The sequence below is a fragment of the Zea mays genome, chromosome 2 (assembly GCF_902167145.1).
Source record: "Zea mays cultivar B73 chromosome 2, Zm-B73-REFERENCE-NAM-5.0, whole genome shotgun sequence".
NCBI classification, from domain to species: domain Eukaryota; kingdom Viridiplantae; phylum Streptophyta; class Magnoliopsida; order Poales; family Poaceae; genus Zea; species Zea mays.
The window spans coordinates 173,378,388-173,522,566 of NC_050097.1; the positions used below are offsets into that span (position 1 = coordinate 173,378,388).

At 45.2% G+C, this 144,179-nt stretch overlaps 3 protein-coding genes and 1 pseudogene across 7 annotated transcripts; 2 read left to right on the forward strand and 2 right to left on the reverse strand.

Annotated features, from left to right (window-relative positions):
* The first annotated feature begins 16,809 nt into the window (after positions 1-16,809).
* Positions 16,810-23,838, forward strand: LOC103647300 (COP1-interacting protein 7-like; annotated as a pseudogene).
* A 4,274-nt stretch (positions 23,839-28,112) lies between these two features.
* Positions 28,113-29,100, reverse strand: LOC103649090 (3-ketoacyl-CoA synthase 11). The gene is made up of 3 exons (XM_008673434.2): positions 29,053-29,100; positions 28,886-28,948; positions 28,113-28,808 (listed from the first exon to the last, which is right to left on the reverse strand). The coding sequence occupies exons 1-3, from the start codon at positions 29,098-29,100 to the stop codon at positions 28,266-28,268; spliced, it is 654 nt and encodes a 217-aa protein (XP_008671656.1). The 3' UTR covers positions 28,113-28,265.
* A 15,688-nt stretch (positions 29,101-44,788) lies between these two features.
* LOC103647301 (non-lysosomal glucosylceramidase) lies at positions 44,789-65,794 on the forward strand. Of its 4 annotated transcripts, none has more exons than XM_008671844.3 (18): positions 44,789-45,712; positions 46,250-46,360; positions 46,499-46,555; positions 46,675-46,751; positions 46,836-46,935; positions 47,920-47,990; positions 49,316-49,416; positions 49,825-49,928; positions 50,640-50,693; positions 50,788-50,843; positions 50,929-50,967; positions 51,205-51,346; positions 51,525-51,709; positions 52,098-52,165; positions 62,674-62,746; positions 62,930-62,991; positions 63,601-64,687; positions 65,318-65,794. In XM_008671844.3, the coding sequence occupies exons 1-18, from the start codon at positions 45,632-45,634 to the stop codon at positions 65,571-65,573; spliced, it is 2,724 nt and encodes a 907-aa protein (XP_008670066.1). In that variant the 5' UTR covers positions 44,789-45,631; the 3' UTR covers positions 65,574-65,794. The 4 variants fall into 4 exon arrangements, with proteins under 4 accessions (XP_008670066.1, XP_008670069.1, XP_035821285.1 ...); XM_008671847.4 differs by having other exon boundaries at positions 45,160-45,712; positions 46,652-46,741; XM_035965392.1 differs by lacking the exon at positions 44,789-45,712 and having other exon boundaries at positions 46,251-46,360; positions 46,675-46,741.
* Positions 65,795-88,822: 23,028 nt separating this feature from the next.
* LOC103647302 (40S ribosomal protein S4-like) lies at positions 88,823-90,009 on the reverse strand. 2 transcript variants are annotated; one of them, XM_020549349.2, is made up of 3 exons: positions 89,834-89,979; positions 89,555-89,632; positions 88,823-89,260 (listed from the first exon to the last, which is right to left on the reverse strand). In XM_020549349.2, exons 2-3 carry the CDS (start codon positions 89,579-89,581, stop codon positions 88,931-88,933), a joined length of 357 nt encoding a protein of 118 aa, XP_020404938.1. In that variant the 5' UTR covers positions 89,582-89,632; positions 89,834-89,979; the 3' UTR covers positions 88,823-88,930. The 2 variants fall into 2 exon arrangements, with proteins under 2 accessions (XP_020404938.1, XP_020404937.1); XM_020549348.2 differs by lacking the exon at positions 89,834-89,979 and adding an exon at positions 89,986-90,009 and having other exon boundaries at positions 88,927-89,260.
* Positions 90,010-144,179: the final 54,170 nt, after the last annotated feature.

The window sequence follows — 144,179 nt, forward strand, 5'->3', positions numbered from 1 at the left end:
TCATTTAAAACTTTTGATGCATCTTATGTTTTAACTAACAAATTCGGCAAGGTAGTTGCCAAATATGTTGGGGGCAAGCACAAGGGCTCCAAGACTTGTGTTTGGGTACCCAAAGTTCTTGTGTCTAATGCCAAAGGACCCAAAACCATTTGGGTACCTAAAGTCAAGAACTAAACTTGTTTTGTAGGTTTATGCATCCGGGGGCTCAAGTTGGATACTCGACAGCGGGTGCACGAACCACATGACTGGGGAGAAAAAGATGTTCTCCTCATATGAGAAAAACCAAGATCCCCAAAGAGCGATCACATTCGGGGATGGAAATCAAGGTTTGGTCAAAGGTTTGGGTAAAATTGCTATATCTCCTGACCATTCCATTTCCAATGTTTTTCTTGTTGATTCTTTAGATTACAACTTGCTTTCTGTTTCTCAACTATGTCAAATGGGCTACAACTGTCTATTCACTGATGTAGGTGTCACTGTCTTTAGAAGAAGTGATGATTCAATAGCATTTAAAGGAGTGTTAGAGGGTCAGCTATACTTGGTAAATTTTGATAGAGCTGAACTCGACACTTGCTTAATTGCTAAGACTAACATGGGTTGGCTCTGGCACCGCAGACTAGCCCATGTTGGGATGAAGAATCTTCACAAGCTTCTAAAGGGAGAACACATATTAGGATTAACAAATGTTCATTTTGAGAAAGACAGGATTTGTAGCGCATGCCAAGCAGGGAAGCAAGTTGGCTCTCATCATCCGCATAAGAACATAATGACGACCGACAGGCCACTGGAGCTCCTACACATGGACCTATTCGGCCCGATCGCTTACATAAGCATCGGCGGGAGTAAGTACTGTCTAGTTATTGTGGATGATTATTCTCGCTTCACTTGGGTATTCTTTTTACAGGAAAAATCTCAAACCCAAGAGACCTTAAAGGGATTCTTGAGACGGGCTCAAAATGAGTTCGGTTTAAGGATCAAGAAAATAAGAAGCGACAACGGGACGGAGTTCAAGAATTCTCAAATTGAAGGCTTCCTTGAGGAGGAGGGCATCAAGCATGAGTTCTCTTCTCCCTACACGCCACAACAAAATGGTGTAGTGGAGAGGAAGAATAGAACTCTATTGGACATGGCAAGGACCATGCTTGATGAGTACAAAACTTCGGATCGGTTTTAGGCCGAGGCGGTCAACACCGCTTGCTACGCCATCAACCGGTTATATCTACACCGAATCCTCAAGAAGACATCATATGAACTCCTAACCGGTAAAAAGCCCAACATTTCATATTTTAGAGTCTTTGGTAGCAAATGCTTTATTCTTGTTAAAAGAGGTAGAAAATCTAAATTTGCTCCTAAGACTGTAGAAGGCTTTTTACTTGGTTATGACTCAAACACAAGGGCATATAGGGTCTTTAACAAGTCCACTGGACTAGTTGAAGTCTCATGTGACGTTGTGTTTGATGAGGCTAACGGCTCTCAAGTAGAGCAAGTTGATCTTGATGAGATAGGTGAAGAAGAGGCTCCATGCATCGCGCTAAGGAACATGTCCATTGGGGATGTGTGTCCTAAGGAATCCGAAGAGCCTCCAAATGCACAAGATCAACCTTCCTCCTCAATACAAGCATCTCCACCGACTCAAAATGAGGATGAAGCTCGAGTTGATGAAATAGAAGATCAAGCAAATGAGCCACCTCAAGATGATGGCATTGATCAAGGGGGAGATGCAAATAAGGAAGACAAGGAGGAAGAGGAACAAAGACCGCCACATCCAAGAGTCCACCAAGCAATACAACGAGATCACCCCGTCGACACCATACTCGGCGACATTGATAAGGGGGTAACCACTCGATCTCGTGTTGCACATTTTTGTGAACATTACTCGTTTGTTTCCTCTATTGAGCCACACAGGGTAGAGGAAGCACTACAAGATTCGGATTGGGTGGTGGCGATGCAAGAGGAGCTCAACAACTTCACTAGAAATGAGGTATGGCACTTAGTTCCACGTCCTAATCAAAATGTTGTAGGAACCAAATGGGTCTTCCGCAACAAGCAAGACGAGCATGGTGTGGTGACAAGGAACAAAGCTCGACTTGTGGCCAAGGGATACTCCCAAGTCGAAGGTTTGGATTTCGGTGAAACCTATGCACCCGTAGCTAGGCTTGAGTCAATTCGCATATTATTAGCCTATGCTACTTACCATGGCTTTAAGCTCTATCAAATGGACGTGAAAAGTGCCTTCCTCAATGGACCAATCAAGGAAGAGGTCTATGTTGAGCAACCTCCCGGCTTTGAAGACAGTGAGTATCCTAACCATGTCTATAAGCTCTCTAAGGCGCTTTATGGGCTCAAGCAAGCCCCAAGAGCATGGTATGAATGCCTTAGAGATTTCCTTATTGCTAATGGCTTCAAAGTCGGAAAGGCCGATCCTACACTCTTTACTAAAACTCTTGAAAATGATTTGTTTGTATGCCAAATTTATGTTGATGATATCATATTTGGGTCTACTAACGAATCTACTTGTGAGGAATTTAGTAGGATCATGACACAGAAATTCGAGATGTCTATGATGGGGGAGTTGAAGTATTTCTTAGGATTTCAAGTGAAGCAACTCCAAGAGGGCACCTTCATTAGCCAAACAAAGTACACTCAAGATATTCTAACCAAGTTTGGGATGAAGGATGCCAAGCCTATCAAGACACCCATGGGAACCAATGGGCATCTCGACCTCGACACGGGAGGTAAGTCCGTGGATCAAAAGGTATACCGGTCGATGATAGGTTCTTTACTCTATTTATGTGCATCTCGACCGGATATTATGCTTTCCGTATGCATGTGTGCAAGATTCCAAGCCGACCCTAAGGAAGCTCACCTTACGGCCGTGAAACGAATCTTGAGATATTTAGCTTATACTCCTAAGTTTGGGCTTTGGTATCCTAGGGGATCCACTTTTGATTTGATTGGTTATTCGGATGCCGATTGGGCGGGGTGCAAAATCAATAGGAAGAGCACATCGGGGACTTGCCAGTTCTTGGGAAGATCCTTGGTGTCTTGGGCTTCAAAGAAGCAAAATTCGGTCGCTCTTTCCACCGCCGAAGCCGAGTATATTGCCGCAGGACATTGTTGCGCGCAATTGCTTTGGATGAGGCAAACCCTGCGGGACTACGGTTATAGATTAACCAAAGTCCCTTTGCTATGTGACAATGAGAGTGCAATCAAAATGGCCGACAATCCCGTCGAGCATAGCCGCACTAAGCACATAGCCATTCGGTATCATTTTCTTAGGGATCACCAACAAAAGGGAGATATCGAAATTTCTTACATTAACACTAAAGATCAATTAGCCGATATCTTTACCAAGCCTCTTGATGAACAATCTTTTAACAAACTTAGGCATGAGCTCAATATTCTTGATTCTAGGAACTTCTTTTGTTAAAATTGCACACATTGCTCTTTTATATACCTTTGATCATGTCTCTTTTATATGCTATGACTAATGTGTCTTCAAGTGTATTTCAAACCAAGTCATAGGTATATTGAAAGGAAATTGGAGTCTTCGGCAAAGACAAAAGGCTTCCACTCCGTAACTCATACTTCGCCATCACTCCAAGCAACTCTCTATTCCTTGGGGAGAAATGAGCATCAAGGAAAAGGACTTCATCTTTGGTATAATCTTAACTCATTTGTTTATGACCAAAGAGGAAGATAGCACTTTGAGGGCTCTAATGATTCCGTTTTTGGCGATTCATGCCAATAAGGGGGAGAAGTGAGCCCAAAGCAAAAGGACCGCACCACCACCAATTTCAAAAACTTAAGTGTTGAATATTTTTCAATTAGTATCCAATTGTGTTCAAAAGGGGGAGAAAATAGTATTTCAAAATGATATTTCAAAACCCTCTTGAACACTAAGAGGAGAATCTCATTTAGGGGGAGTTTTTAGTCAAAGGAAAAGCATTTGAAACAGGGGAGAAAATTTCAAATCTTGTAAATGCTTTGCAAAACTCTTATTCACTACCTTTGACTATTTGCAAAAGAACTTTGAAAAGGATTTACAAAAAAGTTTGCAAAAACAAAACATGTGGTGCAAACGTGGTCCAAAATGTTATATAAGAAAGAAACAATCCATGCATATCTTGTAAGTATTTATATTGGCTCAATTCCAAGCAACCTTTGCACTTATATTATGCAAACTAGTTCAATTATGCACTTCTATATTTGCTTTGGTTTGTGTTGGCATCAATCACCAAAAAGGGGGAGATTGAAAGGGAATTAGGCTTACACCTAGTCCCTAATTAATTTTGGTGGTTGAATTGCCCAACACAAATAATTGGAATAACTAGTTTGCCCAAGTGTATAGACTATACAGGTGTAAAAGGTTCACACTCAGCCAATAAAAAGATCAAGTTTTGGATTCAACAAAAGAGCAAAGGGCCAACCGAAGGCACCTTTGGTCTGGCGCACCGGACTGTCCGGTGCACCAGAGGACTCCAACTCAAACTTGCCACCTTCGGGAATTTCCAGAGGCACTCGCGCTATAATTCACCGGACTGTCCGGTGTACACCGGACAGTGTCCGGTGCGCCAAGGAAGAGCGGTCTCAGGAACTCGCCAGCTTCGGGAAACTCCAACGGCTAGTCCGCTATAATTCACCGGACTGTCCGGTGCAACTCCGGAGCAACGGCTAGTCGGCGCCAACGGCTACCTGCGGCGCATTAAATGCGCGCGCAGCGCGCGCAGAAGTCAGGCGCGCCCATACTGGCACACCGGACAGCAAACAGTACCTGTCCGGTGTGCACCGGACACCCAGGCGGGCCCACAAGTCAGAAGCTCCAACGGTCAGAATCCAACGGTAGTAATGACGTGGCAGGGGGCACCGGACTGTCTGGTGTGCACCGGATTGTCCGGTGCGCCATCAAGCAGACAGCCTCCCAACGGCCACTTTTTGTGGTTGGGGCTATAAATACCCCAACCACCCCACCATTCATTGCATCCAAGTTTTCCACTTCCCAACTACTACATGAGCTCTAGCATTCAATTCTAGACACACCCAAGAGATCAAATCCTCTCCAATTCCACTCAAGCCTTTTAGTGACTAGTGAGAGAGATTTGCCGTGTTCTTTTGAGCTCTTGCGCTTGGATCGCTTTCTTTCTTTCTCACTTGCTCTTGTGATCAAAACTCAATTGTAACCAAGGCAAGAGGCACCAATTGTGTGGTGGCCCTTGCGGGGAAGTTTTGTTCCTGTTTTGATTGAGAAGAAGAAAAGCTCACTCGATCCGTGGATCGTTTGAGAGAGGGAAGGGTTGAAAGAGACCCGGCCTTTGTGGCCTCCTCAACGGGGAGTAGGTTTGCAAGAACCGAACCTCGGTAAAACAAATCTCCGTGTCTCACTTGCTTATTCGCTTGGGATTTGTTTTGCGCCCTCTCTCGCGGACTTGTTTATATTTCTAACGCTAACCCGGCTTGTAGTTGTGTTTATATTTGTAAATTTCAGTTTCGCCCTATTCACCCCCCCTCTAGGCGACTATCATCATACAAATTTAAAAACTTGTCTACTTTTTACAGGGCATGCCTTAAGTAATTAGCTGCAACTTTTATATTTGTATCTAATCAATTTGATGCTTATTTCCTAACGAACAAGTCAAAGTTTGGAGCTTGGTGAAGAATTTGACTTAGAAAAACTCAGATTTTTCCCGATTTCACTTAACCCACTTCTCAACTATCATTACCACTTAATCCTTTCCCTTTTAACTTAGGTCCATACAACTTGGTATTTTATGATGTTATTTACCTACTCCTTAGGTTTTGGTCCTAATTAACATCTTCACATATCAAGCAAAACCTATACTAGACCACACACACATTACACACAAGTTAAGCAAACTATCATCACATGTGGTAAGAGTTGAAAAACTATCTCAAGAAAATCTAAGCCACTTTAGGTTGGTTTAGCTACACACACAAGTAGTCCTTAATGGTATAAGATTCTATAACATAATTTTCTAGTATTTTAAGCACATTCACCATTCACATCAAAATATAAGCAATTTATGAATTAAATTCAAGTCATGAATGATTAATGATGCTCATGAGGATTCTTTCATGATGCATATGAATTGTATAAGCATTGTTAATACTAGAGGTGTTACATCATGTCCATCCTCTAGCCCCTAAACTACCATGTCTTGATGATGGGGTTCAAAGCACTAACTGGGAAACTTGAATGGCCCTGAATTTTTGGCACTCTTGGTAGCCTTTCTAGCATTTGAAACAGTCTTCTAGAAGTGTCGCCCAATAGTAGTCAGATCTCTTGACCAACCTCTTCATATTCAAGACCAACTGTTGTGTGTGCCACATGTGCCTTTGTGCATGTTGTGCATTAGCTCTAAAGCTTAAGGCCCTGTAGCTTATCTACTTACTTGCACCCCAAGCAAGATCCCTCAAGTAATTAAGGATATCAACTATCTAGTTGACTACATCGATCTACAAAATTTCCACTACATGGTCCTAGTACCAAGCATGTAACTAGATGCCATCTAGGCCACTATGTTGGCCTCCAAGTGTTGCTTTCATGGTACCCACATTAGTGCTATGAAGTGGAATCTGTCATTAACTCTTGGGACACAATAGGAATTCAGGGAATTCCTGTCGGTGGTCGAGGCAATGGAACGACACGGGGGCGCGGGCTGGTGCTGGAGTGCAGCACACGGCGTCCGAGGCGTGGCACAATGGTGGTGGTGAGGAAAGGAGATGAGCGATTGGCATGGGTGAGGGAATAGGACGTGACCATGCGAGGTTACCCTAAAAATAACTATTTCCCATTGGCTAGAGGAAGAGGCCGACGATAGTTGTAATCGTCGTAGGCTATAGGAAGGGGCCAAATGGAATTACTCTTATCCCTGTCGATTGTTAGGGGATGACATGAATAAGTTTATACCCATGGGCTACATCTCAACCAACATGAATTACTTAATTCCTGTCGGTTTGGTCAAAGACCGACATGAATTATAATAGCCGACAAGAATGTTCAGGATTCCTATTGTGGGAGTCATTGAAGTAGGGGTAACCCCATCGTAGGACTTGAGTGACGACATAGGGACTCTCACAAGATGGGATAGCTTGTGTCGGCTTTGGTCATCTGCTCCTACCTCAAAACAAGATTGCCCACATTGAAGAACCTCACGTGAACGTGCTCATTGTGGCTTGGCCGAAGCACTTGTTGATACTTGGTCGACCTTGTAGCTACCATCTCCCTTACTTCCTCAAGCAGGTCGAAGTTGGTGACCCTTAGAGCACCATACACAATATAGGCTATAAAGACTGCATCGGAACCATAGACCAAGAAGAAGGGCATGAAGTTTATGGACTGAGTCAGGGTTGTCCACAAAATCCACAAATACTAAGGGGAGTTCGACCACCCACAAACTTCTGGAGTTTGTCTAAGATGTGAGCTTTAGCCCCTAAGGATCAAGACATTGACCTGCTCGACCTAACCATTGGTCTTGGGATGTGTGACTGCGGCCCAGTCTACTTGGACATTGATGTCATTGCATAACTCGAGGAAGGGTGACTTAGTGAAGTTGGTCCAATTGCTGGTGATGATGGAGCCTGGGACCTTAAAGCAGTAGACGAATTCTCTAATGAAGCTGGCAGCCTTAGAGGAGGTCGTGCTAACCACTAGCTTTACCTTGATCCACTTGGTGAAATTTTTGTTAGCAACAAGTAGGTGAGTAAACCCTATAGGCCTTCATAAGAGATCAGACCATGTCGAGCTCCCACATGGCAGATGCACAAGTGCTCGGTATGGTTTGGAGGGCTTGTGCCCGTAGATGCATTCGTTGTGCCTAAAACTAGCAACCTTCGCACTGCATCTTGGGATCAACCGTTGTAGTGGCCAACAGTACCCTTGCTGGAAGGCCTTCCCCATGATTGATCACCAGCAGCAGTCACACACGTGAGGCAGTCCGTCTCTAGCAGGCCGTGTAAACGGTCGTGCAAAGTATTGCACTGTAGATTACACTGTTTGTAGAGTGAAGTTTGAAATAGGGAGTGAGATAGGGAGTGAGATAGGGAGTCTACTGGAGATAGTCTTATCTGGCTATCTTTGGTCTCCCTCTGTCCTCCTGTGATGTCGTGGCTCTCGCACACGGGCCTAGGAACAACTGCAAAATGACGCTCTGCTTCTCCGTCATCCACTCTGCATTTGTTGCCACTTCCACATGCTCGTCAACATAGAGGAAACCTCCCTGTAAAATGCCCACCTCTCACCTCCGTCAGCGGCGGCATTGTGGCCTGCCTCACGCTGTTGCAGGCTATGGCATGAGGACGTCCGGTCGGACAGGTGGTGTGGTCTTTGAATCATGGGCAGACGCTACTGCATGCCTGTTTGGTTTAGCTTTTTCTGACAAGTTTTTCTGAGAATCTGGTTATGGGGAGAATCTAGTTGTGAAGAGAATCTGAGTATTGTTGGGATTACGTGCGGAGGAAGATGAAGGTATCCATATGGTTCAGGATCTAGAAAGGGACGAATTGCTACTATTGCAACGACTTGACCAATTATGTGTTTTTGTTGATTTCGGATGGTTTTTAACAAATCGATTTTTATAGAAGCTGGCTGAAAAATTAAACGTTTGGCAGTTCGCAACATCTTTTAGTGGCAAGAAGTTGTAAAAAGTTGAAACAAACAAGGCCGTGGACGACACACCGATGTCTCCACTCGCACAACGATGAGCGTAGGCTCTCCTTTTGCCGATCTAGGCTTATGCTGTGAGTTTGTGAGATGTACTTTTCAGTTTGTTGTTGCATGTCATGCACTCATGTCGTGAGTTCTCTTATGAGCTACCGACATGCCATGACTTTGAGTGTTGTGTTATCCCATCGTGCCCTCATGCTATGCTACCCCATCCTCACCTACCACCTCACATCGTTGTGTATTTTTTTCACTTGTCACCCTTTTGCATCGGATGTGCTAATGGTTGGGGGTTTAGTTGAGGTTGGATCTGTATGTATGTGTTGGCGCCGATCTAGGTGTCAAACACTGGAACAAACCACCTGGCGGTGCTCACTGCGGAGGTGCGGACGGTCCACAGCATAGGACCGGACGGTCTGTGACCTAGGTGCATAAGCGGCTCCTCCTCTGTGTACGTCCGAACAGTCCATGCCTGGGCTCGAACGGTCCACGATGGTGTAGAGGGTCTTCTTCTTCGCAATAGACCTAGATCTCGCCTCCCGGGAGGGACCCCGTCGGGGAGAGATCCTAGGGTGTGTCTTGGCATCGACAAGCCACCCAAGACGCCTCTAGTTGACATAGAGCCAAAGAGAGGTGAAGAGTCGAAGAAGAGGGAGGCTAAACTAGAGCTACTCCTAATGCATAAGGTAAAAATGAGAAGTAAAGTTGATTGGATTGATTGTGGGGGGTTCAATCAGTCGTAGCCCTTCATATATATAAAGGGGGGAGGCTGAACCCGTTATAAGTCGGTTCTCGAGTTAACCCCGCAGGTTTAGCTAACAAATCCCATAAGAAATTTAGAACCCTAACTGATTCTGCGCACACACAGACGATTCGCGCTGCTACGACGGATAGTCCAGACCACGACCATCTGCACATACATTTTTGGTGCTCAACATATGCCCCTGCCTTTTGGTGGAGGTTGACGAACCAAAAGCATCTGCACTGCCAGCACCCTTCATAAAACAATAGATCTCATAAGTCATTTTGTTTCTGAAGTAAGAACTAAGCCTCATGCAAGTCACCGACTTTTCAAACCAATAGGATGATCATTCAATAGAGCTCTAATGCATAATTGGTGAGGAGAAGAGTTTCATGCATTAGCAACATATCCTCCTTTTGGGCCGCCAATGCCAATGCAGTACGGTTTAGCTCCTTCGTATTTTCAACCTTATCCATATTGGGGCTGGTATGATTCAAATGCTTATTCTTCTTCATATTTTAGACCACATATTAAAGAGTATTTAGTTCATATCAATTCTGATTTTGAGAAACAATTATATAACAAAGACCGTTCTATTTCTAAGAATCGGTCTAGAGCTCAAACTAAGAATAGAATGGTCAAGCAAGTTTATGTAGTGAAGAATGATAATAGAAAAGCCAAAAGTTTAGACCTAAATTCATGTGTTACAAAGCCAGAAGAAGTATTAGATACTTTGGCTAGTAGTGCCCAAATAATAGAGAAATCAGCTAGTGATAGTCCAGGTATTGAATCTGAACTTAAAAGGCCTAATGTGCCGGAGGTTAAGGAAGATGTATTGTTGTCCAACACTAATTCACAACCGAGAAGCCCACTCGGACTATCAATTTGGCACAACAAGAGGCTAGAAAAACATGGTGCACAAGAGTTGAAGAAGAGAGGCGTGACATGGATTCCTAATGGGAGTTCTCAAGATCAAGGTAAGGATGATGCTTTAGGAAGAGGTGGAGTGAAGGCAAACAAAATGAAGAAAACAAGTACAGGACGTTTGGGTGAAAGGTTTGCCCCAACTCATCAAAGCTATTGATCATTGCATCGTCCATATTTTTCATCTATGCCATATACGTCATCCCAAGGTATGTTCGGTTATCCTTGATGGCATCATTTTGCTCCATATGCGTCTTTATTTTATGGAGGAGTGCAACCGAATTATTTTGCTTATGGATAGTTGCGATATATTGTTGCTTATATGAAGTTGAAGTATTTCAGTCATTGGTAGTTATGATTCTTACTATAATTTGCTTTGGTTATATTCATGTGATGACCATGCTTATGATATTTGCTGATCTCTGTTCGGTTATTGCTTAATTGCAAACTACATAATCATCGTTGTCGAATAGTTTCAAGTAAATGGTTCATTTGTTAGTACAACCAATACTCGAGCTTATACATCATTGAGTTGGCTATTATGTGTTTCTTCCATGTGAGCAAGTTCTATAGTTCAATAAATATATTTGCTCTCAGTGGCTGATATGGCTGTTGAACCATTTCTAATCATCATGTTAAGTTTATGTCCCCATCCAAAGGGTAGGTTGGATGCTCGGGGGGCAAGCACGACCGGATACCCAATCATGGTCACCTATCCTGCGTATGTCGAATGGTCCGGGCACTAAGGTCGGACAGTCCGAAGCAGGCAAGCACAGTCCGGCCATGGAGGTCGGAAGGTCCACGGACAACTAGAAGCAGCAACGATCTCAGACCGTCAGACCACAACATCCTAAGGTATGTGCTAGGAAGCGAAAATAATTCCAGAACGTCTGGTCGGCTCAGCAGAGTCGGCCCTACTTTTGATCAGTTGCTTGCTAAATATATGAAGAAGGTTGTTCCATTTGACCGACCAATAAAGCAATCAGAGTCATAAGGGTGATCTGTGCAAAAGCAGAGACCGTCTAAACTGGCCCAAGAAGTGGTGCAACCAAGATCACCTGGTCATCCTCTCGTATGTCATGGTGCTATCCAGTCTGATCATCGTTGATGTTTTGTCCTACTCAAGTGTGAGGTGGTACGTCGATCTGACCTAATCTGTTTGCTTATTCAGGCTAGAGGGCACCACAAGTTTTTGCCTATTAACATGTTGATCAAGCAGACGCAACCGAAGAAAATGCAATCTGAAATGACCTCTGCTTGGTCCCAAATAGATGGTGGTCAACATAGAGGTGGTGTCCCACATTCAAGATAACTATCTTAGGTACATCAAATAATAATCCCCTTGATTACAAGGATTCTTTTCAAGATCGCATTCGAGATAGTGTTATTTGTCTTACATCTTATTTACTATCTCGCTCCTCAAGGTCTCGACCCTACATGGGCGAAACCTAGGAATCATCCCCAAGATCCGGACTCACTACGAGAACGTCGTTAGTGTTTGGTCAAAAATCCGCCAACAGGGACGATGAAGGAAAATGTTAATTTAGTAGTGTCGGGGACCATAATTAGGGGTACCCCCAAGACTCCTAATCTCAGCTGGTAACCCCCATCAGCACAAAGCTGCAAAGGCCTGATGGGCGTGATTCAGGTCAAGGCTCCGTCCACTCAAGGGACACGATCTCGCCTCGCCCGAGCCCAGCCTCGGGCAAAGGCAGCCGACCCAGGAGGATTCACGTCTCGCCCGAGGGTCCCCTCAAGCAACGGACGCACCTTCGGCTCGCCCGAGGCCCAGGCTTCGCGGAGAAGCAACCTTGGCCAGATCGCCACGCCAACCGACCGTATCGCAGGAGCATTTAATGCAAGGATCGACTGACACCTTATCCTGACGCGCGCTCCTCAGTCGACAGGGCCGAAGTGACCACAGTCACTTCGCCGCTCCACTGACCGACCTGACAGGAAAACAGCGTCGCCTGCTCTGCTCCGACTGCTGTGCCACTCGACAGAGTGAGGCTGACAGCAGCTAAGTCCAGCCTCAGGCGCCATAGGAAGCTCCGCCTCGCCCGACCCCAGAGCTCGGGCTCAACCTCGACGCCGGACGACGGACTCCGCCTCGCCCGACCCCAGGGCTCGGACTCAGCCTCGACCTCGGAAGACGGACTCCACCTCGCCCGACCCCAGGGCTCGGACTCAACCTCGATGCCGGACGACGGACTCCGCCTCGCCCGACCCCAGGGCTCGGACTCAGCCTCGACCTCGGAAGACGGACTCTGCCTTGCCCGACCCTAGGGCTTGGACTCAGCCTCGACCTCGGAAGACAGACTCCGCCTCGCCCGACCCCAGGGCTCGGACTCAACCTCGACCTTGGAAGACGGACTCCGCCTTGCCCGACCCCAGGGCTCGGACTCAGCCTCGACCTCGGAAGACGGACTCCGCCTCGCCCGACCCCAGGGCTCGGACTCAGCCTCGACTTCGGACGACGGTCTCCGCCTCGCCCGACCTCCGGGCCCGGACTCAGCCTCGACCTCGGAGGAGCCTCCGCCTCGCCCGACCTCGGGCTCGGACCGACCACGTCACAGGGGGGGGCCATCATTACCCTACCCCTAGCTAGCTCAGGCTACGGGGAACAAGACCGGCGTTCCATCTGGCTCGCCCCGGTAAACAAGTAATGATGGCACCCCGCGTGCTCCATGACGACGGCGGCTCTCAACCCCTTACGGAAGCAAGGAGACGTCAGCAAGGATCCGACAGCCCCAACAGTTGTACTTCCACGGGGCTCAAGCGCTCCTCCGACGGCCACGACATCACATGAACAGGGCGCCAAAACCTCTCCGACAGCCACGACGACACATACATAGGGCTCTGGCTCCCCTTTGCTAGACACGTTAGCACATTGCTACACCCCCCATTGTACACCTGGGCCCTCTCCTTACGTCTATAAAAGGAAGGTCCAGGGCTCTCATACGAGAGGGTTGGCCGCGCGGGAGAACGGGCCGACGCACAAGGCTCTCTCTCTCCCACGCGAACGCTTGTAACCCCCTACTGCAAGCGCATCCGCCCTGGGCGCAGGACAACACGAAGGCCACGGTTTCCCCTTACTGTTTTCCCCCCCTTTGTGTTCCGTCTCACGCCGACCCATCTGGGCTGGGACACGCAGCAACAATTTACTCGTCGGTCCAGGGACCCCCCGGGGTCGAAACGCCGACAGTTGGCGCGCCAGGTAGGGGCCTACTGCGTGTTGACGAACAGCTTCCCGTCAAGCTCCAGATGGGCAGTCTCCAGCAACCACTTCAACCCAGGACGGTGCTCCGTTTCGGAAGTCTTGAGTTCATGTCCCTCGACGGCAGCTACAACATGATACTCCTTCCTCCGCCGCGCGACAACGACAATGGCGGCCGTCAGCCCGCCCGCCGGCGGTGGAATCGACGACGTCTTCCCCACGTGGCGGAAGAGCAACATCCGGGTCTGTCCCGTCACCTTCCCCGTCGACGGAGGAGGAGGTGGGGCATGCATGGACAAGCAGGAGGCGGCACCTCATCGGCTATCGAGCGAGTCGACGGCGCCGGCGCCCCAACGGGGGACACATCGGGCGTTGACCTCGCGTATGAGACGAAGACGAGCGTCGTTTCCCCGCAACACGCCAACCCCAAGCAGACGGACGACGCCAACACGCTCGCAAAGGACTTGCTGGGCGTTAGCCTCGTACCTAAGACGACGGTGCAGTCCGTCCCTGACGCGACTTCGTCACCATCTGTCGATCAAGAGGTACCGTCCGTTTCCCATCCCATGCCTTTTAGATTCAGCTGCGACCCACCAAGCGACCCCGCTTCGGTAGACACTTTCATAAAGGCATGTCCAAACCCCTCCGGGGTATCATATGCGGTCACCCTGGGACCGACTGACGGCCGTCTCGACCTACGGGCCCCTGTGTTCCGAGGAAGATGACGAGCCCAACTCTGGTTGGGATTTCTCCGGGCTCGATAACCCCAGTACCATATGGGACTTCATGACCGCATGTGACTACTGCCTCTCCGATTGCTCCGATAGTAGCCACAGCCTCGGCGACGAGGACTGTGGCCCAAGTCGCGAATGCTTCCACGTCGATCTAGGGGGTCTCGATGAAGGCAACCATCTTGGTATGCCGGAGGACGGTGATCCCCCTAGGCCTGCGCCTCGCGTTGACATCTATAAAAGGAAGGTCCAGGGCTCTCATACGAGAAGGTTGGCTGCGCGGGAGAACGGGCCGACGCACAAGGCTCTCTCTCTCTCCCACGCGAACGCTTGTAACCCCCTACTGCAAGCGCATCCGCCCTGGGCGCAGGACAACATGAAGGCCACGGTTTCCCCTTACTGTTTCTCCCCCCTTTGTGTTCCGTCTCGTGCCGACCCATCTGGGCTGGGACACGCAGCGACAATTTACTCGTCGGTCCAGGGACCCCCGGGGTCGAAACGCCGACAAGTAGCAAAATGAGAATTTAAAGACCAAACATCACAATAACTGTTTGGTGCCCCTAGCAAATCACCGACCATGATAGGACAAAGGAAAAAGGCCAGAAAAGATGGCAGTTCATCCAGTCTTCCTTCTCCGGCTGGCAGGGTGGAGCGGTGGTTGGAATGACGCCTTTCCAAACATGTCGCAAGGCTTGTTTGGTTCGTGGCTAACTATTCCTTAGTTTATTTAATACTAATCATTTGAATTGAAGAACTAACCTTAGACATAAAAGGTCTTGTTTGGTTCGCGACTAACTATGTCACACTTTATTTAAGGTTAGTCGCTTGAATTGAAGAATTAACCTTAAACATAAAAAGTTAAACACAATTAGACCTGATCATGGGCCACCCGACCAACCTGACCCGAACCGCCGAAAAAAATCCGGCCCAACCTGACCCGACCAATGCAGCGGTCTGGTACGAGCCATATTTTTGACCCGTAATAATTCACGGGCGGGGTACGGGCCGTGATTTTTGATCCAAAACCCGACCCAACCCAAAGCCAAAAAAACCCGACCCTACCCGAAAAAACATGACCTGACACGTCAAACAGGGAGGCACGGGCCATCACGACCCGACCCGACACTAGGCACGAGTCAGGTACGGGCCGTAATAAATGACCCACGACCCGATCTTAACTCGACTCGGACCCGACCTGACTCGACGTTTGAATAGGTCTAGACATAATGTGGCAAGTTAGACATCAAACCAATAAGGCTTCCTTGCAAGCATCATTTGATCGGCAAAGCACCAAGCTTTGCATGCGATTAGTGCTAAAACTCTCTCCAACAAGGAACTCTATACCATTCTGTACGCTAAATTTAAAGTTTGAACCGTCCTATAAAGCCTCCAGCAATGAACTACAAATAGTTCACTAAAGTAGCGCACGCTGTCCCGCACTCTATTCGTAGCGATGCACTGTGCATCCGCTATCCAGTGATTACGACGAATTCATCGCAGCACAGTAAGGGTTTGTTCGGTTATTCCTATTATACATGGATTGAATGGGATTGGAAAAAATTTAGAAGAACTTTGACTTGCTTGGGATTTAATCCCACCCAATCCCACTCAATCCATATGGATTGAGAGCTAACCGAACAAGCCCTAAAGGGGCTGATGGGGCCTGGACTGGTTCAGCCGCTGGAGATGCTGGACGCCGATAGTTTTTTTTTCATGTTTTACTAATTTCTAGTTCATGCTCGGTAATACCGAGTTACCGACACAAATCATTTATTTAATTTCTAATTCGTGCCGTACTATATATATATGTACGTTATTTTTTCTTAATATATATATATATATATATATACACGTTATTTTTCAGCATAATATGTATACGTTTAAAAATGTGTAGTATTGAAAAATTATTAATGTCATTATTTTAATGTCGTATATTAGAACCAATTTTAAATATATGAAAACAACGAATAAATATGGTATTATATGTATTCTGTCGATATTGTAGATATAGAAGATTGAATTTAGAGAATGTTGTTGAACATGAAGAAGATATAGATGAAATAATCTTTTAGAGGATACTGTAAAGGACAAACAATATTTCTTTAGGAACGGAATTTAGAGGACGTTATTAGATAGAGCCTAATACAAACAACAGTATAAGAAAAGCAGAGGGTTCAGAGCCAAAAAAAATCTTTAGGGACGGAATTTAGGGTACGTTGTTGATAGAGTCTAATACAAACAACAGTACAAGAAAAGTGGAGGGTTCAGAGAAAAAAATCCGATGGTTTTGCAGCCAAATTATTTTCTGCTAGTAGTACCTGCCCCGCTCCTGTCACTGTCGAGATATTGACAATTTTGCCATTATAATTTATAGGATTCACCAATATATTATCGACCTATAAATCATAAACACAGATGGTTCCATCAGTTATAGAGATGGAACGACATAATAACATTAAGCCAAAACTGACCGTGACAAAATTACAAATTTCTCGTCCTCTGTCCCCACTCCTCTCTCGCTCGCATTCACACTCACGCAGCGCGCAGCAGGCCAGCAGCAGCAGCGCGCTCACTGTTCTTGTGCCGAGGAATTGATTGCCACGTGCCACCACACCGAGATTCATAGTACGGCGAAATTGATTGCTCATTCCCCTCTGCGTCCTCCATCCACCCCCTGACCCCCATGTCGTTGAATTTCTTGGAATACTTTCCTCCGCTCAGCGCCGGGGCAGCATTTGCTCGCGATTAACCGCCCCGCTTTTGCCGCTTATTTCAGCTTGTCCTTTTCCCCCAGTGGGGAAGGTTAGCATCCAGCACAAGCAACCGCCGGTTCTTGCCGCAGTTTCTGCGCGCTCGCTTTTTGTCCGCAAGACCGAGGAGAGCGAGAGCGGAGAGGTTCCTGTGTGGAATTCTTCAGCGATGAGGCCCGGCGCCCGTCTGGACTCGGTGGTCTTCCAGCTCACTCCCACCCGGACCAGGTGAGATCATCCTGTAGATCTGCTCATGAAGCGGCCTTGATTCGGGGGATCGATCGTTCCTTGGGTTTCGGTTTCTGGAATGGTAGCAAGAACAGATTTTTAAGAATGAATATTTTCGCGGTTAGATAATTTGGTCTTTGCGACGGTTCATGTGCCGTGCATTTTGCAGTTGCAGTGTCCTAAGATGCTTTTGTCCATGTCAGGACTGGAGTTGCATAATCTCGGTGCAGTTTGCCCAATCAAATGATTTCATCTTTGTTATTATTGTTTTGTTGGGATTGGTGGTCTTCTGTTAGCTGTAAACTTATAATAAGAGAACCGGCGATTATTGCATACTGTTAAAAAAACTATAACTATTAGACGGAGTAGACTAGTTCTCTTTCAGGTTGTCATGGAATCTACTGTTTTGTCGAAGGTCACTGACGGAAGCTGTCCTGGTCCTGTTTTCGCTTTTCAGGTTCGACTTGGTCCTCATAGCGAATGGCCGGAAGGAGAAGTTTGCATCTGGTTTGTTGAAACCCTTCCTGGCTCACCTGAAGGCCGCCCAGGATCAGATTGCGAAGGGAGGGTACTCGATCACACTTGAACCAATCTCAGAGTTCGACGTGTCATTGTTCACGAGAGGCGCCGTGGAGAGGTCCGCTTCTAGATTTCGATACTACTCTAGTACAGTTATTTCTGGCATTGCCTATTTGCCTCTTGGGTCAATTCTTGTGTCAGTTCTTTGCAGGTTTGTGCGTTTCGTGAGTACTACGGAGGTCCTTGAGCGAGTCACAACACTGGAGTCTGAGATCCTGCAGCTCGAGGATGCCATTGCTATCCAGAGGAACGATAGTCTTAGATTAAAATGTGTAAGCGCGGAAGATTTCTCTACCTTATGGCTAGGTTGCTTTGTGTTTTTGTAGAGAGATCACATATTCTTGCTTTGCCATTTAAAAGGTCGGAGACCATGGAAGAAAGTTGACTGAAAGCAATGAAAGTAGTATGACGCTGCACCAACCTGATTGCTTTCTGAGAGCATGTTGTATAGAATAGTGCATGCCTTTGAGGATTGTCTGAATCACATTGTTTCGTTGGGCTACCAAAAAGAAAAGCAAGGTGCAATCCACTACTATTGTTTTAGAATCTAGTCATCATGGAGTTTGATGCGACATCACATCAAGGGCCATTATTAAGTTGGTACTTGTCACTTAACTCCCAAAATGTTAGGGGTCATAATCTGATTTATGGACAACCTTTACTATCGTTTAATGTTATGAATTTTCTGTGTGATCACAATAACTTACATATGAATCTATATTTTTTGAAGACCTGAATATTTAGCAAAATCTTATTTGAAACTGGAGAATTCTGGATGGTATTATATTCTACATTCAGGGGAGTACTGAAATGGATCCAGCTGTTTCATCCTTTTATTCGCCTTACCATAGTCACAAGAAACGGGTACAGCGGTACTATGGTAGCGACCCTTGACACAGAAATATCGTCCCCGCGACCAGGATACACATGATAATTTTCGTTCCCAGTTTCCCACCATGTAAAAATCTCTCACAAGTAGTGTACCATGTTCCTTGGCCCTATCGATCCAGGAACTTTATGACTATGCGCCTTACCTGTCACAGCCTGCCATATCTTTTTATATTTATTTCTACCACATGCCTAATACTATCCATCCACTAATAGGTGGACCGGCAAATTATGATCCTAATTCAGCCACGGCAATTGTTGTTTACAAGGTATGATCATATGGACAAGCCAAATTTTGTTTCTGTAATTGTATTATGGTACAACACTGCAGTCTGATTGAGATATTTGATCAATGACAGCCTGGGTCAAATTCAATTCCACCAATGCAGAATGAAACAACAGCACAGGAGGAGAATTCAAAGTATTTACACATCTCAGCTTTTCTTGTAGAATATTATTCGTTAGACCTCATTTTTTCACTAATAGAGCTGTATAAACTCAGACAAACCTAGGAGGAAGCCATGTGGCATTGTAAATAAGAAGAAATAGGCACACACTTTTGAGTCGAATAGGATTCGTACCTGGATGGTTGGGTGTGCCCCCAGGAACCACCAACTGAACTAGACTCGGTTCATTAATGTAACTGTATAGAGTCATACTATGTAAATTGTAAAATGAATAATGAATTAAAGACATCTAATGGAGAAATTTATGAGAACATCATTATTCATTAATTGTTCTATTGTCTTGATTTCCATTACAAGCAGCATATATACTCTGAGATCATGTTTAGTTTCTTATTATTGTAAGTATCTTTCTACAGTAGAAGGCTGTTAACAAGACTGCATTACAATTTGCAGAGTTCAAAACTGTGTTAAGAAAAGAGCAAGCTATGGCTTTCACTCGTGCTGTGGCTGCTGGGTTTGACATTGACAACCTGGGTTACTTTACTTGATTGCGTTTGCAGAGCGCTTTGGTGCTTCACGTATGATGTAAGTATAGCCTTACCATTACAGGGTAGTTTGATATGCTGGATTGACCTAGCTGTCTTGATATCTTCACTTCTTCAGTGCTTTTACGTTGTAATTTGTAACTTGGCCTTAGAGCTGCTACCAGTGATGCTTGTATCGGTCAGAATATGTTATACATAGGCTATGGCCTTAGTTGTCCAGAATCCTCTTGGCTAGATTAGAAACCGATTCTGATTAGATGTTAGAGATAAAACAGAACATGACTGCATGTGTCCAGTTCATTTAGATTCAGAGTCGGTTGGGATGTTGTAACCAAGTAGGATTCGGATTGTAATAGGCGGCTCCTGCCTGTATAAATATATAGCCACATTGACCCTAGAGGTCAAGGCAAACAATTTAATATCTTGGTGTCATGTTTCTTTTAGTATCATCCCGTCACTTTTATTCTAACATGTCATAAAATCAGATTAGTGTGGATAGCTCAGATATTTTGCTTTATTCAGATGTGAACAACTGTACTATTGCACGCTTCCTACCTTGGTACTGTTATTGAACTTTGTTGTTGATCAAGTTATACTATTGCACAAGTTTTAGTAAGTTGTGTGTCATTAAACTAATATCATTTTATTAATAGATCTGACATGTTTAACTGCCTCAATTTTACGAATTGAACAGGAAGGCATGTTCACATTTCATCGAACTATGGAAGCAGAAGCATGAAACTGGACAATGGATTGAAGTTGAACCTGAAGCAATTTCTACACGCTCTGAATTTCCTCCATTTAATGCATCTGGCATTGTGTTGATGGGAGACAACATGAAGCAAAACCTGGAATCAGGGTCTATTAATGGAGAGCCAAATGGCGAGGATGGAGCTAAAGCTGGTATAAGCTGTTGCATTTTCCCAAAAGAAAGCATGCAATTTTAATTTTGAACATTTAATGGAAGTACTCCCCTAAAAGAATGTCTTTTCTTTTAAGCTAATAATGTTACTAATGAAGCACCACTAACATTACTAGTAAAGAAAATGCAACATTCTTCTATGTTTCTAGTTCCTTTCTTTTTGTGGGAAGGGAAAAATGAATATTTTGAAATACCAACATTCATGTATAGTTTTATATTATAGACCTGTTATTTCATGCGCAGAAGGAGGCTGCAGTTCTGTGCGTAGCAGGAATTGGTGGTCTTGTGTTTGGCCTATTGTGGCATTGTACTTTGGTCCATTTTGGACTGTTTTCTTCTCTTAATTTAATGATGCGCAGCTCTCCTGCGCGTTCACGAAAAAAATATTATAGACCTGTTTGAAGGTGGATGAACTATCCTGTTTTTCTTATTCAAGAAAACATATCATAGTTCTCTTCAGTTGGCATTTGGCAATGCTTGCCCAGCTTTTACTTAACCAAGTTCTCTCAAGCATTCAGAAAAAATCATTTAAATAGTATGCAGAGTTATACTTAAATATTATGTAATCATGCATTTAGTTCCTTTCTTGTCACTCTGTTAAGCACTTCGGATTTTTTTTCTTACTGACGATTTTTTATAATATTTTCTTTCTTCTTCGCAGATCAGAAGTCCAGCCAGCAGATGGGGTCTCATGCTGCATATCCTCCATGGGCAATGCATCCTGCATCTGGTGCAGTTCTTTACCCACCTTATCCTATGCAAGGAATGCCTTTCTATCCTGGGGTGAATCCCTACTACCCTCCATATCCTCCAGTGGATGATCCCAGGTACCACTAGCCAGGAAGGAAATCTTTGAGGAAGCACTCCTCGGATAGTAAGGACTCAGAAACTCTTGACGCTGAAAGTGACCATAGCAGTTCAGGTGGAGGAAATTCTCATGGTCACAAGTCACATAGAAAGGGGAAGAGGTCTGGAAAGAAGCCTAGTGTAGTTGTTATCAAGAATGTGAATGTAACATCTAAGAAGTGTGGCTCATCAGAGAGTGAATCACAATCAAGTTCTGAAGTTGAGTCTGCTGACAGTGACAACTCACACTCCAAATCAAGAGAAAGAAAGCATAAAAGCTCATGTTCAAAGGAGGGTAGGAGAACTACTTTTGATCCGGGAGATGAGTATAACAAGGATGAAACATCGAATGGCCATGGTGTTGAGCAAGGCAACTGGAGTGCATTCCAAAATTTCTTGTTGAGAGCAGAAGAAAAAACAAGATCTAGTGATGCAGACCTGTTTGCTGGTGAGAAAGAACCCCCATCACGGAGAAAACAGAATGTAAACACAGCAGATCCTATTATTTTAGTTGAGAGAGATGGTGGCAACGTCTGTGAGCAGAACAAAATAGGTTTTGATTCAGCCAATGGGAGGACTAGAGTTATCCGGGTCATGTCCAATGATGAACTTGTTATGTCTGGAGAAGGGAGAATCTATATGGATTGTGAAATGAAGGAGATTGAAGCTGGTGGAGGAAGGTACAGGAGAGGGACAGGTGACGACTACATGGTTTATGGTCAGGGATGTCAGATAGACAGACATTGTTTGTTGGATCCTCTTGCAGAGGCCCAGTACAAGAATCCTGTTCAGCAGGACAATAATAGGAATGGTGTTACGGATGAGTCCTTTATGATTCCTCTTAGGTCCAGCTCACAGGATAATATCGGAGCAGAGAGCAGAACTACTATGGACATAGATGTTGAGCTTCCTTCTAGCATTCATAAAGCATCAGATAAAAAGGCTGGGCATCAGCTTTTTTACGAACCTGATGAACTGGTGCCTGAGCGTTGATTCGAAGATGTTTCATTTGGATATGATCCAGCAATGGATTATGATAGCCACATGCAGAGTACTGTGAAGGTTGAAGATGCAAAACCAGAGGATGTCTTGCCGGTCACTGACGGTGTACAGAAGGTAGAGAAAGAGAAGCTAAAGAACGCAAGGGATGGTTCAGATAAAAGAACGAAGGATTCCCTATTGAGGAGACTATCGGCGCCAAGGACCCCACTGAATGATGCACAAAAACGTGCACAGAACCTGCGTGCATATAAAGCAGACCTTCAGAAACTGAAGAAAGAGCAGGTATTTCACATTTCATTCCATTTTCCCTTCTGTGCATTTAAAATGACTAAAATATAGTGAGCATTTGCATTTTTAGTTGGTGATCTTGGTTGGGTTCCATTCCTAGCCTACACCAGTTTGCTTGGGACAAAAGGCTTTATTGATTTGTGACCACCCTTTCAAATGGCCAACTAGCCAAGTTTAAACACAATTCAGTACAGTTTCTTGAAAGAAAAAAATACATGCCTGCTAACAGTTCTTGTAAGGCAGAAGTTCAAGTAGTTAACCTGAGCAATAGTTTCCCTATTCCAGAAATCTTATGAGTTTTACATATAATGTACTCTATGCTGCTGAGTTTGTCATACATTGTTTCATTATTAGGGCATGTTTCTAAATCGTGTCGACAAATTGTACATGATATCGTCTGTGTAGTTGAATTGCCACTTGCCAGTGACTTTTCTTATTTCTCAGGAAGAAGAGCAAATAAAGCGATTGGAGAGGCTTAAATTGGATAGGCAAAAGTGGATCGCCGCAAGAGGTAATGGAAAGGGTCCAGGGAACGATGCTCCTAGAGCGAACGGTATGAATGGACTTAGTAAATCAGTTCCAACCTTCACTGGGATGAAAAGGGTTGAAAACGGAACGACTGAATCACTCAGCGGTCGACTGAAGAGGCTTTCTGAACCCAAAAGCATTGTTGGGGCAGAGCATTCGTTGAACCCAAAGTCAGCTGGTGCAGGCCGTTCACGAAGAAGTATGGCATGAGTTGATGTGAGATGGAGAACTGAATAGCTTGAGTCCATCGTGCCACTCGCTAGCCCGGTAACTTACTTACTAGAAACGTGAAAGGCATCTCAAAAGGCTTTTTGTACAGGAAAAAAGGAAATGGCTGGCTCTGTAGCATTGTCTGCTTCCAAGATTTGTGATGGAAAATCGAGCTATCTTTCAATGGCATGGCGTTGGACTTTCAATTTTAACATAATTATTTCATTCTTTTGATTCAGGGTGGCTTGTGATAGCTGTAAACCTGGTTTTTTTCCCAATGTGGAGCTATATTGTGGGTGTATTTATGGAATGGATTGATCTGTGTTTGAGATATATTGTGGTATTTATATAGTGTATAAATGTCCGACTTTGGATTGGACGAGATGGGCCAATTCAATTTGTACGGCAGTAGTATGACACGCTGAAGTTGGATGTCCAAGTATTCACAACCTCTGCATCGAAGGCACAAAGAGCAGATCAATTCCTAGATATTTCTATTTGCCTTCAATAAAGGCGCATGATATTTGCTTCTTCCTTTTTTTTAAAAAAAAAAGCAACTTTCAGTGGACACTACTGGACGACATTTCAAGGATGTTGATGGCTGATGTCTGTCTAAGGCCACGTACAACTCTAAGCTCTTGAATCTATTTTCTAAGATGGTTTTCAAGAGAGGCTCTAAATATGGTCTTATTTTAATTATAGGGTTCAAAACCATAAAACATCCTTTCAACGACGGTCCTATTTTATAAATTTTATCAAACGATTATAGAGCTTAGTCTCTCGGGTTCTAAATATAGTACATCATACACTTGAGTCCTATCCTTATTTTCACTTAATCCCCAACCATTTATTTCCTAATAACATGATTTATTTCCTAAATAACATTATTTAAGGTCTAAGTATTAGAGTAAACATTTATTTTGAGACCCTAAACATTCTAAATACAGTCCTATTTCAAAATTTAGGACTCTATTTTGGTGTTTGTTGTTAGAGATGCTCTAAGGGCATGTATAACCTAGATACTACGTTACAATTCTCTAAGCATTAGATACACCTAAGAAATCCTTTCATACAACTCAATGTATCTAAGTCTTGTATTGTATTCGCTAGAACCTCTCAACATGCAGATCATTTATGTGGGTTGTATGAGTCGGATAGGCGAGAAGCGAGGGAGAGGAATAGACCTACATGGTCCGCGCGTGACACACCACACATGTTTGGACCGTGGGTTAGAGACGAGGAAATTAGTGCTTTTATAGGATTAGAGAAGATGAAAGCCACTTATAAAAACCTAGGTCCCCTTTGGAACAAAAGGTATATTTCCTGAATCCTACATTTTCCTGTGTTTTTGAACTAGTTTCATATAAAATTTATATACCATTCGTGTGGAATTCCTGTACATTTTCTATCTACATTGCAATCATATCGATTAACATTAAGTGCTATCTCTAACGTCCAAGAGCTTTACCTCCTAGGTTCTAGTCATATCGGATTAACATTAAGTAATACCCTAAAATTGTATTTCATTAAATAAAATTTAAAAATTTTAATTATGTTTTTACACGTGTATTCAAACATAGGATTTTTTTTATTAAATTTAAATACATTATGAGATTTAGACACATGTGTTTGCATATAATTTATTGTAACGAATGGTTTTATTTAAATTCAAATTGATTCAAACTTAGGTTTCAAATGAAAGGAAAGACTTAAAAAGAGAAAAAGAAAACAGGAAGAAGCCCACACAACCTATTCAGCCTCTTCCACTCCTTTCAGTCCCTCTCTCCCTCAGGCTCAAGCCCAACAATAACACTCCCTTAGCCTTTCTCTCACGTGTAAGAGTGACAATTTTTCAGGTGGGGGCAGATCCCCACGAGGGCCCAACACGAAGGCCTTGTTCGGTTAATCCCGTTACCTATGGATTGGATGGGATTGGAAAAAATTGTGAAGAAATTTGACTTGCTTGGTATTTAAACCCACCCAATCCCACTCAATCCACATGGATTGAGAGCTAACCGAACAAGCCCGAATAGGGTGGGGACGAGGTTGAATTCCCCAGAGATAACGGGGCAGGGACCCAAAATTTAACGAGACAGGGACTAATATTCATCCGTAGAGATCCAGTGGGATGTGGGGACCCGAAATCAGACACTCCTCTTGAGGATCGTGGCTCATGCGACCTTGGAAGATTTAGCCCATTGCCTCCCTGCCCCTGTAAGGCTACAACCAGCGTCCAACAATGAGTTATGAGTGCTAACCCTAATTCATCCGTTGATGTGTTCCTCTTCCTTCAGACCATCACACGGCCACCACACATGCTCAACGCCACAGCCGTCACTCGTCGGCTCACCCACACCCAGTCACCCTCCATCGGTCACCCTCGATCTTCATGCATCACGCCTTGGCCCTTGCTCAGACGACCAAATACGAGATGCCCAGTCGGCCAGTCATTTGCATCTCGAGCGAACTCGGCCATTATGACTTGGTCGCCGCGCGCCGCCGGCCATTGTGTCCTTACCTAGACATGTTGCCGGCGAGGATGAGGCAGAAAAATTCTTCGTGCTTTGGTGCTGGGGCAGGGAAGAGATAACATGGACCGGGGTGGCGATGGGGATAACTCCCATGCCCCGCCCTGACCCATTGGCATCCTTAGTCATCTAACCTAACCATATCCAAATAAGAGATTGTTCTTTGTTAATATATGTGGCTATGTGTGATGAACATGGTTAAAATAATGTTTATGTCTTCATGTGTTGAGTCTATTTGTTGAGGTGAAGCAGGTTATAGAATGGCTAGCGTTATGTTTTACGATTTAACGTGTTTATGAGTTTATCGTTTTTGAAATATCGTTTGTTGGGTTTAAGTTGTTATCGATATGCTTTCGATCTTATAGGACATGTTTGGATGCTTGTATTGTTGAGTTTTGCTCGTATCTAGTGAACTTGGCTCTGGCTGGTCTGGCTGAGTGAATGCAGCATACCATGTTTGGCTGTCTGTATACATCCAGTCTGAATTTTTACCTTTTCAACCATCTTCGTTATCTATTGGGAATTTGGAATATGCTAGTGCTCTTTTCTTTTTTTGCAAGGTAGGTATGCTCGTTTCGTACGATGCACGAAGCAGTTTCGCCTCAGCATACTTTAGGGACATATGTCTTCCTTGCTCACTTCAACAACATTTGCCGTCAGCGGACAGCGTATCCTGACGATAACGAACACGCCAAGCCACACCTTCGAATATGATGTTTCAACTTTCACTAGTACGATGCCCGTATGATGCGACGGCATCCAATCAGGCACACGTTAATCTTTCAATTATTCATACTTGCATATCACATGAAAGTTTGGAAGCTCTATTTACATGTTGCTTTCAGTATAACCAAAATGATCAAGGAGAACTACGTAGTCGGACATTAGGAGCATTTGAGCGAAAATTATTAGGATAACGAGAGGTGCAAAAAAAACTAAATCTTTGTTTCTTATACGCTAAAAAATTGTACAATTTTGAAGCCCTACAATTTTTCTTTTTCTTTTGAAACATCATACACCTTCCGAAATAAAAATGGCAACAAGTCTGTTTTATTGTGTGGCACCAAAACCAAAGAGAAACATGTTACTTGAGCCTATGATAACGAATGCAGTAACACTCAACACAGAATCAATATGATAAAATATATTGCTATGCAAAAACGCTAATTGTTATTCTATAATTTTGTTAGTGCAAAAACATCTTAGTGGTCGTCCGTCAGCTCGCCGTGAGCTTTTCTGCCAGCCGCCCGCTCTCTCCTTCTCCCTCTCTTTTCTGCTGCTCGTAGGCCCGGTTGTGCGCCATTGGCAAAAATCTCCTCCAAGCTAGTGTCCAACTGCCTGTTCCGAATGGGCGGCGCCGTGGTGCTGCTCTCGAACCGGTGGTCCGACCGGCGGCGGGCCAAGTACGAGCTGGTGCACACGGTGTCACAACATTAATTTCTAGTTCAGTTTTAAGTTAACACCTTGCCTAATCATGCAGTTTTAGGATATTCAGAGACGAAACGATGAGCTGCTGAGCATTAGAGAACACCCAGAGACAAACACAACAAGCTGGTGTGTGAGCAGACTGCAAACCAAAAGGGGGAAAAACAGGTACTGCTATGAAAAAGAAAAGGCAAGAATCCACTCCGAACAGAAGATAGTGGACGTAGCAGAAAAAAAATAGATCAGATCCGAGGAAGAGAAGCATATGACTCACCATCTAGCAGAAATAATGTGTGCATATATCATATTCGACAGATAGCAAGTTGCATTAGCTGAGAGCTAGAGGGCAAGGTCAAATTAGTTGCTAATTTACTCAGTTCTGGCCTTTGCTTACCAAGATAGGTGAGGTAGAACAGAGGGTACTTGTTGACTTGGGAGGAAAATTTCTGATCTCGAGTGCTTACTTTTACTTGCATCAAATGAGTTTCTAAATTGCTAATTTAATCACATATATATTCCCTAATTGCCGAAGGGCCAACAAATCGTTCAGATGGTTCATTTGTGGAAGAACAGTGATCAACATCAGCCGAGCCATCGACAGATAGTGAGATAGTAGAACTGTCAGAACACCGAGCAGTCAACTATATAGATAGGCCAGGAGCGAGTGCCATACAGAAACAACATGAACAGATGTATAATTCAAGCTTAGAGAAGTCGATCGCCTTTCCTATCTCCTACAACTATATAGTAATGAACTATGAAAAATTCCAACCAGATCTTCTATCAAACAATTGCAAGCTCCATCATTCACGCAAGCAATGCATTTCAGTCGCTTGAAACCTTAGAGACCTTGGGAACATCCACGGGAAACCTGTCGATCTCGTCCATCCACGGGTTCGTCTCCTCTGCCGGGTTCACCGACCGGAGCGCCCTCCACACGGCGCTGTTGCACTTGAACCCTGACTCGAACGCGATCTGCCACACCCGGTGGCAGCGCCGGATGCTCCCCTCGGCCTCGTTGTAGGCCAGCTCGTACCAGAGCGAGCTGCTGGACGTGTTCCCGAACCGGTGAAGCGTCATCCGCGACGGCTCCATGTGCCAGTCCGTGAGCGCCAGGTTGCTCTCTAGCTCGTCCAGCACGGCGCGGCCGCTGGCGTGGATGCAGAAGTGCTTGAACGCCAGTTTGAAGTCCGGGATGTACGGCTTCACCTTCTTCATTGTGAGCAGCTTCTTGGCGACCAGTGTCGCCATGAACAGCAGCTGCTCCGACAACGGCAGCACCAGCGGGCCCAACGTCCTTATGTTCGTCTTGAGCGCGTCGCCCGCCACCGCCATCAGGTCCCTCGACAGCGACACGCCCAGGATGATCTGCAAAGAAAATGACCATAGATACTCAGGTTCCAATCCTGTATTTGTTGGTGCGCGCGTTTCTAGTTGGTGGTTACCTCCCACAAGGGCACTGCGCCCTTCTTGATGGAGAGGTAGCATGCACATGGGAGTATCAAGGCCTGTATAAATCATCATCAAGCACATTTTTTATCAACTTGTTTCAACTGGCCAAAGTAGAGAAATCCACCGCAGAAGTGTAGGTGAAATGTTCTCCAGAACCTACCACGAGCATTGTGAACACGGATCCAAGCAGCGCCATCACCAGCGCCATCACCAGGGCTGAGAAATTTGAAAACATCTTAAAATTTGAAAATGGGGGGAGGATCATTCAGTTAAACCGAGAAAGACTACTACTACTACTACTACTCACCAAAGTAAGGGAAAAACAGAGCCACCGCAACGGTTGAGAGGACGAGGAATGTCCTAACGAGCATTCCGACCAGGTAACTCTGCATCTTCTTTGGTAGGGCTTCCTCTATCGACAATGCGACCGACGTCATCGTCAGTGCATACTTTGTGTAAGGATTCACAACCTGGAACCAGAAAGAAAAAAATGCAAAAAACAAAACAAAAACAAAACAAGCAATGCAATTAGCATCTCGTCGTCTTCATTCTGAACGCGATGGCAGAACGGTAAAGTGTGGTTTTCCCTCGCACCGTCATCCAAATGGCAATCTGTAACACCCGGTTTTAAAGAACAAAGCCGGGTGCATCTCATACATGCGCCAAAGAAGACAACATATATAATAACAGAGTGTATAGAGATAAATGTCATAAAACATCAGAGTATTTATTACATAGCGGAAGACTTATTACAAAATAAAAGAATAATTATAAAACGAACTAAGGATCGATGGCGCCAATGTCGACTGAGAAACGCCACCTAGATCAGATCGAACTCCTCGGTGTTAGGCAGCTCCTCTTCAACAACCTGTTCTTCTCCTGTGTGGGGGGGGGTGTGAGACAGCAAGAGTGAGCTCACATACGTTCATAGCTCAACAAGTCGTGGGGAATAATGTGGCATGAACTCACCAAAGGTGGGAGTTCATGAAGTGTAAGGCTGATCAATGAAATAGAGGCTAAGGCTGAGCATCGCTTTTACAAGTTGGTCAAAATTTTATTAGCAATTACTAAGTGTAAGTAAATACCAAACCTTAATAATAATAAAGAGAAGTAATAGTAAAATAATCCCAAATGCGATGCAAATGTCAAATTGAATTTAAGTTCCATATTTAATCATGTGAGGGTCCGAGCCGCTCTTGACCGTGAGCACGGCTAGTATACTAGTTTTACACTCTGCAGAGGTTGCGCATCTTTACCCACAAGTCGTGTATCCCATGTCGCCTGGGTTTGCAAGGCCCTTAGACACTACCGAGGTGAATGGCTAGGGATCCACTACGAGGCCTTTACAAAGTTCCACTAGCTTCCGAAAACCCGCTACAGTTTATAGGAAGATCCAGTACAGGGTTCCTGGCTGTCAGCCATCGCAGCAAAATCAACCAGGGACCTCCCCGCACTGACCTCTCCCCTACTGCCCTTGCCCCTTTCGGGTAAGGTAGTCTTCCACTAGCTTTCCTAATTAGTCAGCCAAGGGCGTCCCATTAAACCCTTGTGGTAGCACTGTTTTCCCGGGTGGTTCTCCATGTTCCCATTAACATAATGATCTTGTCATGAACATAAAATAATGAACAGATAATAGAAAGTGTAGTCATGAGTCATAAATATCTTTATACCCAAATCCACATAAAGCAATAGCATGTACTACCCAAAAATTTAGTAGTAAAACCAGTGGTGAAACAAGGTATAAAGATAGTCAAAATCTAGGGTATCCTATTGGGTCCCATCAAAATTAACCTATGCAGATCATTATGAATAATAAGAACATGAATAGGTAAAAGAAGTGATCAAGGGCACAACTTGCCTGCAATGAGCTCCTGCTCAGCTATTTCTACTTGTTGAACCTCAGTTTCCACAGTGGCTTGCTCGTCTACTCGCATCAACACAATACATACATAGTATAGCCAAAATCAACATCACACCAAACAGATGAATGAAATATACAGTAAAAATCTACACATTAAAATGAAAACCTAGGAACTGGAATCATAATTTTCTGAGTTATATATTTTAAGTTATGCATTTTCAAAGGTTTTATGTGCTTTAAATAGGATTAAGTGGTAAATAAATTCCTTACTGTTTTCATGACATAACAGAGGCTCTAGGTGATAGAGAATAAAAATACAAAATTTTAGGAAGTGGAATGGAGTAATTTGGAGTTCATAAGCATTTTCTATGAATTATTGAAGTTCTAGCAATTATTTTCCTATTAAAAATCTATTTATAAATCCTTTTCTCGGGTTTTACTATGTTCTGGACTGGGCCTCAATAACCGGAAAACGCAGGGGTCTCGGTGTAACGTTCTGCAGACACAGAGAACAGCCCTGTATGGACCGCGGGTTGTTTACTAACATCGTTAGGGGCTCTTTTGCAAAGCTGTCGGTCGAAGGGGTATCTAGGATTTTCGGCCGTAGGATTAGATCTGGACGGCAACCAAAAGAGCTTGAGCTGATAACTGATCGCGCACGTTGGATCAAGATCTAACGGCCTACAACAAAAGAGACGAAGGGGTACGCAGGTGATTTAATCCAAGCCATCCGCTGGCCAATCTATGGCCACCGCACTGGCTGGACACCCCCGAGCGCCTCCGGCGGCGCCGCCCGCACTCTACGGCGGAGCCATTGCCGACGCGCGGCCGTCCGTCGATCTGAGCGCGAATCCCCAAATCCAAGTGGCGGTGGATGGAGCAGAGAAGAAGGTGAGCCATACGGAGGCGTTCACAGCGCCGGTGGCGACGAGGAATAAGCTACCGACGCGATACGGCGGAGCAGCAGCGATGATAGCGTGCCGATGAGGAATTCCCCTCCCCTAACCTCACTATTCTTCTAATCCACCAATGTAACGCATTGAGAATGTTCAGGCGTCGGGTTCTGCAGTAGATTACCGGTGAGGGAAGCGAAGACGCACTCCGCCCGCGAGGACGAGCGACGCGTCGTCAGCGGCCGAATCCGGTAGGCAATCGACGATGTCCGACCAGGCTTCCGGGTTGGGGATGAAGTCCACGAGCGCGGAACGGTTGGGCAACGCCCCAGCACCAACCGAGGTCTCGACGATGGCACAACGACAGTCAACGGCGATGGGGGGGGGGGAGGTCTCGCACACGGTGGAATTGGAATCTCAGGGTTTGGTGAGGCCGGTGAGGTGCCGGGTTTTAACCGGAAACAGGGATGCGCACCAAGGCTTCATGCCGCGCGAATCGGACGGGTGGTTTGCCAGCTGGTGCTAGGGAATTCGGTGTCTCGGCGGGGATCTCGCGGAGGCTGTTAGGCCCGCCGCGCGTACGCTTCGGTGACGAAGAAGCTACAGACGAGCGGGTCCCACCCGTCATCACCACAGCCCGAAGAACCCCCGCGCAGGTTTGGCCGACATCCGGCCCCCACATGTCAGCGCACCACCCAGTGCGCGCGGACGACCAAGTTGGGCCGCGGGCGAAGAGTTTGGCCCAGCTGGTAGTTGGGTCGAAACAGAAGTCTGAGGCCCATGAAGCGTTTATCCCTTTTTCTTTTTATCTTTTCTTTCTATTTTCTTCTTTTCTAAGTTTAGTTTGAGTTCAAATTTAGTTTCAATCCTTGTACAAATTTGTTATCAAATCATATTATGAAGTGAAAAGTACAAATTCTAGAAATATATTGATATTATTTTTATTTTCATATCATTTCTCTTCTTACTTTTAAACCCTAGTTTTCAATGTAGGGCTTAATCCAATTTCTAGTCATTTTTATATTATTATTATTTTTATTTAATGCACAAACATAAAAACTCCAACAAATGCATTTTTTTATTTTAGAATAATTGTTTTATTTAGTCACTCTCAATTACATAGGTGCTCTTTTTATGATGCAAATAAGGCACACAAAATGAGGAGCTCTCTCTCTATTATTCTTTGTATACAACTTTGAGTATTACAAATCCTACCCCCCTTAAAAATAATCTCGTCCTCGAGATTTAAGAAGGTCTAGGGAAAAGGTGGGGAAAATCTATGCGAAGCTCTTCTTCTCTTTCCCAAGTTGCTTCATCTTCACTGTGGTGACTCCATTGCACTTTGCACATCTTTATAACCTTATTCCTCGTAACTCGAGTCAAAGTATCCAAAATCTTGATGGGGTACTCAGCATAAGTTAGATCCTCTTGAACACTAAGGTCTTCCATTGTTAGTTGCTCCTCAGGTACCCTGAGGCACTTTTTCAGCTGAGACACATGGAACACATTATGTACATCTGACAGATGATCGGGTAACTCCAGTTGATATGCAACTTCTCCCACTCGCTTTAAGATCAAGAAAGGTCCAATGAAGCGAGGGGACAACTTTCCTTTAACTTTAAATCTCCTCATACCCCGAAGTGGCGACACCTTCAAATAGACCTGATCACCCTCCTTAAACTCCAGTAGCCTTCTTCTATTATCAGCATAGCTCTTCTGCCTGGATTGTGCAATCCTCAAATTTTCTCTTATCATTTGAAGTTGTTCTTCTGCCTCTTGTATAAGTTCAGGCCCAAAGAACTGTCTTTCTCCAGTCTGATCCCAATATAGCGGGGTCCTGCACTTTCTGCCATACAGAGCTTCAAAGGGCGACATCTTCAAACTGGCCTGATAGCTATTATTATAAGAAAACTCAGCATAGGGTAAGCTCTTCTCCCAACTGCCTCCATGCTTGAGAGCACAAGCTCTTAACATATCTTCCAGCACTTGGTTAGTCCTCTCTGTCTGTCCATCAGTCTGGGGATGGTAGGCTGAACTAAAATTCAACTTTGTATCCAAGCTCTCATGCAACTTCTTCCAAAATCGAGAAGTAAATTGTGATCCTCGATCAGACACGATCTTCTTAGGCACTCCATGTAGACAAACTATCCGAGTCATATACAATTCTGCTAGCTTGGCTCCCGTATAATTAGTCCTCACAGGTATAAAATGAGCCACCTTGTCAATCTGTCCACAATTACCCAAATAGAGTCATACCCAGCAGGAGTGCGGGGTAGTCCAACGATAAAATCCATACCAATTTCTTCCCATTTCCACTCAGGTATCTTCAATGGATGCAATAGTCCAGCGGGTCTTTGATGTTCGGCCTTGACTCTTTGACACACATCACACTTAGCCACATGAGCAGCCACATCTCTTTTCAGTCCATACCACCAATACTTTTGCTTCAAATCTTGATACATCTTAGTGCTCCCAGGGTGGATAGAATAAACTGAATCATGTGCCTCCTTCAATATGGTTTCCCGAAGACTATCGATATCGGGAACACAGATCCGATTCTTGAACCATATCGTGCCTTGCTCATCCTCTGTGAACTCTGGGCCTCTACCCTCTGTTATCAGATCCTTGATCTCCTGGATTTTGGCATCACCAATCTGACCTTTACGAATTTCTTGCTCCAAGGTAGGTTCCAATTCAATAGTCACTCCTTCCGTATGTGTAACAATTCCCAGGTTGAGTCTCTCAAAATCTTTTGCTAATTCATCAGGTAGCTGGGCAACGAAAGCGGAGTGAACATGTTCTTTCCGACTCAAGGCATCTGCAACCAAATTCGCCTTGCCCGGGTGATAGTGAATCTCCAAATCATAATCCTTAATAAGCTCCAACCAACGGCGTTGCCTAAGGTTGAGATCCTTCTGAGTGAAAATATACTTCAAACTCTTATGATCCGTATATACTTGACACTTGGTTCCCATAATATAATGCCTCCAAATCTTAAGTGCATGCACAACGGCTGCAAGTTCCAAGTCATGAGTAGGGTAGTTCAGTTCATGTTTCCGCAACTGACGAGATGCATAGGCGATCACATGTCCTTCTTGCATGAGTACACATCCTAAGCCTTGGCCACATGCATCACAATAGATATCAAACCCTTTCTGTAGGTCTGGCATAACCAATACTGGTGGCGACATCAATCTCTCCTTCAATGGATCAAAGCTCTCTTGGCATTTCTCATCCCACTTGAATTCTCTTCCTTTCTCCAAAAGCGATGTCATGGGCTTAGCAATCTTAGAAAATCCTTCAATAAATCTCCGATAATATCCTGCGAGTCCCAAGAAACTCCGAATCTCCGTAACTGTAGTGGGCACTCTCCACTCCATTATCTCCTTTACTTTAGCAGGATCCACAGCTATTCCTCCATTAGAAATAATATGACCAAGGAATGGCACCTTGTCAATCCAAAACTCGCACTTGCTGAACTTAGCATAGAGTTGATTATCTCGTAACTTCTGTAGCACCAACCTTAGATGTTGTTCGTGATCACTTTCATTCTTAGAATAGATAAGAATATCGTCGATGAATACCACGACGAACCTGTCCAAATACTCCATAAACACCTTATTCATCAAATTCATGAAATATGCTGGTGCATTGGTCAATCCAAACGACATAACAGTGAACTCATATAATCCATATCGAGTCGAGAAAGCCGTCTTGGGAATATCCGATGGCCTAATCCTCATCTGATGGTATCCCGATCGGAGATCAATCTTCGAAAATACTCTTGCACCTCTCATTTGATCAAATAAATCCTCAATACGGGGCAACGGATACTTGTTCTTTACCGTAACATCATTAAGAGATCTATAATCCACACACATTCTTTGTGATCCATCCTTCTTCTGCACAAATAAAACCGGCGCTCCCCAAGGTGAGGAACTCGGACGAATGTAACCGGTCCCTTGTAACTCCGTCAACTGCTTCTTCAGTTCCTTCAACTCCTCTACGGACATTCTATATGGCCGTTTAGAAATAGGGGCGGTTCCAGGTAAGAGATCAATAACAAACTCAACTTCCCTATCTGGTGGCATCCCTGGTAACTCCTCTGGAAAGACATCCGAAAAAAAAATCCCTAACTGCACGGATGTTGTCACCCACAAACTCCTCATCTACTAAGAATGCCACTAGTCCGATGGTGGTAGTTACTGCAACTTCAACTTCAAATCTTTGTCCTTTGGAACTAGTGAGTTCTACGGTTCCCTTAGCACAGTGTAATGCCTTTGCCTTTCTTAACCATGACATACCAAGGACCACATCTATAGTGCTTGACTCCAATATTATAGCAGTAGCTCCAAATTCTCTACCCATAATGGTTAATGTCAATCTACGTGTCATTTGATTCGCCACAATAGGCCCTTTAGGTGTAATTACTCTCACGGGTTTTCTCATATTGTCCAACACATGTGCCCAAACCAAAATCTCAACATGACGCACAATTTTATTAGCCACTCGTGGGGTCAAATAGACCTTTTTATTCCTCCTAAAATAGTATCATACCGAATACTAACTAAAGGAACATGTAGATCTTACAAATAGTAGTAATTTATATATATGTTTATGTAGCTTGGTGGAGCTGGTGGTGGTGGAGATGGTGGTTGTTGTTGTTGTCTCTCCAACCGTGATTGCCTTCTTTCTTGTTGTATCTCCAGACGGGCCTGACGTATTTCCTCGCGTTCTTGTCTTATCTGGTTTTGCATTTCAGTCACCATGTCTGTCAATTGTTGTATTACCAGCCTTTGGGTTGCAATCACTTGATCGGTGTCAACAGGTGGAGGATTTGGAGAATTCATTTCTGTTTGCTGTTGCGTGATAATCTTTCCTTTCCTGGTATTGACCCTTTGAGTTAGATACATATGGTAAGAGAATAGTAGACAAGGCAGTAATTACAATCGTGTTACTTTGGGGGATTTATTAGCTAAGCAGATTAATATTTCACCTACTATAGCTAATTCAATACCTTATGTTGGTACATGCTAAGATGTCCATCTATAATAATTCAATCAATCAAAGAAGCAAATCAGACATTTAGCATCAGCACAATCGACCAACATTTTTTTTTAAGAAAATAGTTTTAACTTCTGTTTCGGGTTCCCTAACTCTTAAGAATGTCATAGGGGTAGGGATTCCAAGGTTTGAAATCCATCTTGTCTCAGAGTAGAAAAGGTAAGAATGATCAGAGTAGAACAGTAGAAGGTGAGATAGGATCAAGATAAGGTAAGTATGGAATGAATCAGAGTAAGATAAGTAGATAAGGGTTTTGTCCATTTCTATCTAGGTTTCGTCCTACAGTCAACATTTCCTCTGATACCACTTCTGTAACACCCGGTTTTAAAGAACAAAGCCGGGTGCATCTCATACATGCGCCAAAGAAGACAACATATATAATAACAGAGTGTATAGAGATAAATGTCATAAAACATCAGAGTATTTATTACATAGCGGAAGACTTATTACAAAATAAAAGAATAATTATAAAACGAACTAAGGATCGATGGCGCCAATGTCGACTGAGAAACGCCACCTAGATCAGATCGAACTCCTCGGTGTTAGGCAGCTCCTCTTCAACAACCTGTTCTTCTCCTGTGTGGGGGGGGTGTGAGACAGCAAGAGTGAGCTCACATACGTTCATAGCTCAACAAGTCGTGGGGAATAATGTGGCATGAACTCACCAAAGGTGGGAGTTCATGAAGTGTAAGGCTGATCAATGAAATAGAGGCTAAGGCTGAGCATCGCTTTTACAAGTTGGTCAAAATTTTATTAGCAATTACTAAGTGTAAGTAAATACCAAACCTTAATAATAATAAAGAGAAGTAATAGTAAAATAATCCCAAATGCGATGCAAATGTCAAATTGAATTTAAGTTCCATATTTAATCATGTGAGGGTCCGAGCCGCTCTTGACCGTGAGCACGGCTAGTATACTAGTTTTACACTCTGCAGAGGTTGCGCATCTTTACCCACAAGTCGTGTATCCCATGTCGCCTGGGTTTGCAAGGCCCTTAGACACTACCGAGGTGAATGGCTAGGGATCCACTACGAGGCCTTTACAAAGTTCCACTAGCTTCCGAAAACCCGCTACAGTTTATAGGAAGATCCAGTACAGGGTTCCTGGCTGTCAGCCATCGCAGCAAAATCAACCAGGGACCTCCCCGCACTGACCTCTCCCCTACTGCCCTTGCCCCTTTCGGGTAAGGTAGTCTTCCACTAGCTTTCCTAATTAGTCAGCCAAGGGCGTCCCATTAAACCCTTGTGGTAGCACTGTTTTCCCGGGTGGTTCTCCATGTTCCCATTAACATAATGATCTTGTCATGAACATAAAATAATGAACAGATAATAGAAAGTGTAGTCATGAGTCATAAATATCTTTATACCCAAATCCACATAAAGCAATAGCATGTACTACCCAAAAATTTAGTAGTAAAACCAGTGGTGAAACAAGGTATAAAGATAGTCAAAATCTAGGGTATCCTATTGGGTCCCATCAAAATTAACCTATGCAGATCATTATGAATAATAAGAACATGAATAGGTAAAAGAAGTGATCAAGGGCACAACTTGCCTGCAATGAGCTCCTGCTCAGCTATTTCTACTTGTTGAACCTCAGTTTCCACAGTGGCTTGCTCGTCTACTCGCATCAACACAATACATACATAGTATAGCCAAAATCAACATCACACCAAACAGATGAATGAAATATACAGTAAAAATCTACACATTAAAATGAAAACCTAGGAACTGGAATCATAATTTTCTGAGTTATATATTTTAAGTTATGCATTTTCAAAGGTTTTATGTGCTTTAAATAGGATTAAGTGGTAAATAAATTCCTTACTGTTTTCATGACATAACAGAGGCTCTAGGTGATAGAGAATAAAAATACAAAATTTTAGGAAGTGGAATGGAGTAATTTGGAGTTCATAAGCATTTTCTATGAATTATTGAAGTTCTAGCAATTATTTTCCTATTAAAAATCTATTTATAAATCCTTTTCTCGGGTTTTACTATGTTCTGGACTGGGCCTCAATAACCGGAAAACGCAGGGGTCTCGGTGTAACGTTCTGCAGACACAGAGAACAGCCCTGTATGGACCGCGGGTTGTTTACTAACATCGTTAGGGGCTCTTTTGCAAAGCTGTCGGTCGAAGGGGTATCTAGGATTTTCGGCCGTAGGATTAGATCTGGACGGCAACCAAAAGAGCTTGAGCTGATAACTGATCGCGCACGTTGGATCAAGATCTAACGGCCTACAACAAAAGAGACGAAGGGGTACGCAGGTGATTTAATCCAAGCCATCCGCTGGCCAATCTATGGCCACCGCACTGGCTGGACACCCCCGAGCGCCTCCGGCGGCGCCGCCCGCACTCTACGGCGGAGCCATTGCCGACGCGCGGCCGTCCGTCGATCTGAGCGCGAATCCCCAAATCCAAGTGGCGGTGGATGGAGCAGAGAAGAAGGTGAGCCATACGGAGGCGTTCACAGCGCCGGTGGCGACGAGGAATAAGCTACCGACGCGATACGGCGGAGCAGCAGCGATGATAGCGTGCCGATGAGGAATTCCCCTCCCCTAACCTCACTATTCTTCTAATCCACCAATGTAACGCATTGAGAATGTTCAGGCGTCGGGTTCTGCAGTAGATTACCGGTGAGGGAAGCGAAGACGCACTCCGCCCGCGAGGACGAGCGACGCGTCGTCAGCGGCCGAATCCGGTAGGCAATCGACGATGTCCGACCAGGCTTCCGGGTTGGGGATGAAGTCCACGAGCGCGGAACGGTTGGGCAACGCCCCAGCACCAACCGAGGTCTCGACGATGGCACAACGACAGTCAACGGCGATGGGGGGGGGGGAGGTCTCGCACACGGTGGAATTGGAATCTCAGGGTTTGGTGAGGCCGGTGAGGTGCCGGGTTTTAACCGGAAACAGGGATGCGCACCAAGGCTTCATGCCGCGCGAATCGGACGGGTGGTTTGCCAGCTGGTGCTAGGGAATTCGGTGTCTCGGCGGGGATCTCGCGGAGGCTGTTAGGCCCGCCGCGCGTACGCTTCGGTGACGAAGAAGCTACAGACGAGCGGGTCCCACCCGTCATCACCACAGCCCGAAGAACCCCCGCGCAGGTTTGGCCGACATCCGGCCCCCACATGTCAGCGCACCACCCAGTGCGCGCGGACGACCAAGTTGGGCCGCGGGCGAAGAGTTTGGCCCAGCTGGTAGTTGGGTCGAAACAGAAGTCTGAGGCCCATGAAGCGTTTATCCCTTTTTCTTTTTATCTTTTCTTTCTATTTTCTTCTTTTCTAAGTTTAGTTTGAGTTCAAATTTAGTTTCAATCCTTGTACAAATTTGTTATCAAATCATATTATGAAGTGAAAAGTACAAATTCTAGAAATATATTGATATTATTTTTATTTTCATATCATTTCTCTTCTTACTTTTAAACCCTAGTTTTCAATGTAGGGCTTAATCCAATTTCTAGTCATTTTTATATTATTATTATTTTTATTTAATGCACAAACATAAAAACTCCAACAAATGCATTTTTTTATTTTAGAATAATTGTTTTATTTAGTCACTCTCAATTACATAGGTGCTCTTTTTATGATGCAAATAAGGCACACAAAATGAGGAGCTCTCTCTCTATTATTCTTTGTATACAACTTTGAGTATTACACAATCTTGGATGGGATGTACTGCTGTGGCAAGTTGAGGGTGAACTGTGACATGGTGGACTCGCCGAACATCAGGAACCCTGAGACAGCAACTCCGGCATACACAAGCGTTACCACCGTGAAAGCTGAAAACTGGGCACTTAACATGAGTGATTTTGTCGATGTTTTGCGGATCAAACAAGTGTTAGCATATACGAGATGCTAACTATTTATGCTAATACTTGCGTCAGAGAGGCAAACATTGTATATGTCAAACCAATATGTTTTATTCACAGAATACATGACACGCAATCCAGATAGCATTGGACTGTGCAGAACCACATCTCTTACGCGATTGAAACAAACAGCTAGATTAAGGGTTGGTCCGCTACCAACAGACTGGCCATACAGAACAATGTCTTCTTCCCTGGTTCCATAAACATCCACAAGGCACTTGTATGTAGCCTCTATGTTAGCGAAGGTATTAGCTTCACTTGGCTGAAGATGGATTTTTAGAGAAAGGTTGTGCCAGCACTGTGATTCCTAAAAAGGGTTAACTGCTAAAAATCCCCTGAATCAAATCCACTGGAGCATAAATCAGTTTCAATGCCTCTTTGATAACAAGAAAGGCTAATGTTGTGAGGCGCCCCACGACTGAAGGTGACAGGGTAAGAGCATTAGTTTCAGAAAGTACAGATAAATACATTGCCTGATGACTGCCCATAACCAGAGTAATCATACCTGCAAAGAATGATTGAATTTTTCTAAGACAGGCAAATTCAATCATCAAGAACAGACAACAATGAATTTGTTAGAGCTATTTACATGGCTCAACAATAATGAAAAAAATAGACAGCCTGAACAACGTATTTTCATGGCTCAACATCTTTCCATTAGAAACTCTAGAGCTCAATTCGATTCAATTCAGGGAGCAGAACATAGCAGAAGAAAGACATACCTCCATGTGTCCTGGCTGGCGACGACTGCTCTGGCTCCATCCGGATGCTGGAGTTATACCTTATACGACAGTATAACAAGTTACTCCAAATCAGCTTACCTACTGACCACCAGAGCTACAACTTGAAACACGTACAGAAAAAAACAAATTCCTAAATTGAAGTAGATGCAAAACTGTGGATAGAGCTTTGCATTCGAAATGTTGGCTGGAGTATTGAAGCTTGATGTTTTCTCAGTGGAGATAATTGCTCCTTCATCAGCACTATCATCTAAATCATGGATATCATGCTCCAAACTATTTCACAACAATTTTATCATACTACAGCAGGGTGTCGAGCATGGCGCGTGCGGTGGCCTCGTTGCTTCGCGCCAGGCCGCACCACGCTTGCGTATTGGAGGCTGCCAGCTACAGCCACTCCTCCAGCTCCACAGCATGCAGTCGGGCTCGGGCCGCCTCTAGCTCCGCCTCCTTCTCCCGCAGCGCGCACGTGGCACCAGTGCCTCGCAGGCTCGCAACGCCGACCACTCCAGCTCCAGTTCCGCAGATAGGCGCTCGCACCGCCTCGTGTCCACCTCCACGTCCTGATACCGCAGCTCTGTCGCTCCAGCGTGTCCGTTGTCAACAACGGGCGAAGAAGGGCGACACCAGGGATGCCCACTCCCAGAGATCCCTCCCTGCACAGGAAGTCGAGACCACCACGTCGCCCTCGCTCTTCCCATTGTCGGAAGAAGAGATCTATTTTGGGGCCTCTCGTGGCAGGCGAGGGGACGGGAGCCGGCGAAGTTCGGCGCGAGGCGGAGCTGGGGGACACGGGTATGGGGGGGGTGCGACGGGTAGGGCGGGGGTGCACGGGCATAGGCTGCGGGGTGTGGAGGGCGACCCGCTGCTGCAGGACATCCTCATGTACTGGGGAGTACGCTGACGGGGTCGAGCATGGAGCCCGCGGGGTTCACGGGATCGGAGGCGAAGGTCCGCTCCCATTTGCTGATCTTGGGCTGGCTCTGCACCTCCCGGTCGCACGCCAGCTGCTTCGGGGACATCACCTGCTCCGAGCAGCTGGAGTAGTCCGCGTGCAGCCGCGACATCGAGTCCGACGGCCGGTCGTAGTACGCCGCCAGCTCCGGGAACGCCGGGGGTAGCCCGCCCGCCGCCACAAACGACTTCTGCTCCGGCGGGGAGCTCACCGCCACCGTGGCGAACACAGGCTTGTGGTCGCCGCCGGCGCCTTCTCCAGCCCGCCGCCCTTCTTGTTGTAGATTGGGGCGAATCGCGCGCGTGCGTACAGGTGTCTGTGGCGTTTGCGGATGGGGTGGGGCTCGCGAGGGCACGACGCACGGGGGTTTCTCCGCGGTTGTTCCTCAGGCGCGGCGCTGGATTCGCGGGTGGAGGCGGGTTCCGCGGGAGGCGCGGCGGCTGATTCACGGCCGGGCACGCACGGGACCCGCGGGGTGCAGGGGCGGGAGGTAGGGGATGGCGGGTGCAAGGGATTGGGAGCGGCATGGCAGCTGGGCGCGCGCGGGATCCTCGGAGGTAGGCGATGGCGGCGCGGGACCCGCGGGGGCAGGGATGGGAGGTATGGGATGGATTCGCGGGTGCAGCGGATCGGGAGGGGTCGCGCGGGGGAGGAGGCGGCGGGCATCACGGGCGGGGGCACGAGGGGCTGTGGACGTCCTCCTTACGTTCTTAATAGGAGTAGAGATTTTATAGGACAATTGGATTCGCCGAATAAAGTTTAGTTCATGTCGCATTTAATATTAATCATGAATATTAAATATAATCTTAATAATGTTAATAAATTCGTCTTGGCACATACAACAACATTAAATCTGTCGTCTCTAAGTAGCCACGAAGCAACAATTAAATGGAGAAATCTAACGTGAACACTAATTAAGGATGAGATCGAGAGAGAGACACCAATCGTCCTTTCATGATGATGGCTTCGGTTCGTGTTCTAATGTCAATAGACGGTAAGAGAACCACTGTATGACTGTTTCGATCAGTGTTTCACCTATAAATTAGAAATTTTATAAACAGTGTAAACATACAACCTATTGTATGACTTGTTATTTATATTGTCTGCACGTGTTTTTCAATACACATATAGACAACATTTGTGTGTGGGCTGTATATGACTTAGTCTTTACCTGTGTAATAAGTTTTATAACTAGACTATATTTAATACTCGTAATTACCACTAAACATTCAATGTGACAGAAACTAAACTTTAGTTGGTTGGAAACAAATACCTCTTTAGCCTTGCCAAATCCTTTCTCTCTTCTTATTCTTTATATTGTCTAATTCATGTATAAAGTATGTCTTTACTTAAAAGAAACAAAAAGACAAATCATCACGTTTAATCCTCTATGTGTCAGATGCTCCTTCAACCATGTAGCACCACCTTCACTCTTCGCCATGTCACATATTACAATACAAGTAATGATGCAAATCATACTAACATGGATGTAAATAATTACAACTACTATCTAAAACATTTTAAGGCAAAAGGGCCTTTAGCTAAGTTCGTTAGATGGTCTGCGTAGCATTTCTCAGGTCCGGTCTTAATCTTGACATGGACTACGGAGCCGTTGTGTATGGGTGGTCAGGTGGAGCAGAAGTTCGGGGGTTTTCTCGACCCGCATAAGAATATCTTCTTGTTAATATAAAAAGTAATTTACACACTAACGTCTAATACTACCGTATACGACGATTCGTCTGATTTTTTACCCAAATTTGCCTCGTTTATTATAAAAACTCATAACTATTTTTTTTTTTACCTTTGACATCGTTTAACATATAATATATTTGAAGTATGACTTTGAATTTTTATTTTTTTCCACAAAATTTGAATAAGACAAACCGATCAAACTTGGTATAAAAATCTAAACGAAATATAAATTGGGACCAAGAGAGTAAATAATACTACCATATAAATCACATAAATAATGCTACCATCAAAATCACATGTTACCTGCCATCTAATACAACCATATAAATAATACTAACATCTAAATAACATATATATTTTCTGCAGTAATATATGTTACTTGGCAAATTCAACAAATACACAAAACATATTTCAAATAAATCACAAATCGGAGCTAAACATGATTGAACAGAGACAAACCAAAGTTTCACAACAAAATAGGCGTGACCGAAAACCCCGCAATTCGATGGATTTCATTGTGGCCGCGACGAATAGGGCTGCTTAGGACGATTCTAATTTGGGAGCAAAGGAGATTAAATCGAGAGGATTGGTTGGGTCATGTAAATGAATTAACGGGTCTGGTGGTTTCTTTAACCGACCAAATATGTTTGTTTAAAATTCAATGTATCAAAATATTCAGAAAACATCTAATTTTTTGTATCATTTTTTTCCTGACCTTATAATTTTTAAAATTCTTAAAATTTGAAACAAAGTCTACCGAAATGTGGATGAAATTTATTTCCGGGTAGTACGGAGACGAATTTCCCCCAAAAATTCGCCGATTTTGGTCTGGGAAAGTATTCCCTGGTGCCGACTAGGCGACGGGACCACCAAAAACCACTCTCTTGTGCGCGAGCATCGTTAAAATTGGCCACGCCGCCGCCGCCGGCCGGCGAGGAGCCGGTACTGTCTGCTTGCTCTTCTTTTCACCGAACCAAAACGCCCGCCGGAAAGGGTCAAAGGGGAAACAGAGATCTCGGTTTGCAGTGATGAAGCTTCGCTGATGAGCTGGCGCCCGTCCACTCGCAACGACGCTGGACAAAAGACTAGCCGTCCCGTCCCGTCACGGCCCGGCGACCTGGCAAGGAGAACTGCAGCGACAGCGACAGCGACCTCTGGACAATCGGCTGTGACGGTCTTTCTCGTTTGTTTTATAGATAGGAAAGAAATAAAGATAAGGGTTAAAGCTTTCTCGTAGCCTCCTCAGAACATACGGGCGATTGTCTTTTCGCCGGTGAGCCATTAATTCCGTCGAGCTGATTTCTTCTTGCTGGTTTTGCCGGTTTTATTTTTTTCTTTTATTGGTAATTCTTGGCCGTGGCGACTGACGATTCCTTTTGGCGCTTGTAATAGCACAAGCATAGCTAAAGTCGTCCCGTTTCCTCCTGGTTTCAATCTGTTTGGAACTTTTGTTAGTTCCGGTCCATAGGGGGAATCGTACTATCCTGTGGTCAAAATTGTCGCTTCTTTCTTTTGTCGCTCTCTCTATACACACCAAAAAGAAGGAAAAAAAACCACGATTTTTTCTCCCAACTTTGAGTAATTACCGAGTGTTTCTTCAAGTCGGAGCTCGGCTCTGTGCTTAGCCGGGACCCTATACTTGGGGTTTTGGCGGGTCCATCGGAATGGTCAGCGGGAATCTGCTCTACCGGAGGAAGCGCTCGTGGCGTGCCGATGAGTTCGTGAGCCGGAGCACGCTGCAATTGGTAAGATTCTTCTCGCCCCTCTTCCTTCAGTTGATCCTCCGCTAGTAGCTGCAGACATTGCCTCGCCTACTGGGAAGTGACAAAACTGTAATATCCGCCTTGGTACTAAATTTGGTAGCATAGAGCATTTGATGGATGAAGTTGATTCTAGTGAGCTAGCCTATTTGCGATATCTTATTCTGCTCTCTTGCTGCTTATGATGATTGTTAGTATTCAGAGTCTTCTGAAATGTTTCTTTAAAGGCCCAAATTGCGCTAGATGAATTAGTACTTGTTTAACTGACTTTTGCAGATAAAAAAAGTTGTATTTTTTTTCCATCGTTAATAACTGTATTAAGAATTTTATTGGCTTACCAAATTAAACAGCAAATTGCTTAACCATTTGTATTTGTTGAAAGCGTCACAAGATTGTGGACAAAGTTTCCCATTTGATTTGGTTAAGTTTTGAGAAAAATATATGAGTAGTCGAGGGTATGGTATGGAATTCTGCAGTGACTGGCTTTATTTCTTATTGATCATTACTTTTGGGAATGCTCAGCTCGACTTTGATGATGGCTCACCACCAGAGCATGCATGGAGAAGGAAACTAAGTAGTCATGCTAATAGATTGAAGGAGTTCAATGTCACATTCAGAGAAGCAATTAGAATGGTATGGAAAAATGCAGCTTTCGGCTTCCCTCGTTAATGGAACTTGTACCTGTCTTCTCTGTTACTTAAGCCTGCTGAAGTCTTCATGTGATACATGGAGAGTAACATTATAATTATGTGTTTCCCCCCTCATTCTTAGATGAAACTTGGTCTCCGACTTTGGTCATACATTCGGGAAGAAGCTTCTCACGGAAGGGTAATATGTAGATTTCATATTTCATGTATCCATATGTACTTTGTAAGTTACTCGTTCTTTTACAGTTCATCTTTTATTCTGATAGTTCACTTTTAGCTTGACAAATTACCAATTGGCAGAAAGCACCAATCGATCCATTCACTAGAGAGGGCAACAAGCCCTCAGCCTCGCAAGGAGTACCTCTTGGTGGGATGGGGTGTGTGATTATTGGTTTACATCCAGCCTTTGCGTCATTCTGTTTTCATGAACGTTTAGTGTGTACATTATTTCCCTTGTGCAGGAGTGGTAGTATTTCAAGAGGCTTTAGGGGAGAATTCAAGCATTGGCAGATAACTCCTGGTTCTTGTGAAATGTCACCTGTGATGGCCAATCAATTTTCGGTAACTCCGGAACCTTGTCACTGTTCTGCTGTATCTTTAGATTTTTGTAACTAGATGTTCTTGGTAGAAGCTCAATCAAAATATATGTTCTACAATGAAAGCCCGTAAAAACAAGTTCCCAGAAAAATACTAATTTTAGCAGAGGGCATGCTCAAACTCAACCATTTGGCTCATTATAGGAAATAGATTTGGTGAACTTTTTTCATGTAGAGTGTATTTTCAGACTTTCTGCAAACAGACTAATGTTCCGCCTTGAATCTTTTTGATTAGGTATAAAGAAATAGACTCACCAGACAGTTACTTCGCTATTTTTTTTGAAGGTTTCGAACTTGATTTTCAACACTTAGCTTGTTTTACAAGATGCTGTTCCTTGTTCAATTGATATTTTATTAGAAAGGAGATACTTTTGAAATGAGCCTTTGTAGTAATAGTTCCTTTAGTTCTCTTCTCTATCAAATTGCTGATTTGAATCTTCCAGTATTCCTGAAACTGGCCACTCCTGCCAACAATCTCATTGTACTGCAAGACTGGCATATCACTTCTGGATAAAAATAAACTATACTAACAGAATAACTGATTATGAACTCATTGAAAAGTGACATCTTAGAAACTCGTTCTAGAAATATTCGTTCCATTCCATGAATGTGGGAACAATCTCGTCCCATAGTGTTAAAATATTAAGTACCGTACCACGTACCACATTCCTGTTCCTCGACTCCATCGATCCGGGAACCTAGTTACTAAGAGAGACATCACAGTTTTGTTTCGTTGAGATCCTTTAAAAATATCGAACCAGTTTGAAATCTAAGCATTCCCCATTTACTGTCTGGAGTCTTCATAAGCTTCCTGATATTATTATTATCTAGTACATGCCTAAGTTGCTGCTTGTATATATAATCAACTGGTGCAGGTTTTTGCTATGAAGTCTAAATTTTGACCCCCAACATATCATGTTTATTCACTATGTTTTTGTTATTCTTGCAGATCTTTGTCACTCGGGGAGGAACCAAGAAATACGCTTCAGTTTTGTCGCCTGGTCAACTTGATGGTTTGAAGTAAGATATTCTCATTTATTCTTCTCATTGTTTGCACCATAATCTTATTTTCCACGTTTATTTAATTTGTATTGTCTTATGCTTGGTATTTCCCCCCAAAATGGACATAACTCTGGAGTCTGGAACGTTCTTTTCATTCTTCACAACTAAGAATATATGTGCAAGTGATGTATGCACTATTCATTTATCATATTTGTAATCTTTATTAACATTTCTATTTGCAAGAAGGATATTGCATTTTCTAATGTGCCACCATTGTGTTTTATTTTTCTTAGGGTAAATAATTTTAGATATTCTATGGATTAAACAATTATACTACCTCAAGTCAACAATATATGAACAGCTTGTTTTCTTGGTCTGAAACATCATATATTGTTGACGGGACGTATCATTATACCCTGCATGCTGAGCAGCAATTATTGAGCTCAGCTTGTACTGCAATGTATGCTTTACATTTCCACCTGATTAAGTTGTGCCCTGATCCACATAGTTCCTCTGTCATGTCAATATGTTTGGTCTATACCATGCATCCATGCGGTTGGCCATGCCACTGTGTGGTATACTGCGTTGCCACACAGATGGCCTATTTTGCTGAGCTTATATGCGTTGCTTATGGCCAAATTGAGATAGGGAAAAGTAGCCACATTAGGCAGTGACCAAGCCTGATTATGCCAGAGCCTTCTGTAGCTGTGTTCTGTGTTTTTGACTAGCAGATTAAAAGGATGAATAGGGAATGACATGAAACCATGGAAACTATTTATGTTAGATAAAGGTAAAAGGGGCTACTAGGAAAAATGGAAAATTATAGGACAAAAAATCGTTAGATGACTGGATGGTGGATTTTTGTTAGAGGTTCCTATGGGGTGCTTGAGAAAAGTAGAGTTTGGTGTGGAAATATATGGTTTGTCCAGAATTTTATGGAAGAAGGGTATTCTTAGTGGTTGATTTTTTAAAGAAAAGACAAGAGGTCTGTCGCTCAATTATAAGAAGAGAAGTTCAGTAAAAAACATCACACACTTGCACACCCATGGTCCCACACAATAGCCAGGCCGTTAGCACTTAGAGACAAACATGCAAACAATATTTTTCCACTTTAGTGGTGGTATGGCCCACAAATTGGCACATAATATTTCTGTGCATAGGACCAGATGGGTGTATGAATTGTCCATGGTAAGAATGTCAAGATATTGCTCTAGTCTTATCACTGTATATATTCAGTTAGTTTATTCTTTCTTAGACTTCATCCACCTTTCCTTTTCTTTCTTCCTTTTTCCAGTACTAATTCAACCTGAAATTATACTCTATTCAATTTTTTTTGTTCTTAGGAAATCTACTGATGATGGTATATCATCCTGGGACTGGAAATTAAAGGGTGATCGTTCAACGTATCATGCTTTGTTTCCTCGAGCATGGACTGTTTATGATGGTAATGATGCTAATTATTTATGAGAAAATATTCCTTTTGCTATTAGTTTGAGATCTAATCTCCTTCACACTATCACAAAATTTCTGCCATCTCTTTTACCACTGCTCCATCTTTATTCGTTTTTTTCAGCCATTCCCATTAGGTCAATGCCAATTGGTCACAAAAATTCAGACATACAGGAAAATAGGAAAAAATAAACATTGTTGAAAATTGGAAAGATAAAAATAATTCCTGAAACAGACCCAGAACATCCTGGGGTCACTTCTGAAGGATACTTCTAAAGATTTGTAAAAATATTCATTTGGGCAAGGATGAATAATTGCTAATTACTTAAATACGTAGCACACCATTTAAAAACATTACAAACATGCAATGAGGTTGAGATGTTATTATTCTTTTGGTTTAAAGGCGAGCCAGATCCTGAACTGAAAGTATCCTGCCGTCAAATATCTCCATTTATTCCCCATGATTACCAGGAGAGCAGCCTTCCTACCTCTGTTTTTGTATACACTGTAAGTCTTCAATTTCTTTGTCAGAGTAAATTTTATGAAAATACAACATTGACTATTTGACTTTATGTTTCATATAGCCGTGAATCTAAAATCTTTGTTTTATATAGTCCTATGTTTCTCTGCATAGCAACTTATTTTTGTTCATGGAGCCAGTGAGAGTATCCATAACCCTCTTTAACCATTGAGGCATACTGGCATAGTCACTTTGCAATAACAATTGTAGTTAGACTTGCTGGTAGCGCAGTGGTTGAGCACCCAAGGTGCGGAGCTCCCCACCAGAGTTTGATTCCTGGTGCTGCATGGTTGTGTGCCCATTCCCTGGTTGAAACTCTTTGGTGGTGCATGGTTGTGTGCCCACCTCCCTGGTTGAAACAACGCAGATGGTTCCTTGGCCGCCAAAGAAGCGTGCGCACGTGAGGTTCCTGCATGTTTCCCAGGTTCCGTATGCCCCTTGTTAAAGTCAAGGGGATTTATCTCCCCTTGATAATTTTTTTAAATATTAATCGTAGTTATTTGCTTTTTTCTCTCGAGTACACTGGAGAGTTGTGTATCATTATATTAAAAAGAAAGGTTTTAGAACCCATACAAGCCCAACACACTCACAGTTTAACAAAGAAATACACATGACCTTGATCTATGAACAGCAGCCTCCAAGATCTAGCCTGCAATTCGAGTAAGGGCACCATTCTTACTTTTACTGATATTTTGCAGCTAGTGAATACTGGAAAGGAAAGAGCAAAAGTTAGCCTATTGATGACTTGGGCGGTACTAGCTACTACTTTTCCTCGAGTGTTTGCACCAAATTTGTATTTTATGATATATTGGATCTGATCATGTTTTATTCTTGATGCTATGCTAGAATTCTATAGGAGGACTTTCACATCATTCTGGGGATCATGTAAATGAGCCATTCGTGTTAGTATGATGTCATCAAAAGATTAATATGTTCTCTATTGCCAGTAGTCCATGTAGTGAAATGATTTGTTTTCTGTTTGCGCAGAGGGAAAAATGGAGTTTCTGGTGTTCTTCTACATCACAAGCAAGTCAACAACTGATCATTCTTTCTCTATTCTTCTTTTGGCGAACTTCCTTGGATATTTTAGATTAGTCCAATCTTGAAACTAAGTACTTATAGCCGATCTAAAGTCATCCATATTCTCTGCCTGAAAAAGGAAGAAACTATGGCTCAATACATGGCGTTTTCTGCATATACTTTCCAACATGATTCTTTTGTAACTTAAAGCCTAGCATTGATTCTGTATTAATAACATTGCAGGACAGCCAATAATAATCCTCCTGTAACATTTGCAATTGCGGCATGTGAAAATCAAAATGTAAATGTCACAGTATTGCCTGTTTTTGGGCTTTCTGGAGAAAGTTCTGTTACTGCTAGGGGAATGTGGGGCACAATGGTTCAGGTGATTTTACTTCTTTCCTTTCTTTGTTTTTCCCTGCATGTAATTCCGTGTTTTAGATGAGATTATTGTATGCATAGAAGGCAAATCTTCTGTGGAACTGTTTTGAAATAACCAAATGTTTGCCATTTTGATGACTGAGGGTGCATATCATACCATCTGATTGTTTAATTGTTTAAAGGATGGTTCCTTTGATCAAGATAATCTCAATACTGGTCCTAGCATGCCTTCTTTGCTGGGCGATACAGTTTGTGCAGCAGTTTCTGCTTCCACCTGGGTTGAACCACATGGAAGATGTGCAGTTGTATTTGCATTGGCTTGGTCTTCTCCTCAGGTTAAATTTAAAAAGGGGAGTACATACTACAGGTAACTTCTTTATTCCTAACTTTTATTTGGTGACAACTGTTAATCACGATGCATCCAAGACCGGCACAACTCAGAGCACTTGTTAAAAACACTTTCTGATTCCTTTCATTCAAACCTTCAAGTTGTTGGACAATGGATGTGGGAATAGTCTTTGCACTCTGTCAATCTTTTCCTCCACATGCCATTCAGCTTTTACTATGCAGTATATAGCCTGAATAGTAAATAGTCTGTTAATCAGCTTATGTTTTGACAAGGGCTAAACATTGATAATACTTATATCTTTCATTAATGTATCTGTAGTGATGTGGTTTATATTATTGATAGCAAAACTCCTGTATTCCTAGCTTTGTTCCACTTTAATAAGATTTAATTCATGCTGCGCTAACAGGAGATATACAAAGTTTTATGGAACTTCTCCAAGATCAGCAGTAAATTTGGTAGAGGACGCTTTGATGAGTATGTTTCCTGTAAACATCTATTGCACAACATATGCTTTCCTCTCATATTTGAATATTCTGGTTTGATTCTCTTATGATCAGCATCACCTACCAGCGCCACCACAAACATACACATGGCTAGGGTAGGCCGCCCGCAACAGTTTTTTATAGATTTGATTAGGAGTTTGTTCGGAGTCCTTATCTGAATAGAGTTGGGGCTACCAAGGTTGTTGCTCCAGCCTATATAAATGTAATCCCTTGACAAAGTAAAGGAGGAAAGCAGGGCGTTAATCTTGCCGACTGCTCACCCCTGCCTTTTCCCTCGTATTACTGTTCATCTATGTGTATTTTCACTCGTGAACAGTACCATGACCTCCCTGCTCCGAAAACCCTAGATCACGGTGCCCAAGCGTCAGGGGCTCAGTCGTCGTCTCTGCCCCTGTACAACACTCTTACGATCTCCTCAGTGTAGGCTCCAACAATCTGGTATCAGCGATGCCAGGACACGACGACAACAACCCAGTGGTCTCCTCTGCCACCGTCTCCCGTCACGGCGACCACCATCGACTCCACCACCTCCCCCACCATGCCCGACCCCCAACACACCGACATGGACTTCTAGTGCATGATCGTGAAGCAACTCGTGTCGCTTTCAACGCGGATGAGTGCCATAAGCGTCCAATAGTCTGCGTGGCTCGCTGCCCTGGAAGCCCGATAGTTCGTCGCCTCTTCCGCTGTCTACATAGCTGGCTTTCCCTATGGGTGTTGGGGTATGACGACCTCCACCATAACGCAAGCCGCGCCCACACTTCCCTTGACCGCCACCACGCCTCCACCTCTGATCCCATCTACTACCATCCTGCCGCCACCCTCGATGCCATCTCCTACCACCAGCCTCGCCCCTCCTACTTGAGCCGCACCACCCCTACTACACCCCACCAATCCACCTCATTCCCTTCCACACCTTCCTCGATCCCAACCATTGCGGAATCACACTGCACCACACCCATCATGCCAATTGCCGAACTCCACCCCACCGCACCCATAGCTATCCACTCTCACTTCCATAAGCTTTCCTTCCTGACCTTTGATGGCAAGTAGGACCCCCTTGGTTGGCTCAACCGATGCAAGCACTTCTTCCGTGGCCAGCGCACACTCAAGTCGGATAAAGTCTGGCTCACCTCGTTCCACCTCACCGGTATCGCGCAACATTGGTTCTGCATGTTGGAATGTGATGAGTCTGGCATCTAGTGGCCATGCTTCAAGCTTCTATGCCAGTAGTGCTTCGGACCGCCAGCCCGACACAACCTGCAGGCTGAACTAACGGGTCTGCCATTTTGCTCCACGGTGATCGATTACCAGGAGCGATTCCTGATGCTCCTCTGCAACACCGACCCGCTGGCTCCACACCTTTAGGTACAACTATTGGTCACAAGTCTTCCATGGCACTGGTTTGGGCCTACAAGCGGCACACGCTCACCCTTGATGGCGTGACAACGAGGGGCAGTCGTGGCCCACGAGCACTGCCCCATCCCTCAGACACACTTGGCGTGACCGGTACCCCTCCTTCCTCGACCACTTTAGCTCCTACGCTGGGCCAGGTGTACAAGCATCGCACCGTAGACGAGATGGTCGAACATCGACGCCAGGGCCTATGCTACAACTATGATGAGCCGTTCGTCTATGGTGATCACTCTCGGCGCCTCTACCTCAAGGTGATCGACAACGACGATGACATTGCACCACTGTGCATGGAGGTTCCTGACACCGATCCCCTAGTCATCTCCCTACATGCCATGGTCGGGTTGCGCACGACGGACACAATGCAATCGTCACCGACATCCAAGGGCACTAGCTTACTGCTCTAATGGACACGAGGTTGACACACAACTTCAATGCCACCGTCGTGACTAAGATTGGCCTTTGCTTGGCCAACTACCTCGACCTTCTTGTCTCAGTCGCTAACAGTGACAAGGTACCTGCTTCGGCCGTGCCACCGATGACTAGTTTCATGTCAGCACTGAGCCCTTCCCCATCACCCCTACGCCATTCCGCTAGGGGCGTACAACATTGTCCTAGGTGTCACCTTTTTGTGCTTGTTGGGGCCGATCCTCTAGAACCTCGACGACTACTGGATGGCCTTCTAGCACGATGGCCGACACATCCAATGGCATAATATTGGGACCCCGACCCTTGTAGCACCCAAGACCTTGGTTGGCGCCCACATTGACCATGCCTCACCACTCCTGGAGCGCCTCCTTGACGACTTTGATGACGTATTCGCTATGCCCTCCATCCTTCCTCTCGCATGGAAGTGCGAACACCGCATCCACTTGCTGTCAAACACGACGTTGGTGGCCGTGCGCCCTATCACTACCCATAGCTCCAGAAGGACGAGTTGGAGCGCTAGGTGGCTAATATGCTCGCTCAACATCATCCGACTGAGCATGTTGGGCTTCTTTGCCCCGGTCCTCGTCAAGAAATATGACGACTCGTGGCACTTCTGCATCGACTATTGTACCCTCAACGATTGCACAGTGAAGGACAAGTACCCTATCCCTATGGTGGATGAATTTCTAGACAAGCTCCACGTCGTGCATTTCTTCACCATTTTGACCTCCGTTCTAGGTACAACCAAGTCCCGTTTGCACGCCGATGGAATGGAGAAAACGACATTTCACACCCACCATGCCCACTTTGAGTTTTTTGTGACGTCGTTTATTTGGATGAATGCCTCCGCCACATTCCAAAGCCTAATGAACGACGTCCTACAACCCTTCATATGTCGGTTTGTGCTTGTCTTTTTTGATGATATCCTCATATACAACTCCTCGTGGTTAGCACACCTGTAGCATATCAAGGTAGTCATCAACGCCCTTCACGTCAACTCCCTCTTCGCCAACTGCTCTAAATGTGCCTTGCGTGTTGTGGATCACCTACCTCGACCATGTGATATCTGTCGATAGCATTTCCATGGATGGCCAAAAGGTGGAGGCCATGGTCTCCTGGCCCCGGCCTCGCTCGGTTTGGGGACTACACGACTTCCTAGGACTGCATGCTGCTAACACAAGTACATCAAGGACTTCGTTGCAATCGTTGTGCTTCTCACCAATCTCCTCAAGAAGGAGGCCTTTCAGTGGGGCTTCGAGTTGGAGGCTGCGTCCCAAACGCTCAAACACGCCTTCTCAACGGCGCCCGTCCTCTAGCTATCACCTTCGATGCCCCCTTTATCGTCGTCTTTGATGCTTCTGGGATGGGGTTCAGCACTATCCTTCACCGGGGCATGGGACCCTTGGCCTTCTTCATCCCCCTTTGCGACGCGCCATTTGAAGCTGGCGGCCTACGAGCGGTAACTAATCAGCTTGGTGGAGATGGTGCGGTGCCAGCGACTGTATCTATGTGGTTGCCGCTTCCCTCGTCCGCATGGACGACTAAAGCTTGAAGTTCATCCTTTACCAACGACTGTCGACCATTCTGTAGCAACACTGGGTCGACAAGCTGTTTGGTTTCAATTTTACTATTGAACACTATCCCGGTAGCCTGAACATGGTGCCCGACGCACTCTCCTGCTGTGGTGTTGACGACTCTGGCATCGACTCGCGCAGCCTGATGTGTACTTGGTAGCTTTCTATAGGTCCGTCCTTTTGGCTCCATGGCAACATCGCTCGGGAGGCCACAACACACCCGACCTACAACGACAATGGCAACAAGCTTGACCGTGGTCGGATGGGCGACCTGTGGTGCACACACGATGACCTACTTCTCCATGGCTCAAGGATGTTCCTGCCCTAGTTCTCGGCCATTCTTCCCTAGGTGTCACAGCTCACGCATGCGGGCCATAAGAGCATCCTAAAGACGCTACAACAACTGCACGCCTATTTCCACGTCGAGGGTGACCGTGCCTTAGTGCGTGATTAAAACTCGACCTGCAAAGGTAAGACAACCTCCGATTATTGTATTTAAGAAGACCTTCTCATACAGGTCGAGAAAACCCCCGAACCCCTGCCCCACCCATACACAGCGGCATCGAAGCCCATGTGAGAACGACCGCGACTGGGGCCGAGCCTTAGACCTATGCTTCGGCATGGGACAGACGAGGGGATTTTTTAACTATAGCCTGAAATTCGCTCCCACGGGGAGTCAAACCCAGGACCTAAGGAGTGCTACTCAGACCACCTAACCAACTCAGTAGATGCCCTTTTGCTTGGTGCACGATTACGTCTGTGCATGTGGCACATGTCAGCACAACAAAACGAGTCGTTGCACCTGGCCGGCCTCCTTCAACTGCTCGATATCCCCCTCCTAGATATGGTCAGACATTGCTCTTGACTTCATCGAGGGCCTCCCGCAGGTGCATGGCAAGTCGGTCATTCTGGCATTGGTGCACTGCTTTTCGAAGTACTTCATTGCCCTCGGTCACCCCTATGCTATTTCCTCCATCGCGTGCACCTTTTTTGCCAAGATTGTATGGCTCCACGGCTTTCCGATGTCCATCATTAGCGATTGTGACTCGGTGTTCACTAGCGTCATGTGGTGCCACTTAATCAAGATGACATATGTCAAGCTGCGCATGAGCATTACCTTCCACCGTAGACGGATGGCTAGTCCAAGGCTGCCAACAAGACCATCGCCATGTACCTTAGTTGCATCATCGACGACTGCCCCCAGGTGTCAAGGGCGTTAACCCCTCGAGCAGCTGGACCGCGGCTACGTAACTCGTACCCGCTGTCCGTCTTCTCCGGCGAGGTAATCCTCAGCCGTAGGCTTTAGAGAGAGTGTAGGGAGATGGGAGATAAAGCTGATGTATTTCTTATTCCTTTCACTGCCTCATGGTTCCATATAAATAGGCCACTGGCCCGACCAACTAGGTAACTTCTAATTTAGGAAATGACTTATTTGGAAACCCTAATTTAGGAAATGACTTATTTGGAAACCAACTCCCCTCTAATTAAGGCCTATCAATTTGGCCACTAATCTAGCCACTTTCCTTGGATGGACCTTCCTTGGTAGTGCTGCTGCTGGCGCCTTCCTTAAACGCCCTAGCCTCAGCCCTCCTGGCGTCGCGGGCCCGCGTGTAGGTGCGGCCCCACATGACATCTCTCCCCCCCTCGAGGTCCAGCTCGTCCTCGAGCTGAAAATCTGGGTATGTAGCGCGAAACTTGTCGAGGTCCTCCCAGGTCGCCGAAGTGTCTGGTTCGCCCCTCCACTGGACCAGCACCTGTTGAACACCCCGTGCCAGGCGAGCGCGTTCCACCCGAGCCGGCTCTGGAACAATCGCCCCATGATGGATGTCGGGTAGGGGTGGTGGGGCGGATGGAGGTGCCCCTACAAACTTCTTCAGGGTGCCCACGTGGAAGACGTCATGAATGCGGGCCTGTGGTGGTAGCTCCAGGCGAACGGCGACATTGTTGATGAGCTCGATGACGCGGTAGGGCCCGAGGAAGCGGGGCTTTAGTTTGCCCGATGTCTGTTGTGGCAGTGAGGACGGAGCTCGCTGGCGAAGTCGAAGGAGTGCCCAGTCGCCGACTGCATATGTCACTGGCCGGTGTTGCTTGTCGTAGTGTCGTTTCTGCACCGCTTGGGCCTGCTCGAGGCGATAGCGCACATCGGCCAGGAATGCCTCGCGTTCCTCCATGTTGCGTGCGACCGCATCCACCCTTGTTTCACCAGGCTCATAAGAGCGGATGGAGGGCGGGTCACGACCATACACCACCCGGAATGGCGTCTCCCGGAGCGAGGACTGGTATGCCGTGTTGTACACGTATTCGGCCCACGGCAGCCAGCGAAGCCATTGTCGAGGACGGTCGCCTGTAAAACAGCGGAGGTACATAATGATGACGCGGTTGGCCGCCTCCGTCTGGCCGTCGGACTGTGGGTGGAAGGCGGACGACATGTGCAGCTTAGTGCCCATGAGCCGCATGAGCTCACGCCAGAACGTCGAGGTGAACACCGGGTCGCGGTCGGACACCATGGATTGTGGCACACCATGGAGGCGTACAATGTCGGCGAAGAAGGCCTGCGCCACCGACTCGGCGGTGTATGGGTGGCCGAGGGCGATGAAGTGGCAATACTTGCTGAAGCGGTCGACGACGGAGAGGATCACCGACTTCCCATTGACACGGGGAAGTGCTTCAATGAAGTCGAGGCCGATGTCTGCCCAAACGACGGTGGGAATCGGTAGTGGCATGAGGAGACCTGCCGGATGAAGATGCTCCGACTTGTACCGCTGACAAGTGGGACATGCCCGGACGAAGTCCTGCACCAAACTCCGCATGTTGGGAAAATGGAAGTCACGACGGAGGCGGTGTAGTGTGCGCTGGACGCCCTCATGTCCATCATTATGGACAGCCGCCACAATCTCCTGCAGAAGTGGCGATGCCGGTGGAATGTATAGGCGCCTGTCATAGAGAACCATGTCGTCGACCACCGCCCATGGATCAGTGCGTGTGCCCGCCCTGACTTCGTCGTGGATGGCAGCCAGAGCGGGCTCAGTAGCCTGGGCGTGTCGGAGGCGGCTGATGAAGTCGAAGCGGGGAGCTGAGATTGCCTGGAGAGTCCCCGTGCCGTCCTCTTCGGTGTCGCGGCGTGAGAGCGCGTTGGCCACCGTGTTCGTTGCTCCTGACTTGTACTCGACGGAGAAGTCGAACCCGAGGAGCTTACCCACCCAATGATGCTGTGGAATGGTCGCCAGGCGCTGATCGAGGAGGTACTTGAGGCTGTAGTGGTCTGTCTTGACAACGAAGCGTCGCCCCCATAGGTACGGCCTCCAATGCCGTACGGCAAGCACGAGCCCGATGAGTTCGCGCTCATAGGCCACTAGGGAGCGATGGCGGGGCGCCACCGGTCGACTGAAGAAGGCGAGCGGATGAGCCTCCTGTATGAGCACCGCCCCGAAGCCATAGGTAGACGCGTCGCACTCCACGATGAAGGGCTTGGTGAAGTCCGGTAATGTCAACACCGGTGCTGTCGTCACTGCCCTTTTGAGGGCATGAAAAGCGGCGCTTGCCTCGTCGGACCACACGAACCCCTCTTTCTTCAGGAGTGCTGTGAGGGGTGCTGCAATGGCGCCGTAGTTGTGGACGAACTTGCGATAGTAGCCTGCCAGACCGAGGAAGCCCCGCACGGCGCGCGCCGAACGAGGTTGGGGCCAGTCGTGGATGGCCTGGACCTTCGCGGGATCCATAGCGACACCAGCCGCTGAAATGACGTGGCCGAGGTAGGCGACGGAGTCAACACCAAAGGAGCACTTGGACCTCTTGACAAAGAGTCGGTGCTGGCGCAGGGTGTTGAGGACGACGCGGAGGTGCCGGAGGTGGTCCGCCCATGAGGTGCTGTATATCAAGATGTCGTCAAAGAAGACAAGCACAAACCGGCGGAGGTAGGTGCGCAGGACGTCATTCATCAAAGCCTGGAATGTGGCTGGGGCGTTGCACAGCCCGAACGGCATCACCAGGAACTCGTAGAGGCCGTCGTGGGTGCGGAACGCCGTTTTATGGACGTCCTCCTGCCGCATCCGCACTTGGTGATACCCCGACCGCAGGTCCAGCTTGGTGAAGAGGCGTGCACCATGGAGCTCGTCGAGGAGCTCGTCGACGACCGGAATCGGAAACGCGTCTTTGACAGTGAGCGCGTTCAACGCGCGGTAGTCGACGCAGAAGCGCCACGACCCGTCCAGCTTCTTGACAAGGATGACCGGGGAAGAGAACGCCGAGTCACTGCGGCGGACGATGCCCTGGTCGATCATGGCGGCGCACTGCCGCTCAAGTTCGTCCTTGTGCGCCGCCGGGTACCTGTACGGTCGCACCGCCACCGGGGAGGAGCCTGGCTTGAGGACGATGTGGTGCTCGCGGCCGCGTGCTAGAGGTAGTCCGCTCGGCTCGGTGAAGACATCGGCGAAGGCGTGTAGCAGCCCGTCGATGAGGGTGTCGTCGGTTGTGGCGGCTAGGAGAGTCGGCGTGGATGGAGGTGCTACCCCGCGCCAGCAGACGTCCCGACCCTCCCACTGGAATGCCATGGTTCGGGTGGTGAAGTCCCATACAATGGGCCCGAGCGTGGCCATCCAGTGCGTGCCGAGGACGACGTCGTATCCCGCTAAGGGCATTACGAAGAGGTCGACGCCGAATACCATGCCGCCCACGTCGATCGGAGCGTTGCGAAGAACGCCCGGGCAGGCCACACGCTCCCCATTGGCCACCGTTGCCGTGAGTCGAGGCCGCGGCTCGATGGTCAGCCCGGAGCGTCGCGCAGCCGTTTCCCCGATGAAGCTGTGTGTGGAGCCTGTGTCGATGAGCGCGACGAAAGTAGCGGCGCCGACGATCACCTGCAGTTGTACCGTATTGCCGACGAGTACCCCTGCGACGGCGTGAAGGGAGAACACCGGTGTCTCCGTGTCGGGGTCCTCCCCTGTGGCGGACTCGTCGGCGGTGTCCAACTCGACGCCGTTGATGTAGAAGATCCGCGTACAGACGCGGTTGTGCCCCCGTGTGTAGCGCTCGTTGCAGTTGAAGCAGAGGCCTTGCCGACGGCGCTCCTCTTGCTCCTGCATGGATAGGCGTTTGCGCCCATCTGCCATGACCGCGGGCGTGGCTGCCTTCTCAGCCGGCGGGGCAGGCAGAGCTAGTCGCGGTGCAGGGGTTGGCAGCAGACCACGGGTGGCGCCCTTGGGAGGCGGCGATGTATATTGTTCCCGAAGCTCCAGCTGGCGCGCCAGGCTCATGGCAGCCGCCAAGGACTGCGGGTTGTGTACCTGGACGTCAAGGCTGAGCGGGGGACGGAGACCCCCCGTGAACAGTTGGACCCGTTGTGCCTCGTCGAGGGGTCCTGCACGTGGAAGGAGCGCCTGGAAGCGGTCCTGATAGTCCGCGACAGACCCCGTGCGGCGGCAATCAGCCAGCTCGAAGAGAGGCGCAGCGCGGAGAGGAGGACCGTAGCGCAGATTGAGCAACTCCTTGAACCTGCGCCACGATGGAGTACCCTCGTCCGTCTGGACCTGGATATACCACATCTGCGCCCCGTGCTCCAAGTTGTAGGATGCCATCCAGACCTTCTCCTCCTCCATGATGCGCTGCTGATGGAAGTAGGATTCGCAGCGGTTGATGAAGATGAGAGGATCGGTTTTACCATCGTACCGAGGAAAGTCCAGCTTTTGGAACCTCGGTGGCCGGTCCCCATGGTGCTCGCCGTAGCCGATCTTGTGGCCGGAGGCGGACGTGCGGTCGGCTGTGAGGCTGGCGATGGCTTGGGCGTTGGCCGCGACGGACGCCTGCAGGGACTTGAGAGCCTCGGCAAAGGCCTTGAAGTCGTTGGAATCGCCCATGGCTGGAACGCAAGACGCCACAGAGGACGTCGGTGATGTTGGTGCTGCGGCTGGCGTAGTGGTGGACTGGGAAGAGGATCGCCGGGATCGTGATACCAGGTTGTCAAGGGCGTTAACCCCTCGAGCAGCTGGACCGCGGCTACGTAACTCGTACCCGCTGTCCGTCTTCTCCGGCGAGGTAATCCTCAGCCGTAGGCTTTAGAGAGAGTGTAGGGAGATGGGAGATAAAGCTGATGTATTTCTTATTCCTTTCACTGCCTCATGGTTCCATATAAATAGGCCACTGGCCCGACCAACTAGGTAACTTCTAATTTAGGAAATGACTTATTTGGAAACCCTAATTTAGGAAATGACTTATTTGGAAACCAACTCCCCTCTAATTAAGGCCTATCAATTTGGCCACTAATCTAGCCACTTTCCTTGGATGGACCTTCCTTGGTAGTGCTGCTGCTGGCGCCTTCCTTAAACGCCCTAGCCTCAGCCCTCCTGGCGTCGCGGGCCCGCGTGTAGGTGCGGCCCCACATGACACCAGGTGTGGGTTCAGTGGCTTCCCTGGGTGGAATATTGCTACAACACTTTCTCCCACACTTCCTTGTATGCCACACCGTTTTAGGCGGTTTACGATTGAGAGCCCTCAGCGCTAGCCCCATTCTTGGCAGGGATGACACATGCTGCGGGAGCAGGACCTCTTCTTGACAGTGGTGCGTGACTGGAATTTTCAAGAGCAGGCCTACGCCAAGCGCTACTACGACGGCTATCATCGCGACCTCAAGTTCTTCGTTGACAATTAGGTGTGGCTGCGCTTCCTCCATTGCCAAGCCGCCTCCCTTGTGGCCCGTCCCAACATCAAGCCCGGCCCTCGCTATGTCGGGCCCTTCTATGTCAAAGAGCGCATCGGCGCTGTTGCAAACCACCTGCAGCTGCTCAAGGGTGCTCGCATGATGTTTTCCATGTCGTCCTGCTCAAGTTGTGCCACAACGCTCCTGCTCCTCCTTTCGGATCTCCAAAACTTCCACTGCTTGTCTTCTTGTAGGCCCTGCACGCCAATCTTCGCCTAAGCGCCGGCCCCCATCCCCCGTACAACACTCCTACGATCCCTGCAGTGCAGGCTCTAACAGATTCACTACTGCTTCCTTTAATTTGTGGTGTATTTATTTCTCTACTAGTTACTTTCTTACTTGAGAAAATTTGCTTATTAATGTGACTTTCAGAGTATAAACATTGGGAAGAAGAGATTGATAAGTGGCAGACCCCGGTTCTCCAAGATGAGAGGCTTCCAGAATGGTACATGCTTGTGCTGTGCATGACTTACTGGCTTGATTGCTTCTGACATATTTGTACTTACTGATAATCAATTATGTGAAATTCATGCTTGTACTTCATATTTTCTGTAGAGACCATAAGATTTAGTTTGGTATTATTAGAGTTTGATCTCATGGTAAGATGTCTGTACTTTAACCCTTGCAGGTACAAGATTACACTCTTTAATGAGCTGTACTTCCTAGTTGCTGGTGGAACCGTTTGGATTGGTACTGATCTCTGCATATTGTTACACTTTTCCCTTTCCAATTTTGCCATATTAGGTTGGCAAGTAACACAATGGGCTTGAATGATATTGGTATACACATTACTGGATTTTGGCAATAATTAACCTAGTACTTCCTTAGAAATCATCCTCCATTTAGCTTCTGTTTGAGTGGTGTCTTTTGGACAACAGTATAAAATTAATAAGCAATATGTGAATTGTGTTTTCTTAATTTCTTCATTGATCCATGTTTACCAAATAACTTCCTATAACAATGAAAGTATTGCTTGCAAATTTTGTGTTGAAGTTGTGCGTGTTGGTTGATATGTAGTCGTTTTAAAGATCAAGTTGCTTTTGGACAAATAAATGAAGAACATAATGTTAGGTTGATCCAAGAGCAGACTGATCATACAAGTCCCATTGTTCTGATAATTTCGATGGTCATTTTTTGGTCTGATTATATTTTCTCTTTTAGAAGGTGATAATACTAAAAAAAGATTTATTTTTTATAAATGCATTTTTACAACTTCCAATGCTATGATTTTATTTTTACAATTTTGGTATCTGTATTTGTTACTCATAAATAGTGAATCATTTTTTTTGTACGTGACAGATAGTGGATCTTTGGTGTCTGATGCTGATAACAAGTCGAATCCAGAGGAAAGTAATTTGTCACATGAGATCGATGACAAAGAAAATGTTGGGAAATTTTTGTACCTTGAAGGAATAGAATACTTCATGTGGTGCACCTATGATGTACACTTCTATGCCTCCTTTGCTCTTTTGGATCTGTTTCCTAAGATTGAATTGAGCATTCAACGTGATTTTGCTAGAGCTGTTTTGCGGGAAGATAACAGAAGAGTCAGATTTCTTGCTGATGGTACCTGGGGTATTCGTAAAGTAATCGGTGCTGTCGCCCATGATCTTGGAGCACATGATCCTTGGCATGAATTGAATGCTTACAACATACATGACACAAGTAGATGGAAAGATCTTAATCCCAAGTTCGTTCTTCAGATTTACAGGGATTTTGCTGCAACAGGTGACAAGTCATTTGGCAAGGATGTCTGGCCTGCAGTCTGTACTGCTATGGAATACATGGAACAATTCGATCATGATGGTGATGGTATGATTGAAAATGATGGATTTCCTGATCAAACTTACGATGCTTGGACAGTTCAAGGAGTAAGTGCATATTGTGGTTGCCTCTGGCTTGCTGCCCTTCAAGCTGCGGCAGCACTGGCCGGAAGCCTTGGACATGATGACTATGCTGAGAGGTGCATGACAAGATTTGTGAAAGCTAAAACTGTATTTGAAGCCAGGTTATGGAATGGTTCACACTTCAATTATGACAGTGGTACAAGTTATAGTAGCCGTTCCATCCAGGCAGATCAGCTGGCTGGACAATGGTATACTGCATCGTCAGGTTTGCCTCCTCTATTTGATGAGGATAGGATAAAATGCACGCTTCAGAAAATATTTGACTACAATGTGATGAGGGTGAAAGGAGGACGTATGGGAGCCGTGAATGGTATGCATCCAAATGGGAAGGTAGATGAAACCTGTATGCAGTCAAGAGAAATCTGGACAGGAGTAACATATAGTTTAGCAGCAACGATGCTGCTCCATGGAATGGAGCATCAGGCCTTCACTACTGCAGAAGGCATTTATACTGCAGGATGGTCTGAAGAGGGCTATGGGTAATGCTTCTTTTCCCAATACTCCCTCCCTCTAAAAAAAGTAAATTCTAGGATTGGCTCAAGTCAATTTTTCTTAAATTTAACTAAGTCTCTAAATAACACTACCAAGGAAACATATTTTAATCTAAAAAAGGGCCTGAGTGAGATTTGGGGAAGGGATAAACTTTGAGACTGATTGACTTTGGAAAAAAGCTAGAATTGCACTCTTTTTTTTTGGGTGGAGGGAGACATGAGATGTACAGTAATGTGAATGGATTTTCACATAGTTGTTTTGAGATCTGTAAATGTCAAGTAATGTGCAACATAGTCAAAAAGGGTTTTGATGTTATTGTGCATTTTCCTTTGGTATATGAATATGATGTCCGAGTCTCACTATAAAGCCTATTTTTGTTTCTTCAAATATCTGTTTAACTCTCAAAATCATAGCTTCCCTCCAGTCCCTACTAAAACTGCTAAAGATCACTTTGTAATGTTCTGTTTGTTCTTGGCAATAGATTTAGTTCTTTTATGGGTGCAACACTTTTGTTAGATTTGGTACAGTCATCAATCTATCTTGTAACAGAAATGGAGCCAATTCATTCGATCTATTCTTCTAATAATTATTAATCAATTTCCTTGAAACAAATTCAGGTACTGGTTCCAAACTCCAGAAGCATGGACAATTGATGGCCATTACAGGTCACTAATTTATATGCGCCCCCTTGCAATCTGGGCAATGCAGTGGGCCTTGTCGCCTCCAAGGTCGATACTGGAGGCGCCGAAGGTAAATACAATGGACAGAGCTCACATTTCTCCAGGCACCTTCCAATTTCTCCAGGATAGCGTTAGAAAGATGACACCAAAAAACGGTTGTTTTGGAAACACTGTAATTAACTTGGATTGCTGATGTGACGGTAGCACTTGTATCTCGCACTGTCCAATGTATGTTTACGGAGCACCTCATTTAGAAAATGTTGAGTGTGAAACGGGTGCTATATTCTGTTCAGCCTTTGCAGTTATGTGGTGTACCTCTCTGATGTAAATTGCATCTCACAGTGGGCCGGACTTTGTAAATTGTTGTACAGAAAACGTACATATGATAATGCCGTGTTACCCTGATATTCATGACACCGTTTACCACAAAAATCTGTACAGTTTATTGTTCATATAGTATTTTAGAACGAGTACTTGTCAGATTGGCGTAAGACAATGTCCTCTTAGCGCTGTACTCTTGATGGTATATATAGATGTACATGTGAATGATTTATGACTTGTTTGGTTATTCCTATCATATATGAATTGGATGAGATTGAAAAAAGTTATGGAAGATTTTGACTTGTTTAGGATTTAATCCCACCCAATGCATATAGATTGGAAGCAAAACGAACAAGTCCTTACATGGTAGGTAATAGATTCGAAGACGTGGTCCCATGTCTTTACATGTCAGATAACAGGATTGTCAAGATTAGGAGCATGATCCTTGCTTACTATATGTAACTTTCTATCTCTAACATATATAATCTTCTATCATTAATATCCTCTCAATCTTTTTTTAGACTTTGTATCACCTCGATGTATGGATTGAAAAATCATTAAAGCTTCCTTTATTGAAAAATAATATCCTCTCAATCTGGATGGTACAAAATTAAGTTTAAATTGCTATAAATTTTATCAAATGGTGGACCAACCAATGACTTAGTCATGATATCATACACTTGATCTTTGGAGAATATGATCCACACATCTAATTGGTGATATACCACCCGTTTACGCACAAAGTGATAATCAACTTTCACATGTTTGGTGTGATGATGAAAATGTGGATTCGCCATGACGTAGGTAGCCCCAATATTGTCAAACTAGAGAGTCGATGGTTGTGATTGTGGCATAACAAGTTCCTGAAGCAGTACTTGCACCCAAATAAGTTATATAGTAGTATTAGTGGTCTCCTTATATTCATCCTCCATACGTGAGTCGGTTAGGTGTTTCCTAGAACTTTAAGAAATAGTATTGTCATCCAAGAAGACAGTGTAACCACCAGTGCCATGCTGATCATCCTTCCACATCAGAAAAAAGCACATGGTACTAAGGAACCAAACTTCATAATGGAGAGCCTCATACCAGAGTGAATCAAAGATACCACAAGTTGCCTTCACTACTACCCAATGAGACGTATTTGGTGCCGACATATATTGATACCTTGACTAACCGAGAATGATATATCAGAATGTGTGAATAATAAGTTCTAGAGAGCACCAACCACGCTGCGGTAACATGTATCATCTTTTGGTGGGAGAGGTGTACCATTGTGCAGAAAGAACTTGTCGGCATGCAACAACTGGGTAGTGACGCCTTTAGAAATCCCCAGGTTGGTGTGCAACAAAAGGTCCTTGATATATCTATATTGTATGAGAACCAATCCGATAGTGTATGATGAACTTTAGTGTCCAGAAAATAATCGAGTCGTCCAAGGTCCTTCACCACAAACTCAACTTGAAGTTGTTGGAGGAGGCAATCAGTAGCAAAAGATGAGGAGCTAATGATGATGATGTCATCCACATAGATGAGGATAGACATGCTAATGTCGGTTTTATGAAAAATAAATAGAGATACATCCGCCTTGGACGCATGAAAACCAAGCCTATGGTGCTTGTTTAAGACCATATAAAGATTTATCAAGCTTGCATATATAATTGGGATGAGTGAAGTCTTTAAAACCCGACAATTGCTTCATATAAATGTCTTTACCAAAAATACATGAATAAAATCAATTTGATTGTCAATCTATCAAAGTGACCATCCTTGAGAACCGCCAAAGATAATAAAAGATGGATGAAGGTCGGCTTCACAACTTGACTGAATGTGTCATCATAATCCCCATACTACTGCTTGAAACCTTTGACAACCAAATGGGCCTTGTAACGATCAATTGATCCATCTATGTATTTGAGTTTGAAAATCTACTTAGAGTCAATGACTACCAAAATCTTGGCAAAAAAGCAACCTTTGCCGAGTGCTGTGGCCTCGGCGTCGGTAAAGCTTCTTTGCAGAGTGCTGTGGCCTCGGGGCTCAGCAAAGAAGCAACCTTTGCCGAGTGCCTCCTAGTGCACTCGGCAAAGGTACTGACAAAGGGACCCGCTGGCGACCTCTTTGCCGAGAGGTAGTCTGGCGGACACTCGGCAAAGAGGGAAACCCTTTGCTGAGTGTCACCTAATACGCTCGGCAAAGGGATACTCTTTGCCGAGTGTCACCCGATAAAAGTACTCGGCAAAGAAGCCGTTGCCGATGTACAGTTCACCGAGCTCTCTTTGCCGAGTGTCACACTCGGCAAAGCCTTCGCCGAGTGTTTTCCAGGCTTTGCCGAGTGCTTCAGACACTTGGCAAAGAGGCTGTTTCCGGTAGTGAATGACATTTAGGCCAGCACAAGGAGTATGACTGAGCAATCAGTTAACCAAACTTTTTCGGTTCATGTTTTTTGGTTTTTTAAAGTCCGGTTTTTGGAGAATGCCAACCAAAATTTTGTCTAGAAAAGGAAAAATCGGACATTCTATTAACCGTATAGTTCGGTTTGCTTTAACCAAAATACCGAGCTAGGATTCCCGTAGCAGCTTTGTTGGGTTTTAGTACCCTGGCTAGCTAGCTGATCTTAGACTTTTAGAGTTTTATTGTACTCAGAAAAACTAATGGAATACAGGGAATTAAAAATAAGAATAACAACTTTGGCAGTTTTGGTTTTTTCGGCTCCGGTTCTAGTTTTTTCGGTTTCGGTGTTTGGTTTTTGGTTTTTATGCCCGTGCCTAACAAGGAGGGAGAAGATGCCAATTCTTGTTTTTAATGAGGACATCAAATTATTCTTGTATTGCACGATGCCACAAAGGATGCTTCAAAGCAGTGACATGTGATGATGGCTCTTCAATAGAAGTCCGAGTAATAGAATATGTCATTGTATCATAAGTACGTTGTTTCAATGTTGTTTTAGTTGTCAGATATTATTTTCAAATGTGTACCATACAAATGACCTATGACATCAGTAGGGGTAATGATTGGATCAGTGGGCATGTCGCTATCAGAGAGTATCACTAGATCGTTGCGCTACTACACTCGATTCTATGGGACCACATTGTTCCTTGATGGAGAGCCAGGAGCAAACAAGGCAGTTGGAGAAGGTTCCTTGAGTGCCGTGCCTAGAAGATCGTAGCTAGGTAACATCCTTGATCATCTCCTTCTTAGAGCTACTGCTGAAGGGGGACTTCATGCAGACACGCAGTGACACCATCTCTTCCTCCTCTAAGGATATGCGATTTTCTTCCTCAGCGTCGTCTTCGTCAGCACCATCCCAACTCCAATTGTCATCTTCATCAGAAGAGACGAGAGGGTCACATAATAGGAGGGCAGATTGGTCGATCCCCTCTCCCTCACCTTCCTTCTCACCGACGTCCATTAACCCATGATTAGATGCCTCAGAATCATTGAATAGGTCAAGGTCCCAAAGACCCAAATCCTCGGGAAGAGGGGTGGCGATGAATAAGAATAGAGAGGAGTAAGAGGAGGATCAGACAACCATGAGACAAAGGAGGAATCACTACTGTAGGAAGGGGAGGAAGAGCCATTTTCCTCAGTGAAAAGGGAGTTTCCTTTATCTAGAAGAGTGGCAAAGGTAGCAATGGAGGAGTAATTAATATAAATAGAGTTCTACTTAGAGGAGGTGAACAACCTAGAGTGAAAGTGAAGATGAAGTTGCGTGAGGCAGAGATGGATAGCATGGAAAGACATATGATCAGTGACACATGGAATAGGCCATCCACAAGAAAGAAAAACAATTTTGGCATAAAATATTCTACCAAAACTAGGGGCATGTTTTGGCACCTAATCCTATCTATAGGACTAGGATGCCTTTTGAGCAAAAACCCCAACTAGGCTCACACTGTCATTGTGGCCGAAGAATTCCATGAAGAAGTATCCGGTCGTGGAAAGAATAGACATGTAAATAGACGTAGGCATTTAGATAATAAATTAGATGAAAATAAGAAATACTTACCCCTTCAAGCCCGTGAGGCTATATATTGTAACAGATATGAAAGAAGCCATTCATTCACCAAGCAGCGAGTGCTTCTCATCCTCTCGGCAAATTGCCACCCCTTTTACAAGGGTTTTCCAAGGTAAGCACCTTGCTACCCTGATGTTGTCTCTGATTGTATCTTCATTCACTAAGCAGCAGGTGCTTCTCATCTTGTCGGTGCATCACCACCCCTTCCACAAGGGTTTTCTAAGGTAAGCGACATGCTACCCTGATGTGGTCTATGGTCGTGTCTGGGTGGTATGGTGTCACCACCTTACCCTGATAGGTACTAAGTGTTGTTGCTGATAAGATCTTCTAGTTATCATGTATACTTTCAATCTATACATTTATCTCTGTGCTTCAGTTTATTAGATTGATTTTACACAGCTACATGCATATCCCTTTACCAATTGCTACATTCCATGACATGCTAGCTACACATGTGCACGTGACAACTTGGGAGTCGAATACGTATCTGGCACCCTGCCTTACATGCTTGGTCTCGTTGTTTACTCTAGTTAGACTCCTTTGAAGGTCCTGATCCATGTTCGTGTGTGTGGTCAATAGTTCTCAAGGGCGGATGCTTGTAGGTTTATCAATATGATACCTACAGTAGATCGGATCTGTGATGTTCCTTTAGATGGATTATTGTCTATCTGGCCCTAGATTTGGTTAACAGCGTGGGTAATAACGGTGCTCCTCTGGCCTGGCAGTTCCTTCTTGGCCATGCACGTAGCCTGCATCATTCTAGATTAAGTAATCAGCTTAAGCAGGCTTTAGGAAGGTTTTTACTTCCATCATTGTCGCTTTCAGTGTACGATCACAATTATTGTAGCCGACCCAAAAAAGAAATGACCATAGGCTCAAAGAGTCGATTGTGGCAAACCACACAGGTCGGGGAGTTTAACATTTAGTTGATTGTTGTGCATATGTAGATTGGTACACTAACATCAACACACCCTTTCTGGTTGTAGTTGAAGCCAAGTATCATGCCTTGAACCCCCTTACCTAGAACTGCGGTTAGGATGGACGACTTCAACAACAAGCACACCTCCTAGCTCCTCTGGTGTGTCAGCTATCAAGGCAACCCCTAGAAGGTTCCTGCGACAATAGACACCCGATGGGCAATGCTCATTATAGTGAAGAATTGATTATGAAGTTTTTGATATTTCCCATCACAATCAGATTGCACACATTTAATCTTGGTGTAAAGGAGGCATTTGTCATGAGCTTAAAAAAATAGTAAAATGAGATGAACACCAGTCCAATCATTCATGAAATAGACCCACATAAATTTGCTAACATTATCAATGAAACTAATATAATATTTTAAACCACCAGCAGATATCGGATAGGATCCCAAACATTAGAATAAATAAGTTAGATTGGTGTCGTGGATCTATAATATGAATTACGATAGGGTAATTGATGACTCTTTGCTAAGTAACATGCATGTCAAACTAATGAAATAGTAGACTCCTTGAGACAGAAGATTATGAATATGTAAAGGGACCAAACTACTCGAGGAGATGGATGACCGAACCTAGCATGTCATTGTTCCAAACATGCAGGATAGCTCACAAGCGTCTGCTTGATGAACTCAATATTAGATGACTTAAGGTGATAAAGGCCATATTCACATTTTTCTACCACGATCAGATTTTGTGTTGCCCAATCCTTAATGAGGTAACATCGAAGATGAAATTCAAAAAAGATATTGTTATCACACGATAATTTATAAACTGAAAGAAGGTGTTTAGAAATTTTAGGAACATGAAGAACATTGTTAAGAGCAAGAGGGTGCATATTAGTATTGATAGAATAGGAGCCAACATGTTTACTTTACAAACATGCTCTGTTGCTCACTTGCATCGTGTCAGCGCCGTGATACTGATCTCACTTAGCTATGCAATCAAGGTTGCTCGTGATGATATGATCCGCGGCGCCGACAACTTTGTTGTACCACTGCTAGGGGTCGACCTTATAGGAGCATGTTGACGTCAAGGACACTAATGGTTCATTTTGGTATGAATTGTCCATCCGGTACCAATACTTCACTACCGGAATTCGGCTCTTTGCCGAGTGCCGGCGGCTTTGCCGAGTGCTTTTTATCGGGCACTCGGCAAAGCCGACTTTGCCGAGCGCCACACTCGGCAAAGTCCTACGCTCGGTAAAGATCTTATTTACGGAATGCGGGACACTCGGCACAGCCCAGCACTCGGCAAAGACTGCTTTGCCGAGAGTCAAACACTCGGTAAAGACGGCTCTCGGCAAAGGGCCGTTAGCGACCGTCTACAGCTGACGGCCGTCAGTCTTTGCCGAGTGCCACATATTGGGCACTTGGCAAAGGACGCTGTGCCGAGTGTCTTCTCTAGACACTCGGCAAAGTATATTTTTATTTTTTTTAGTTTGTCTCCCAAACTTTTTGTGGTATGTTCCTACACTATGTAGACCTATATTTATCATTTGTGGACAATTATAACAGAGTTTTCAATCGTTAGTAGATTTAGTTCGTTTATTTGAATTTCTTCGGAAAATTCAGATTTGAACTGCAGGTCACTCGAAACTTGGAAAACCGTGCATGCAAAAATGATATTCATGTTACTTAGCATAAGTTACGACCGATTCCAGGAGCGGACCGAAAACTTCGAGCAACATGCTCACTAAACATGGCCGTGAACTTGCCATCCACATGTTTAAAAATTGTATAAAACACAAACAAAGTCAGAAAATCATGAAACTTGTCCACGTGTCATGATATCATATGTACAGGCTATGATAAAAAATTGAAAAAATTTCGAGAAAACTATGACGCGCTATGTGTACAAACCTAAGAGATCCATCCACATTGAAACTCTATGATTTCATGTGTAGTTCTCTTAGGTTTCTACACATAATGTCTCACAACTTTGTCCAAACAATCTCAAATTTTTATCACAGCTTGTACATATGATATCATTACACGTGGACAAGTTTCATGATTTTCTGACTTTATTTGTGTTTTATACAATTTTTAAACATGTGGATGACAAGTTCACGGCCATGTTTAGTGAGCATGTTGCTCGAAGTTTCCGGTCCGCTCCTGGAATCGGTCGTAACTTGTGCTAAATAGGACGGGTATCATTTTTGAATGCATGGTTTCCCAAGTTTCGAGTGACCTGCAGTTCAAATATGAATTTTTCGAAGAAATTCAAATAAACGAACTAAATCTAATAGTTATAAAAACACTTTTATAATTGTACCAAAATGGTACTTGTAGGTCTACATAGTGTAGGAACACACCACAAAAAGTTTGGTTGCCAAAAATAAAAAAAATAAAATATACTTTGCCGAGTGTTGTCCAGTTAGCACTCGGCAAAGGCAGCTTTGCCGAGTGCCTGTCCGTTGGCACTCAGCAAAGTCTGTAGAACACATCTTTGCCGAGTGCTCTACAGCTAGCACTCGGCAAAGACGCCTTTGCCGAGTGCCTGAGATCCGGCACTCGGCAAAGTTTATTTTTAAATTTTAAAAAAATCTTTGCCGAGTGCCGGATCGCGGGCACTCGGCAAAGAAGGTGACTAAACCGCCCGCGCGCGGTCGGCTCTCTTCTTCCTTCTCCTTTCCTTCTCCTCACCGCCGCCACGCCCCGCCGCCCGCCCCACGCTCCGGCTCGCCGCCGACACCGCCCCACCGCCGCCCGCCCCACGCTCCGGCTCGCCGTCGGCGCAGCCCCACGCGCCCGGCCGCCCCACGTGCCCGCCCGCAAAGCCCGACACGCCGCCGCCGGTGAGCCGACCGCCGCCCGCCCTCTCCTCCGCCGCGCCCCACCGCCGCCCGCTCTGTCCGTCGCCGCGCCCCACCGCCGCCCGCTCTGTCCGTCGCCGTGCCCCACCGTCACCGCGCCTCACTCCTTTGTAAGTCTTTAATTAGGGTATGAATTAGCGGTAGTTTTAGGGCATTATAGTGAATTTGCTATGTTTATTAAAATACTTCTATATATTGTGATGGTGGATATGGATGCCACTTAGATGTGACTTGCATTCATTGTGTAGTTTGTATATGTGCGTGTCAGCCATCGTGCTGTTAGATCTATTTGCAGGTTTTGGAAACCTCCCCGTACAGGGGAAGTGCTGCCAATTTTTTTGACATGCTTGTTTATTTTTTCGAGCCGTGCCGAGCCGGTCACGAGCCAAGTCGAGCCGATGAGGCACAAGTATTTCGTCCAACCCTACACACACCACGACGACAACGGTGTATTGATATGGTTCCAGAGTTACCCAACGCATCAACCACCATATCCATCATCGACACCAATCCTAGAAACCTCTGACTTGGCCAAACTAGACCACATTGGCATAGCTCACCACAATGGACACACAACTAGATTTCCACGATTGACAACTCCCCAACCTTAACCACCATAGGAGAACTCCATAACTCTTATGGGTGTGGCCCATGGCTCGGATGGCCACTCTGGTGACAGAACTAACCGATAGCGGCAGATAGGCACAAGTAGTGGTAGGTTTGCCGATGGCATGCGTGGTCCTAAGGATGGCGGTCGTTGATGTGAATTCATATGAACAAAGTTTGGCAATATTTTTTTTGTATTAATAGACTTGTGTTTCTTTTTTACAAAGAAGATACTTGTCTTCCTAGCCACTGCGGGTCTGCCTGCACCGCGTCGCGTCGCCACTGCACCAACCCGCCACAGCCCCGCTAGCCTGATTCCACCGTCACCCTAGGTATAACCTCAATTTCCGCATCATGGTCGTAGATCACGTAACCCAGTTAGGCGTCTCCCGTTCGAAAGAGATACAATGTAGATATGCAGATCTTTGCATATCTACAAATGTATCAGTTTCGAATTGTCCACGTTTTTTGGACAGCCCGCGGTTGCGTAGATGGTGTTAGTTTCCATGCTCTACTCCGGTCCGAGACAGAGTTTCGGCGTCACCTCCCTGTTGTTCTCCGGACAGTACACTCTCCCTGCCAGGACGTGTATCCGGAGAACAATGGGGAGGTGCTGCCGAAATTCTATCTCGGATCAGAGTAGAGCATGGAAACTAACTCCATCTACGCAACCGCGGGTGGGATTAGGACCTATCCTCACCTATTAGAAGGTAGGAACGTAGTGTACATGCATTACATGTCTATATTAAACTATACTCGGTTATATATGTTAGAGGATGGAGGACCGTGAGTGGATGTACACGGGCCGCGTTCGACGTAATGATGTCACCCCTGAATGGATTAGGAAGACCGATGCTTTCGTGGAACGGGCATTTGGCGAAGCTGCTAAAGGAGCTAGTCTAGTCCCTTGTCCGTGCAGCAAATGTGCCAACAAGAAAAGGAAAACAAAGAAGGTCATGGTAGAACATATTTGGAAGAATGGATTTACGCCGGACTATACTCGGTGGATCTTCCATGGTGAAGCGCATCGCACGAGAGAGGAGGTGGTGAGACAACGCGTCGAGGATTACGATGCTGATGCCGGGGTAGCGGACATGTTGAACGACTATCACGAGACACAGTTCGCCGAAGGACGTATGGAGGACGAGCCAGAGGCGACCGCAAAGGCATTCTACGACATGTTTGACACGGCACAGAAACCCCTTCACGACAAGACAAAGGTTTCTCAACTGGATGCCATTGGGCGTATAATGACGTTCAAGTCGCAGTATAGCATGAGTCGAGACGCCTTCGATGGTTTGTTGACAGTTATTGGCAGCCTGCTTCCGGAGGATCACGTTCTGCCAAAGAGCATGTACGAGGCACAGAAACTCCTTCGTGCACTCAAGATGACGTATGAGCAGATACATGCTTGTCCGAAGGGCTGCGTCCTATTTAGGAAAGAACACACTGAGGCAAAGTATTGTCCGAAGTGTAAATCGTCTAGGTTCATAGAGGTAGACTCTGGTGATGGACAGAAGAGACAGCTCGACATCCCCCGTATGAGGCACGAATGGGGGGGCCCGTGCAGGGACGTTGGTGCTATCCAATCGAGAGATGTCTAAAGACTATCTGAAAAAAATGTAGAAATAAATGCAAAATCGAGGCTTCCATTGCAGAGGCATACATACTGGAGGAGGTGTCAAACTTCACAACAACTTACTATGGTGACAAACTGTCGAGCGTGCATAATCCACCCCCTCGTTACAATGATGGCGACAATGAATCGAACCTCAGCATTTTTCGAGGGCAACTCGGAAGCGCGAGTGGTTCGACCACCAAGACCCTGAGACATGAAGAGTGGCGCCATATCATGCTATATGTATTGACCAACCTTGAAGAGGTGACGCCATACATGGAGCAATTTCTTCATGAATTCTGGCGTCGATCAAGGGACCCAACTCCACAGGAATATGATACCCTTCTTGGAAAGGGTGCGGGAAATGGATTGCCCGATTTCATTTCCTGGTTTAAACGTAAGGTACGTGCTTAGTTTGTCATTTGAAGTTGCTCTTACGTGCGAATAATATAACAATCTAGTGTGTTTGAACTTGCAGGGCCAAAGAGAGCCGTCTATGAGTGCCGAGTTGAGACAAGTAGCCAATGGCTTTGCCTATAGGGTCAGGAAATTTTCTGGGTATGACGTCAATGGATACCGTTTTCGCACAACAGGCTACGACCAAAGTCGGCCCAATCGAAAAACCACGTGTTCTGGAGTCTTTACGCCCGGGCTTGAGGAGGTCGAGTATTATGGAAGAATTGAAGAAATATATGAACTCAATTTTTATGGTTCCAAACCTCTTACTCCAGTGATATTCAAATGTCATTGGTTTGACCCTGAAGTTACGAGACGGACACATTCTAATCTTGGGCTAGTCGAAATTCGATAGGATTCCACCTTACCAGGAGACAATGTCTATATTGTGGCTCAACAGGCCACACAAGTGTATTATCTTCCATATGCGTGCCAAACGAAACAACATCTTAAGGGTTGGGATGTTGTGTATAAGGTATCACCGCACGGTAAATTACCTGTTCCAAACGATGAAGATTATAACTTAGACCCAGACACATATGACAGAGAGTTCTTCCAAGAAGATGGGCTCGAAGGGCGATTTGAGATAGACTTAACCGAAGCGATCAGAATGGAAGTAGATATTGAAATGGTTGTTGTAACACCACAAAATCATATTTTGGACGAATTAGGGAACTTTATCTCAAAATTTAAATAAATATGTTTTGAAACAAGAGATTAAATAAAAGGATCTTATATGAATCAAATTATCCTTGGTTGATTTATATATTTAGATATATATTCTCTAAAAAAATAGGTTAAAACAATATCTTAATAAATATTTTACACTAGAGGTTATTCCCCTAAAAATGGCAAATAAGTGATGTACATTTATTTTGAGATAACTTTTAATTTGTCTACATATTCAAAAAATAATAATTCCCTAAAATAAAAAAATGTGTGAATTATTCTCTTATGAAATTATGTATATAGAAACATTTATCTAGGTGAATAATTAATCAATCAATAAATAAAATAAACTTTGTGTGGCATTCTGGATTTTTTATTGAGAATTTGAATTAAGGTAGAAATTTGAACTTTGTCTAAATCTGATTTGAATTTGGATTGTGAAAAATGGAGACACACAAAAAAAGAACGCTAACTACCTTGGGACTAAAAGCACCAGCCAACCAACTCCTTGTCTAGATATCCCAAAGGGCTAGCCCACAAGTCATTTGTTTATTATTTCTCCGGCCACTTGATCCACTAAACTAATCCCACGCGTCATTATCGCCTGGCCTCATCCGTTCTGTCGCCGTGTGGGGCAAAACTTTCTCCTGCTTCCTCGCGCGACATAACCAACCCGTAGGAAACTTAGGCGATTTTGCCGGATCTCAGCTAGATTAATCTGGGCAGACTTTGGTTCCGAATACATATATAGGCTGACCCCGCTCCCTCTGCCGCGCTATTGCTCTCTCTGTCATGTGGTCCCGCCTCGTCAGCCGTTTCTTCCCCAAAGGAGCAGGCGCAACAAATCTTGGGAAAAATCCCAACAACCGGTGTAATCTCCCTAGGATCCCGGCTACCAATTCACCTCGTGGCTATATAAACCGAGCCCGAACCAGCCTCCATCAACCCAAATACCATCGCAGCCATAGCAGGTCGGAATTTCAGAAGAAGGGAGGGGAGCTTGTACTGCCGCCGTCGTACTCGCGACGGGGTGTCGCTGTGACACAATCAAGTAGCTCTGGGGAGTCGCTGCGTGATGTAGAAGCCATGCCGACCATCAATTGAACTCGAGCAGGGTCGGGGCAGGGTCAATTGCTCACCGGAGCCATATCGCCGCCGCGAATCCACTCACCGCTGGGGGCAGCGGCATCTGTGCTACCAACCGTCAGTAAGTCCGTCCCCATCGTGTTCGTCGCAGTCTCTATTACCTCTACGCCTATTCGTGTTTAGGATTAGATCACCGGTGGGCCGATTCACCAGCTCCGGCGATGGCACCGCCGTGGGTGGCTGCGCCGTCGTGCTGGGTGGCTGGTGGGAGAAGACCCGATTGCCGTCGATTTATGGTGAACGGTGAGGATTAGCTGATGTCGTGCCCACTCGTGTTGGTGTGTGAGGGTCGTTCGATCCGAATGGGTGGGCGAGATTAGACGACCGCGTACAGCTTTATGAATAAAATCCGGACCGTGCGATGAAATCTGGGCGGACCAGATTTGGTGACTGACGTGGCGAATCTTGGATCGTCAGTTGCAAATCAATCGGCCACTATCGTGTACCGGTTGAAGTTTTAATCCTGGCCATCGATTCAGATCGCACGGCCACCATTCACCCATACCCCTTCGGCCGTGCGAAGGTTGCAAATAGGCCCTCTACCTTTGTCTAAATTAACCCGCCATCCTCACATGTATAAAGATAATTACACTTAGACCCTGTTTTTCACGATTTAGCCCCTGAACTCTCGGGGTTTTGTTTCCTCAGTCCGAGCACTATTAAAATAAATCCCAGAAATTATTTCTAGGTATAAAAATAATATTTATATGTCTAGAAACTTGCAAAAGTCATATCTTACCCATTCTAACTTCGAATTGACCCGTTCCAGTTGTGTTAGGTTCGTACAAAAATTCACTATGTAGTAATAGCATTGGTTATACCGTATCTCAGGCTTTTATAGTTAGATATTTATTTGACTTATGTTTAGTAGATTAACCTCTCTAAATCAAAGTTAATCTGTTTATAATTATAGTTTGGCTAAATATGATCCCTAATTATATTATAATTTAATTTAAAGTTGAATTAATTATTCATTTAGATTATTTTCTCACATGATCTATTAAATTAACATAAGGTCTAGTTTTAACTTCTTAAATTGCATGGGTCTTTTGAAAACCATACCTTTTTAACCATGACTCCGATTGTAGTGATTCTCGAGTCCACGATCTCGTATCAACGCGTAGATCCTTATTACGTAGTTTGTTCTTATGTTTGGTGTGATGTTTATTTTGCCTATACTATGTTTGTTACGATTAGCAGTGAGGTCACGAGGATCTGAAGAATCATCCTGGTACCTGGAATCTCAAGTCCCAGGCAAGTTGTGCCCTTGATCACTTCTTTTTACCCACTCATGTTCTAATTAATCATAATGATCTGCATAGGTTAATTTTGATGGGACCCAATAGGTTACCCTAGTTTGATTATCTTTATACCTTGTTTACCACTGAACTTTTTGGGTAGTACTTGCTAGTGCTTTATGTGGTTTTGGGTATGAAGATACAATATTCATGATCACACTTTTATTATCAGTTGTTATTTACTGTTCATGATAAGATCATTATGTTAATTGGAACATGGAGCGACCACCCGGGAAAACAGTGCTACCACAAGGGTTTATTGTCACACCCGGGTTTTAGGGGTCCAAAACTCGGGCGCGAACATAATCACCAGGTGTGCTGGGACCAAGTCTCACACATATGATGAATCATGGCACAGGATCGAATGTCACATCTTTACTACATAACAGGAATTCGGTACAAAATAAATAATTACATTATAAGGAGACAATGGTCCAGCAACCCAAAGTTGACTGGGAGACGACGGCCTAGACCTCTCACGAACACATCGCAGCATCCTCCATGCGCCTCATCCTGTGGTACCTGTTCTTGACCTATGGGGGGTGTGAGACAGCAAGAGTGAGCTCACATACGTTCATCGCTCAACAAGTTGTGGGGAATAATGTGCATGAACTCGCCAAAGGTGGGAGCTCACGTGAAGTGTAAGGCTTACCAAAGAGGATGGTTAGAGCTGAGCATTGCTTTTAATGTTGGTCAAAATTTTATTAGCAATTACTAAGTATAAGTAAATACCAACCCAATTAAGTAGTAGAACAAAAGTAACAACATCACCTGCGATGCAATGCATATGACAAATTGAATTTAGTTCCATAATTTAATCATCAGAGAGTCCTGAGCTGCTCATGACCGTGAGCTCGGCTAGTATACCAGTTTTACACTCTGCAGAGGTGGTACCCTTTACCCACAAGTCATGTTACCCATCTGCCAAGGGATCACGACTTCCCATACACCTCTACCGAGGAGGCGAGGCAGGGTAACACTACGAGGCCTTTACAAAGTTCCACTAGCTTCAGAAAACCCGCTACAGTTTATAGGAAGCTCCAATGCAGGGTTCTTGCCTGACCGCCATCACAGCAAAATCAAGCAAGGACCTCCCTACACTGACCACTCCCCTACTGCCCTTGCCCCTTTCGGGTAAGGTAGTCCTCCACTAGCTTTCCTAATTAATTAGCCAAGGGTGTCCATAAACCCTTGTGGTGGCACGTGTTTCTCAAGTTAAGCTCTATGTTCCAATTAACATTAATGATCTTGACATGAACAGTAAATAACAACGGATAACAAAAGTATAATCATGAATAATGTGTATCTCAATGCCCAAAACCACATATAGCACTAGCAAGTACTACCTAAAAAGTTCAGGGGTAAACAAGGCATAAAGATAGACAAACTAGGGTAACCTATTAGGTCCCATCAAAATTAACCTATGCAGATCATTATGATTATTTAGAACATGAGTGGGTAAAAGAAGTGATCAAGGGCACAACTTGCCTGGGACTTGAGATTCCAGGTACCAGGATGATCTTCAGGTGACACGTGACCTCACTGCTAGTCGTAGTAATACAAACAAACAGTATATAGACAAGATTAACATTACACCAAACATAAGTACAAACTGAATAATAATGATCTACGCGTTTCTGCGAGACTAACGCAACTTGAACGAATCAAATCGGAGTTAAAACGGAGGAGTTATGAATTTCTGGAGTTATTTAGTGCTTAGTGTAGAATAGATCAAGTGAATAATTTTAGTTTAAGTTTCATGGCTAAACAAAGGTACTAGGTGATAAATAATATTAAAACAAAATTTATTGCAACTGGAATGGGTCAAAAAGGAGCTAAAATGAATTAGTTATGAATTAAATAAGTTTCTGGATTTATTTTTACACTAAAAATCATTTTCTAAATCATTTTCTATGATTTTCCTATCCACTGGACTGTGCCTCAATTAAACAGAAGCGTAGGGGCAATTCCGTAAGTATTCCTAAGACACAGATTGTCCCTGGTGTGGACGGCGGGTTTAAAATGGTAAAAGCTCAGGGTTCTATTTGCAAAGCGTGCAAGCCAAAGGGGGTATCGCGAAATCAGGACCGTCCGATCCAGAACCCACGCGCCAGATTAGATCGAAGCGTATTGAACCGGTATGTTATACAGACCGTCGGATCAAAAATCGACATCTACAATTTTATGAAGGCGCGACTAATCCCAGCCGACTAACTCGAGATCGACGGTCCCAGACGAACGCGCCCGAACCGACACCTGGTTTTTAATCAGAGCCGCGCATAGAGCATCCAACGGTCCGCGGTGCATCTTCCCCAGCCCTCGCCGGGTGACAGCGGAGCCCAAGCTCCCACGACGGAGAGCCACCGGAGGAACTTCAATCCGATGCACCGAGCACCAATTTCTCCAATCTAGGTACCCTACACGTTGTCATGAATGGCCCGAACACGTGGACAGAACTCAACTGAAGTAAAGTGTGCGCGCGAGCCCTGGCCACGGCGCTCGGCGGTTCTACCACTCCGGCGAGAAATCGCCAGGTGAAGCGTGGCTTTTATCGAACGATTCTAGTTGCAACTGGAGTAGGAGGTACGAGCCTATGATCTTAGGAGTACTCACAGCTAGCGGAGCGACGGAGGTAGCCTTCCTTCTCCAGCCGACGGCGGCGAAGCCACCCCCTGCGATGATGGCGTGGCAGCGGAGAGGAGATCCAGTGTGCGAGGCCGCGCCAGAGGGTAGAAGAGGCGACCGGTTGTGGCTAGGTTAACGGCGTGGGGTCCCGGCTTCCTTATATGCGCGCAGAAGCCAAGTCGCACAGGTCCACCATACCGAAGGACTCGGCATCCGTTGCGCGAGGCGGGCGGAGTGCGGCGTTCGGGAGAGAGGGATGACATGTGGGTCCGCTGTGGCAGTGGTAGAGGGTTCACCCAGCGCGCGGTGTCCAGCTGCCCGACCGATCGGGCCCGCACGACAGAGGCGTCGATCGCGCGCGCGCGTGGAGAATCAGGTGGCTGCGCGCCTGAGCGGATGACAAGGCGGGCCCGGATGTCAGTGGCACGCGCGAGTGGGCGCGGAGGAGCTGGGCCGCGCGGTGGAGGGGTTTCCCCGGGTGGGCCAGATTGGGGTATGGCGGCCCATGAGGCTTTTTATTCCTTTTCTTTTATCTTTTCTTTCTATTTTCCTCACTTTCTTTTCTCTAATTCTAATCAATTTACATTTCGAATTTTTGAATTCGAATTTGTGCCAAATTTATTCTCAATTCATATTGTGAAATTAAGACTACCAACTTTAGAAATATAACTTTATTATTTATCATTTCTCCTCTTCTCCTTTTCAAAAACCCTAATTTTAATTTAGGGTTTGATTTAACTTCTAGTATTTATTATCTTATTATACTTATTATTATTTTTATTATTATATTTAATGCACAAACATAAAAACTCCACATGATGCATTTTCTTCTATTTTGGTATCATTTGTTTTAATTCATCACTAAATTTTAGGTATGCTCTTTTTTTATGATGCAAATGAGGCACACAAAATGAGAAGATCTCTCTATTACTCTTTGTATACAAATTTGAGTATTACATTTATGGACGCCCTTGGCTGATTAATTAGGAAAGCTAGTGGAGGACTACCTTACCCGAAAGGGGCAAGGGCAGTAGGGGAGTGGTCAGTGTAGGGAGGCCCTCGGGATGATTTTGCTGCGATGGCGGTCATGCAAGGGATTCCTGCATTGGAGCTTCCTATAAACTGTAGCGGGTTTTCTGAAGCTAGTGGAACTTTGTAAAGGCCTCGTAGTTTTACCCTGCCTCGCCTCCTCGGTAGAGGTGTATGGGAAGTCGCGATCCCTTGGCAGATGGGTAACATGACTTGTGGGTAAAGATGCGCAACCTCTGCAGAGTGTAAAACTGGTATACTAGCCGTGCTCACGGTCATGAGCAGCTCGGACCCTCACATGATTAACTTATGGAACTAAATTCAATTTGTCATATGCATTGCATCGCAGGTGATGTTGTTACTTTGGTTCTACTACTTAATTGGGTTGGTATTTACTTATACTTAGTAATTGCTAATAAAATTTTGACCAACTTTAAAAGCAATGCTCAGCTCTAACCATCCTCTTTGGTAAGCCTTACACTTCACATGAACTCCCACCTTTGGCGAGTTCATTCACATTATTCCCCACAACTTGTTGAGCGATGAACGTATGTGAGCTCACTCTTGCTGTCTCACACCCCCCCACAGGTCAAGAACAGGTACCACAGGATGAGGCGCGTGGCGGATGCTGTGATGAGTTCGTGAGTGGTCTAGGCCATCGTCTCCCAGTCAACTTTGGGTTGCTGGATCGTTTCCTCATATGATGTAATTATTTATTTATTTTGTATAGAACTCCTGTTATATAGTAAAGATGTGACATTCGATCCTGTGCCACTATGCATCATATGTGTGAGACTTGGTCCCAGCACACCTGGTGTTTATGTTCGCGCCCGGGCTTTGGATCCCCGAAATCCGGGTGTGACAGTTGTTGATGAGGAGGATGATGAGGTGCAAAATGAGAATGACTTAGAAATGCTTGAAGGCAATGCCAATGACGAAATTGCGCCTTCAGATGGTGTTGACTATGAAATGGTTGATAGTGATGATGACACTTATGATCCGGCTAACCCGGACACATGAAGATTATTTTTAATCGATGTAATGCTATATTTCATTTATTTTGCATATGTTTCTAAATACATATTTTTTTATCTGTGCTTAATTGCTTACTCTTAATTGCAGGTTGTTGGATAAAGATGGTGGGCGGTGGGACGAGGACGAGGAGGGGGAGGGGGAGGAGGAGCACCCGTAGGACGGAGGAGGAGGCGCAGCAGGACGACGTCGTACAACAGCAGGTGGAGCAGCAAGCCGCTGTCGATGCGGCGCAGCAGGACGACGACGATGCGACGCAATAGGACGACGACGACGAACGCCGCTCAGCAGGACGTCTCAGGTTCTGGCTCCTCAGGTTCGAGGAGCATCTACCTGCGAGGTCCCGCGAGTCTCCCTCAGCGACCCATACTTCGTGACAGACGTCCGCTGATACGACCCGATGGAGAGAGGTAGGTAAATTTAGATGTTGTTGCTGCTTTTTCATATTATATGTTCAAATTAATAATAGAAACTAATACTTTATCTTAATCACTTGGACATGTCTTGGATGGTTTTGGAGACTGCAGGGGGTCACGGCCGCAACCCCAATGGCATCCTCGGCCTTCTATGCACGGAACACTTCCCTGGACTTGTCGAGTACGCTGGAGTGACGAGCCCAGCATACACCTTCGACCACTACGCCGTCGCCCCCGATGCAGTAGATCGGGACGACAGACAATTCAACAACAAGGCGGAGCGGGTGAAGCAAGAGCTGTGGGTAAGTCTTCCTCGCACTATATTGTTTAATAAGTCACATTTGTTGCATATTCTTGAAATAATGTATGGATACATCGTATTTGTATGTAGGATTTCTTCAGATGCGAGGCTGGATACGAGGCCAGGGCGGATGTGGTGGCTACCACGAGCTGTAAGAAGCTCATCGTGGACATGCACTACGAGGCGCGCATCCAGGCCATCGTCACTTACCACGGCTCCGTCCTTGGGGAGAAGGTGAGCAAGAAGGACGCCCGAACCATGTCGTTGACTCCGGACCAGTACTTGCAGGTAAATACAAAACTTTATTATTGGTACTAAATATGCTTAATTTTATCTTCTGATATGTCGTGTACTTGTATTTTTTAGATGATTCCTCATTGGTGCGCCACGCATCCTGAGTGCTGGGAGCAGATGGTGCAGAGGTGGTGCTCGGCTGAGTGGGACGAGGCGCACAACGCTAGCCGGGAACAACGTTTGATGATGCAAGGTCCCTCCCACCATCAAGGCAGCCGCAGCCTGGGCCAATACGCGGAAGCATGGGTACGCGCTCTTTTTTATTTAGGTATATAACTTTCGATTAGACATGATTTCTAACCATCTCGTTGGTTTTCTCGCAGTCGGCGGTACATGGTGGCGCGCCTTGCTCCATGTTCTCGGCATATGCTATGACCCACAAGGGGAAGGCGACGTCCGACGTCACCTACAACCCGGATGACGGGCCCGAGGCGTACACCAACCCCGTCGTCCACAGCCGCCTCAGTGAGTACACCGCCATGGCCAAGGAGGTCCATGGGCCAGATTACGATCCGAGGACCGAGGACATCGACGGAGATGTCCTCATGAGGGTTGGAGGAGGCAAGAGGCATGGGTGATACTGGATTGACAACGGGGCAATCGACTTGTCCTCCACTCCCACTCTCTCTCAGGTGCGAGCAAGGAGCACGAGCGCGAGCCCAGCCATACGACCTCGGCAGGACAGCTCACAACATCGTATCCAGCAACTCCAGGTTATTCCTTATCTATTCATCGTTCATTGATTATTATATATCTTCTCTTTGCATTATCGTAACATTAGGGTGAAATATTACAGACTCAGCTAGATGATGAGAGGAGGCAACGTGAGGAGCTGGAGAAGAGGATGGCGGAGATGTTCGCGTACATGCAGAGCCTTGGCGCCGCATAGGGTCATGCTCCACCACCTCCGTTGTTCCCTACAGCTGACCCTGCTGAGTTCACTACTCCTGTGAGTATCAAATTTTAGTACTGCATGATATATATTCATATGTTCTCACACATGCAATCTCTTCTCTGTGCAGGGTCAATCGGCGGCGTCGAACAACCCTCACGCTTCGTCCAGCCCTTCGCCGAACCAGTCCAGATGCCCACCTCATTGATGATCTATTTTGTGATGATCCAGACTTATATTTGTGAGTGTTGGTGATGTTAGTTATACTTGGTCTTGTGAGATACTTAGTGAGACTTATGTGCTGTGAAACCTGATTTATGTGGTGATATTTGTGATATTTATGGTGTTGATGATAAATGTGTTGATTTTGTGATGCGATTGATATATAATGTGATGTGAATGATATATATCTTTTGTTTGTTTGGATGGAACAACAAAAACAAATAAAAAAGGGACTTCCTGGTCACTTTGCCGAGTGTAACACTCGGCAAAGGGTAGCTTTGCCGAGTGCTATGACCATGGCACTCGGCAAAGAAGGAAACCTGGGAACCGGTAAAGCCATCTTTGCCGAGTGCTGACCATGGCACTCGGCAAAGAAGGAAACCTGGGAACCGGTAAAGCCATCTTTGCCGAGTGTTGTGGTCAAGGCACTCGGCAAAGGGACTGGCAAAGAGGCCCACTGGAGGACTCTTTGCCGAGTGCCAGTCCACTAGACACTCGGCAAAAAAGCCTCCTTTGCCGAGTGCCTACGAGAGCTCTCGGCACAGGGACTGGCGGTGGGGCCCACTGGAGCCGTCTTTGCCGAGGGCCGTGATAGCAGACACTCAGCAAAATTGGTCTCTTTGCCGAGTGCCAAAGAAGACACTCGGCAAAGGATCCGTCATCGTCACTTGGCGCCGTGACGGTGACTTTTCTTTGCCGAGTGTCAAATGGCACTCGGCAAATTCTTTGCCGAGTGCCCGACAAAAAGTACTCGGCAAAGAGGCCGTTGCCGATGTACAGTTCGCCGAGCGTTCTTTGCCGAGTGTTACACTCGGTAAAGCCTTTGCCGAGTGTAAAATTCAGACACTCGGCAAATGAGCTGTGTCCAGTAGTGCTTGATGGTGGTGTGGCTGATCTTGCCGCAGATCTAGCACCTAGGACAAGGGCCATTGCCACAACGATCACCATAGAAGGGAGCGTTGTCATAGCTAGGAGGCTGGGAGCGACCACTAGAAGGAACATGGACATCTAGGGGGTGAATTAGGACAACTATTTTTTCCACTGGCCTAGACAAAACATGTGGATAACCAAGCATTGATATGTGCAACTAAGGTTTTATCTAAGTGTTGCTATCTCTAACGCAAAATGGAGCTATGCAACCTAGATTTCAGTCCTACAAACTAGCCTGTAACTAAGCTAGAAAAGGTAAAGCACACAACCAAAAATAACAATTTAAATGCGGATTTGAGAGGCAATCCCTCTTAATCCACTTCTAATCAAGCAAGCCCTTAGCGTCCATCTGAATAGTCTATTTGGATATCATTCAAAATACTGTAGGGGCAAACCCTACAATAACTTACTTCAAAGTTTTTTTGATATCATTCTGGTAATGATTGTGAATAGAAAAAAATATAAACGTTGGGATCTAATAATTATTACAGCGATTATTGCCTTTGTATGGTAAAAATCTATAAATAATAGTAGGTTTGAGGTTGACTTTTGAATTTCAGAATTCAAATGTTTGGATATCATTCTAGATTTTTTTCCATCTCATCTCTATTTTTCCAAAAAGATCTAAACAGAGCCTTGCAATGTTTTTAAAGTAACATGTGATAGTCGATAGTTGTTACCCTGTTATTGTTTTTCGCCATTTGTGATGGGTCCATAAAGGCCACAAATCACTTTGACTTGATCACACGGCCTGTCACGCTTTCCTGGGTTATTCATTTTCTCAATTGTTGCTGCGTTCTTATATTAACATGAGTTCCGCAGAGCCATTTGAACACATTATTTTTTTTTAAAATATGTTTTATGTTTCCTGGAAACGATTTGCACTGGCGGTTTTATTACGTCGGCCGCCAGTGAAAATTGATTTTCACTGGCGGTTTTATTACGCCGACCGCCAGTGAAAATCGATTTTCACTGGCGGTCCTCAGTTACCCGCCTGTAAAAATGATGATTTCTACTGGCCCCTAGCACTGGCGGTTACGAAAAACGCCACTATAAATAGGTTTACAACCGCCACTATAGAACTTCTCTGTACTAGTGAACACAAGCCACACGTAATTAACGGGGCTGATCCGTCCGCCGTCCGAAATGTGCAACACTAAATATTCAGTCATTTAAGGTTTAGTTCAACCATTCAAGGTTACTTACTACTACAAAACATGTTATATGAGACGGTTAATTTTCAGTTCTTAAGACGCTTATTAAGTGTCCAAATTTGATGGAATCGTAAAAGATGTCCCACTTTTAAGATGGTTATAAACCGTCTTAAAAGATATTATATAAGACAATTTTTAATTTATAACCGTCTGAAAAAGGTATTTGTTTAAGTCATTTTGTCCGATAAACCGTCTTGAATTAGGTTTTTGTTTAAGACACTGCTTCTAAAGGACCGTAGAGAATACAAACATTATAAGTCATAAAGTATTTATCAAACTGTCTCGAATATCCTACAATAATAGATGATTAACCATCTTATTTAGGTGACTAATATTGGACGTTTTAGAAACCGTCTTATTTAGGAGACTGATATTAGACATTTTGGTGACCGTCTTATTAAGATTTAAACGAAATGACTTACACGACAGTATCAGATATCACGTTATAATAATTTGAAAGAGAAATATACATATACATATATTGAACAACATTATAATTAATATAATATAAATAAGTACCATTCAGTATATCATAAATAAGCATTGTCAAATAACACATACATAAGTGTACTCTAAATTTAAACTAAAATACAACTATTTGCACTAATGTTAAGCCTAACTTTATATGAAATCAAGTCTCTACACTTTTGCGGCCACCAAAGTCGAATTCCATTCTATGTTTTTCTGTACAACAAATAGGAGAAAACTAGACATAGCAAAAAAGCTCCAAGCAGCACGTGGATGGTCTCGAAGCTGCCCTTGTGCTTCTCCCTATTCTTGATCACTCCTACACGCCCGGTGTTCCTCCCGCCGGTCACCATGACCACGTTGCCGACATCAAACTTGATGAAGTCCATGATCTTGTTGGTCTCCAGATCGATCTTGATGGTGTCGTTGGCCTTGATGAGCGGGTCGGGGTAGCGGATGGTGCGGTCGTCGTAGGTGTTCAGGTAGGGGATGCCTTTCAGACCAAACTGAACAGACCTCACCTTGCAGAGCATGAACTGCACACAAACCAATAGAAAAGCAGTGAGCATTTCACAAGCGTACTATGAAAGGGCATTGGAATTTCCAGCGATGTAAATGGATAGATAGATAGAGCAACATCTATCAATAGTCCTAACGATTGTAGCACATGACATTTTCAATGCAAGACTTTCATGCACACAACATATATGGACAGTATAGCAAGGATAAGGTACACAGATCTACAGAAAAAAGAACAACCTGAAGCATTAGACAAATGGGGAAGTACAGAAGATTGTAGGTACCAAAGCTAGAAAATATTGTTTACTTACAAAAGCTCCGCCAAGCTTGTCGAGCATCCAATGCTTGGGCGCATTGAGCCTCTTCAAGTGCTTCTTCAATCCCCTAGCCTGGATTGCAAAATAATAATGATCAACAAAAGCGCAACAGATTCCAGTATGGCATTCATAGGTGACTCATCCAGATTGCTTTAGCTGTTAAAAGTAACAGCAACTACACACTACTTGAAAACAAAAGACCCTTTTCATACATGTCTATCTCTATTACTTATATATGAGCAGTGCTATCGTCAGCACCTCCTGTATGTATACCTAGGACGACATCAGCTGGCGAGGGGCGCGGGGACGCACAGGCGTCTTGGACGGGCTCACCCTAAAAACACACTAGAACGACTCTGTTATCCAACCGCCCAGAAGAGCTCCTTCCTCAATGCAAAGCGTAAGAAGATCAGTCAGAGTTTTACCTTATTGGCAAGGATCCTAGTACCACAGCGCTACAGTTAAGAGCAGTAGTAGCACTTTCTACCTGGAAAAAAATTGATGCCCAGTCTTAAAATAGCTTGCAGAATAATAAGGCATTTGAACGGCAAACCAAACAACTTGCAGAATAAAAAAGAAGCTACGCAAATTTGAAGGCGAATGTATGCTTAGCTGACCATCACGAATCCCAGTTTCAGCCCATGGAGCGGGATCTGTTGCTCATGTCTGCCTTTATGTCCTTTTAGATAGCCAACACCAATAGTTCATGCAAAACTATTACCAACTATTCCATTGTACATGTATAATACGTGGAAACAAACACAGTCAGTAGCCACCAATAAACATTCCTTATGCCAAATTTGTGACATGAGATGGAAATAGTACATCAATAACCAAACGAGGGGTGATCATAGAAATTTAACATCCAACATCAAAACTTGCAAAACTTGGATGTTTGAGTCCACCTCTCGAGCCTAACGGACGTGAAATCACCATGACCTGGCAGCCTTTGCATCAAAAAATAACTCCAGTTCTATAGTAAATGTAACCATGTGTGCATACGTACCTTGCAGTTCTGTGCGGCCTGGTACTTGGTCACCTGCACGAGGTACTGCTGGTACTCCGGCGGCGCCATTTACATCTCGAGCAATTTTTCTCAAAGTTGGATTCTTGATCCCTGCATATCGCTGGCCGTGACTGAAAGTCGCCTAGAGGGGGGGGGGGGGGGTGAATAGGCAAATCTGAAATTTACAAACTTAAGCACAATCTACAAGCCGGGTTAGCGTTAGAATTAAATGCGAGTTCGAAAGAGAGGGCGAAAACAAACCACAAGCAAATAAGGCGGGTGACACGGTGATTTGTTTTACCGAGGTTCGGTTCTTGCAAACCTACTCCCCGTTGAGGTTGTCACAAAGACCGGGTCTCTTTCAACCCTTTCCCTCTCTCAAACGGTCACTTAGATTGAGTGAGCCTTTCTCTTCAATCAAATGGGACACTAAGTCCACTACAAGGACCACCACAACTTGGTGTCTCTTGTTTTGATTACAAGACACAAGAATAGAGGAAGAAGAAAAGCAATCCAAGCACAAGAGCTCAAATGAAAACAAGTATCTCTCTCTCACTAGTCACTATTTGATTGGAATGATCTTTGGACTTGGGAGAGGATTTGATCTCTTTGTATGTGTCTTGAATGAAGTCTACAGCTCTTGTATGAGGTGTGAAGGCTGAAAACTTCGATGCCATGAATGGTGGGTGGTTGGGGGTATTTATAACCCCAACCACCAAAATAGCCGTTGGTGAAGGCTGCTGTCGCATGGCTCACCGGACAGTCCGGTGCGCCACCGGACACTGTCCGGTGCGCCAGCCACATCACCCGACCGTTGGAGCTTCTGACTTCTGGGCCACTGGACAGTCCGGTGGTGCACCAGACAGTCACTATTCACTGTCCGGTGTGCCTTCTGGCACTGCTCTGACTTCTGCGCGCGTAGACGCGCACTGTTCACTTTTACTGTTCCGTTGCAGTCGACCGTTGGCGCTGTGTAGCCGTTACTCCGCTGGCACACCAGACAGTCCGGTGAATTATAGCGGAGCGGCTCCTAGAATTCCCGAAGGTGGCAAGTTCGGAGTTGGGTTTCCTGGTGCACCGGACACTGTCCGGTGGCACACCGGACAGTCCGGTGCGCCAGACCAGGGCACACTTCGGTTGTCTTTTGCTCTTTTTATTTGAACCCTTTCTTGGTCTTTTTATTGGTTTGTTGTGAACCTTTGGCACCTATGAAGCTCATAATCTAGAGTAAACTAGTTAGTCCAATTATTTGTGTTGGGCAATTCAACCACCAAAATCAATTAGGAAAAGGTGTAAGCCTATTTCCCTTTCAATCTCCCCCTTTTTGGTGATTGATGCCAACACAAACCAAAGCAAATATATAAGTGCAGAATTGAACTAGTTTGCATAATGTAAGTGCAAAGGTTGCTTGGAATGAAACCAATAATTATTTCTTCTAGATATGCATGGATGGCTTTCTTCTTATTTAAATCTTTGGACCATGCTTGCACCACTTGATTTGTTTTGCAATGTTTTGGAAATTCTTTTTCAAGATCTTTTGCAAATAGTCAAAGGTATATGAATAAGATTTTGAGAAGCATTTTCAAGATTTGAAATTTTCTCCCCCTGTTTCAAATGCTTTTCCTTTGACTAAACAAAACTCCCCCTTAATGAAATCCTCCTCTTAGTGTTCAAGAGGGTTTTAGATATTAATTTTGAGGAGGGTATACCTAATTTAAATTATATAAAAAATAAGATACCAATTGAAAAATCTTTTCTTAACTCAAATTTGAAAGACTATATTTTTGAAATTGGTGGTGGTGCGGTCCTTTTGCTTTGGGCTAATACTTTCTCTCCCTTTGGCATGAATCGCCAAAAATGGATACTTGTGAGTGAACTATAAGCCCTTGTTACTTTCTCTCCCTTTGGCAAATAATATGTGAGTGAAGATTATACCAAATTGGAGAGCATTGCGGAGCGACGGCGAAGGATGAATAATTCGATGGAGTGGAGTGGAAGCCTTTTGTCTTCGCCGAAGACTCCAATTCCCTTTCAATCTATGACTTAGCATGAAATGCACTTGAAAAATGACATTAGTCATAGCATATGAAAGATATGATGAAAGGTATATAAATGAGCTATGTGTGCAAAAATATCAATCAAAATTCCTAGAATTAAGAATATTTAGCTCATGCCTAAGTTTGATAAAAGTTTTCTCATCTAGTGGCTTGGTAAAGATATCGGCTAATTGTTCTTTGGTGTTAATATAAGCAATCTCGATATCCCCCCGTTGTTGGTGATCCCTCAAAAAGTGATACCGAATGGCTGTGTTTAGTGCGGCTATGCTCAACGGGATTATCCGCCATGCGGATTGTACTCTCATTATCACATAGGAGAGGAACTTTGGTTAATTTGTAACCATAGTACCTAAGGGTTTGCCTCATCCAAAGCAATTGTGCGCAACAATGGCCTGCGGCAATGTACTCGGCTTCGGCGGTAGAAAGAGCTACAAAATTTTGATTCTTTGAAGCCCAAGACACCAGAGATCTTCCCAAGAACTGGCAAGTCCCTGATGTGCTCTTTCTATCAATCTTACACCCTGCCCAATCAGCATCGGAATAACCAAGTAAATCAAAAGTGGATCCCCTGGGGTACCAAAGGCCAAACTTAGGAGTATAAACTAAATATCTCAAGATTCGTTTCACGGCCCTAAGGTGAACTTCCTTAGGATCGGCTTGGAATCTTGCACACATGCATACAGAAAGCATAATATCCGGTCGAGATGCACATAAATAGAGTAAAGAACCTATCATTGACCGCTATACCTTTTGATCTACGGATTTACCTCCCATGTCGAGGTCGAGATGCCCATTAGTTCCCATGGGTGTCTTGATGGGTTTGGCATCCTTCATCCCAAACTTGGTGAGTATGTCTTGAATATACTTTGTTTGGCTAATGAAGGTGCCCTCTTGGAGTTGCTTCACTTGAAATCCTAAGAAATACTTCAACTCCCCCATCATAGACATCTCGAATTTTTGAGTCATGATCCTACTAAACTCTTCACATGTAGATTTGTTAGTAGACCCAAATATGATATCATCAACATAAATTTGGCATACAAACAAATCATTTGCAAGTGTTTTTGTAAAGAGAGTAGGATCGGCTTTTCCGACTTTGAATCCATTAGCGATAAGAAAATCTCTTAGGCATTCATACCATGCTCTTGGGGCTTGCTTGAGCCCATAAAGTGCCTTAGAGAGTTTATAGACATGGTTAGGGTACTCACTATCTTCAAAGCCGGGAGGTTGCTCAACATAGACTTCCTCCTTGATTAGTCCATTGAGGAAGGCACTTTTCACGTCCATTTGATAAAGCTTAAAGCCATGGTAAGTAGCATATGCAAGTAACATACGAATTGACTCAAGCCTAGCTACGGGTGCATAGGTTTCACCGAAATCCAAACCTTCGACTTGTGAATATCCCTTGGCCACAAGTCAGGCTTTGTTCCTTGTCACCACACCATGCTCATCTTGTTTGTTGTGGAAGACCCACTTGGTTCCTACAACATTTTGGTTAGGACGTGGAACTAAATGCCATACCTCATTCCTCGTGAAGTTGTTGAGCTCCTCTTGCATCGCCAACACCCAATCCGAATCCCTTAATGCATCTTCTACCCTGTATGGCTCAATAGAAGACACAAAGGAGTAATGTTCACAAAAATGAGCAACACGAGATCGAGTAGTTACCCCTTATGAATATCGCCGAGGATGGAGTTCATGGGGTGATCTTGTTGTATTGCTTGGTGGACTCTTGGGTGTGGTGGTCTTGGACCCTCATCATCTTCCTTGTCTTGATCATTAGCATCTCCCCCTTGATCATTGTCCTCCTTTTGAGGTGGCTCCTCTTGATCTTCATCTTCATCATCTTGAGCTTGATCCTCATCTTGAGTTGGTGGAGATGCTTGCATGGAGGAAGATGGTTGATCTTGTGCTTGTGGAGGCTCTTCGGATTCCTTAGGACACACATCCCCAATGGACATGTTCCTAAGCGTGACGCACGGAGCCTCTTCATCATCTAGCTCATCAAGATCAACTTGCTCTACTTGAGAGCCGTTAGTCTCATCAAACACAATGTCACAAGAAACTTCAACTAGTCCAGTGGACTTGTTAAAGACTCTATATGCCCTTGTGTTTGAATCATAACCAAGTAAAAAGCCTTCTACAACCTTAGGAGCAAATTTGGATTTTCTACCTCTTTTAACAAGAATAAAATATTTGCTACCAAAGACTCTAAAATATGAAACATTGGGCTTTTTACCGGTTAGGAGTTCATATGATGTCTTCTTGAGGATTCGGTGAAGGTAGAGGCGATTGATGGCGTAGCAAGCGGTGTAGATTGCTTCCGCCCAAAACTAGTCCGAAGTCTTGTACTCATCAAGCATGGTCCTCGCCATGTCAAGTAGAGTTCTATTCTTCCTCTCCACTACACCATTTTGTTGTGGCGTGTAGGGAGAAGAGAACTCATGCTTGATGCCCTCATCCTCAAGGAAGCCTTCAATTTGAGAGTTCTTGAACTCCGTCCTGTTGTCGCTTCTAATCTTTTTGATCCTTAAGCCAAACTCGTTTTGAGCCCGTCTCAAGAATCCCTTTAAGGTTTCTTGGGTTTGTGATTTTTCCTGCAAAAAGAACACCCAAGTGAAGCGAGAGTAATCATCCACAATTACAAGACAATACTTACTCCCGCCGATGCTTATGTAAGCTATCGGGCCGAATAGATCCATGTGGAGTAGCTCAAGCGGCCTGTCGGTCGTCATGATGTTCTTGTGTGGATGATGAACACCAACTTGCTTTCCTGCTTGACATGCGCTACAAACCCTGTCTTTCTCAAAATGAACATTGGTTAGTCCCAAAATGTGCTCTCCCTTTAGAAGCTTATGAAGATTCTTCATCCCAACGTGGGCTAGTCGGCGATGCCAGAGCCAACCCATGTTAGTCTTAGCAATTAAGCAAGTGTCGAGTTCAGCTCTATTAAAATCAACTAAGTATAGCTGACCCTCTAACACTCCCTTAAATGCTACTGAATCATCACTTCTTCTAAAGACAGTAACACCTATATCCGTAAAAAGACAGTTGTAACCCATTTTACATAATTGAGAAACAGAAAGCAAGTTGTAATCTAAAGAATCTACAAGAAAAACATTGGAAATAGAATGGTCAGGTGATATAGCAATTTTACCCAATCCTTTGACCAAACCTTGGTTTCCATCCCCGAATGTGATAGCTCTTTGGGGATCATGGTTTTTCTCGTAGGAGGAGAACATCTTCTTCTCCCCTGTCATGTGGTTTGTGTACCCGCTATCGATGATCCAACTTGTGCCCCCGGATGCATAAACCTACAAAACAAGTTTAGGCCTTGTTCTTAGGTACCCAAACGGTCTTGGGTCCTTTCACATTAGAAACAAGCACCTTGGGTACCCAAACACAAGTCTTGGAGCCCTTGTGTTTGCCCCCAACATATTTGGCAACTATTTTGCCTGATTTGTTAGTTAAAACATATGATGCATCAAAAGTCTTAAATGAAATGTTAGGTTCATTTGATGCAATAGGAGTTTTCTTCTTAGGCAATTTAGCACGGTTTGATTGCCTAGAACTAGATGCCTCACTCTTATACAAATGCATGATGGGAGCCAGAGTGAGATTTTCTAGAATGAATTCTCCTAATCTTATGTTTGGGATAACCGGCAAGGTATAAAATGTAACCCTCGTTATCCTGAACCATGGGAGCTTTGCCCTTAACAAAGTTAGACAATCTTTTAGGAGGAGCATTGAGCTTGACATTGTCTCCCTGTTGGAAGCCAATGCCATCCTTAATGCCAGGGCGTCTCCCACTATAGAGCATGCTTCTAGCAAATTTAAATTTTGCATTTTCTAAATCATGCTCATCAATTTTAGCACTAAGTTGAGCTATGTGATCATTTTGTTTCTTAATTAAAGCTAAGTGATCATGAATAGCATCAACATTAATGTCTCTACATCTAGTGCAAATAGTAACATGTTCAACGGTAGATGTAGAGGGTTTGCGAGTTTTTAATTCAACAATCTTAGCATGTAAAATAGCATTCTCATCTTTAAGATTGGAAATAGAGACATTGCAAACATTTAAATCTTTAGCCTTAGCAATTAATTTTTCATTCTCAATTTTAAGGCTAGAGAGTGATGCATTTAACTTGTCAATCTTAGTAATCAAATTAGCATTATCATTCCTAAGACTAACAAGAGAATCATCACAAACATTTAAATTTTCAAACTTAGTAATTAATTTAGCATTCTCATTTCTAAGGTTGGAAATGACATCATGGCAAGTGCTTAGCTCACTAGTTAATTTTTCACATTTTTCTACCTCTAGAGCATAAGCATTTTTAACCTTAACATGCTTTTTGTTTTCTTTAATTAGGAAGTCCTCTTGGCTATCCAAGAGTTCATCCTTTTCATGAATAGCACTAATCAAGTCATTTATTTTTTCTTTTTGTTGCATGTTTAAGTTGGCAAAAAGGGTGAGCAAATCATCCTCATCATCACTAGAGCTAGCCTCATCACTAGAAGTTGCATATTTAGTGGAAGCTCTAGATTTTACCTTCTTCTTTTTGCCGTCCTTTGCCATGAGGCACTTGTGGCCAACGTTGGGGAAGAGAAGTCCTTTGGTGACGGCGATGTTTGCGGCGTCCTCGTCGGAGGAGTCGGTGGAGATCTCGTCGGAGTCCCACTCCCGGCAAACATGGGCATCGCCGCCCTTCTTCTTGTAGTACCTCTTCTTTTCTCTTCTCTTTCCCTTCTTGCCATCACCCCTGTCACTAGAAATAGGACATTTTGCTATAAAGTGACCGGGCTTACCAAATTTGTAGCAAACCTTTTTGGAGCGGGGTTTGTAATCCTTCCCCCTCCTTTGCTTGAGGATTTGGCGGAAGCTCTTGATGATGAGCGCCATTTCCTCGTTGTCGAGCTTGGAGGCGTCGATGGGAAGCCTACTCGATGTAGACTCTTCCTTCTTCTCCTCCGTCGCTTTGAAGGCGATGGGTTGCACCTCGGGTGTTGAGGTGGCGCCTTGCTCGATGATCTTCTTGGAGCCTTTGATCATCAATTCAAAGCTCACAAATTTTCCTATAACTTCCTCGGGGGACATTAGCTTATATCTAGGATCACCACAAATTAATTGTACTCGAGTAGGGTTAAGAAATACAAGTGATCTTAGAATAACCTTGACCATTTCATGGTCATCCCACTTGGAGCTCCCGAGGTTGCGCACTTGGTTCACCAAGGTTTTTAGCCGGTTGTACATGGCTTGCGAGTCTTCTCCTTGGTTGAGCATAAAGCGACCGAGCTCCCCCTCGATCGTTTCCCGCTTGGTGATTTTGGTCACCTCATCTCCTTCGTGCGCGGTCTTGAGTACGTCCCAAATCTCTTTGGCACTTTTCAACCCTTGCACCTTATTATACTCCTCTCGACTTAGAGAGGTGAGGAGTATAGTAGTTGCTTGAGAGTTGAAGTGCTCGATTTGGGCCACCTCGTCCTCATCATAATCTTCATCCCCTATGGATGGTACCTGTACTCCAAACTCAACAACATCCCATATGCTTTTGTGGAGTGAGGTTAGGTGATATCTCATCATATCACTCCACCTAGAATAATCTTCACCGTTAAACGTCGGTGGTTTGCCTAATGGGACCGAAAGTAATGGAGTATGTCTAGGAATGCGAGGGTAGCGTAGGGGGATCTTACTATACTTCTTGCGCTCTTGGCGCTTAGAAGTGACGGACGCGGCGTCGGATCCCGATGTAGAGGGCGATGAAGAGTCGGTCTCGTAGTAGACCACTTTCTTCATTTTCTTCTTCTTCTCGCCACTCTTGTGTGTCCTAATGCGTGAAGGGAATCCCTCCTTCTTTTTGTTGCTGGTCTCCTTTGATGGAGCCTTCCCGTGGCTTGTGGCGGGCTTCTCGTCGGTCACCATCTCCTTCTTGGCTTGATCTCTTGACATCACTTCGAGCGATTAAGCTCTAATGAAGTACCGTCTCTGATACCAATTAAAAGTCGCCTAGAGGGGGGGGGTGAATAGGCAAATCTGAAATTTACAAACTTAAGCACACACTACAAGCCGGGTTAGCGTTAGAATTTAATGTGAGTCCGAAAGAGAGGGCGAAAACAAATCACAAGCAAATAAGGCGGATGACACGGTGATTTGTTTTTACCAAGGTTCGGTTCTTGCAAACCTACTCCCCGTTGAGGTGGTCACAAAGTCTGGGTCTCTTTCAACCCTTTCCCTCTCTCAAACGGTCACTTAGACCGAGTGAGCCTTTCTCTTCAATCAAATGGGACACTAAGTCCACTACAAGGACCACCACAACTTGGTGTCTCTTGTTTTGATTACAAGACACAAGAATAGAGGAAGAAGAAAAGCAATCCAAGCGCAAGAGCTCAAATGAACACAAGTATCTCTCTCTCACTTGTCACTATTTGATTGGAATGATCTTTGGACTTGGGAGAGGATTTGATCTCTTTGTATGTGTCTTGAATGAAGTTTATAGCTCTTGTATGAGGTGTGAAGGCTGAAAACTTGGATGCCATGAATGGTGGGTGGTTGGGGGTATTTATAACCCCAACCACTAAAATAGTCGTTGGTGAAGGATGCTATCGCATGGCGCACCGGACAGTCCGGTGCGCCAGCCACGTCACCCGACCGTTAGGGTTCGACCATTGGAGCTTCTGACTTCTGGGCCAACAGACAGTCCGGTGGTGCACCAGACAGTCACTATTCACTGTCTGGTGCGCCTTCTGGCACTTCTCTGAATTCTGCGCGCAGACACGCACTGTTCATTTTTACTGTTCCATTGCAGTCGACCGTTGGCGCTGTGTAGCCGTTACTCCGCTGGCACACCAGATAGTCCGGTGCTACACCGGACAGTCCGTTGAATTATAGCGGAGCGGCTCCCAGAATCCCCGAAGGTGGCAAGTTCGGAGTTGGGTTCCCTGGTGCACCGAACACTGTCCGGTGGCACACCGGACAGTCCGGTGCACCAGATCAGGGCACACTTCGGTTGTCTTTTGCTCTTTTTATTTGAACCCTTTCTTGGTCTTTTTATTGGTTTGTTGTGAACCTTTGGCACCTGTAAAGCTCATAATCTAGAGTAAACTAGTTAGTCCAATTATTTGTGTTGGGCAATTCAACCACCAAAATCAATTAGGAAAAGGTGTAAGCCTATTTCCCTTTCAGTGACCCGTGGGCACGACGCTCGGATCCGGCAACAGCAGATCACCGGCAGCTGTAGATCGAGGCGAGGCCGCGAGGGAGGAGAAGAGCCATGATGGGGGCGCATCAGATCATCGCTCAACGACAATAGCATGGGCGTCCTCCTAGCCGTGCTCCTAGCAGTAGAGGCTCCAGTAGTAGAGAAGAGGCAGGATTCGGGAGTCATCCTCCTGGCCGTGCTCCTACTGGGCGGCGCGCCGTGCTCCTGCTGGTGCTCGACGACTGGAGCCTGCTGCCTGGTGGTGCTCAGCGGATGAGCAGGGGATCCGATCGGGTAGGGGATGAGGATGAGATGACCGATCGGATCGGATGGGCAGGGGATGAGGATGAGTGGATGACCGACCGGATGGGGAGCTGGTTTGCTCGGCGGCTGCCGACTGGGGGATGGGGATTAGGTCATTAGGGTTTGCCGGTTTTGGCGTTTGCCACTTTGGGTCTTTGGCGGAATGGTGCCTTAGTGGGCAATGGGTTGGCGCTTGGCTCCTGGGCTCAATGGACAATGGTGGGCTGGCGATTTGTTCATTGGTGTCCATGTGTGGGTCGACAGTAATGGACTAATGGTTAATTTCGGATATCCAACGGATTACCTGCGGGTGAGGTTTAATATCCAAATCCATGTCTGCTTTATCTCGGATCGGGTACGGGTCTAACCCGCGGGTCAAAAAACATATCCATATCCTGATCCGTCGGGTCGAATATCCGACGGATATTGAAAGGGAATTAGGCTTACACCTATTTCCTTAATGATTTTGGTGGTTGAATTGCCCAACACAAATAATTGGACTAACTCGTTTGCTCTAGTGTATAAGTTATACAGGTACCAAAGGTTCACACTTAGCCAATAAAAAGACCAAGTATTGGGTTCAACAAAAGAGCAAAGGGACAACCGAAGGCACCTCTGGTCTGGAACACCGGACAGTGTCCGGTGCACCAGAGGACTCCAACTCAAACTCGTCACCTTCGAGAAAATCCAGAGGCGCTCCGCTATAATTCACCGGATTGTCCGGTGTACACTGGACAGTGTCCGGTGCTCCAAGGAACGGCGCCTCAGGAACTCGCCTGCTTCGGGAATTCGCAACGGCTAGTCCGCTATAATTCACCGGACATGTCCGGTGTACACCGGACTGTCCGGTGTACACCGGACTGTCCGGTGTGACATCGAAGCAATGGATACTTCGGCGCCAACGGCTACCTGTAGCGCATTAAATGTGCGCCAGTGTGCGCAGAAGTCAGACACGCCCATACTGGCGCACCGGACACTCTACAGTACATGTCCGGTGCGCCACCGAACATCCAGGCGGGCCCAGAAGACAGAGCTCCAACGGTCGAATCCCAACGGCTTTGGTGACGTGGCTGGCGCACCGGACATGTCCGGTGTACACCGGACTGTCCGGTGCACCATACGACAGTCAGCCCCACCAAACGGCTAGTTTGGTGGTTGGGGCTATAAATACCCCAACCACCCCACCATTCATTGCATCCAAGTTTTCCAGTTTCCAACCACTATACAAGAGCTGGCATTCATTGCAAAGCACACCAAAAGAGATCAGATCCTCTCCCAACTCCACACAAAGCTTTAGTGACTAGAGAGAGTGATTTGTAGTGTTCATTTGAGCTCTTGCGCTTGGATCGCTTCTTTTCTTTCGCATTCTTTCTTGAGATCATACTCACTTGTAATTGAGGCAAGAGACACCAATTGTGTGGTGATCCTTGCGGGAAGTTTGATTCCCAAGTGATTTGAGAAGAGAAGCTCACTCGGTCCGAGAGACCGTTTGAGAGAGGGAAAGGGTTGAAAGAGACCCAGTCTTTGTGACCACCTCAACGGGGAGTAGGTTTGCAAGAACCGAACCTCGGTAAAACAAATCCGCGTGTCACACCTCTTATTTGCTTGCGATTTGTTTTGCACCCCCTCTCGTGGACTTGATTATATTTCTAACACTAACCCGGCTTGTAGTTGTGATTATTTTTGAGAATTTCAGTTTCGCCCTATTCACCCCCCCTCTAGGCGACTTTCAATTGGTATCAGAGCCCGGTACTTCATTAGAGCCTAACCGCTCGAAGTGATGTCCGGAGATCACGCCAAGAAGGAGATGGAGACCGGCGAAAAGCCCACTACAAGCCACGGGAAGACTTCATCAGAAGAGTCCCGCAACAAGAGGAAGGAGAAGAAAGACTCCTCCAAAGGGAAGGAGAAGAAATCTTCTTCACACAAAGAGAAGAAGGAGAAATCCTCTTCCCACAAGCCGCATCGGGGTGGGGACAAGAAAAAGAGGATGAGGAAAGTAGTCTACTACGAAACCGATTCTTCATCAACATCCACCTCCGGCTCTGACGCGGCATCCGTCACTTCTAAGCGCCAAGAGCGCAAGAAGTATAGTAAGATTCCCCTACGCTACCCTCGCATTTCTAAACATACACCTTTGCTTTCCGTCCCATTAGGCAAACCACCAACATTTGATGGTGAAGATTACGCTAGGTGGAGTGATTTAATGCGATTTCATCTAACCTCACTCCACAAAAGTATATGGGATGTTGTTGAGTTTGGTGCACAGGTACCATCCGTAGGGGATGAAGACTATGATGAGGATGAGGTGGCCCAAATCGAGCACTTCAACTCCCAAGCCACAACCATACTCCTTGCCTCTCTAAGTAGAGAGGAATATAACAAGGTGCAAGGGTTGAAGAGTGCGAAGGAGATTTGGGACTTACTCAAGACCGCGAACGAGGGTGATGAACTCACCAAGATCACCAAGCGGGAAACGATCGAGGGGGAGCTCGGTCGCTTCCGTCTTCGCCAAGGGGAGGAGCCACACGATATGTACAACCGGCTCAAAACCTTGGTGAATCAAGTGCGCAACCTCGGGAGCAAGAAATGGGATGACCACGAGGTGGTTAAGGTTATTCTAAGATCACTTATTTTCCTTAACCCTATTCAAGTACAATTAATTCGTGGTAATCCAAGATATACACTAATGACTCCCGAGGAAGTAATCGGGAATTTTGTGAGCTTTGAGTATATGATCAAGGGCTCGAAGAAGATCAACGAGCTAGATGATCCCTCCACATCCGTGGCACAACCGGTCGCATTTAAGGCGACGGAGGAGAAGAAGGAGGAGTCTACACCGAGTAGACAACCAATCGACGCCTCAAAGCTCGACAATGAGGAGATGGCGCTTGTCATCAAAAGCTTTCGGCAAATCCTCAAGCAAAGGAGGGGGAAGGATTACAAGCCCCGCTCCAAGAAGGTTTGCTACAAGTGTGGTAAGCCCGGTCACTTTATAGCTAAATGTCCAAATTCTAGTGATAGTGACAGGGGTGATGACAAGAAGGGGAGAAGAAAGGAGAAGAAGAGGTACTACAAGAAGAAGGGCGGCGATGCCCATGTTTGTCGGGAGTGGGACTCCGACGAAAGCTCTAGCGACTCCTCCGACGACGAGGACACCGCCAACATCGCCGTCACCAAGGGCCTTCTCTTCCCCAACGTCGGCCACAAGTGCCTCATGGCAAAGGACGGCAAAAAGAAGAAGGTTAAATCTAAATCCTCCACTAGATATGAATCCTCTAGTGATGAAAATGCTAGTGATGAGGAAGATAACTTACGCACTCTTTTTGCCAACTTAAACATGCAACAAAAAGAGAAATTAAATGAATTAATTAGTGCCATCCATGAGAAGGATGATCTCTTGGACTCCCAAGAGGACTTCCTAATCAAGGAAAACAAAAAGCATGTTAAAGTTAAAAATGCTTATGCTCCAGAAGTTGAAAAATGTAAAAGATTATCTAGTGAGCTAAGCACTTGCCATGAGACAATAGACAACCTTAGAAATGAAAATGCTAATTTGTTAGCTAAGGTTGATTCAAATATTTGTAATGTTTCAATTCCCAATCTTAGAAATGATAATGATGATTTACTTGCTAAGATTGAAGAATTAAACATGGCTCTTACTAGCCTTAGGATTGAGAATGAAAAATTGCTTGCTAAGGCAGGATTTCGATGTTTGCAATGCTACTATTTCCGACCTTAGAACTAAAAATGATATTTTGCATGCTAAGGTTGTAGAATTAAAATCTTGCAAACCCTCTACATCTACCGTTGAGCACACTACTATTTGTACTAGATGTAGAGATGTTAACATTGATGCTATACATGATCACATGGCTTTAATTAAACAACAAAATGATCATATAGCAAAATTAGATGCTAAAATTGCCGAGCATAACTTAGAAAACGAAAAATTTAAATTTGCTAGAAGTATGCTCTATAGTGGGAGACGCCCTGGCATCAAGGATGGCATTGGCTTCCAACAGGGAGGCAATGTCAAACTTAGTGCCCCTCCTAAGAAATTGTCCAACTTTGTTAAGGGCAAGGCTCCCATGCCTCAGGATAACGAGGGTTACATTTTATACCCTGCCGGTTATCCCGAGGACAAAATTAGGAGAATTCATTCTAGGAAGTCTCACTCTGGCCCTAATCATGCTTTCATGTATAAGGGTGAGACATCTAGCTCTAGGCAACCAACCCGTGCTAAGTTGCCTAAAAGGAAAACTCCTAGTGCATCAAATGAACATAGTTTTTCATTCAAAACTTTTGATGCATCATATGTGTTGACTAACAAATCCGGCAAAGTAGTTGCCAAATATGTTGGGGGCAAGCACAAGGGGTCAAAGACTTGTGTTTGGGTACCCAAAGTTCTTGTGTCTAATGCCAAAGGACCCAAAACCATTTGGGTACCTAAAGTCAAGAACTAAACTTGTTTTGTAGGTTTATGCATCCAGGGGCTCAAGTTGGATCATCGACAGCGGGTGCACAAACCACATGACAGGGGAGAAGAAAATGTTCTCCTCCTATGAGAAAAACCAAGATCCCCAACGAGCCATCACATTCGGGGATGGAAATCAAGGTTTGGTCAAAGGATTGGGTAAAATTGCTATATCTCCTGACCATTCTATTTCCAATGTTTTTCTTGTAGATTCATTAGATTACAATTTGCTTTCTGTATCTCAATTATGCAAAATGGGCTACAACTGTTTATTCACTGATATAGGTGTCACTGTCTTTAGAAGAAGTGATGATTCAATAGCATTTAAGGGTGTGTTAGAGGGTCAGCTATACTTAGTAGATTTTGATAGAGCTGAACTCGACACATGCTTAATTGCTAAGACTAACATGGGTTGGCTCTGGCATCGCCGACTAGCACATGTTGGGATGAAGAATCTTCATAAGCTTCTAAAGGGAGAGCACATTTTAGGACTAACAAATGTTCATTTTGAGAAAGATAGGATCTATAGCGCATGCCAAGCAGGGAAGCAAGTTGGCACTCATCATCCACACAAGAACATCATGACGACCGACAGGCCGCTTGAGCTACTCCACATGGATCTATTCGGCCCGATTGCTTACATAAGCATCGGCGGGTGTAAGTATTGTCTTGTAATTGTGGATGATTATTCTCGCTTCACTTGGGTGTTCTTTTTGCAGGAAAAATCTCATACCCAAGAGACCTTAAAGGGATTCTTGAGACGGGCTCAAAACGAGTTCGGCTTAAGGATCAAGAAAATAAGAAGCGACAATGGGACGGAGTTCAAGAACTCAAAAATTGAAGGCTTCCTTGAGGAGGAGGGCATCAAGCATGAGTTCTCTTCTCTCTACACCCCACAACAAAATGGTGTAGTGGAGAGGAAGAATAGAACTCTATTGGACATGGCAAGAACCATGCTTGATGAGTACAAGACTTCGGATCGGTTTTGGGCCGAGGCGGTCAACACCGCTAGCTACGCCATCAACCGGTTGTATCTACACCGAATCCTCAAGAAGACATCATATGAACTCCTTACCGGTAAAAAGCCCAATATCTCATATTTTAGAGTCTTTGGTAGCAAATGCTTTATTCTTGTTAAAAGAGGTAGAAAATCTAAATTTGCTCCTAAGACAGTAGAAGGCTTTTTACTAGGATATGATTCAAACACAAGGGCATATAGAGTCTTTAACAAGTCCTCCGGACAAGTTGAAGTTTCTTGTGACGTTGTGTTTGATGAGACTAACGGCTCTCAAGTAGAGCAAGTTGATCTTGATGAGATAGGCATTGAAGAGGCTCCATGCATCGCACTAAGGAACATGTCCATTGGGGATGTGTGTCCTAAGGAATCCGAAGAACCTCCAAATGCACAAGATCAACCATCCTCCTCCACGCAGGTATTTCCACCAACTCAAAATGAGGATGAGGCTCAAATTGATGAAGGAGAAGATCAAGCAAATGAGCCACCTCAAGATGACGACAATGATCAAGGGGGAGATGCAAATGAGCAAGACAAGGAGGATGGAGAGCAAAGACCGCCACACCCAAGAGTCCACCAAGCAATTCAACGAGATCACCCCATCGACACCATCCTCAGCGACATTCATAAGGGGGTAACCACTAGATCTCGTGTTGCACATTTTTGTGAGCATTACTCTTTTGTTTCCTCTATTGAGCCACACAGAGTAGAGGAAGCACTTCAAGATTCGGATTGGGTGGTGGCGATGCAAGAGGAGCTCAACAACTTCACTAGGAATGAGGTATGGCATTTAGTTCCACGTCCTAATCAAAATGTTGTAGGAACCAAATGGGTCTTCCGCAACAAGCAAGATGAGCATGGTGTGGTGACAAGGAACAAAGCTCGACTTGTGGCCAAGGGATACTCCCAAGTCGAAGGTTTGGATTTCGGTGAAACCTATGCACCCGTAGCTAGGCTTGAGTCAATTCGTATATTATTGGCCTATGCTACTTACCATGGCTTTAAGCTTTATCAAATGGACGTGAAAAGTGCCTTCCTCAATGGACCAATCAAGGAAGAGGTCTATGTTGAGCAACCTCCCGGCTTTGAAGATAGTGAGTACCCTAACCATGTTTATAAACTTTCTAAGGCGCTTTATGGGCTTAAGCAAGCCCCAAGAGCATGGTATGAATGCCTTAGAGATTTCCTTATAGATAATGGCTTCAAAGTCGGAAAGGCCGATCCTACACTCTTCACTAAAACTCTTGAAAATGACTTGTTCGTATGCCAAATTTATGTTGATGATATTATATTTGGGTCTACTAACGAGTCTACATGTGAAGAATTTAGTAGGATCATGACACAAAAATTTGAGATGTCTATGATGGGGGAGTTGAAGTATTTCTTAGGATTTCAAGTGAAGCAACTCCAAGAGGGCACCTTCCTAAGCCAAACGAAGTATACTCAAGATATTCTAAGCAAGTTTGGGATGAAGGATGCCAAACCCATCAAGACACCCATGGGAACCAATGGGCATCTCGACCTCGACGAGGGAGGTAAATCCGTCGATCAAAAGGTATACCAGTCGATGATAGGTTCTTTACTCTACTTATGTGCATCTCGACCGGATATTATGCTTTCCGTATGCATGTGTGCAAGATTCCAAGCCGACCCTAAGGAAGCTCACCTTACGGCCGTAAAACGAATCTTGAGATATTTAGTTTATACTCCTAAGTTTGGGCTTTGGTATCCTAGGGGATCCACATTTGATTTGATTGGTTATTCGGATGCCGATTGGGCGGGGTGTAAAATCAATAGAAAGAGCACATCGGGGACTTGCTAGTTCTTGTGAAGATCCTTGGTGTCTTGGGCTTCAAAGAAGCAAAATTCGGTCGCTCTTTCTACCGCCGAAGCCGAGTACATTGCCGCAGGACATTGTTGCGCGCAACTACTTTGTATGAGGCAAACCCTTAGGGACTACGGTTACAAATTAACCAAAGTTCCTCTTCTATGTGATAATGAGAGTGCAATCCGCATGACGGATAATCCTGTTGAGCATAGCCGCACTAAACACATAGCCATTCGGTATCACTATTTAAGGGATCACCAACAAAAGGGAGATATCGGGATTTCATACATCAACACTAAAGATCAATTAGCCGATATTTTTACCAAGCCTCTTGATGAACAAACTTTTAACAAACTTAGGCATGAGCTAAATATTCTTGATTCTAGGAACTTCTTTTGTTGACTTGCACATATAGCTCATTTATATACCTTTGATCATGTCTCTTTCATATGCTATGACTAATGTGTTTTCAAGTCCATTTCAAACCAAGTCATAGGTGTATTGAAAGGGAATTGGAGTCATCGGTGAAGACAAAGGCTTCCACTACATAACTCATCCTTCGCCGTCGCTCCACGCAACTCTCCATCCCTTGGGGGAGAGAACATAAGTCCAAAGCAAAAGGACTTCGTCTTTGGTATAATCTTCACTCATTTGTTTATGACCAAAGAGGGAGAAAGTAATTCAAAGGGCTCTAATGATTCCGTTTTTGGCGATTCATGCCAAAGGGGGAGAAAGTATGAGCCCAAAGCAAAAGGACCACACCACCACAATTTTAAAATTTTAGTTTTTCAAAGAGTATTTTCAAATTGGTATCTTACTTATGATATAATTTTATATTGGTATACCCTCTTGATCACTAAGAGGAGGATCTCATTAAGGGGGAGTTTTGTTTAGTCAAAGGAAAAAGCATTTGAAACAGGGGGAGAAAATTTCAAATCTTGAAGATGCTTTGGAAAATCTTATTCATTTACCTTTGACTATTTGCAAAAGAACTTTGAAAAGGATTTACAAAAGAATTTGCAAAAACAAAACATGTGGTGCAAGCGTGGTCCAAAATGTTAAAAATAAAGAAACAATCCATGCATATCTTGTAAGTATTTATATTGGCTCAATTCCAAGCAACCTTTGCACTTACATTATGCAAGCTAGTTCAATTATATACTTCCATACTTACTTTGGTTTGTGTTGGCATCAATCACCAAAAAGGGGGAGATTGAAAGGGAATTAGGCTTACACCTATTTCCTTAATGATTTTGGTGGTTGAATTGCCCAACACAAATAATTGGACTAACTCGTTTGCTCTAGTGTATAAGTTATACAGGTGCCAAAGGTTCACACTTAGCCAATAAAAAGACCAAGTATTGGGTTCAACAAAAGAGCAAAGGGACAACCGAAGGCACCTCTGGTCTGGAACACTGGACAGTGTCCGGTGCACCACCGGACAGTGTCCGGTGCACCAGAGGACTCCAACTCAAACTCGTCACCTTAAGGAAAATCCAGAGGCGCTCCGCTATAATTCACCGGACTGTCCGGTGTACACCGGACTGTCCGGTGTACACCGGACAGTGTCTGGTGCTCCAAGGAACGGCGCGCCAGGAACTTGCCTGCTTCGGGAATTCGCAACGGCTAGTCCGCTATAATTCACCGGACATGTCCGGTGTACACCGGACTGTCCGGTGTGACATCGAAGCAACGAATACTTCGGCGCCAACGGCTACATGCAGCGCATTAAATGCGCGCCATTGCGCGCAGAAGTCAGACACGCCCATACTGGCGCACCGGACACTCTACAGTACATGTCCGGTGCGCCACCGGACATCCAGGCGGGCCCAGAAGACAGAGCTCCAATGGTCGAATCCCAACGGCTTTGGTGACGTGGCTGGCGCACCGGACATGTCCGGTGTACACCGGACTGTCCGGTGCACCATACGACAGTCAGCCCCACCAAACGGCTAGTTTGGTGGTTGGGGCTATAAATACCCCAACCAGCCCACCATTCATTGCATCCAAGTTTTCCAGCTTCCAACCACTATACAAGAGCTGGCATTCATTGCAAAGCACACCAAAAGAGATCAAATCCTCTTCCAACTCCACACAAAGCTTTAGTGACTAGAGAGAGTGATTTGTAGTGTTCATTTGAGCTCTTGCGCTTGGATCGCTTCTTTTCTTTCGCATTCTTTCTTGAGATCATACTCACTTGTAATTGAGGCAAGAGACACCAATTGTGTGGTGATCCTTGCGGGAAGTTTGATTCCCAAGTGATTTGAGAAGAGAAGCTCACTCGGTCCGAGGGACCGTTTGAGAGAGGGAAAGGGTTGAAAGAGACCCGGTCTTTGTGACCACCTCAACGGGGAGTAGGTTTGCAAGAACCGAACCTCGGTAAAACAAATCCGCGTGTCACACCTCTTATTTGTTTGCGATTTGTTTTGCACCCTCTCTCGCGGACTTGATTATATTTCTAACACTAACCCAACTTGTAGTTGTGATTATTTTTGAGAATTTCAATTTCGCCCTATTCACCCCCCCCTCTAGGTGACTTTCAGATATCCCTATCCACAGATTAAATTGTCATCCCTAGATGTGAGACTTAAGGCATGTTTGTTCGCTACCTAAGTTGTCACACTTTGCCTAACTTTTCCGTCTAAGGTTAGTTATTCAATTCGGACGACTAAACTTAGGCAAAGTGTGGCACATTTAGCCACAAACCAAACATGCCTTTAACCCTCTAGTTTAGATCCCGTTTCGTTTGAGCTGAATATACTGATTAAATGTCTAAAGCATAGCCTGGAGCCTGTCATGTCATGAATCATGAAATGACACTAAAACATAAACAAAAGCATAGCCTGGGAGTTTGGGGCGCCGCGCTGGGGGCACTGAAGACGACGGATCTTGCCTCTCAGTCTCGGCGATGGGCGTCGGACGCAGGATTTTTACCTATATGATATATAGAAACCGTACGAACATACAGTCAGCTAGCTAGTTCATTTTAAATTCCAAAAATGTTTAGTTCAATCTAATCAGAATTTACTATTGACTATGTTTTTTCACAATATGTCTTATCAGAAATATCGTACGAGACGGTTTTATGTTTACAAGTTTCTAGTATACTCACTAACATCTAAGACAATTTTGTATAGTCTAGATGACTCTAATAATATCTTTATTTGAGATGGTTTCATATACAGAAGTGTCTAATATGCTAACCAAAATAAAAGACACTTCTTGTAAACTTAATGCCTCAAAAGGTATATTTATTTGAGACGGTTTTCAACATCAAACTATATTAAATCAATATAAGACATTTCCAACCATATATCTGTCTCAAAAACCTTCTTCATTAAAGACGGATGTCCAACAAACCGTCTTACCTTACTCAACACCATATGATAAAAGACGCTTCTATAAAATGCACTGATATTTGTCTTAAGATGTATGTCTTAAATAAGCATATTTCCAACATACAACAAGAAAAAATATTCAACCATTCAAAGTTTACTTTAACGTACAATAGGAACAAATATTTATCCATTTAAGATTTACTTCAACGTACAACATAAATAAATATTCAACAATTCAAGGTGATAAGTCGAGGATGGGAGGTTGCTATTGTAGCGAGTCGGTGCGCAGTGGGAAGTTAACCGTTGGGGGAGGTGATGACGTAGGCTTTTTTTTGCTAAGGACAGGGCGGGTTGGTCTAGTGGAGAACAGGTGAGTGGGATTAACAAGGGCGTGGCTGAGCGAGTGATGTGAAGCTGGGTTCAATGGTGATTAAGCAGAGAGCTGGTTCGGGTGATCGACCTCTGGTTCTTCACCTAGTTGATGAATAGCGCCGCAGTGTATATATATATTTACAATGTTAGACCTTTTCAATTGCTTTTAATCCAAAAAGTGATATATATTAAACTACTAGTGATAATGAAAAGATGTGCATGTGGATCTAAAAAGTCTATACCCAATAAATTAGTGACAAATATAATTATCAATGATTGGACATAACAAGCATTCCCTAGTGCAGAAATTCTGCTAGCTCCATGTAGAGCAGACCATGTAGTTTTACGTTTGATATAGTCAATCGAGCAGTCATGTCGAAGACACTTCCCGAAATTGTGATTGTCTATCCTCACTCGGGCATGTGATCGCTTGAACGACAATTGTTTTGTAGGCTCTGCTCTTGCCACCTTTGTGCTCGCAGAGCCATGGTAATGGAGATCTATCACAACTATCCCATTCGATATAGTTGATTTAGCAGTTATGTCGAAGACATTCAAAAATGTGATTGCCCATCGTCACCAAGATAGGTGATCGCCTTAAAGATAGTCGTTTTGGAGGCTCTGCTCTTGCCACCTCTGTGCTCGCAGAGCAATGGTAATGGAGATTTGGTGCAGCTATCCCGCTCCATGTAGTGCGATGGTAATGGAGATTTGGCGCAACTATCCCACTCGATGTAGTGCAGATTAAGTACAATGCAATCCGTGTAGTTGTACCGCTTGATATAGTTGATTTAGCAGTCATGTCGAAGACACTCAAAAATGTGATTGCCCATCGTCATCAAGATAGGTGATCGCCTAAAAGACAGTCGTTTTGGAGGCTCTGCTCTTGCCACCTCTGTGCTCGCAGAGCAATGGTAATGGAGATTTGGTGCAGCTATCCCGCTCCATGTAGTGCAATGGTAATGGAGATTTGGTGCAGCTATCTTGCTCGATGTAGTGCAGATCGACTACCAGTGTAGACCGTGTAGTTATACCGCTTGATATAGTCGATTGAGCTATATCATGTCGAAGACATTCCCCAAAACGTGATTGGTCGTCCTTCTTCGGACAGGCGATCGCTTGGATGACAGTCGTTTTGGAGGCTCTGCTCTTGGCACCTATGTGCTCGCAAAGCCATGGTAATGGACATCTAGCATAACTAACATAAAAAGGCAGGAGTATCTAAGTGTTGAATGAGGTGTGCTGGACACACAACCAGGTTCATCGAACCTAGACATCCCCTAAAGCCGGCGCCATGCCAAATCACGCCACGCCCTTGCCCGGCTATGCCTAGCTTGGCGAGCGAGTGCGTGGTACGCCAGTCTCCTTCTCCCAACTTTATAGCACATATATTCGGAATCCACCTTTTGATTTGGTTAAAGTTTTCCGTAACTAGTAATGTGAGATTAACCTCAAAACCCTCTAGTATTTAATATGATCCCTGAAATTCATTATGATAAACTTGGTCAAACGGAACCGATTATATAGAATAACTCAAGTGACGAGCACAAATATATAGAGTTTCTGACTAGCCGGCGCCCGGAGATACCTGTTGCAGTGAACATTATTCCCTCCCCATGCAGGACATCTGAGTAGGTCGCTTTCCGTGTCGTCATTATATATGTGTACACTCCGTATTAGTTAGCTATGTTGTTGGTATAATATAATACACTTTGTTGTTCTTTCTCTTATCGACTCCATTTGTAGGACAAACTACAAGTACTTCATTGTTTACGTCATGGGAATGAACAAATTGCTTCAATTCACTTGGATATCGATCTACATCAGCTAGTAGTAGTCACTCGCAACACGCAACTGAGAGCGTTGGTATTCACGTCTACTTATTTTGCCGCCTAGCTTGTAGACACACACACACACACACTGGCGCTGTATAAAATTTTCTCTGAGAGCTTCTACAACCTCAAACGATAGCCGTCCAAATATAATTACCAACGACGACAACAAAACTTTGTGATACAAGTCCAAGTACATAGAATACCAATACCCTTCTTCTGAAGACAATACGGTATGGACGAAGCAGGCCGGGAAATCATGGAAGATGTCGACTTGGAGGAGCAGCCGCTACGGCAACACTCGCCACCGCCGCCGTCTCCTCCACCGCCGCCACTCCGCAAACCGTCTAGGAAGAAGCCTGCCGGCAGCCGCTTGTTGCTCGCCACGCCTGTGCGCGCGCTCTCGCTGGTGGTGCTCGTGGTCGGCCTCCTCTTCTCCGTGCACCTGCTGGTCCACGACGCGAGGACGCTGGTGCTACTCGCGGCCGAGTGGCTGTGCATCTTCTTCGTCATGTCGTGCGTGGCGGCCTGGGAGAGGGATCACGACGACGGCGCCGGTGGCGGCTGCAACGGGCTGGGGACCGTCGCCGAGGTGGCGCTGTGGTCGTTTGCTATGGCGCTCACGGTGACCATGACGTTCTGGGTTGCAGCCGGCCTGCCTCTCCCGGCCGTCGCGGTTCTCTACTTGCTATCGCTGCTCGCTGTCTCAGCATGTTTTGCGGTTCTTCTGAATTGATGCTTGGTTATTACTACTATATGTACTAAAAATGGCAGAAGAGAGATTCGTGTGTGCATCGATCGTAGGTGATTCTTGAGAGGCCGGAGAAGACAAGAGGAGACAAGAAAAACAGACTATATATACAAGTTTATGGCTACAAGAACTAAAAAACTTCGTGACAGAAGAAAGTGAGTCGTTTATTAATATTAGATAGGTAACTGATATCTCAGACCTCGAATATTTATTGCCCGCCAATCCATTTTTGAACTAAACCACAATAAATAAATAAAACGAGGGAGTATATTAGACTAAAAGATATGTGTTGTAAAGATCTATATATATATAGTCTATTATCTTGCTCTTATGCTATATATATATCTCCTCGATCTTAACAAATGTACATGTATTATGTAAGATGTTTATTTAGCTTAATCCTCGTCAGATATGCTTAGGCTCTGTAGGATGTTTAGTTTTTACTTGCTTTTTTTTGCATGTCCTTTTTTGTTGCCTAGGGTCTGTAAGATGTTTAGCTTTTACTTGATTTCTTCGTATGTTCTTTTTGTTGTTTTTAGATATAGCTGGTGAATTAGATCATCTAAAAACTAGCGGCCGGGTAATTAAAACCAATAGTTTTACCCACCACTGTCGTGAACCTACATGCTCCCATCGAACAGGATACGATACCGTGGAGCCATGCATCCTACATGATGACGACAGGCGCCTTGAGCTTCTGATCCCTCCCATCCATCAAGGTGATCAGTGGCCCCTCTAGTCCTCTGTCTTTTGCTGTCTTTGTTGTCTTGCTGCTGCTGTTGTGTCCCTCATTACTATACTATGCTCCAAGAATATCACCGCTAGCTATCGTCGTGCCACATGTCAATGTGGCACTCTTCCTCCACACAAGTATTGCAGCGTTGAATATAGTGGTCAAGTGCATAAGGGGAATGGAAGATTCAAAATAAACTATTTGTCATCATCCTGGTAACGCAAACCACAATGGTGAAATTATTGTTAAAGAGCCATTTGTTGACTAAGAAGATGCTACTTTCGAGTGACATGTTTGTTGATGCCGAAACTTGTATAGTGCCGTTCCCGCTAATTAAGGTGATCCTCTTTTGGTTCTGCTGTTGGTTTCTGTTGACACCTTTTCGAGCGCCAATCACTATAACGAGAACCGGCGGCGGTGCTCTCTGCACAGGCGCGGACGGTCCGCAGCCAGAGGCCGGACGGTCCGCGACCTGACGCAGGGCTCGGGTTCCCTGCCTGACGAGCCGGACGGTTCGCGTCTAGAGGCCGGACGGTCCGCGCGTAAGCAGGGGCGGTGAAGTTCGCCGACGGCGCCTGGATCTCACTCCCGGGAGGGGACTCCGTCGGGGAGGAGAGATCCTAGGTGTTGTCTAGGCTCGACAGACCGACCTAGACTCCTCTGATCGACGTAGAGTCGAGGAGAAGCGGAGAATTTGAGGATTGAGATACTAAACTAGAACTAAACTAGAGCTACTCCTAATGCATAAGGTAAAAATGAGAAATAGACTTGATTTGATCGATTGTTGGGGTGATTAATCGGCCGTAGCCCTTCATCTATATAAAGGAGGAGGTCTGGATCTGCTACTGTAACATCCTAAATTTGGGGTATAAAATTTCTTTTCTTATATTCACGAAATTCAGGTGTTACCCTCTCTTTTCCTTAATTTTTCATTTCTTTTTCCTAAATAGTGGGAAGTTATTTTGTTTTATATATTTATAAGTCTAGTAAAATCAAACCCTAAAGGAATAATGATTGTTGCATCATGCCGGAATACATCTATTTTTGTATGATGTTTTGCTTTGATGTGCATCTATCTAAAATCGTAGAGCGTGGTTGAATTTGAATTAAAAAAAACTAAACCAAGTTTCAAATAAAGAAAAGAGAAGAAATAGAAATGGGAAAAGGCCCACCTCGCTCCCCTCTCCCCCGTCCTGGGCCGCTCGGCCATCTCAGCCCATCGCGCAGCATCAGCCCACCCAGCGTGCGCCCCTTTCCCCAGTCACGCACGCGACCCAGCAGCACCCCCTCCTGCAGCCCACTAGGCCAACACCCTGTCCCGCGCAGCCCACCCTGCCCCGCCCGCGCGCCCTCGCGTTGCCCTAGCGCGCATCTGGGAGCGCCGCCGCCGCCTGCGCGCGCTCTCCCTGCCGCCTCGCGCACGCCTGCCCAGCCGCGCCCCAACCGCTGTGCCGCTCGCCCAGCTGCTCGGCCCCCGCATGCACGATCCGCTCCGTCCGCCAAGCGCGCCACACCCTGCACTACTCCATATTCTCCCCTCTCTCTCCCTCGTCAACTGCCCGTCGTGGCCTCTGCTTGAACGGCACGCGCCCAGTTTTTCTTCCTTCTCCCCTAGCGCCTCGCTTCCTCACGCACTTGTTCGCACACCCCACAACCATCACCGTTCTTGCGCCGAGCTCGTGGTCCACTGGTGTCGTCGCTGTTCGTGCTAGCCTCGTCAGCCATCGTTGGCGCGCGTGGGTGAGAATTCGTCCCCTTCTTCCTCTTATTCCTTCCCCGGCGCAGCACCGCCCTCGCTGCCTGCGCGGCGCGGCCCTAGTGCTCGCTGCCCGCCCGACGCGGCCCTGGCACTCGTGGCATGGCGTGCAACCAGCGACTCGGGTGCCCGCGTTTGGTGTGGCCATTTGTGTCTGCCTGCGCTACTCGCGATCGCTGTGCAGCATGCCCTGGCGCCTCAGTCTGTGCACATCCGCGGCATGAGTCCATAGTCGTGATCGCCTCTGTCACCGCGTGTCCGCAATATACGTCATTGTCGTTCATCGCGCGTCGGAACTCTGACGACGCTCGCCTAGCCATTCGATCAGGAACGCAGTTGTTGTTCGCGCATCGTCGCTGTGCTGTTCGCGTCATTCGCGCGTGCCGCGAGCATTTGTTTCGTATATGTCGCGCGCATTGCCGCACACATTATTAAATGGTTCTGCATTAGCTGCTCGTATTAACTAAGTAATTCTCGTTCAATTGTCGACTAATAAAGTAATTGTTCAATCGGAAACAAATTGGTAATCTTAGTCATAAGATTTAGAAGTATCTGTTCATGTGATTGTGCTAATTCAAAGTATCTTAGTTTATGTTTGACGAAATGTCGATTAGTGTTTCTGCTTATCGCGTTCGTTCTGAATTAATTCTTTAGTCATCACGGATTCTACGTAACAACTTATAGATGTCGAGTTTATAATGTGCTTTCTGTTCGGGTTATGTGTCATGTGCGCGGCATGTCGTCGGGATTCTGACGACGTCCGTCCACCCGTCCGTCTACCCCTTCGTCTACCCCTTCGTCTACCCCTGGAACATCGTTTTGACTTTAAAATCTAATTTAGGAATTCGATTTGCACCAACATGATTAATCTTAACTGAAATATTCTTTGTTACTAATTACTTAGATTAATCATGCTTTTATTTATTAGTTTCGCATGTCGGTCCGCTCGTACCGTGCGTGTGCCACATTGTTGTTTTGCACGCGTCAACTCGTGTCGTTCGCGTGTATCTCTCATGTCGATCACGTATGTCACGCGGCTTCTGCGCATGATAATAAATTGTTTTCACTCGTAAACACTCGTGTTAATAACGTTAATTTGTCATGTCACATATTTTAGATTATTAACCTAAGGTTGGCTCGATTAATGTTTATTAGATTAACATTCCAATTAGATTAAATGTGTTGTGTTTAACTTGCGTTTTATAATAAACATTAGTACGCTAATATTAACTTAACTATTTTTTATGTATTTAACGTTTGTTTGGTATAAACGTGTCACCTATTTAGTTTTCTCACCAGTCGCGCGTGCTGTTCCGCACGCGGTGGCATGCTAGTTCGCGCGTCGTTCGCGCTCGTCGCGCGCGCAGTTTCATGTGTCGTCAGCGTGCTATGTCGCGCGTGTCCGTACGTTGTTTGCACGCTGTCGTGCTGTTTCACGCATCGTAAATTCGCCTCGCTTAGAATCTCTCGCTTTAATTAAAGTACTGGTTTAACTGATAGCTGCTAGTGTAACAGGCTAATCGAAACTAAATGGTAGATACTATTTATATTTGATAATATCGAATTAAATGATATAGTTAATATTGATTTAGCGTAAACGCGATATCTTCTCAACCGTAGCTTCGAGTTCGATGTTTCTTTCCCTCGCGTGACCATAGAATCGAGCTCTATTTTATGCTGCATGTTCTTATAACATTTTATCTGGTATGGTGTAATGTTCATATATATATATATATATATATATATATATATATATATATATATATATATATATATATATATATATATATATGTTTGTTTGCTTGTGCTTGTTCGTCTTCGCTTCGCGTTGCGATTAGATTGCGATCCGTTTCTGAGCTTCGAGGGATCGAAGATCAAGCTTCGGCGACCAAGTGATCTAGATCTTCTTGTTCTACGAGGTTGAAGACCCTGAGCATCTGTTTGGTGAAGGCAAGTGTCCTCTGACCCATTATGTCCTATCTACTTATAATTCACTGTCCCACATTATTTAATTGGAACCTAAGGATTGACTAGCTTTATATTTACCTTATCCTTGATTACCTTTTGGTTATTATGGTTAGCTTCATGCTACTGCTCTACATTAATCAATGAACGTAATGTGAACATTTATGATACGATGATATCTTGATTATGTTGATGATCTTGTGATATTTTAGGGGACTCGGGCCATTTGCTTGAGTACCTCTCCGTAAGGACCTGTTCGTGGAGTGACCACCCGGGATAACAGTGCATCCATGAGGGTGGAATGGGACGCCCTTAGCTGAATAATTAGATGAACCTAGGGGTATAGTTGGCTTTGCCGGAGGGCCGTCAATGGGGCCAGGGCGTAGTGTTCGCTCTGTTAAGGTGGGGTGCAGAGGTTCATTCGATTTAGTTTTTTAGTCACCCACCTTGGGGAGGTGTACTGCGTTTGTATGACTGGCGAAATCTAACGAGCAGCTATGCACCAGAGGAGTCTTTGTAAAGGCTACGTAGTGATACCCTACCGGGCCACCTAGGTAGTGGTCAATGGGGATTAGCTCTCTCCGGGCAGAAAGGGAATCACGACTCGTGGGTAAAGTGTGCGACCTCTGCAGAGGGAATGAAACTGATATATCAGCCGTGCTCACGGTTATGAGCGGCCTTGGATCCTCTTTGATTAGAGATGCAAATGATCTGAGATAAAATGGTTACATTGATGGTTTTGGTTACGATGATGATAATGATGTTCCTCGAGGAGGACATGATTCACGGGTTGGTTATTACTCAAACTTGGCTTCTACTAAAAATAAACACCTGACCAACTAAAAGCAACTGCTTGAGCTTAACTCCACATAAAGCTAGTCCACCTCAGCCAAATAGGACATTTGCTGAGTACGTTGATGTGTACTCACCCTTGCTTTCACAAAACACCAGGTTGCCTTTGGTGCAATCTATGCTCAGGTAAAGAAGAAGGCATTGAGGCGAACCTCCAGGAGTTCCAGGACTTCGACGGGTTCGAGGATTAGGTTAGCGACCTCCCCGAGTCAGCTGCCTGTGGTGGGTTTATTTACGTTGGCTACGTTTCTATTCTGTGTACTTTGATTATATTGTGTAAATGACTCTAGTCTTTCATATTATTACTTACTCTTTATTGTTATTCGAAGCACTGTGCTATGATGAGTCATTTATGTAATCGTCGTGTATGTGAATTTCTGATCCTGGCACGTACATGGTTCGTATTTGGTTTACCTTCCAAAACCGGGTGTGACAGCTACAAACTGTTTCCTCAGGGCCGGACCGTCCACACGGCTCTTTTCTGTGCTCAACAGTTTCAACGTTTCTCAGCTTGCTGATCGGGTATTCAAATTTTCAGTTTTCTCCAAGCCAGTGGGATTTCACATTTACAATACTAAATCTATTGATCGCCCAGAATTCAGGGCTTTTTTCAACCTTTGGAATTTTGGTGGCCCGAATTGGGTTTTAGAATACAGAAATTTCCTGAAGGAACAAACCGCTAATTGGTGGACTATTCGGGGTAAAAAAAATTATCCCTTACGTAGATGTTGTTAAACACCCTCCCCTATCGGGAGCAAATGGGGTTCCTATTCGCAGGAAGAAGGAGAACAAGATTAATGGTGAGAATGTTGTCCTACCAATGGAAGAACCTCTGTCTTCATGCGATTGTCTTCATCTTCACGCAATTCGGGCTCCTTGGGTATTCAGAATTCGTTGACTGCGAAGAACAAGGCATTTTCTTTGAATGTTCCTACTCGCCGAGCGTATTCTTCGGTGGGTACTAATTCTGGTTTTAATGGTGGTGTTTTTAGCCGCGAGCGTCACGGACGCGCAGGTTATTGGAATTCAAATTTGAAATTATTGCGACCCCACAACCTTAGATGGAGGCCCATTCAGGAAAAGAGGTCTGACAGGCCAATTGGAGATTCCTCGTCCACGGGCCATTTTGAGGCAACTGGTTCTGGCATAGTTCATTTCCTTTGCCAGTTTTGCCAAGTCAGGGGTCATTTGGAATTATTTTGTCAATTAAAAAAGCAAAGATTTGGCTTTCCTTTAAAATCGTTCGCTTCCTTTGAAAGCTTGTCGAATTCTACTGGGAAATCTAACCATCTGGTGTGCAGTACTTGGTTCCGCTCTCCGTTAGGGCCTCTGGCAGGTGGACCGCCCAGTTTTAGTTGCTTCGAAGAGTTCGTCAGGGCTTTATTAAAAAATCTGAACAGACACCTTCTGCGTCCCTGGAGCTCTCCTTGGGTTCGGTTCCTCACATTATCACTTCACCAAAACCCCAAACTGCTTGAAGTTCCTCTGGGTGTTTGCGTTCTTCAGTTCCTCTTGCTATGGCGTACCAGAGGGTTGATCCAGAGCCTTTCTTGCCGCCTGGCTTCAGCGCTATGCTTGTGCAACACCGGGAAATCATGTCTAGATCAGTGTCTCGAAGGCTTCCGCCAATGCACGAAGACTGGGCCATCATCAACATCCATCCTCTGCTGGAGCATGAGGTACTCTTTCATGTGGTTAGGGACGTGGTTAGAGAGTACCTAGTGGATCATCAAAGACTTGTGATTAGAGATATCCAGCGTTCTCACCTTGGTCAAGTTTTGGTGCAATTCCAAAGTGTCCTAGATAGAGATAATCTCATCCTTCTAGGTCCACAACAATATTTAGATGCTTCCTTTACTGCTTTAAGACACAATGATGCTTGGAATCACCGTTCTCTCTTCTTTAATCGAGAATGCTGGCTGATGTTCTTGGATTTCCGTTAGACTATCATTCCTCGGATTATTTGCAAGCTGCCATTGGTTCTTTCGGCAGACTGATCTTGTGGGAGGAGGATAGGCACAATGTCACTAGAACTTTGCTAAGGGTGCGGGTCACTTCACTTGAAGAGGTGACTCAATTTATTGTTTTCTCTGAAGCGGAAGGGTTCCTTGGGTCATCTTGGACTGTTCAATGTGAAATTATTCAGCAGAATTTACTTGGTGGTCAACCCCTGGATGAAGACCCTGTTCCGGCGGCCCCGAAGGATGGCCAGCAACTTCCATTGGCTTTCTTTGGCTTAGGTCAGCCATTACCTGATGCTGGCTTTGACCTTAATTTCCCGCCAGTTCTAGATGTGGGTGCTGATCATGTTCAGCATGACGACAACGTCCATGGGGAGTGGGACCAATGGATGGTCAATGTTCAACCAGATCAATAACTTGAGAATAATATTCAACCAAATGAACAATAGCTTAGCAATCAACATTCTGACTTATCTTCACATAGTTCGATGGGTTTCAACCTAGGTGTTCCTTTCCAGAATTGCCAGGCTTTGGGGGATCAGGTTATGGATGGTCTTCAGTTTGGGGAAGAAGACAATAATTTCGAGCCTGCTCATATCCCTGCTGTCCTAGCTCTTGGTGCCTTGCAACCTGATTTTTTACAGCAGTAGTTCAATGTTCAGGTTGTGGATGGGGATTTAAATCAAGTCCAACCTCCCCTCAATGTGCAAGGGGAAGTCGATGGTCCACTTGTTCAGGAGGTTCCCCATGGGGGTGATCAGATCATGGAAGATGTCCTGCAACCAGGCGTTCAGTTGGATGGAGACAATGACCAATTTAATAACAATGTAGAGATTAATTACATGTTTGCTCCAGAATGGCAGCCTGACCCGGTGTTTCAGAATCACATATCAAGAATGGGGGTACACCTGAGCTTTCTGTGAAGATTTCCAAGCCCTGGTCCTCCTTCTTCCTGTCAAGTCTGCTCCAGCCGGAATCTTTCAACTGGTCCTAATCCTTCTTGTCTTCTGAGATTTCTTTAGCCTTGCTAGAGCCGGAGCTGGAATCTCTTTCTTTTGCCATCCCGAAGACTTGCCCAAATGATAAGTTTTTGGATAAAGTGCTTTCGGAGGACTCTCAGCTCAAGACCTCCGACCCCATGAATGTGGATTCCTCCTCTTCCTAGTTAGCTTTAGTGGACTCCGATTTACGGAGGAGTAAAAGACTGAAAGACTCTAGAGCTGGCTTTAAGCATGGATCCTATCCGAAAAGGAATTGTCTGATGTGCCAGCATAAGTTTGATGGTCCTCCCACTTTGTCGTCCAAGGTGATCCGGAGTCTTGGGTCCAAATTCTGCAAGATGTTGGAAGATGATCTGACGGACAAAAGTCTGAAGAAAAAGAATTCTTCCTCGGGTGTAGTCAGTTCTTCTAAAACCGAAGACAAGAAAAGAAATGGTAAGAAGGATACTAGCAATGATGAACCAAAGAAGTGAGCAGAAGGGCGTCTGGTCTCCTGAGGTGTACTCGATTTTGGAGTGCAGGAGCTTTTGGTTGGGTCTGACCTGGGTGTTCTTTGAAACTGACATGGTTTGTCTACGTTTGTCTTCTGGTTCTGCTACTTTCTTGCTGGATAGTCTAATCCAGAATGCTCACCCAGTACTTGGGTTTGGGTTTTCTTTCTGTGGACTTATTGCAAGTTTATATAATGAATAATCCTTCTACTGTCAATTATTCTAATGGGTCAGTTTTAAGCCCCAATATTAGGGGTCTTAACTCCAGTACTTAATGGAATGGCCTGAGATGTGCAATTAGGGATTCTGGATGTGATGTTATCTGTTTATAGGAAACCAAAAGGGAATTCTTTGATGAGGCCTATCTGAAAAATTTCTGTCCAAAATGCTTTGATTCATTTGCTTTCATTCCTTCGGTTGGGAATTCTGGAGGATCCATTATCATTTGGAAAAGTACAAAACTCGAGGGCAATGTAATTTTTCAGAATGAATATGCACAATCTGTGTAATTTTTCTCTAATTTATCAAATTGCTACTGGATCATCACAAACATTTATTCCCCGTGTACCCCACAAGGAAAACTCGACTTCCTCAATTGGTTCTCCAATATCAATATGCCTTCGGATAAGCTGTGGTTAATTGTAGGTGATTTTAACTTAATTAGTCCGTAGGAAGATAGAAATAAAATTGGGTGCGATATCAATTTAATGCTGAAATTCAAGGAGGCAATAAGTAATCTAGATCTTTTAGAAATCCCTCTTCATGGGCTTTCTTTCACTTGGTCTAATAAACAGTGGGAACCCTTGCTTCAAAGACTTGATTGGTTCTTTATCTCTCAAGAATGGTCGGTGGTTTTTTCAGAAACTCGAGCAAAAACGCTGCCTCGAGATATTTCCGATCACATGCCTTGTCTTTTTTCCATCAAATCAAAGGTTCCAAAACCATGTTGGGGACTTGTTCTCAAGTGCTATGAGTTAAGAACAAGGCAACATAGAAAATGTTAATCGTTAAAGTCCTTCGTCCTCCGAAGCATTATTTCCCTTAGGATGTAATGGCTTGCGGATGAAGGTTACGAAGGATATACCTTCATACATTCATTAAATAATGGCGAGGAATGAAATATAAAGAATATTAAAGACGATATAAGCAATCATATATTATTATCGGGCATAAACAGAAACATTGTTGAATTACAAGTGTACCTTCAATCGGAAGGGAATGACAGTACAAGCGTGACGCAAGAAGCAAATGCCAAGTCAGCGTGTCCAGTACGGGGATACTGTTCACCTATTTATAGGCACGGGACACAGCCCTTACAAAATTACACTCATGCCCTTTACATTTGGTAATAATTCTATAGTAGTCTATCGAGGTCTGAATAGCCTTTTCATCTTTAAGTCGGTTCCACTCTTTGCTGTCACGCCGAAGCTTTCCTGCTCGCACCTTCGGCTCTGTATCAACCTTCGTATTATTCCGGTCTACAGCGATGCCGACCTTAGTCCGAGGATACCTGTTCACACATTGTACTCCAGAAATACTGTTAAATCCTGTTTTTGAGGACCTTCGGATGCCGAAGGTCCCCAACAGTAGCCCCTCGCAATATTAATTTGTTTATAATAACGAATTCAGATTGCGACTTGGACGAAGGCTTTACGCCGAAGGTCCGAAAAAACACCTTCCCTTTGCTAGAATAGCAACATTCACTGACAAGCGGGGTCTTTGAATTTTCAACGCTCTTGGCGTATAAATACGGGCATACCGCAAACTCATTTGACACGCTTTCTGGCCAACTGTTCCCGCTTACTCAATTTTTAGCTCTTGTGCACTGCGATTTGCTAGGCTTTCGGTTTTGAAGCTTCGGCTTTGAAAATAGTTTTTTAGCGTCTCCGAAGATGTCTGAAGATAAGAAGGCTGTTGCTGAGATGAAGCTGAGCCTTGACGAAGAGAAAAACTTGGGGTTTCTTATAGCGATGTCAAAGACCAATACAGAAAAGATTACTAAGGAGATTCTGGAAGGTTTGTCCGAAGATACTGGTGACAGTGACAGCTATGATGTGGACAGTGGTGGCGAGGACTCCGAAGATCGTCCATGGCGACCAAGCCATTCAGTTTATGGTAAATCAACTATCAAAAAGAATCATCTTGTCAACATGAGAGGAAGGTATTTCCGGGATTTGTCCATTGTGAGGGCCGATGAAGGTGAAAAAACTTGCCCACACCCTGAAGAGAATGAAGTCGTAGTGTACCGAAGCTTTTTGAAAGCTGGACTGCGATTTCCCTTGAGCAGCTTCGTTGTGGAGGTACTGAAAATATTCGAAGTTTATCTCCATCAACTTACGCCCGAGGCAATTATAAAACTGAATGTCTTCGTGTGGGCCGTGAGAAGCCAAGGTCTGAAGCCTGACGCAAAAAGCTTCTGCAATATACATGAATTATCATATGAAACAAAACCTTGGGGTAAGGAACAGTATCACAACAATTTTGGCTGCTACAGTTTTGTTTCTCGGTCTGGGTCAAGCTGCCCCGTGCCAACCTTTCGGAAAAGATGGCCCGGAGACTGGATGACAGAATGGTTCTATGTAAAAAATGATCTGACAGCGCGAGAAGATATCAAAGGCATAATTATGCGCCCTATTTGGCAAAGCTTCGGCCTTCGGAGGCCGAAGGTTGAAATGAATGAAGCTGCCGAAGAATGCCAGAGGGCCTTCGGCGCAGTGTGCTCTTTCATTGGAACAAGAGACTTAGTTCAAGAGCATATTGCCTTCAGGGTATGGCCACTTGCGGAGAAATGGGAAATGCCACAAGAAACCGTAAAAGAAGCCGACGAAGGTGGACTTATCAGGTTGAAGTACACTTTTAAATTTGGAGATAAATTCGTCGAGCCAGATGACGACTGGTTAAAAAGTATTGAAAATTTAAGTGATGAACTGCTTGGGGCTTATTCGAAGGCCGAAGATACTGCAATGTCGGCAGCCTTCGGAGGCCGAAAGAAGAAGAGGCTGAATCGGGTATTCGATGCAATCGGGTTTGTCTACCCTGACTATTGCTATCCCATTCAAAGGCAGAAGAGAAAAAACACAACCTCTGCAAAAGAAGAAGCTACAATTGCTTTTGACGAGCCAGAACCAAAAAGAAAGAAAATAAAGGTTCTCACACATCGGCCGCGCTATATTGAACCAGCTTCGGTGCCTGAGTTTACTGGAGAAACTCCTTCGGCCACCGAAGCTGAAAAACCAACCGAGCCAACTTTGCTGCCAGAAGTCACAGAAGCGGCCGAAGTGCCAACAGAGACAAAATTGGAGCAATCACAGATTTTGATATCAGAAACGAAAGAGAAGGCCGAAGCGCCATCCACAGAAAAAATGGAAGAGGTAAAGGAAGCAACTGAGGGCTCCAAAACATCAGAAGTTTTGAGTCCTGCAGCAAGCATTGGGAGAGCAAAAAATGAAAAAGTGCCAGCCGTAACTCCGAAAAGAAAGAGAATGGCTAATGTGCTAGATGTACTGGAAACGATTAAATCTTCAAGCACACCTCCGAAGAGGGCTGCTGTTACTCCTGAAACAACAACTGAAATTTCTGATTCTAAAGCTCCAAGTCAAGAGACTGAAACCGAAGCTGGGCCTTCAGAGCCCGCAAAGATAAAACCCTTGGAAAGTGAGGCAGAAAAAATAACAAAGCCAACCTTTGTTGAAGAAACCAGTGTTGTTGCCCCCGAAGCATCCTCCAAAATTCGTGACTATATTATTCGTCATGCTTCGGGGAAAAAACTATCAGAAAAAGAAGAACAAGAGGCCCAGCACTATGCCCAAAAACTGAAATATCCAAAGGGGGCATTAATATTCAATGGCAGTGGAGAAGAAGACTTCTTATATTGTCTCCCCGACAGCAAGGAAATTTCTGTCTGTCGGGAGATGAGCAGGAGCTTCGGATTTCCAACTTTAGAAGACGGACTTTCGGTGCTGTCAAAGAACGATCTGGCTGACAGCCTAGCTTACAATAGCTTAAAGGTGCGACAAATGAAATTCTTGTATTTTTTCAAAATTTTTCGTTTGTTTAAACCTATTGACACAGACATATTCCTCTTTGCAGGGCCTGATACTCAGCAATGCCCTCAGGGCGCAGAAAGATGCTGAGGACGAAGGATGTACTATAGCCCTGAGCAACCTTCGTTCCGAAGTAATTGAACTGAGGAACGAAGGTCTCGAAAAAGATAAAATATTATACTCATTGATAAATAAAATAAAGGAAGACGAAGCTGCTTTTAAAAGTCAAGCTGAAGTTCAGAAACGCGAAATTGAAGACCTTCGGAAACAACTGGCCAGAGCCAAGGAAGAACGCATTCTTGAAGAAACAAAACGTGAACTCAGCGATCAATGGGCAGATCACCTAGAAGTGACTGTTGAAGAGCTTCGTTCGTCCAAAAAGCGATGCTACAACAAATCTATAGATTGTGTTAAGAAATTAAAGGCTAGCTTCGCCAAGGTTGGCGCGTTCTCAAGTGAGGAAAACTTTTCGAGAGGCAATCCCGAAGGTGTTATTGAATGGATTGGCCACGAAGCTGAAGCCTTCGAAGAAATTTTAAATAGCCGAGGAGATATATGTGCCTTCTCTGGCGCCAGAGGGATTGCCACCATCTTAGAGAAAAAGGGCTGCGAACATATAAAAATTTTAGCACAGTCCGAAGCTGCCTTGTCCTTTGAAGATACAAGAGATCCTTCGGCCGAAGCTAGCATAATTGGTGGAAAGTTTTTTACCGATATCTGGGATAATGGTGGCCGAGAAATGGCCGGAGAAATTATTCGAAGAAGTGAAAAGGGCATTCACGATGCTAGAGAAGTAGCTGAGGCTGCTGAAAAAAGCGCAGGGGCCGAAGGTCAATTAGGTATTAAATAATAGTTTTTATCGTGTTGTAATCTTAGTCTTTAAAATTTGTTTGCGATTTGTAATAGCAATGTAGCCGTGTCCTGTCCTTCCCCAGATCCTACTGAAGTATCTCCGGGTGCACGGCCTAGGGGTGACGATGAGATTAAAAAGATGGCTGAAGCTATTATGGATGAAGTTGTCGATCGACTGTTGAACGAAGCTGCAGAAGTGGTACTTAGGGAAGACTAAATGCTATTGTAAAAACATTTTAAATGTAACATGTGTAATATCTTGTAATCCTGTATGTAATATATTTGTTTTATTTTTCTTTATGGTTCAATTCTTTACGATGCATGAAACTTTACATACGTACCGTTTTTGAGTTCTGGCGAAAAAACACCTTCCCTTCTTTTCATGCTTCGTGAAGAAGAATTACCATTTATCACAACAATATCCGAAGTATCCCGAAAAGTGTTGAAGCTTCGTAGAAACATTCCTCAAGGCTATACTTCAGAGATCAATATTGTTTCTCCTTGTGACTTGGCATGATTTGCCCCTTTTTAAAAGCGTTTTCCCGAAGATTGATATCATATCTCTTTCTTATGCCACATGCAGTATGATGTATGATGCTTATGTTATGCAAAATGATGTGATGATGTTATGCTATGTAAGGTAATATTCCGAAGGGACACGCATATCTGCGCGATAAAACACATAATCTTTTTGTGAATCAGCGTTGACTTTTCGCTATAAGCCTCCCTTAGGAGCTTCTTCGCCTTTTACTTAGGCGGTATCAGCGTTGACTTTTCGCTGTAAGCTCTGCATTCCCTTAGGAACGACTTTGGAGCTTCTTCGCCTTTTACTTAGGCGGTATCATCGTTGACTTTTCGCTGTATGCTCTGCATTCCTTTTGGAACGACTTTGGAGCAGAAAACTTACACTGCGCTCCCTTCGGAACGACTTTTTGTGACTTCGTCAAACTTACTCTGCGTTCCTTGGAACGACTTTTTGTTGCTTCGAAGAATTTTTTCGATAATTCGAAGGTCCTCTTTGTTATGACAAATCCTTAAACTTCAACAATTGAAGCCTGTGAAGAAAATATATTTTCCTTGTGGGAACTATTTCCATGAAATCTAAACAATGTCCTTTATTACACAGAAAATAAAACTGAATGAAAAAGATTACTATCAAAGTAGGATATTTGTTAATAGATGTGCTTTGATTCTGGCACAGTGCTGTTGACCGTGCGAGCTTCGGACTGTTCTCTGAAGTCCCTTTGATGCGGAGCATATTGGCTCCCTTCTGGCTGCTGGCCTTGTTGCAACGGAGGTGGAGGCGGAGGCTGTTGCCAGGAAGCTTGAGGCTGACTCGCCGAAGCAACAGAGACTGCAGGATGGTTGCCCACATATTCTAGGATGTAGGGCGAATGATACGAAGCTGTATGCATGACCTGCTTCGGCTGGGCTTGTTGTGCTGCTGCTTCAGCTATTTCCTTTTGCTTCTGAATAGTAACATGGCACATCCTGGTAGTATGGCCTTTGTTCTCACCACAGAATAAGCAAAAGATTCTTCTCGGTTGATCGCCAAATCTTCCTCCGAAGCCCCTGGCACCTCTGCCTCTTGGTGCTGGTGGTCGGAAAGAGCTTTGCTGTTGCCCCGAAGCCTGCGAGGAGTATTGTGGCCTTTGCTGCTGACTCCCTTTATCATCATTTTGAGTAGAATTGTGAATTGACCTGACATGCCTCGGGTAGAACCTTCCTCCGAAGCCCCTGGTCAACTCAGAAAACCTGAAAGCCTCCTCCCTTCTTTGACGAAAATCATTGTCAGCTCGAATGTATTCGTCCATCTTCTGGAGCAACTTTTCCAGCGTTTGTGGTGGCTTTCTGGCAAAATACTGTGCTGACGGCCCTGGCCGAAGCCCCTTGATCATAGCCTCAATGACAATCTCATTGGGCACTATTGGCGCCTGTGCCCTCAATCGCAGAAACCTTCGGACATATGCCTGAAGGTACTCTTCATGGTCCTGGGTACACTGGAAGAGAGCCTGAGCAGTGACCGGCTTCGTCTGAAACCCTTGAAAGCTAGTTATCAGCATATCCTTTAATTTCTGCCAAGAAGTGATTGTCCCTGGCCGAAGAGAAGAGTACCAAGTCTGAGCAACGCTTCTGACGGCCATAACAAAGGATTTTGCCATGACTGCCGTATTGCCACCATACGAAGATATAGTTGCTTCATAGCTCATTAGGAATTGCTTGGGGTCTGAGTGACCGTCATATATAGGAAGCTGGGGTGGCTTGTAAGTTTGTGGCCAAGGTGTAGCCTGCAATTCTGTTGAGAGGGGAGAAGCATCATCAAAAGCAAAGTTTCCATGATGGAAATCGTCATACCAGTCATCCTCATTACGGAAGTCTTCCTGGTGAAACTCTCTGCGTGGAGGCCTTCGGTTTTGATCATCTTGAACAAGATGACGAACCTCTTCGGAAGCTTCATCTATTTGCCTCTGAAGATCAGCTAGACGGGCCATCTTCTCCTTCTTGCGTTGAACCTGCTGCTGAAGGATTTCCAGATTCTGAATTTCCTGATCTAGATCATCCTCCGGAGGTGTTGGACTGGCAGCCTTCCTCTTCTGGCTTCGTGCCTCTCTAAGAGAAAGGACGTCTTGATTGGGATCCAGCGGCTGCAGCGTGCCAGCCCCTGCTGCTGAAGCCTTCTTCGGCGGCATGACGAAGGTGATGCTTGCCGAAGGTGTTGAAAAGCTCAAGAAATGGAAGTGAGTTCACCGGAGGTGGGCGCCAATGTTGGGGACTTGTTCTCAAGTGCTATGAGTTAAGAACAAGGCAACATAGAAAATGTTAATCGTTAAAGTCCTTCGTCCTCCGAAGCATTATTTCCCTTAGGATGTAATGGCTTGCGGACGAAGGTTACGAAGGATATACCTTCATACATTCATTAAATAATGGCGAGGAATGAAATATAAAGAATATTAAAGACGATATAAGCAATCATATATTATTATCGGGCATAAACAGAAACATTGTTGAATTACAAGTGTACCTTCAATCGGAAGGGAATGACAGTACAAGCGTGACGCAAGAAGCAAATGCCAAGTCAGCGTGTCCAGTACGGGGATACTGTTCACCTATTTATAGGCACGGGACACAGCCCTTACAAAATTACACTCATGCCCTTTACATTTGGTAATAATTCTATAGTAGTCTATCGAGGTCTGAATAGCCTTTTCATCTTTAAGTCGGTTCCACTCTTTGCTGTCACGCCGAAGCTTTCCTGCTCGCACCTTCGGCTCTGTATCAACCTTCGTATTATTCCGGTCTACAGCGATGCCGACCTTAGTCCGAGGATACCTGTTCACACATTGTACTCCAGAAATACTGTTAAATCCTGTTTTTGAGGACCTTCGGATGCCGAAGGTCCCCAACACTAAGATATTCAGGTTTGAGAACTATTGGCTAGAATTTGAAGGCTTTATGAATGTTTTTCAGAATATTTGGCTCAGCCAAATGAATCTCCCCAACAAAGCAATGAACTTGACGACCAAGTTTAAGATCACAAGGAAGGCTCTCAAAGATTGGCAGAGGTCATTACCAAATATTGATAAAACCGTTGGAGACATCAAGTTATTAATTGAGTTTATTGACAATATCATCGTGACCTCTCCATAGAAGAATGGAACTTCAGAGAACTCATGCAGATTAAGGTCGCTGAACTGTTACACATTCAAAAAATTTATTAGAAGCAAAGGGCATCAATTAAGTGGATTACTGCAGGGGATATCTGCTCAAGCTTTTTTCATGCGCGTGCTACGATAAAACATAGGAAAAATACAATTGTCTCTCTAACAGAAGATAACGGGACCATCCACTCGGAGCATAAGCACAAAACAGAGATTCTTTGAAATGCTTTTAAAAGTCGGATAGGATCTTCAGACTTCATCGGTAATGATTTTGATCTTCAGGATCTCTTAACTCCTCATGATAACCTAGAATAGATGGATTCCCCTTTCACTAAGCAAGAGATTGACAACATTATTAAGTCGTTACCCTCGGACAGATCGCCAGGACCGGATGGCTTCAATACAATTTTTGTTAAAAAATGTTGGCATGTTATGCTCAAGACTTTTATGACCTCTGCGACAATTTTCATCAAGGCAACATCTGTTTAAAAAGTATTAATGGCTCCTACATCATTCTAGTGCCGAAAAAGGACAATCCGCAAAAGGTAGGAGACTACAGGCTGATTTCGCTCCTAAACAATAACATGAAAATTCTTACAAAGCTTCTAGCGAACCGCCTTCAATCAAGCATGACCAAGTTAGTCCACAAAAATCAGTATGGTTTCATTAAAGGGAGAACAATTCAAGACTGTTTGGCTTGGCCGTTCGAATATATACACTTGTGCCATTGCTCTAAAAAGGAGATTATCATTCTTAAGCTTGACTTTGAGAAGGCTTCGATACTTTAGAACATGAGATGATCATTCAATTTTTAAAACACAAAGGCTTTGGTCCCAAATGGATAAGTTGGGTTCGGAACATTCTTCACTCTGGATCATCTTCAGTTCTTCTCAATGGAGTTCCAGGGAAATCATTTCATTGCAGAACAGGGGTTAGGCAAGGTGACCCACTTTCCCCATTGTTGTTCGTTTTGGCAGCAGACTTACTACAGAGTATTATTAATAAAGCAAAACAATTGAATTTGATTAAGCTACCTCTACCTGACAGATGTGGACATGATTTTCCTATTGTCCAATATGCAGACAACACCCTTTTGATCATGGAAGCATGTCCAAAGCAGTTATTTTTCCTAAAAGGTATCCTCAATACATTTGCAGCATCAACAGACCTCAGAGTAAACTACAACAAATCAAGCATCTACCCAATTAATGTTAATTATGAGAAAATGGAGATTCTCTCAAAAATGTTCAATTGCCAGATCAGATCAATGTCGTTCACCTACCTTGGTCTACCTTTGGGTCTTTCAAAACCAAGATCGCCTGCTCCTCTAAGTTCTTATTCACAGAATTGAAAGGAGATTAGCCTGCTCCTCTAAGTTCTTATCTCCAGACGGACGGCTGGAGCTGGTGAAAGGGAAATGTGCCTTTGGGCCATTTCCATAATGTTTTGGTGATTAAATGTCCAACACGTTTGATTAAGTTCTTATGTGCCAAATAAAGTGAGAAGTACAAATCAAGGCACAAGGTATGTTTCTAGACTTAGTACATTGTTTTTTTGAACGCTAATGTGTTTGTCTAAGTGCTAGAAACAGTGACAAAAGAAAGAGAAAATAAATGTAAAGGACTTGGCTCTGTGCAGCAAAACTTCAGCTCAGTCTGGCACACCGGACTGACCGGTGGTGCATCGGACAGTGTCCGGTGCGCCAGGCTGGTCCCTGGTGAAAGTGCTGCTCTCGGGAATCGACAACGGTGTACGACTATAATTCACCGGACTGTCCGGTGTGCCAATGATCGCCAGCGCCAACGGTCGGCTGCGCAATCTTCGCGTGACACGTGGTCGCGCCAACGGTCGGTTGGGCACAACAGACTGTCAGGTGTGCACCGAACAGTGTCTGGTGCGCCAACCGATCCCGAGGACCAACGGTCGGCTGCTCTCCGTATGGAAAGAATTCGAGCACCAGACATGAACATTAGTTGTCTGGTGGTGCACCGGACTGTCCGGTGCACCACTCGACAGAAGGCAAGATTGGCCTTCCAAGTTGGTCTTCAATGGCTCCTAGCTGCCTTGGGGCTATAAAAGGGACCCCTAGGTGCATGGAGGAGCACACCAAGCATTCTCTAAGTATTCTAAAGCATCCAGACTCCGCTCCCACGCATTCGCTTTGTTGTGTTAGTGATTTGAGCTCCATTTGAGTTGCGAACTCCGTGTGTTGTGTTTCGAGCTCAAGTCGTGACTTGTGTGCGTGGTTGTGCTGTGGATTTGAGTCTTGTGTGTGTTGCTCTTCCCAACCTTACTCTGTGCCTTCTTTGTGATCTCTATTGTAAGGGCGAGAGACTCCAAGTTGTGGCGATTCCTCGCAAACGGGAAAATACACTAAAGGAAAAGACCGTGGTATTCAAGTTGATCATCGGATCACTTGAAAGGGGTTGAGTGCAACCCTCGTCCATTGGGACGCCACAACGTGGAAGTAGGCAAGTGTTACTTGGCCGAACCACGGGATAAAATCGCGTGTCTCTTGTGATTGCTTTCTCTGTGATTGTTTTGTCCACAAGAACTCGCCTCAAAACTACTTAGTTCCACTAACACCTCTATAACTAAGTTTTGTGGCTATTCAATGTTTAATTTTACAGGATCACCTATTCACACCCCCCTCTAGGTGCTCTCAATTGGTATTAGAGCCGTACTCTTCATCTAAGGGACTAACCGCCCGAAGAGATGGATCCTAAGGGAAAGGGGATGGTGGTCTACGACAAGGAAAAGGAGTCCGTCTTCAACGAGCCAAGAGACAACAAGCCTACTGAGTCAGGCTCAAGTCAAAAGAAGAGAGATGGGAAGAAGAAGAGGTGCATCAAGAAGATCATCTACTACGACAATGATGCCTCGTCTTCTTCATCACACGACGACGACAACTCTTCAAAGAAGAAAACGGTTAATCAAAACTATTCATTTGATTATTCCTGTATTCCATTTAATTCAAATGCTCATTTGCTATCAATTCCACTTGGGAAACCTCCACACTTTGATGGAGTAGACTACTCTTTCTAGAGTCATAAAATGCGTAGTCATTTATTTTCTCTCCATCCTAGTATCTAGGAGATTGTTGAAAACGGAATGCATTTTGATAGTACTGACAATCCCATTTTCATAAATGAGCAAATTCATAAAAATGCACAAGCTACCACTGTCTTGCTAGCTTCACTTTGCATGGATGAATATAATAAGGTGAGTGGCTTGGACAACGCCAAGCAAATCTGGGACACCCTCAAGATATCTCATGAGGGAAACGATGCCACCATGATTACCAAAATAGAGCTGGTGGAAGGCGAGCTGGGGAGATTTGCGATGATCAGGGGAGAGGAGCCAACTCAGACCTACAACAGGCTCAAGACCCTGGTCAACATGATCCGAAGCTACAGAAGCACAAGATGGACGGATCATGACGTCGTACTCATGCTAAGGTCATTTACTGTAATTGACCCCCATCTTGTCAATCTTATTCGTGAAAACCCCAGGTACACAAAGATGATGCCCGAGGAGATCCTTGGAAAGTTTGTGAGCGGGCGCATGATGGTGAAGGAGGCTCGATATGTGAACGATGCTCTAAATGGTCCACTACCCGTCTACGAGCCACAACCCGTTGCTCTCAAAGCAACAAGAAGCAGGGAGGCGCTACCAAGCAAGGTGGCACAAGAGGAGGCTGTCGGGCTGAATGAAGATGAGATGGCCCTCATCATCAAACGTTTCAAGACCTTGCTCAAAGGACGCAAGGAATATCCCTCCAAGAACAAACAAAGGGAAAGCGCTCCTGCTTCAAATGCGGTAAGACTGGTCATTTCATAGCACAATGCCCCGATAACGATAATGACCAGGAACAAGAAAAGTACGGGAAGAAGGAAAAGAAGAAAAACTACAAGAAGGCGAAGGGCGAGGCACATCTTGGAAAGGAGTGGGATTCTGACTGCTCCTCATCTGACTCTGACGATGAGGGATTGGCTGCCTCGGCCGTCGACAAATCTTCGCTCTACCCCAACGAACGCCACCCATGCCTCATGGTTAAGGAGAAGAAGGTACGTATTCGAGATTCCCCTAAGTACTCTTCTTCTAGTGATGAGGAATCCTCCGATGATGAAGTAGATTACTCTAGTTTATTTAAAGGTTTAGATAGAGCCAAAGTAGAGAAAATTAATGAATTAATTGATGCTCTAAATGAAAAAGATAGATTACTAGAGAAGCAAGAAGATATTTTGTATGAAGAGCATGACAAATTTATTAGTGTTCAAAAATCTCTTGCTCTAGAAAGTAAAAGAAATGAAATGCTATCCTCTGAGTTGTCTGCTTGCCATGAATCTGTTTCTAGTTTAAAGAGTTTAAATGATGAATTAAATGCTAAGCTAGAGGAAGTTAATAAGTCTAGTTCATGTGTAGAGCATATTGTTATTTGTAATAGATGTAAGGATTTTGATGTTGATGCCTGTGATGAACATCTTATTGCTATTACTAAATTGAATGATGAGGTGGCAAGTCTTAATGCTCAACTTAAGACATGCAAAAGTGATTTTGATAAATTAAAGTTTGCTAGGGATGCCTACACTATTGGTAGACACCCCTCAATTAAGGATGGACTTGGTTTTAGAAAGGAAACCAAGAACTTAACAAGCCAAAAGGCTCCCGTTCTCAATAAGGAGAAAGGGAAGGCCCATATGGCTAGTAGTCCTCAAAGGAATCATGCTTTTATTTATGATAGGAAAATTGCTAGTCATAATAAGAGTTATGTTCATACTGCTTACAATGATTCACATGCTATGGTTGCCTCTAGCTCTACTTTTGTGCATGGTAGAAGTAGGCCTAGGAAAAATCATGTTGTGCATCATGTGCCTAGGAAAATGTGTAATAAACCTACTACTGTTTTTCATGCTTGCAACACTTCGTTTGTACTTTCATGTAAGAATGAAAAAGTAGTTGCTAGGAAGTTGGGATCCAAATGCAAGGGAGACAAGACATGTATTTGGGTTCCAAAAATTATTGTGACTAACCTTGTAGGACCCAACAAGAGTTCGGTACCTAAAACCCAAGCGTAAATTGCTTTGCAGGTTTATGCATCCGGGGGCTCAAGCTAGATTATCGACAGCGGATGCACAAACCACATGACGGGGGAGAAGAAAATGTTCACCTCTGTAACGCCCTGAATTTGGGGGTAGAATTTTTTCTTCTTTTCCCTCACCAAATTCGGGCGTTACCCTTTCCTTTTCCCTTTTCTCCTCGCTAAACCTTGATCTTTTCCAAAGTTATAGCGGGTTTCGGCTTGAGATCTCGTGTAAAACAGAACCCTAAAATACTTTATTTTGTTTGCTGCACCATGCCGAACCATGCATTTGTTTGGATTGAATGAAATGGTGAAAGCATTCATCTAGAGAAAAAACAGATTTTAGAAAAAAGAAAACCTTTTTCTTCTCTCTTTCCCCCTCTCCTCCCATTTCGGACCAGCCACCCCCTCCCCCTCGCATGCGGCCCAGCTGGCCGGCCAGCCCAGCCGGCCTCCCCCCTCTCCCTTCCCACCGTGGGCCCCGCGCTGGCCAGCCGGCCCAGCCGGCTTGTGGCCCAGCCGCGGCCCAGCCGCCCCCGCCGGCTCCCCCCGCCCACCGCGCGCGCGGTTGGGAAAACCGCCGCCGCCTCCCCCGCGCGGGCCCCACCCGTCAGCTCTCCCTCCCCAAACCCCCTCTCTCTGTCCTCCTCTGCTCGCCCCCGCTCCCCGCCCGATCCGCCCTCGCCCGGCCCCGGCCGCGCCGCCCGCCGCCGCCTCCCCCGCGCGGTAAGCCCCCCCTATATTTTATGCGCGCTAATCACGTTGTTCATGTTAATAAAATAGGAAACTTAATTTAGAAATTGGTTACGTTAGTTAATTTATATAGTTAATTGTCTATCTCATTTAATGTTGATCTACTAAAAGTGGTCACGTTTCTATTAGTGCATGTTGCTAATCCTTATTATTGGAGCTAAGTAGAACTAGAGCACGTAACGTTTAGTTATTCTTCTACCCGTAATGCGCCTCGAGCATAAGCTTTAACCCCTGCGAGACCTTCCCCCGTCTCTTTCTAACCATGGTAAATGCAATATCGCATGTCATATTCTATGCACGTTTAATCTACTTGTTCTCTTGTATGGTGTACTGTTTGTTTCCTAATTTGAATGGATGGATGTATGTATGTTTGCAATCGCATAGAGAACGATTCGGTTGAGGAGCCCAAAGAACTCGTAGGAGAAGCCCCTGAGCAGCAATCGGTTGGTGGAGGCAAGTTTCCCTTGACCTATCTCTGTCTTATTCATTCTTTAATTCACCTCCCGCATTACATATTTATGCCTAAGGATTTACTTGCTTTGTTATCCATGTCCTTGTTTACCAATTTGGGTTGGATTATTATTGCTTAGTCTTATGCTATTGCTCCACTCTAATCAATGAACATGATGAGAATGATCAATGATACGCTGTTTTCCCCCTTCTTATTATGATGTTACACTTGTGGCCTTTAAGGGGGCTCGAGTGGTTTCTCGAGTGCCTCTCCGTAAGGACCTGTTCTTTGGATGACGGCCCGGGAAAACAGTTTAACCATGAGGGTGGAATGGGGTGCCCTTAGCTGAATAATTAGAGGATCCGGGGTGTAGTTCGCTTAGTCGTCGTGCCGTCAATGGGGCTCGGTGTATGCGGCTCGCTCTGCCAAGCTTGGGTTCGCCCCTTGAGGAGGAGTGCGGTGCATTTAGGAAACCTAATGGGTGGCTACAGCCCCGGGGAATCTTTGTAAAGGCTACGTAGTGATGCCCTGTTGGGTCACCTTGGTAGTGATCAATGGAGAGTCATGATCTCCGGGTAGAAAGGGAATCACGACTTGTGGGTAAAGTGCACAACCTCTGCAGAGTGTTTGAAAACTGATATATCAGTCGTGCTCGCGGTTATGAGCGGCCAAGGGAGCTCCAGTGATTAGTGGTACTTGATAAGAGACATTTTGGTTTACAGGTGGCAATGAGACTGATGGTTTTGGTTATGACTATGGTGCTGGTAAGTGGTATTCTTTCCGTTTGGAAAGGGTACATCGGGCTAATAACTTGGGTTAATACTAAAACCTGGCTTTCTACTAGTAAATAATAATCTGACCAACTAAAAACAACTGCTTGACTTATCCCCACATAAAGCTAGTCCACTACAGCCAAACAGGATACTTGCTGAGTATGTTGATGTGTACTCACCCTTGCTCTACACACCAAACCCCCCATCCCCAGGTTGTCAGCATTGCAACCACTGCTTAGGAGAAGATGAAGCCTTGGAAGGAGACTTCCAAGAGTTTCAAGACTACGACGAGTTCTAGGCGTGGGTTAGCGGCAACCCCCCAGTCGGCTGCCTGTGAAGGCCGCGTTTATCTACGTTTCCTTTTCGCACTTTGATTTATTATAAGGACTATGTGGATGTCTCAGACATATGATGTAATCGAATATTTCCCTTTTAATACTATTTGAGCACTGTGTGGTGATGTCCATGTTATGTAACTGCTGTGTACGTGAATTGCTGATCCTGGCACGTACATGGTTCGCATTCGGTTTGCCTTCTAAAACCGGGTGTGACATATGTGGTATCAAAGCCGTGTTGACTGTAGGACCGCTAACCTAGAGTAGAATGGTCGTTCTAAGGATTATAGACCTCTATCCCTGCCTTGACTTTGATATCCCTTCAAAAGTTGGTCATATTGACCAAAACTATGTTCTACTGTATATTATACCTTGCTGAAAAATTGTGTTTTATTCTAATCCTTCATTTATTTATGGTTCATTACTTGCTGGTCATATTAATTCTGTTCTCACTCTTTTGCTTGCGGTGTCTTTTGTAGATGGCTCGCCTTAGACACACCGCACAGAAGTCTGTCATCCCCTTCTTACCCTCTCGTCTCGCGGAGCGTCCGCTTCGCCGTCCCGTGGCCGGTCAGTCCAGTCACTTGGAGAGGCTGCACCACCGCCTGCATGAGGAGCAGGAACGTCGACGACAGGAGCAACAGGGCTCTTCTTTCTCGCTCCAACAGGAGATAGAGTCCGTGAGGAGATGCTCCCCTGTGCTTCCTCTGGAGGCACCCTCTGCACTACCACTGGGCGCCCCAGCCTCTAGAGTAGCTGCTAGAGGAGACCCAGACGACGGAGGTGGCGACGACAGCTTGAGCCACGACACCGACTTTTCTGCTGACCAGGAGCCGGAAGGATGGGTTGTGTCGGTGTTTTGGGTCCGACCGCACACCCGAGGTTGCCCCTCGAGGTGTTTTTAGGAGTAGGACGGTGTCGACGACTGTAGCAAAATGGTTCGTGCCGATCGCACGAGGAACAGTGGACAAGGTTTACAGGTTCGGGCCGCTTAGAGATGCGTAACACCCTACGTCCTGGTGAGTATGCTTGGTGAATGTGGTCACAAGAGAGCTTCTCTGGGTTGAGAATACAGAGAGTTGGTGTGGGTGGCTAAGTAATAGGGTCCATCGTTCTGAAGGGGTGCCCCCTAGGCCTTATATACTCGACCGTGGGGCAATACATGTGGATATGATAACAACAAGTAGCTAAAAGATAGTGAACATCTTGAGTTTATCCCTGCGTAACCCTCGCCGACTTATCCTTGCATGGCTCCGTTGCATGGGGGCTCCGGCGCGGGAAAGTCGGATTTCTGTTTTGGTCATTCGCTCGACGTTGTGGGCCGTTCGGGTTTGCACCAATCCAGCCTCATGTCGATCTACTTTTCTGGTTGCTTCTCCCCAGGCCCACGAAAGAATGACCTCACGATTTATTGGGCCCTTGGGCCTTTCGTGGGGTCTTTTACTCTTTTAGTGGACCCGGGGGATATCTATCCCCCACAAGCCCCCGATCTTTGGGTTAATTTAGAGGTAATCAGCCCAAAGATCCCAGGTCCAGCTTGCAGGTGACTTGAAGAAAATGATTTCTTGTTGTCTTCTCTTGCTTTGATCTCTCGTAGACCGAAGCCTTGTTTCGTGCTCATGCCTTAGAGGTCGGCATTTCGATTTGTAGGATTCTGAACTTCATTGGGTGCACCGGAGGTGCACCCAATGGGTGTAGCCCCCGAGCTTCGAGTAGATTTTAGAAAATAATCTACTCGAAGGTCTTCCCCAGAAATTATTTCCATTTGTGCTCCTGCATTTTGGTTGAAAGCTGGCCTTTTAATCTTGTTCCACGCTCTTTATAAGTCGGCACTATCTTGGCTTGGAATGATAATCCATGGGGTGCACCGGAGGTGCACCCAATGGGTGTAGCCCCCGACCTTCAAATGGATTTTTGAGGATAATCCATTTGAAGGTCTTCCTTTTGTGTCTCTTTGCTAAAAATTATCCTTTCTGGTTTGTAGAAATCGGCATGAAGCTATTCGCATTATGCTTTGGAGGTCAGCATTATGTCATCAATATTTTGCTTCAGAGGTCAGCATATATTTTGTCCTTAGCAGCCGAGTTCGCAATCCACCCATATCTTGCTAGGTAGTGCAATTTATTTGCTCTGTGACTGATTGGACGTCTGATGGACGTTCTCTGTCTAGTCTTCACATCGCTTCTGTCGGCCATATTTTGTACTTCACTGGCTATATTTGGCTTTCCTCTGATCCTTACTGGTATCTCATTTTTGTCTTGAGGTATTCACTGCGTGCCCTGCACAGATGTGACCGTTTTGAAAAATATACTGATAATTCCTGGGCGTCCCCCCCCAATGGGTGTGGGCAAGGGACGGCTTGGTACGTTGAGTGTTTTAGCCGGCTGCTTCTGAGTAGTAATGTGATGTGACGGCGGGTGTAATCATATCCTCCGCGCTGTTGACTGGAGTCCCAATGGGTGTTGTGTTGCGTGAAACGGCGTCAGCCGCCTGACGTGTCTTCAGACGGGTTGAAGTGCTTATTGAATGCTTTGCGACTGTTCAGTGACCGCGGTTGGAGGTGAGCGGTTGCCTTCTTCTTCTATAAATAGTGCCTTTGCCTCTCTGGTTATTTCACATCTCTTGCTGTTCTCCGATGTTTGCTTTCTTCCTCTCCTTGCATTTCCACCATGGGCAAGAACAACAAACGCAAGCGCGAGCCGACTCCTCCGTCAGAGGACTTTGGCGACTCGGAATACTCAGAGGAGGAGTTCTCCGCTGAGTCCGAGGGGTCTCCGGCTCCCGTCTCTCCCCCAGCGTCGTCCGATGACTCGGACGACTCTCAGGGGATTGCCGCGGAGGTCTGGACGTACATCCTGGCCATCGAGCGCTCCGGGCTCGAGGGCTCGGACGAGTCAGAGTACTCCTCGGATGAGGAGGACTCGGACGGCGGCGGCGAGGACGAGGACGACGACGACGACGACGACGGCGGCGACGACGGTGACGGTGACAGCGACGACAGCGGCAGGGGCGGCAACGGCGGCAGCAGGAGCGGCAACGACGGCAGTAGCAGGGGCAGCGGCGGCGGTGGTAGCAGCAAGGGCAACAACAAGGCCAGTGGCTAAATGCCACTGGTTTTTAGATATTAGTATAGATTAGAAGTAGTATAGTAAAATAATGTAGTAGTATTAGTAGTGTAGAGTAGTATAGCGTAGTGTAGTAGTAGTAGTAATGTAATGTAGTAATAGTAGGGAAGTATCAACTCGTGAAGAGTTGATTTGTAAGTATGTTATCTTCCCTTTGATGAATGAAATGATGTTGGTTTCTCTTGTGACGATTACTCTCTGATATTCACAACTCGAAGTTCTTGAATCATTCCTCTTCCCGACTTTTTCATGAAATTGATTCCGAGTTACTTGAAGACGACGTTGGCGCTTTGGAGGCAACTGCCGAGCGACTGAACGTGATATCAGCGTTTTAGAGGTAACGCCGAGTGACTGGAAGGCGACGTCAGCGTTTTAGAGGCAACACCGAGCGACTAAACGTGATATCAGCGTTTTAGAGGTAACGCCGAGTGACTGGAGGGCGACGTCGGCGTTTTAGAGGCAACACCGAGCAACTAAACGTGATATCAGCGTTTTAGAGGTAACGCCGAGTGACTGGAGGGCGACGTCGGCGTTTTAGAGGCAACACCGAGTGATTGGGAGGCGACGTCGGCATTTTTAGAGGTAATGCCGAGCGACTTGAGACGGTGCCAGAGGGCGATTTCAGCGTTTTAGAGGCAACGCCGAGTGACTGGAGGGCGACGTCAGCGTTTTAGAGGCAACGCCGAGCAACTGGACACTGTATCAGTGTTTTAGAGGCAACGCCGAGTGACTGGAGGGCGACGTCGGCGTTTTAGAGGCAACACCGAGTGATTGGGAGGCGACGTCGACATTTTTAGAGGTAATGCCGAGCGACTTGAGACGGTGCCAGAGGGCGATTTCAGCGTTTTAGAGGCAACACCGAGTGACTGGAGGGCGACGTCGGCGTTTTAGAGGCAACGCCGAGCAACTGGACACTGTATCAGCGTTTTAGAGGCAACGCCGAGTGACTGGAGGGCGACGTCGGCGTTTTAGAGGCAACGCCGAGTGATTGGGAGGCGACGTCGGCATTTTTAGAGGTAATGCCGAGCGACTTGAGACGGTGCCAGAGGGCGATTTCAGCGTTTTAGAGGCAACGCCGAGTGACTGGAGGGCGACGTCGGCGTTTTAGAGGCAACGCCGAGCAACTGGACACTGTATCAGCGTTTTAGACGCAACGCCGAGTGACTGAACACTGTATCAGCGTTTTAGAGGCAACGCCGAGTGATAGCGGGCCGCGCGAGCCACTTTGAGGATGATAGCCGAGTGATGAGGTGGCGCGTCGGTTTTTTGGAAATAACTGCCGGGTGACCACGTGGTACGCTGGGGGCTGACTGGGCACTTTTTGAAACGGTATCTGGCTCGAGAATATCCCATAAGAGCTGCACTTTTAGCCGCCTTTGCTTTCCGTGCCCTAGTTCTTGCCTTTCCGCTTCCGAATCCTCTCCGCCATTCGCCTTCCACTCTGCTCGCTGTTAGAATTGAGATGGCACCCAAGAGGAAGACCGCGAGCTCGTCTGCTTTGGTGATTCCTCCAATCGACCCCAACAGCCAGTTGCCTTTTGCAGGTAACCACATGTCCATCATTTCAGAAACTGAACTTCTCCACCTCGTATCTATCGGGGTTCTTCCTCCGCAAGAACTCTGTTCTTGGCGGATTTGCCACGGGTTCACTCTTCCGACAGAGGATACCCATGAATCCGTGGTTTACGCCCCTTTTCTTCTCCGCGGCCTCGGCCTTCCCATCTCTCCCTTTTTCCGCGGCCTCCTTGATTTCTACCATATTAACTTGACCCATTTGAACCCCAATTCAATTCTGCAAATCTCCATTTTCGTTCACTTATGCGAAGCCTTTCTTGGCGTGCTGCCACATTTCGGTTTATGGAAATATTTGTATCATTGTCGCCCTGGGATGGCCGGGGGACAACATCAGTTGGTCGGGGGTGCCAGCTTGGAGATGCGCCGCGGGAGGAAAACTGAATATCTCGAGATCCCCCTCAAGGACAACATTAAGGGATGGCGCCTAGAGTGGTTCATAGTTGAGAATTATGGGAATTCTCTCCCCTCCCGGTCGGGAAGACAGCCGGATGTTCGCACCCCAAGCTGGACCGAGTCTCCCACAGATCAGGAGGTAGCTGAGGCAGGTGTGTTGCTGGCTGAAGTTGGACTGCTGAAAGAGAGGGGTCTAACTGCTGAAGCTGTGGTTACTGACTTTGTTTTTAAGAATATTCAGCCACTGAAAGACAGGGCCTATCCGGCTTATCTGTATCGAGGACTAGCCGACTCAACTCGGGTTACCAACAGGAGAATTCCTTCTGCAGACTTGGTGAGCCGACTTGAAATGATCCTCAGGGGCAAGGTGTCAAATGTTGGTGCTCCAGTGGCGTATTCGGCCTGGAACTTGCCTCCTCCCAAAGCCTTCACCCTTTTCGTGTCGAATCCACCAGTTTCTGATGGCAGTTTGGGCTTTAGAGTGCGACCTTCTGCTGAAGAAGTTAGTGCTTTGGTTGCTTCGCTTGGGGAGATTCCTGATGACGAACGGCAGGTCCATTTTGAGGTGCCCCTGAACCCTAGTGATGCAGATATAAACGCTATGCTTGATTTGCTAGCTGAGGATTCTTCTGATGCT

Coding starts and splice junctions, on each gene's coding strand:
- LOC103647302 (XM_020549349.2), bottom strand. CDS start 89,581: ATGCTCGACAAGCTTGGCGGAGCTTTT. Junction 89,261..89,554: donor ACAAGCTTGGCGGAGCTTTT/GTAAGTAAACAA, acceptor GTTTGTGTGCAG/TTCATGCTCTGCAAGGTGAG.
- LOC103649090 (XM_008673434.2), bottom strand. CDS start 29,100: ATGGCGCTGGTGATGGCGCTGCTTGGATCCGTGTTCACAATGCTCGTG. Junction 28,949..29,052: donor CCGTGTTCACAATGCTCGTG/GTAGGTTCTGGA, acceptor TGATTTATACAG/GCCTTGATACTCCCATGTGC. Junction 28,809..28,885: donor GCGCAGTGCCCTTGTGGGAG/GTAACCACCAAC, acceptor TTTTCTTTGCAG/ATCATCCTGGGCGTGTCGCT.
- LOC103647301 (XM_008671844.3), top strand. CDS start 45,632: ATGGTCAGCGGGAATCTGCTCTACCGGAGGAAGCGCTCGTGGCGTGCC. Junction 62,992..63,600: donor TGGTGGAACCGTTTGGATTG/GTACTGATCTCT, acceptor TGTACGTGACAG/ATAGTGGATCTTTGGTGTCT. Junction 64,688..65,317: donor TGGTCTGAAGAGGGCTATGG/GTAATGCTTCTT, acceptor AAACAAATTCAG/GTACTGGTTCCAAACTCCAG.